Raw genomic sequence first — 135,830 nt, 5'->3', positions numbered from 1 at the left:
TCAGCCTTGCTGAATTGTGATTTACATTTTAACACGATCCCCAGCCCAGGTGATTTGTGTGCACATTAAGAGTTTGAGCAGAGACGCTCAAGGAATTAAAAACCTTGTACATTGAAAGGTTTAAAGGTCGCAGGTGGCATAGAAAATAAATAAATTCCAAAGAAAGGCAGCTCAAATTATACTCAACGTTACTTTTTCACATCTTAAATACTCTTTAGAATCTGTATGTTGCAATTTGGCCATTGAGTGAGTCAGTTAAACAAACAGGCACAGTTCAGGATTTTGTAGAAATAAGAGACTTTATTATAAAGTACTGTAGTTTGGAAAATTGTTTTGAAAGTAGAAAAAGATATGAAGGAATGATTAGCAATATGTTTTCTTCAGCATTTTAAATCACAATTGCAATAATATTCAATCTGTCACTGAATCAAAAGCAAAAATCCCTAAATAATGAAGTGATTAAGCACTCCATTCACTTTCATTGCATTAATTGAAAAGACTTCCAAAGCTAAAGAAGTTGTAATGTAATGGAAAGTACACAGGAGTTGGTCCTATTTCAACAATTGTCTAAATGTATGTTCTGGAAGTTTTCCTACCATCAGGTATTGAGTTCTCTGTAAACATTTTTTGAATAAATGAATTAGTGAGAAATCAGAGACAAAGACTATTCTTTCTAGAATGTACTGTAACGGGAAAAGATAGAAGGCAATATTCCAAAGGAAGATATATTCAAAATATTTTTGACTGCTTATTAATCCAGAGAGCCAACATGTTATTTTAAAATAAGAATTGCATTATCGGCCGGGCATGGTGGCTCATACCTGTAATCCCAGTATTTTGGGAGACCGAGGCAGATGAATCACCTGAGGTCAGGAGTTTGAGACCAGCCTGGTCAACATGGTGAAACCCTGTCTCTACTAAAAATACAGAAATGTGCTGGGCATGGTGGCAGGCGCCTGTAATCCCAGCTAATCGGGAGGCTGAGGCAGGAGAATCACTTGAACCTGGGAGGTGGATGTTTCAGTGAGTCGAGATGGTGCCATTGCACTCCAGTCTGGAGAACAAGAGTGAGACTTTGTCACAAAAAAAAAAAAAAAAAAGAGAGAGAATTGCATTATCAAGAAGACAGGATACTCAAGTTTGCTAATCAGCACATTCTCTTCCTGGGGAAAATCTGTGTCCGAAGCAATGTTATAATCAGAAAGTTACTGTGAACCCAAAACATTAGATGGATGATTATAATGGCTACTGCCATCATGCCTGAAAAACTGATAAATAGCTTTTTGCCTTAAGATTATACTTAAACCCACAGAATAGATGATTGTTTTTGTGAGTTCAGGGCACCTTTTCATGTGGTCAGTTATAGAGATATTTTGTTACTATTTGCCCTTCTGGTTCTTGTTGTTTCTTTCTTTTGGAAAAAAATGCTTGGAATGAAAGAAAGAATGGATTAAAGGAGGCCAATTAGTAGCCAGTTGCCTCTGTGTGTGTGTGTGTGTGTGTGTGTGTGTGTGTGCACGTGTGCATACAAGTGACCTCAAGTAAAAACTTGGCTTAGACAAGCTTCCTTTACTCCTGTTTAGCATTTGTCCAGGACTTTTTTTATTTTTATCAAAGTATTTGTATTAATATTTGCATTAAAATAATCAGAGATGAGTTAGATCTACTCTTTGCATTCCCAGCTTCTGTCAGTCTGTCAGGCATATGGTTATATCTTTAAAACAATATGCAATAGCTACCTTTTCTAGTGCTTTTCCATATTTAGTAAAACTAACATCTCCCTTTCAAACAGCATATAATATGCCCACTGAGAAAACCAAGTACATTTGGAAGTGAGTGGCTAGGACAGTCAACTCTGCAGTTTCAGGTGGTGAAGGGAGAAGTTTTGAAGCCACAGCCTCTGCCAGACAGTTGGTAAACTAGCCAGCTCTGTCATGGCAAATGCCACAGACTGGACAATGCATGAAATTACCAGTCGACAGTGAGCAAGGTCAACAGGAAATACGGCAAATGAAAGGTTAGCTACACATGATATTTCTACCGTATAACATAGAGAATACTTTATAATCTCTTGGTACAGTAGTTTCATCATTTATTGTAAATCTATAAATATTTTATTGTTTGGTAAAGCTTTTTAAGTTTGCAATAGATTTTGGTAGCAATGAATTCAAAACATGAAAAGCAAGTGCTCTAGTATGGATATTTAACTCTCCAAACCTTAAGTGGAAATTTGATCCACAATAATGGAAGTGAGGCCTAGTGAAAGATGTTTGGGTCTTGAGGGCAGATCCCTTATGAATGGCTTGGTGTACTCATCATGGTAGTAAATGAGCTCTCACTCTATTAGTTCCCAGGAAAGCTAGTTGTTAAAAAGAGCCTGGCACCTCCCTGCCCCTGCTTCCTCTCTTGTCATGGGATTGCTACACAGCAGCACCGCTCTGCCTTCCACTGTGAGTGTAAGCCATCCGAGGCTCTCACCAGAAGCAGATGCTGGCACCAGGCTTCTTGTACAGCCTGCAGAACTATGAGCCAAATAAACTTCCTTTCTTTATAAATCACACAGTCTTGGGTATTCCTTTATAGTAACACAAATGGTCTAAGACAACATGTATAATAAAAAAATTAGTTCTGGGTGCCTGTAGTTCCAGCTACTCAAGAGGCTGAGACAGGAGGATCACTTGAACTCCCAGGAGTTCAAGGCTGCTGTGAGCTATGCTTAAACCATTTCACTCCAGCTTGGGCAGCAGAGAAAAAAAAAAAAAAAAAATCATACTGAACATCCATTTCCAGTTTTAAAACAAGTGAATAATACAAATTTGCACACAAAAAAAAGTTTATCAATGATTACTATTCACCATAGGGACAACAGTAAAGTCAGTAGTCACTAGAAAACCAGAAAACACAAATCTCTGAGAAACCATCAATATCTATTCAAAAGTCAATCATTATCTTAAGAAGAATGTTTCCAAAGACAACAACTTAATACCTGCAGCTGCTACATTTCATTTTGAAAAGCATGAGTTTTCATTTAAAACAAATGAATGTTCTTCTAAATAATTTATCTTCAATCCCAATTTTTATGCACATATAAAAAGTGAAGCAAGTGGCTCTGATGCCAGTTTTATATAAGTGTAATTACATGCTTTAAATAAGAAATTTTGTTAGTTGAATCCAATAATGCTTCAGAATATTTTTCCACCCAATTCATGGAATCAAGATCAAATCAATAAAAAAATTTAGTGGAGGTGAACATCTGTCATTTACAACATTACATAAATATAAAATCTGTTTAAAAGTTCAACATTTAAGGTACAATTAGATACATTAAGACACAGTTTTTAAAGACTCATTTTTACAGTGATAATAGCAATACAAATTTTGGTGGAGCCAGGATTGTGGTAAACACAATGTTGCAGCTAAGAAACCTATTGTATCAATTGGCCATGCCACATTAACAATAACACTCCCTAATAAATCACCCCCAAATTCAACAGTTTAAAACATTTATCTTCATGGCTATGTGATGGCCAGCTAATATCTGAATCAATAATCAAGAGTGAGATGATGGTAGCTCAGAGGAGGACAGGAGTAAGGCCTTGGGTGGTAGTGAGAAGTAAATGAATGTAAATATATGATAGTGAGAGGTGAAACCAGCTGAGCTTCTGGGTCATGGGGACTTGGAGAACTTTTGTGTCTAGCTAAAGGATTGTAAATGCACCAATCAGCACTCTGTAAAAATGCACCAAGTAGCACTCTGTAAAATGGACCAAGCAGCACTCTGTAAAATAGCTCGAACAGCAAGATGTGGGCGGGGCCAAACAAGGGAATAAAAGTTGGCCACCCAAGCCAGCAGAGGCAACCTGCTTTGGTCACCTTCCACAAAGTGGAAGCTTTGTTCCTTTGCTCTTCACCATAAATCTTACTGCTGCTCACTCTTCGGGTCTGCACTACCTTTATGAGCTGTAACACTCATGGCAGGGGTCTGTGGCTTCATTCCTGAAGTCCGCGAGACCACAAACCCACTGGGAGGAACAAACAACTTCGGAGGAGCCACCTTTAAGAGCTGTAACATTCACTGTGAAGGTCTGCGGCTTCACTCCTGAAGTCAGAGAGACCACGAAACCACTGGAAAGAAAAAACTCCGGACACATCTGAACATCTGAAGGAACAAACTCTGGATACACCATCTTTAAGAGCTATAAAACTCACTGTGAGTGTCCGCGGCTTCATTCTTGGAGACCAAGAACCCACCGGAAGAAATAAACTCCGGACACAAGAAGCTTTGCATCAGACTGTAGCGGCTGAATCCATTGATGTGAGCTTCATTCAGCTGACATAATAGTTCATGTGTTTGTCATTGTTCTCATGGTACTAGTGGGCTAGACCAGGACCTGTTCTTCTCATGGTGATAACAAAGGCTTAAGAAGGCAAGCACAATTACCGAAGATCTTTTCAAGCCTAGGCTCAGAAATATTAATAGCACACTATCAAATCTGTCTATATGCCACTGGCCAAAATAAACTAAAGGATAGGAAAGTACAATCTGCCTAGGATGCCAAGGGTGTGGATACAAAGAAGAATGCAAAGACTTGGGCTAATCTAGTTCAATCTACAAACCCTTCTGGCAACAAGGAACTCAAAAACAGACATATGCTGTATTTGGAAGTGGTTGTGGTAGACACAATTAATTGCAAACTGAAAAAGTACAATGTTCTATAATCAACATAGAGAATGTAGGTGTCAAAATTTACACATTTTTATATGTGTACAGAGTAGGCAAATACAAAATTTTTGTGATAAAGCTGATCTTAAATAAGTTATAACACACTTCAGCGTAGCAGTACATGCTTTTTTCTCTTTGCTGCTCATCATCAATTGGATTTTAAAAAATATTTGAAACTTGGAAGAATTAGTTTGTAAAACGACCTAAAGGGCTTACAGTGAATTGAACTTCTTTAAAAAAAAAAACAAGGCCTCTAAATTTTGGTTCATTTTTTTCAAAATTAAGTTTGGAAATCTTCAATCAAAATGTTCTGCAAATAGAGCAATAAAAAATGCAGCTTTTCAGGCTTTTAGAAAAGTAAAGTGGAAAACAATGCTTAACACCGGAAGGCATTAAAATATATCTATATATCCAAGGTAGAGACTGAATAAATTCAGAAATGAGAGATCAAATGATGTACATAATTTTGGAATACTATAATTGTACTTTGAAATACTTAAATTTGTGGAATGAACCTTTTGGTGTAGGTCTTCTTTTTAACAAATTAATTTATAATTTCTACTAAAACTGAATAAAACACCTATAGATTTAAACTTGGTGAAATATACAAAAGAATAAAAAGGAGAACATTTATTTGACAAATTCTTTTCTTTTCTTTTCTTTATTTATTTACTTATTTATTTTGAGACGGAGTCTTGTTCTGTTGCCCAGGCTGGAGTGCAGTGGCACGATCTTGGCTCACTGCAACCTCCACCTCCCGGGTTCATGCCATTCTCCTGCCTCAGCCTCCCTAGTAGCTGGGACTACAGGTGCCCACCACCACGCCCAGCTGATTTTTTGTATTTTTAGTAGAAACGAGGTTTCACCGTGTTAGCCAGGATGGTCTCAATCTCCAGATCTCGTGATCTGCCTGCCTCGGACTCCCAAAGTGCTGGGATTATAGGCATGAGCCACCGCGTCTGGCCAAGTTATTTTCTTATGAAATACATATCAAAGAAAGGATTTTAAAATGCAGACAATATGATAAAGCTTGTCAAAATATCTAGGTTGAAATATTTGTACATTTGAACACGAAAAAATAAAATAAAATAAAATAAACAATAACCTCTGTTTAGCAAAATTTGCTCAGGTCTTACTGGGCATCTTACATCTGTAAAGAGAATATTTGTTGTTTTTTGTTTGTTTGCTTGCTTGGTTTTTATTTTTGAGACAGAGTCACGCTCTGTCGCCCAAACTGGAATGCAGTGGCGAGATCTCGGCTCACTGCAATCTCCGTCTCCCAAGTTCAAGCGATTCTCCTGCCTCAGCCTCCCAAGTAGCTTGGATTACAGGCCCCCACCACCTCGCCCAGCTGTATTTTTGTATTTTTAGTAGAAACGGGGTTTCCCAATGTTGGCCAGGGTGGTCTCAAACTCCTGACCTCAGGAGATCCTCCTGCCTCAGCCTCCCAAAGAGCTGGGATTACAGGCATGAGCCACCGTGCCCGGTCAAGAGAATATTTGTTTAACTCAAAATATAATGGTCCACATAGAAAATTAACCTAAACTGTCAAAAATTCCAAATTTATTAGCCATAAGACACAACTTTGAAAAAAATTGTACGTAATTTTGTGAAAACTGAAAATAATTAAACAGTATTGAAAAAATAAATTATTAAGAAAAATTTCAGTGGCATTATATATAGACACGTATAACAAACTGCTTAAAGAACATAAATAGTGTGCTGGGCACAGTGGCTCACACCTTTGTAATCCTAGCAATTTGGGAGGCCGAGGCTGGTGGAACACTTGAGGTCAGGAATTTGAGAACAGCCTGGCCAACATGGTGAAACCACATCTCTACTAAAAATACAAAAATTAGCCGGGTGTGGTGGCGAGCGCCTGTAATCCCAGATACTGGGGAGGCTGAGGCAGGAAAATCACTTGAACCTGGGAGGTGGAGGTTGCAGTGAGCCAAGATCATGCCGTTGCACTCCAGTCTGGGTGATAAGAACAAAACTCTATCTCAAAAAATAAATAAATAATATGAATAATTTTCAAGAATAATTATTCTGCTTATATTTTTAACATTAATATTAAATTTTTGCTTTATGAACATGGACACATGCCACTTTTTATTTTTAGAAATTATTTTACAGTTTCAGCATAAAAATAATTTTTTGTAAAGAGAGATTTAAAAATACGTAATTTTGGAGGGGGCCTCTTTCATTCTCATATATTTCCTAGATTGAGATTTAAATAAATGGTCAAACCTATATTTCAGCAGTCTAGGTATAACATAATAGCAGCAAAATCTACACAGATGATAGTTGTCAGAGAGAAATGTGGATAGAGTTTGTTTTTAAATAAAATCAATAGGATATGAAGTAGACAATGCTAGGTTTTATACGTTGATGTGCGGAACTAGTCGTTTAGTAGAAGGTGTTGACCCTCATGGGACGAAAATTTCAAAAGAGACAAAAATAGGCAGTTTGGTTGGAAACCAGTTTTCCGGTGGAGAGATTCAAGAGACATTGATGCATAGGTCTGAAGCCTACAGAAGTCTTGGCTATCAATATAAATTGAAGGGACAGCTTCCTCTAAATAGTGTGAGGGTTAATATTGAGTGTCAACTTAATTGGATTAAGGATGCGAAGTATTGTCCCTGGGTGTGTCTGTGAGGGTGTTGCCAAAGGAGATTAACATTTGAGTCAGTGGGCTGGCGCAGGCAGACCTACCCTCATGTTGGGTGGGTGCCACCTAATCAGCTGCCAGCATGAAAGCAGGCATGAAAAGAGCAAACTTGCTGAGTCTTCTGGCCTCTGTTTTTCTCCTGTACTGGATGCTTCTTGCCCTCAAACATCAGACTCCAAGTTCTACAGCTTGAACTCTTGGACTTATACCAATGACTTGCCAGGAGCTCTTGGGCCTTCGGTCACAGACTGAAGGCTGCACTGTCAGCTTCCCTACTTTTGAGGTTTTGGGACTCAGACTGGCTTCCTGGCTCCTCAGCTTGCAGACAGTCTATTGCAGGATTTCACTTTGTGATGCTGTGAGTCATAATAAATTCCCCTTCATATATTCATCTATCCTCCTAGAATTCTCTCCCTTTAGAGAACCCTGACTAATATACCATATTAAAGGCAATTCTCTTATCAAATGCACAGAGTTCAATTCATTTGAGATCTCTGGATGTAATTATTTTAGGTGTTTTGAAAAAATATTAGGTAAAAGATAACATATTCTGTATTTGTCTTATTATGATAGACCAGTAACAAGTTAGTGAACAACAACACAAAAATACTCACTACATATTAGCTTTCTGTGATATCAAGGCAAATCAATGAAGCCTCCAGTAAGATAATAGAGAGGAAGGTAATTTCATAATCTCACTTACCCAGCAAACATAATGTATAATTCAATACACAATGAATCCACTGGAATTTAGTACACGGATGAAACTAAAAATTAATATATTTGCATTCTATATTGATGTATTTTATTACTCATGAGAAAACACTGTGTTGTCATTTACAAAAATACAAATACTACATACATTAAAATTCCAGCTCATACAATACACCAGTTGAAAATGTACAGATACAGCAGATAAACTAAGGCAACCTGGCATTTTTAATGTTTAAAAAAGACTATTTCAAATTTTTCACATGGTTCACTTTGTAGTCATCTGATATGTTTAGTAAGGCATTACCTATTGCTTTAGTACAAACTAGGTTATTCATTTGCATAATCTTATAATGACTAAATCCATGTTTTTGTGTTTTCTCTTTCAAGATTTTTCAAGATCTTTCAAGATCTTATTCAGCTATTTGAATCTTGAAATGAAATTGGTGTGTGTGTGCATATGTGTATATTTTGAAAAATCTTTGTGGAAAATGTTATAGAATCCTGCAGTAATATAACATCTAAATTTATAGGACAGGAATTGGTAGTTCTAAGACCTCTCAATACATCTGAAGAAAACTCTAACGCCTCTTTTTATTGGAGACATTTAGATATTTAGTCTGATTAGATGTCAGTAAGTGTAGATAATCAAGTGCTTCACAGATTACTAAGAACAGAACAGAAAAACAAGAGCTAAATGGAAACAGAATCAACTAGATTCTAACAATTACTAGAAAGCTAATTCTAAAATTAATATGAAGCTTTAATTTCCTGAACCTTTGAAAATATGTCAGTCATACGACTTGACGAACTCAATCTTTCATGTCTTGAAAAATAACACATTCATTATAACATTAGAATACAACAGAAACATCCGCTTCTTGCTCCTGGTGAGGATATTCCTTTTCCCACCCCACCCCCAGTTAACTGTTACCCAGGTTTTTCTCTTACTTCATATTTACCTCTCCTTTCCCTTTAATTTTTAGCTGGTACACACTAGACCTCATTGTTCACTGAGAAAAAAGGATACAGGGAAACTTCCTCACATTTCCTGCAGCAAATCTATTCATTTTCTCCACCATTCCTACTAGTATAAAAGAAGTAACTGTGCTATCAAATCTACCCTCATCAGCATGCAGATATTCTCTACTATTTCTATGTAAAAATCCCTTCCCTAATCCCATATTTCCTCCAGTTATTGTCCTATATTTTATTCCTTTCCTCAGCAAAAATCCTTTATCTAGTTGCCTGACTTACTCCCTCCAATTCCATTTGTCCAATTCATCCATCAAACTACACATATTTGACTTTATTCTCCTTTCCACTGACTTTATTCTTTTCAAGGTCACCAACTACCTCAGAGTTGCCAATTTCAATAGGAATTTAACCTACTTGGCAATGCTGTTCTTCGAGAAAGCTTCCCTCCTGGATTCCTGGATCTAATAGTTTTACGCTTTTCCTCCTACCTCACTATCTCTTGAACTCAGTCTCTGATTTGCATCCTCCTGCTACTTCTGATTCAAGATTTAGCTTTCCCTCCTCCTCTTTACTGTCCACATCTTCTTCCTAGGTTGTCCCTTTCTTTCCTATGGCTTTAGATCACACTCTTGTGCTGCCATGTTCCAAATCTCATTATGAGGTCAGACCTAGCCCCTTGGTCTGAATTCTAGACTCAGGTGTTCAACTGCCTGTCTGACATCTTCTTTTAGATACCTAACTGGGTTGAAAGGTTCAAACCATAGCTGGTGATTCTCTCCACTGATCCATTCCTCTTCCTGTTAAAAATGGCTCTGCCAGTGTGTGTGTATATATATACACACACACACACACACGTATGTGTATACATGTATATATATATACAGTATGTATATATATACACACACACACACATCATGCTTGATTCCTCTTTGTTCCACGCCACCATCCCTGATTGATGCCCAATTGACCATTAGGTCCTGTTGGTTCTAACTGAACTGCCACTGCCCTATTGTAAGTTATCGTCCTATCTTTTCTAAAATACTGCGATAACTTCTTAATTACAATCCCTGCTTTCATTTTCAATTTTTCTGTTGTCCAAACTGTGACAACAGCGATCTTTTAAAATAAATCAGATTACATCCCTTCTCTGTTTATCCCCATCTAATGGTTGCCATTGTGTCTTTTCACAATCAAGCCCCTAATTCTTCTGCAAACCCAGATTCTCTATATCCTCTTTTGCTTACATTCCATGCTTCAGCCCGCTGGCCTCCACTCTGCTCCTCTAGCATCCACCTTACCTTTTTCTACTTGAAATGCTATTCTTTCCATCCCTACCCATCACCAGGCTCATTCTCATGAAAATATCCTTTAGATTTCATCTCAAACATCCCCTCTCCTATAAGATTTAAAGTGGGCTCTGCCTACTATCCTTTATCTTCTCACCCTGGTTATTTTGCTCTACACTTACCACCATCTGAAAACACCCTATTTGTTTTCTTGTTTACCATCGATCTATTTAAACGACCATTTGGATGGATGCTCCTTAACAACAAGAACATTGTCACTTTGGATTTTCCTTAGACCTAGACCACTGCTCACCCTGTATAGCACTTGAGAAGTAAATGTTAAATAAATATACAATTAAAGAAATAGATTATTTGTATAGCATATTTGTTATATACAAAGGGTCAGGGATTTTGAAATTGGATGACATCACAATCTAACTCAAGCTAAGTGGTCCAACACCCTCAACTGTCTAGAAAATCCAGAAAATATTAATAATCCATGGAGACACAGAACAACAGCACATCTGAAGAGAATAAAAGTAAAACAAATATATTAAGTTGGAAGGGACCATCATTTTCCTTTTCCGAGAAGTTACATAGAAATGCATATATAACTATAGGAATCTTAGAATATGTTTATAAGAAAAAATAATCAAGAATATGTAAAATCCTTCATTTGGTTACGACCTGAGTTAACATTTTATTATATAATTTTCAGATTTTTCCCATGAAGATCTATACAGTTACTGAACTCTCGAAATGTACTTAGTGCAAATGAAGAGCTGACTTTTTATTTTATTAACCTAAAAGTAAAATTGAAGCAATATAAAATGTTTTTTCCAATAAACACCACTTTATTGTTTAGTATGACTACATTTTACTTCAATTACTGAAAATAAAATGTGTGAATTTAGACATATAAATTCTGGATTTGTATGCTGGTTTTTTTTTTTTTTTTTTGAGATAGAGTATCGCTTTGTTGCCCAGGCTGGAGTGCAGTGGCGCGATCTCGGCTCCCTGCAACTTCCTCCTCCCTGGTTCAAGTGATTCTCCTGCCTCAGCCTCCCCAGTAGCTGGGATTACAGGCACTTACCAGCACGACTGGCTAATTTTTGTACTTTTAGTAGAGATGGGGTTTCACCATGTTGGCCAGGCTGGTCTTGAACTCCTGAACTCAAGTGATCCACCCTCCTTGACCTCCCAAAGTACTGGGATTACAGGCGTGAGCCACTGCACCTGACCTAATTTTTGTATTTTTAATAGAGACAGGGTTTTGTCATGTTGGTCAGGCTGGCCCTCAACTCCTAACCTCAGATGATCCACCTGCCTTGGCCTCCCAAAGTGCTGGGATTACAGGCGTGAGCCACCATGCCCGGTCCATATGCTGGATTATTAAAAGACTTAATTTAAAAAAAAAAGAAAAATATATTACTAATAAATTTTTGATGGATAACGTGTTAAAATAACATTTGGGATATAATGGATTAAAAATATATTTAAAATAAATTTAATCTATTAATTTTTTTTTCTATGTGCCTATCAGAAAATTTAAACTACAGATGTGGCTTATATTTCTACTGAATAGCACTGAATATTTAGCCTTTTTGAGTAATTGTTTAGTATTTCACTGTGTGGAATATTAGAGCCATTCTTAGTGAGAATTTAGATGGTTTCTAAATTTTCATCTGTGTATACAATGCTAGGATAAATGCATTAAGCAAAACTTTTATTGTTGATGGATGGTTATAAGGACCAAGTATCTTTTATGCTGAATTTTAAAAGAACTGGAGAAGGGCATGGCAAATTTTTAGAAAATCATTTTTATAAAGCATATAAAAGTACATAAACTTCTATACTTTATAAAAGTATATATTTTACGTACAGTTATATCTTGGTATCCACAGGGGATTTGTCCCAAGAACCCCCAGGATACCAAAATTCACAGATGCTCAAGTCCCTAATATCAAATGGCTTAGTATTTGCGTATAACCTACACACATCTTCCTGTACACTTTAAATCATCTCTATATGTACAACACCTAATACAAGGTCTACAACATCACTTCCTTCACATGGATTCAACATAGTACTCAGCATCTAGCAAATTCAAGTTTTCCCTTGGAACATTGCGGAAGTGCTTTTTCCGAATATGTTTGATACAGGTTGTTTAAATCCACAGTTGTGGAACCCACTGATACGGAGGGCCAACTGTACTTTGATAAAGTATAATCATTATACAGAGTATAAACTATAATCAATATACATTAACATAATGTATATTATAAAGATTTCCATGAGGAACAATTAAAATATTTAAATGCTACAACATTTATAATTTTCTTGAAAAACACATTCTATGACTATTTCACCTCCCTGAAAACATCATACAATTTTTGATGAAATACTGCTATTTTTAAAAATAGAATCCAAGCCCTTGGATATAAGGGAGCGAAATCTCTGGTCTGTTTCTGCCATTTTTGCCTGTCTCTGCAGAGATGCCTTGAGCACAACCTCAGAAGACAAAAAGCCAAAAGACAGGTACCCCAGCAGCCCTCCTGGGAAAGTGTGTGTCCTCTCTGTGCTAGGCTCTAGCGAGGGGTTTGCAAACAGAAATGGAATTGTTCTCAGTCCAGTTCAAAGAGGTCTTTACCTTCTGAGAGCCAACCTGTTAGATCCACTCCAAGTGGCCAGAATCTGTAACAATATTGTCTCCAGAGAATCATAATACACTCCACATTAGAGGAAATAAAGTAGGACTGTCTTGATTTTCCAAGCGTTTTGAGTACTTGACCTGAGTATTGACCATTTGCTCAATATTTCAGTATTATACGAATTACATATTCCCAGTGTCCCCAGGCCACTATTAGGTTCCTAGACAAAGATTCATGTTTAATATAGAGAAAATTAGAGATACGAAAAATTATTTCATAATATATGAAAAAACTACCATATTTAATAATTCTAGAAAGCCTTTTAGAGTTCGAACCAGTTATGCTACTTACCTTACACATAAAATCATATGACTTTCCCGGGTAAAGAGCATTACAGTTTAGTCTTTTTCATTTGCTTGTTTCGTCAGTAAGGCCTTGCCTTCTATGTCCTACATTGGAATTTACTATAATTTCATTCAATTTATATGGATAGTAAGTGGAATGTAAACATTGTTCACATTCTCACAGTTACACTTTTATATAACTAGGTTGGAAATTCAGTTAGAAGGCATTCCTCTCTACATAATCTTTGCAGTGTCACAGAAACATCCAGAAGGTCTGCCTTCTTTCAGCCCTGCCACATATTGATTATGTAACCAAGGATCTGCCAATTAATTTTCCTGGAAGTCAATTTCCTCATTTATAATTTGGGGAAAATAAATCCTGTGCTACCAACCTCACACGATTGCAATGAGAATCAAACGGGGTAAAACATATAAATACATTTTGGAAAAAAAAAAAAAAGAGAGAGAGATAGAGATACCATTTCTGGAAACCCAGAACAACTTTAACAGCAATAGCAATAACAAGTCCTCATTTTGTAACTATGTCTTGTATTAGGAATTTTATGAGTGCAATCAATAGAAATCAACTCAAACTAGCTTAAGAGGGGGCAAAAACTGGAGAGAGGACTGCATTATAAGCATTCAATAGCATTCTGGTATCTGAAACTAGGAGCACATCAAGATCTCAGGAAAGAACTGGAACCAGTTACCTTTCCTCTCTTCTCTTGTATTTTTTCTCGGTTTATCTGAAATATTATTTCTAATTTCTAAAGGTATATTTCCTCTGCCTATCCTTGAGTAAAAATTTGGCTGCTTGCATATGCAGAGCATGTATTTTCCAGATCCAACCACTTCGAGACACCAATCTCTATGTAATTTCCAACTACAAATTCACTGGGAATCTGGTTATGCTTCCATTATGTGCCCACCTTCATTTATATAAATTGTGATGAATGATCAAGAATAAAATTTTTAAAATGGCTGTTGGGTGAATACTGCTATTCTCCAATATATTACAGACCTTTTATTTCTTTTTCCTCCAGAAAAAAAGGTTGTTGAATATAAAATCCCTTAGGTATCCACTATTCTCTTTAACTTTCCAAAGCACTTTCACATGTGAATGAAATGAGACATTGTATTATCTTAACAGATAGAAACAGAATTTCTCTGAGGGATGGAACTATTTTTGTTGAAAGGGAAAAAAAGATACTTCAGTAAGCCATTTGAAAGAGAAGAGAGATCTAGAGGGCATAGGTGCCAGCTGAGTCCCAAGAACAGAAGAGCAGCTTGGGGTGCTCCGCTTTAGAAAATGAAAGTCATTGGATTTTGCTCTTAAGAGGATTGGGGAGAAAAAAGAAAAGGAGGAGGAGACTGGGAGGCAAAGAGCCCAAGAAATGTGGTGTGTCAAAGCGGCATGAGGCAAGGAACTTGTAAAAATCTCCCGAGTGGTACGGTGGCCCCCACCCCTTCACCTTTACCACCTCTACCCTACACAAACTCTTCAAGAAGAAAAATATTCAAGATGTGATTTTTAGTTGTTTTTGTGCAATTTGAATTATTTGTTCATTCTGAGACATTATCAGAATTAAGAGTGTGTGTGTGTGTGTGTGTGTGTGCGCGCGCGCGTATGTGTCTAAATTAAGTACGTCTGGCCTGCAGTGGTGTGGAACAGAGGGAAAGTGTGTTAAAGCAGAAGTGGAGGCACAGCATATGCCACCAAAGATGTCAAGGGCACGGAGGCAGCAACTGACTCTGAGTTATAAACACATTATCTCTTATGCTCCCTCCAATAACTTGCCAAGTAATTAAGACAGATATCATTACTGTTTGACAGATAAGGAAACTGAAGACAATCATTTGCTGAATGTCTTACAGCAAATTAGTCTTGGAGCCGAACTAAAATCTGTATGTTTTATCGCTGGACTCAGGTTATTACACTGAACTTCCGTTAAATGTTACGATAGGGACAGGACAATGGTAGCATACCTTAGTGGAAAGAATCAAGAAGATATTTCTTTAAATGAAATGCTCTTAATACTTCTAGTGAAACCACTAAGATTACCTTTTAGTCATTCTTCCATTCATTTAATATATATGTGTTGAATTCATGTTCTGTAATTAGCATTATGATAGGTAATACCCTTTTGCTTGTAAGTAAGAATCATTTGACCAAAGTGAATTTTTAAAAATTTTTATTTATTTATTTATTTTATTTTTTGAGATGGAGTTTCACTCTTGTTGCCCAGACTGGAGTGCAATGGTGAGATCTCGGCTCACCGCAACCTCTGCCTCCCAGGTTCAGGTGATCCTCCTGCCTCAGCCTCCTGAGTAGCTGGGATTACAGGCATGCCTGTAATCAGGCATCATCACCACGCCCAGTTAACTTTTTTTGTATTTTTGGTAGAGACGGGGTTTCTCCATGTTGGTCAGACTGGTCTCGAACCCCCAACCTCAAGTGATCCACCCGCCTTGGCCTCCCAAAGTGCTGGGATTAGAGGCATGAGCCACCGCACCCGGCCTTGACCAATGGGAATCTTAAAATTATGAGAAGAAAAAAAAAGGAATAGGAGGACCATGAAATCCACAGCATCCTGGTTTCTTTTTTTTTCTTTTTTTGGTTTTTTGTTTGTTTGTTTTTTGGTACTTTTTGAAATTGCAGTGACACAAAGTCTGACCTAGATTCAGCACCAGAAGTAACTAATTATGAATCCGCAACTAACCATATTAATATTCATACACTGATGGTGGGAACTGAATGGTATAGCACTTTAGAAAACAGCTTGGTAATTCCTCAAAAAGTTAAATACAGAATTACCATATAATCCAGGAAAATCATTTTAAATTTTCCTTTCTAAGATCAAGAAATGCCTGGAAAGTGCTCCGCCAGCCTAAACATTCTCCCTCATCCAAAAGTTCCCAATGAGAAGGCTGTATTCTGAATGTCTGTGTCCCTGCAAAATTTGTATGTTGAAACCTAATCCCCAATTCAATAGCATTATGAGGGAGGGCCTTTGGGAGGTGATTAAGTGATGAACGTAGAGCCTCATGCATGGAGTAGTTCCTCATAAAAGAGGCCTGGGGAAGCCTGGTTGCCCCTTCCACCATGAAAGGACACATAGAAGCCATCAATTATGAGGAATGAGCCCTTGCCAGATGGTGAATCTGCTGGCATCTTGATCTTATACTTTCAAGCCTTCAGAACTATGAGCAAGAAATTTCTGTTGTATGTAAGTCTCTCAGTCTAAGGTATTTGTTATAGCAGCCAGAGTGGACTAACACAGAACTGTTTAGAAAGGGGACAGGAGCACTTTGTGAATTAAAGCACCACTTTATCAATAGCTGTGCAGCCCCAGATATCCAAAGAAGTGCCTTCGTAAAAGAATGAGGTTGAATTTACAGCTGAAGCTTGAGAGCTAAGCAGCACTTTCCAGCTAACATGAATTAAAAGTTGGTGAGCCAGTGTGCTCAGGCTTGCTTGTGAAAAACAACGTTTAACTCAGGCAGGTCCTGAACCCATTAACCCATCCAAGTGCATTGAATTGAAAAAAGAAGCTCCTGCGAGGTTCTACCTATAACCCGGAGATTGGAAATAGATAGGCAAGCAAAGCACGGAGAGCAGAACATTGCTTTTAAGATAAAGTTAATGTTCTGAGGCTCATTCTATGTCTGAAACTTCTGCCTATGGAATTTTTAATGTATCTTCTTCAGTGTTAGAGTAACAGTGAGCTGGGAACAAAGGGGGTAAAGATAAGCCAGGCACAGGAGAGGTGACCAAAGATTTTCTTTCATTACATACATTTTTCCCCAGTCACTTTTCTCAGAGATTTAGGATCTGATCTTGAGCACTTTGCTGCCTGACTCTCCACTTTGTATAATGTTATAGATGGGTATATGGAAGATCTGGATAATTGCATGTCTTAAAGTTCCTCCTGTGTAATATTTTCCCCCATTCAATGGCCCTGAATTCTTTTTGTTTCATTTTGTTTTGTTTTTGTCTGAGACAGGGTCTCACTCTGTAGACTAAAGTGGAGTGCACTGGTGCAAGGCTGGAGTGCAGTGGTGCAATTACAGCTCCCTGCAGCCTCGACCTCCCACGCTCAAGCAATCTTCCCACCTCAGCCTCCCAAGTGGCTGGGACCACAGGTGCATGCCACCATCTCTGGCTTATTTTTAACTTTTTTGTAGCATCAGGGTCTCACAATGTTGCCCAGGCTGGTCTTGAACTCCTGGGCTAAATGGATCCTCCTGCCTTGGCCTCACAAAGTGCTAGGACTACAGGTATGATTCAATGCCCCTGGCCCCTGAACTCTTACAAAGAGATAATTTCTTAAAAACTTAAAACATATTTTATTCCTTTTAGCCCCTACTCCATATGTGGTCTAATAAACTACTGATATGCAACATGTTTGCTAAACCCTTTAATACAATTATTTGGAATAATATTGCCACTGATAGTAATTAGAACAGAAAAGCACTCAGTGCTTCCCTGAATCCCTTTGGCCTGCCTCCTACTCCCAGTCCTCTGTCAACCCTTCTGTTGCAGTTCCTGCTGAGCTGAACAAGAGACACACATGTCAGCCTCACAGCTTAAACAAAGAGCTACAGTGAAAGAAAAACAGCTGAGCCAGCAGGAAGCATAAACAGAGGGGGAGGTGTCAAGATAGCTATTTTTAAAGCCAATGTAGTAAATAAACTCATAGACTTTAATAAAGCCAGGTATCTCTTTTCTTGAGAAGCTAGCCTATGCTTCAGGCTTGGCCCAAGGTTTGCTTGATCCTCTATTAGAACAGCATATTTGAAATTTTGGTAAGGCAAACAAACACTGGGGCAGGGGGAGACATGTCCTCATTCTTAGGATTTTATTCTTAAAAAGAAAAACAGGAAGCTTGAGAACCATGAAAACACAAGGCAGATAGGAATCACAAAATATGAACAAAATGTTATTGTTTCCCATCAAGATACAAATGGATGCATCATGAATTTGATGGCAATTTCTCCTCTTTGGATCTTAACTACATCCCTCCTTCTGGCCCTCAAAGTCCTCAGCTGTCTCTGTCACCTTAATCTATTTCTCTTTGCTATTTTGTTCTTACTCTTGGATCTGACAAAACAGAAACAAAAATGCACTATAATTATGAGCACATGATGTGCCTGGAACTGTGTTATGAGTTATCTTACTTAACACAATACTTCTAATATCTCCAGTGTTGAAGAAGAAACTGAGGCGTACAAATTCCAATGTAGAATAAATTCCCTGCACCTGAATGGCCTACACAGTTCTATAGGATCTGGTTCCTGCCTACCTTGCATCCCTCACCTCCCTGATCTCCTACCCCTCTCTTCTCCACTTCAGTCAAACTAACCTTTGAGTTCCTTGATTAAGTCAACTTACATTCTACCCTAGGGCTGTTGCCCTCGTACTCACCATTGAAAGGCACTGGAATCCTCTTCCTCCAACCATAGTTCCTTCTAGTCATCTGGTTCTCTGCTCAAACGTGTCATCTCTTAGAGTAATCTTCATGAACATTCAGTTGAAAGTACCTAATCTTTCCCTCAGAGTAACTCCTTGTTGTGGCCACCAAGGTGCACCATTCAGATGACCCTATACAGGAGCATAGTTGGCTGATAGCCTCCAACTGCCCCATATTTAGATCCATTGCAGTGTTCACACTTAGACCCGAGGCTCTCTCTTCTGAGGCTGCCCTGAGCCTATGACTGAGTAAGGTAGGGGTACTAGACCCAGCCCACTTCACCACTTCTGCCCAGTGCAGGACTCCTCTAATGAACAATACCTACTCAGGACTGGGTTCTGGGGCAGAGATCTCATCAGGTCGGTCAAGACTTTCTTCGAGCTGCACCATAACCTGTCCCAAACTCCCTCTTTCCTTCTCTCCTTGTCCAGGTGTCAGAGCTGCATCCCATTTGAAGTGCTCCCCAGCTACTCCTGCTCCCACTCTCTCTTATCCTTCACAGTATCTTCTCCCAATCTATTGTTTATCTAATTCTGTCTTGATGTCTGCTTCTCAGAAGACCTGAACTCTCTTGTAAAACACTGGTTGATTACTTTTATAGCATTTATGACTATTTTTATTTTATCCAATTAAATTGATCCACTTATGTATTTATTTAATGTCTCCCTCCTACCACTGCCACCATCTCCTCGTCAATGTAATCTGTCTTATTCATCACCTTATTCCCAGTGCTAAGAACAGTACCTGGCTTATAATAGATCTTCAGTTAATATTGTTGAATAAATGAATTAATGGATTTAGAAGGCTAGATTTATGCTTTAGATCCAGCAGTTCCTCTTTATTCAGTTACTGTGAGTTTTACTGTTCTAGGTTTGGACATAAAACAGTAAGCAAGAAAGAGAAAGTCTCTGCCCTTGTTCATGTATATTCAAGGAGAGAAGACAGGTAACAAACAGATAATCACAAACATATGTATGCTATGTGATAAGAAATAAAAATAAATTATAGTGCATAATAAGGGAATAAAGAATGGTTGTTGAGTAGTCAGGAAAGATATCTCTCTGATGAGATGACATTTGATCAGAGATTTGAATGAAATAAAGGAGTGAGTCAAGCAGATACCTGGATCAAGAGTGTTCCAGGCAGGGGGAGCATAAATGCCAAGGCCAATGATGGAGTGTGTTTGGCAGGTTCAAAGAACAGTCTGGAGGTCAGTGAGCCTGAACCAGACAACAAGGAGAATGGCAGAAAACACTACGCGGGAGGCACATGGTAAAAAAATGGCAAGTCCTTGTGTGCCATCATAAGGATTTTAGATGAGATTTTCCTCTAAGTGAGATGGAAAGTGAATGGATAGTTCTCCCTGACACTTTAAAAGGATGCATCTGGCTGCTAGGTGGGAAACAGTAAGAGATCAAAGTAGAATTAGAGGAAGCAGAAAGCTGGTTAATATTTCATAAATATCTCTAGTGTCTATCAGTAAAGATGGCAATATTTGGCCAAATTCTGGTTATACCTGAAGACAAAGTTAGTAAGATTTCCTAACAAATTGAATAACCAAGGCTTGTGGAAAAGGAAAGAATCTAGGATAACTCCAAGTATTTGGCCTGAGCAAACAGAAAGGTGGAGTTGTTGGTTACTGTGTTTTCCTCCAGTCAAGATCAGCTGAACAGGTGTAGTCATACATAGGCAGAGTAGATTTAAACAGATTCGAGGTTTTTCCTGTTGAATACAATGGTGGGAGTGTTTTGAGGATATTGCAAATGAATAATTATCCTGATGGAAGATGGAATATAAGTTGCACAAGGAGAGACATTGGCACATGTGGGGCATGACAGAAAGAGAAAAGGCATATGGTTGGTAGATGGAAGGTCTCTGTGAGACTGAAGAATTGATGGTAATAATGTAACAGAGGGTGAGATGAAAACATCTGAAGTGGTGGTCAGAAAGTAGGGTGGCCATGTTTTTTCCTTTGTTCCATAACTGTTTTAGTCTGTTCTTATGCTGCTAATAAAGACATACCAAAGACTGGGTAATTTATAAAGGAAAGAGGTTTAATTGTCTCACAGTTCAGCATGGCTAGGGAGGCCTCACAATCATGGCAGAAGGCAAAGGAGGAGCAAAGTCATGTCTTACATGGCAGCAGGCAAGAAAGCTTGTGCAGGAAAACTCCTACCTATAAAGCCATTAGCTCTCATGAGACTTATTCACTCAGGAGAACAGTAAGGGGGGATTTGACCTCATGATTCAATTATCTCCACCTGGTCCCACCCTTGACGTATGGGGATTACAATTCAACCTGAGATTTATATGTGGGCACAGTGAAACCATATCAATAGCAATCCTTTTTTTCTCAGTTGAATAATATTTGAGAAGAGTTACAAGTGAAATGAAACAAATTCCATACCTACCTCTTCAACTACCATCCCGTATGTCAACCCCTCTCCATGGTTAAGGTTCTTGAAAAAGTCTCCTTATTCAGCTTCTGCATTCTCCATGTTTATTTCTTAATTCCATATGGTAAGGCTCCCATTCACAACATAGCAAGGCAAAATTTTGTTTGCTACAGCTTTCAACACTACCTTGAAGCCAGCTAAAAAAGTCTACTCCTTTTGATTTATGACATCTCTTCAGTCATTTGTATCTCTCATTCCTACATTACATATCCCCAATTTCTTCAATTATTCCTTATGACATAGTTTGTAGCTACTTTGAATCCTGAGGCTCTCAGCTGGACGTGTTCTAATTTGTCTCTTAACATACGTCTCTAACTCTCTTAACATATAATGTTCAGTATTATTCAGAAATAAGAAGAAATGAAGTACTGGTGGATGCTACATGGATGAACCCTGAAAACTTTATGCTAACTGAAGGCAGCCAGTGACAAAATACTATATACTATATTATTCCTTTTTTATAAAATGTCAGAATAGGCAAATTGAAAGAGACAGAAATTAGATTAGTGGTTTTCTAGGACTGGGGAAAGATAAAGGATTGGGGATAATGGCTAAGGATTGCAGAGCTTCTTTTTGTGGTGATGAATATATTCTACAATTGATTGTAATCATGCTTGCACAACTCTGTGAATATACTGAAAGCCACTGAAGTGTATACTTTAGGTGAATTCTATGGCATATGACTTATATCTCAAAAAAGCTTGAACCCGGGAGACAAGGTTGCAGTGAGCTGAGATTGTACCACTGTACTCCAGCCTGGGCAACAAGAGTGAAACTCTGAAGTAGAGTGCTTTAACCTCTATAATTTCAATTTCACTCTGTATAAAATAGATAAATAAATAATATCTGCTCTACCTCCTCCTTGACAAGGTTGTTGAATCATATTTTGCAACATCATAATTATGTAAGTTATTAGCTTGAGTGACTCTCACCACCTCACATTTGGATTACTAACACATTTTACTTGCTGGTAACCCATTTGTTTTGCATGTAGTGGTAAGAGGGTTTTTTTTTATTTTTTTGTTTTTTAACATGTATTACCCAACTCAGGAAAGAATTTATATTAGTATCCACTTAGTACTAGTACTAAGGACCCAATGTACTAGCACTTAGTACACACTGTATCAAGTCCAACTCTTCACCTTAGCATTTAAAGCTGTCTTCCAACTTTGTCCCACACATCCCATCATTCTTTACACCAACTTTGTCCCACACATCCTATCATTCTTCACAGCCAAACTACTTACAATTATAAAACCATTGTTTTCTCTTTCATGTATCTTGCATATTAACTGTTTAGCTGGTTAGTTCCCTTAAACAAAACATACTCTACTATGACCTGAATGTCTCCAAAGCCCTAACCCACAATACGATGGTATTTGGAGTTGGAATGTTTGGGAGGTAATTAGATTTGGATGAGGTCTTTAGAGTGGGGACTTTAAGATGGGGCTTTATAAGAAGAGGAGAGACCAGAATGCTTTCAAGCTCTCTCTCGCTCTTGCTCTGCCATGTGAGGACACAGCAAGAAAGAGGCCATCTGCAAGGCCGCAGCAGAATCCTCACTGAGGAACTGAATCAACTGGCACCTTAATCTTAGATTTACCAGCCTCCAGAACAGTGAGAAATATATTCCTATTGTTTCAGCCACTCAGGTTATGGTATTTTTAGGGCAGCCTGAACTAATACATACTTCTTTAAACTCCCCACCAATATTCTGTTATCACCTCCTTCAAACATTTTTTTCAAAACTTTATTTTAGAATTTCCCCCCATACTGATCAGTTCATTACTCTGCATCCTCTTAGGAATTTTGCTACATATAAATCTAATTTGCTGTTCTTATTCATTTATGTATTACATTTTAACTCACCTATTTGACTAACTTCAAAGGACAGAAGTAACGTCACCTATTTGACAAACTTCTGTTACACCTTCATTTCTCCAAAACATAAGTTTCGTAGTAATTTTTACCAATATTCAGCCACCACTGCTTCTTTTTTTTGCTGAAACTGTTGGCTCCACACTCTGGTCCAAACTTAATAGGAAAGACTCACCATAAAAGATAATCAAGAATGGCTAACACACAGTATGTTGAAATTTAATTTCCTTAAGTTTAATTCCAGAGTTCTGATACACATTAGCATTTAGAGTGCCAAGAATTACAGTGTAGAAGGTGAGTAAGTACATTTAAAGATTGCTCCTTTTTGTTGTTATATTACAAAAGATTATAGTTGAGGCAGATCTTGAAATTGCATCTCATCAGCCCAGCAGGTGGTGTGACTCCCATAGGAGAACAGGAAAGGACATGTCCCATAAGGAGGTAACTCAGAGTCTCTGCTAGCTCACAAGCGTGGTCTCAGTGACCTACTCGAAAGCTATTCTGCTTGTATCATCAGTTCAGCCTCACCTTGGAAAACTCAAGCCCAGTTTTCTCAAATGATTTTTAGATAATAAGATTTCCAGATGAAAACCAGGGAGCATTTCCCAATTTTTAATACATCAAGGAAGATGTTTTTCCTTGCTACCAGTCCCATTTTCTAATCAGTTAACGCTTCCTGTGATATCTGTAGGGGAAAGGTGTAGTGCAATTGACAGGGAGAGATGAGATCTTAAGCCTCTGCTCATTCATTGGGTGCTGAGTAGTAATGCCTCCTGCAGGCCACAGGAACTTATCTCGGGCGGATCAGTTACAGCTGGAAGGATGGGGCCATAGCCCCATAAATGCACTCCTCATTTTATGGGCAAAGAAGCTAAGGCCTGTAAAAACGACATGCCCAGTGGTACAGGAGTTACAAACACGGTAATAAATATTGGCTCAAAATTTGGCATGGAAGCTTATGTGCTGCTCTAGAGGAGATCTGCTATGATGTGGAGATTGGCTTGTTGTGGGTGTGTTTTATTGCTCTTATCATTTAAAAGTACTTTTTGATTATTTGTCTCCCATTTTTTTAGGTTACAAGGAAATCCTTCAAAATGAGTTCTTGTGAAAAACCTGAGAATGGAAGGAAGGAGGGAGGGATAGGAAGAAAGAAAGAGAAGCAAAAGGTAGGAAGAAAGTTGACCTTGTTGCCCTTTCCTAGCCTCCTCCCCCGACTTTCCTGTTCTCCACTGTGCCCATCTCTGGTTTCACCAGGCTCCATTCCTTCCCCAGCTCCCTGTTTCCCACGGCCCTGAAAGCCAGCCGACAGGGATTTGCATTTTGAAAAGCCTTGTGTGGCTGCCGGCGCTGGGCATGCTCAAACGCCCAGAACTGGCTTTTTTCGGCAACTTTGGCAGCTCTCCCACCCCTACCCGAAGGGGCAGGTACGCACAGCTCCCTCGGTGTGAGTAAACGGAAAGAAATTACCCCACTCCCGCCCAGGGCAGAAGGCCACAGGCCCGCGGGTCAGTGTTGTGCTCCGGGGACGCTGCCAGGGGGCGCCGGGCCCTCGGGGGTGTCGCGGCGCCGCGGTAGGGAGCCGGGGGGCGCGCGCGCCCCTCCGAGGGGGCGCTGTCCAAGGGCACGTGCGCGGGCGCGCGCTCTGGGAGTGGTCGCGGGGTGGCGGGAGGGGCGGGCAGGGGCGGGGCCGCGGCGGCGCGCGGAGGCCGAGCTCGGCTGGGCTTGGCGAGGCTGCGGCGCGGCCACCGGCGGGAGGGCAGCAGCCACTGGACCCAGAGCTTCAAAACCCCAAACCGGAGACTTGCGGGCGCTGAGCCGCACCGGGAAGCAGAGCCCGGCCGTGAGGAACAGCCGCGCGTTGCTGTCTGCCCCTCTGCGGACGGCATCTCTCTCTCTACTCCGCTTAGGAAGTGGTGGGGGTGGCTTGGCCCCCGTCGGGAGGCGTTCGAACGCCCGCAGAGAGAGAGAAAGGATTCCCCTGTGCTTGGAGCCCGCACTCGGGCGCGGAGGGAGCGGCGGCAGGCTCTCGCTCTCGGCAACATGGGCTGCACGCTGAGCGCCGAGGACAAGGCGGCGGTGGAGCGGAGTAAGATGATCGACCGCAACCTCCGCGAGGACGGCGAGAAGGCGGCGCGCGAGGTCAAGCTGCTGCTGCTTGGTAAGGGCGGCCGGGTCGGGGACCCCGGGTCGGCGGGGGACCGGGCGCGGCGCTCCGCGGTGACCGCTGCGCGGCCCTCGGCGTTTGGAAACCCGGAGGGAAGGGGAGGAAGCGCCCGAGGAGGCTTCCGAGCGGGAGCTAGGTCAGGCGGTGCGCAGCCGAGGCGGGTCCTCCTCTCCGGGTGCCCGGCCTCCCTCCGCCCCGGCGGGCGAGGACTCCCCGTGGTGGGGCGGGCGCGTCACTTCTCTCGGATGCCTTCGGCGACCCAGCAAAGAGCCCAGGCGCGAGTCCGAGGCGGCGGGTCCTGTGGAAACCCTTTGCTTTGAAGTTTAGCTCAGCCTTACAAAGACGAAGGGGCATTCGTGGCTAGAAAATAACCACCCCCCCACGCCGTCCCCAGCCCCCTCCCGGAAAACCCTTCTTCGTATGAGGTGTGGGTTGTGTTTCGGCTGTGGTTTTCTCATGCCCAGAGTGCCACGTTTGGTGAAATCAGTGCACCTTTTGTGGGGTCTCTGAGATGGGGCTGAAATGTCTTTCCTGTTAACTTCCTATGGCGACTTCTGAAGTGGTCAAGGAGCATCGATTACATTCCGCCTGCGCTGGGGAAAGGCTGCGCTGGATGCTTGATTTTTCTTGCTGTAGGGGCATGGAAGCCACCCAAGTGGGGTTGAGAAGCTTTGCTTTAGTAGTAGGCAAGGCAGATACTCGAGTGGTGAAAACTGCTGTGAAAGGAGCGAGAGGGTCACGCCAGACAACACGGTTCTCCCTCCGCTGCCACCGTTTCTGATGAATGAGATTTGCCAGGTACACGCAAGGCTTTTATTTGTTCTTCGCACTGTTCTGTTCGTGAAACGCTACGTGGAGGTCTTTTCCAAATGTTTGACAGGGAAGAAAATAAAAAAGAGTAAACCAGGGTTTTCATTGAGGGAAGCAGTAGGAAGATAGTCACAGGTTAAGATTTGTGAGTTAGGGTTTTCTTTTGTTTGCATGTTTTCTTCTCACACTCTAGGTATTTAGATGAAAAATTTCTCAGAATCTTTATTTGCATTTCCAAGGACTGCTTTTATTTTTATACCAGTTATAATAAAAAAGAAATGTTGCACAAACCTGTTTTCAGTAAGCTTCTGTTTCATTGGTTTAATGACTGCAGAAAAAATGGTGGGTTTTTTTTCTCCATTACTAGTAGGCTTGGGAGCAGCAAAGTTGGCATGACTAAAAGTAATAATGATCTGAGTCATTTTGCAAGTAAACTGTGAAATAACTTTGCATTTTAAAGACCTGCGTGGCTTTTTTCACCCTCTCGCCCCCAACGTAAGTCTTTCTCAGTTAATGCTGTTGCCTAAGTTTTTACATTAATAAGAAATACTGTGTTTTGAGGAGGTTAGTGTATCTGCTTCTCTTGTGAATTGAATGTGAGATAGATATGAAATAAAAGGATTAAAAAGTTTTTTTCTTGCAGTTTTTGCTCTCCTGGTGTGATATGTTGTTTCAGTGTATTTCTGTGTGACTCTTAGTTTGAGCCAGCCATCCACCATGTTTAAAGCAATTGAGAAATGAATCATCTGGTCGTGGTGTTTTGTCCTTTAATTAGGTGACTGTTAAGGATGGACTAGAATAAAGGTCCCAGGAGGAGGCTTTTGCTTGTGTTCAGAAGAGATCAGTGTGTCTTAACCTTAGCACGGTTGGCATTTGGGGCCGGGAAATTCTTTGTTGTGCAGGTTGTTTTTGTGCATTGTAGGATGTTCAGCAGCATCTTTGGCCTCCACTCATTAGATGGTAGTAGCAGTCCCCCAACCTATGAGCTCCAAAAGCGTTTCCACATATTGCTAGAAGTCCTCTGGGGGCAAAATACAGCCTTAGTTAAGGACCACTGTTCTAGATTAACACTTAAATATAATTGAATGTATAATATAGAATCAGAAGGTGAATCTTTACAGTCATCATAGTGAGTTTGGAGAGAGATGTAGCAGAGGCCTTGTTTTCAGAAGACATTGTGGAATTCTTATTTCTGTTTTGTTTTTGTTTGTTTTTTTGAGACGGAGTCTTGCTCTGTCGCCCAGGCTGGAGTGCAGTGGCCCGATCTCGGCTCACAGCAACCTTCGTCTCCTGGTTCGAGCCATTCTCCTGCCTCAGCCTCCGGAGTAGCTGGAACTACGGGTGCGTGCCACCATGCCTGGCTAATTTTGTGTTTTCAGTAGAGACCGGGTTTCCCCATGTTGGCCAGGCTTGTCTCGAACTCCTGACCTCAGGTGATCCGCCCGCCTCAGCCTCCCAAAGTCCTGGGATTACAGGCGTGAGCCACCTCGCCTGACCAGAATTCTTATTTCGTTAAACCAGTACTAGCACCATTAGAAATACTTCAGAATGATTTTTAGCAATCTCTAGGTGACTGAATTCTTTCGGCTGTCTTTTCTAGCTTTGGTCTTTCGCTTTTCCCTACCTCTTGGGAAATCCTGGCTGTCCTGCTGGCCCAGCACTCTGCTCTGTCTTATCCCCGGTCTACTCTACCCTTTTGCCCAGAGTTCCAGCACCCTAGTCCTGTAAACAGAATGCTGGCTTACTTATTCCAGAAATTCAATTCTTGGAATGTTTGAAGACATTGTTTTCCTAATTTGACTTTAGTAGTGAATTGTGACCTTTGGTTCTTTTTTGGATCCTTAAAGCATATGTATAAGCAGCTCATTGAAATAATTCCATGTAAAACACGGCAACAGAATCAACTAGAAATGTAAAAACGTTTCTAGGTAACGTATAACCAGTATCACAGCCATTTACATCAGATCTTGTTCCTTTTCACTTATTCTGTTTTTCTCATCAAATGATGTTTTTTAAATTTAAGGCATAAAAACTCTAAAGTACGTTAAAGACAGTCTGTAAATATATTGTATTTTTTTCTTAAGGAATGTATTGTCATTTTAGACAGTGGGGCTGAGTAATTTAGATATGAGACTTGCACACTGTTAGTAAAGATTTTGGCACTGAGTGTCTATATGATTTAAATCAGAGGTATTTCAATATACTGAGCAGTGAACTAGGCCTTAAAAAAAGAGGACCTAATCTAATCATTGGCACTAAGGAAATTAGGCCAGAGTTTGGGTTGTTTGTCTTTTTAGTTTAGTTTTTATGCTTATTAGGATGACAGTACTTAATACAGAAACTTATTTTAAAGAAGTAAGTAATAATGAATTTTTTTTAATATAATAATGTCTACTTGTTGAGGAAATTATTTTTTATTATATCTTTGAGAATGTTTTAATTTATCATCCTTCTAAGGGCAGTAAGATTAAGCTTATGCTTTATTTCAGTAGGTAACTGTAGTGTACTACTGGTACTTACTAAATGTTTTATGTGTTTTGAGAACATAAGAGATGATATACAAATAAATGATCATCAATTAATTTTCTCTTCCAAAGCTTTGAGCAGTATTCTCCTTCATTCCACCTCACTATCCTTCCTTCCGCTCCACTCACCCTCATATACAAAATTCGACACCCTTGTCTCCTTCTTTAGCTTGGTTTGAATATTCCAGGTTTAGGAGAAAATGAACTGAGGGATTGGATTTCTTCTGTTTGGTGGATATTTTTCTATTGCGACCACCGGCCAGCTCTTTGGGATGCTGCATCTTTAATCTTCACTCCTTTTGAACTTGCCCTGTGACTTCCCCTAGTTGAGAAATTTTGGCATTGCAGGGCTTTTGATTTTTCATTGCTTTGACTTTCTTAGAATTGGTTTAGGATCTTAGATATCAGAAAGCCCATTTCCTTGAATAAATGGACCCGGTATTTCAGTATGGGTTGTGTGCTTCTCTCTCATGGTGTACCTTATATTAGCAGTTACTTTAATAAGAAGCCACAGGTGGTTTAAGAGTGTATTTTGAAATTGGTGATTTTTTCTGTACCTTCCGTTTTTCATTTTCATATTCATAGTTCAATTCCTTCACTGCCTCTGGCAGCCTAATTCCAGTAGGCTTTCCTGCTTCTTGTCTTTCCCTCTAGCCTGTTCTTTCTACTGTCGGTATCATGCTGCTTCCTTGCTCAAAAACCTTTGTTGACTTTTCCGTTTCCTGCAGAATAAAATCTTTTAGACTTGGCTTCCCTCTACCCTTATACTTTTTCCTTAGGGCACCCTTCTCCTCCAAACAGAAACTGCTGGCATATGTTAAAGCATATTTGCACTTGATTTCTGGTGGTGGTTAGCCTTCTGCCCAGCCTATTTTCCTACTGCTGTGAGCACTTTAAAGGCAGAACTTTTGTAGGTTTTCTTTGAATTCCTAACAACCCTTCTATTTTATCATGTGTAAAATGACTTCTTAATTATGTAAAATTATCTTGCTGGAATATAAACTTTTTGCTCTGCTATTTTCATTATCAATGAGAGCAAATAACTGCCCAGCCAAATTATGTAAACAAAAAAGGAATAGTAAATTATGTGATGACCACAGTGAACACATGGCATCTAAAATCAAATTGTTTGGTTTAAGATTTTTTTTTCGTATTTATAAGAGCTTTTCACAGTCATTATATTTGATAAATTAAAGTTGTGAAAATGATGATATTCATTGGAGGAGGGTCTGCTATGTTGCAATTATGGGATTTTGCCCTGCAATTTTTTTTTTTTTGGTAAAGGTAGATCTCATTTTCTGATTTTTATTTTTGGCCCCAATTTCTGATGCATAAAAAGTATGACTCTTGTTGAATGTCTCAGTGATAGGAAATATGCCTGTCTTACAGAATTTAATAGATGTTATTTAAACCTGAAAAAGACTGCTGTAATTTTTTAAACAAAAATTGTGTATTCAACCACAACCTTAATTTTTATTTTGTAATAAATTTCTAACTGCCTTGGAAAATTCTATGTACAACAAATTCACATGGGAAGACCTGAGTGTATTTGAGTGTATTTGCAGATTTCTTGGTCACATGTTCTGGCATGCCGTTAACCAATGTATGACTCCCCAGAGTATGACACGGTGAAGTTCAGATCCCAGACTCTATTTGAGTCTCATGAACTAAGGTCAGCTCTACCTCATCTTTTAGTGCTCGGACTGCTTTCTGTCCTAACTTGTGAGTGCCAATTAAAAACCTTAATGGAAATAGGGCAGAAATAATTTTAAAATGAATGTTCATTACCATAAATGTAATGACTTAACGCAAAATTTATTGTCATACAGTTGTGGAGGTTAGAAGTCCAAGAAGGGTTTCCACTGGGCTAAAGTCGGGTTGTCCATAGGGCTTCTTTTCTTCTGGAGATTCTAGAGGAGAATCCATTCCCTTGCCTTTTTCAGCCTCTTCAGAGGCTGCTTGCTTTCATTGGCTCATGGTGCCTTCTCCATCTCAAAGCCAGCAATAGCTGGTGGAGTCTTTTTCATGTGGCATCACTCTCCTGCCTCCCCTTTTCACTTCGAAGGAGCTTTGTAATTACATTGGGCCCACCGACATAATCCAAGTTAATAGCCCCATCTCAAGATCACATCTGCAAAATTCATTTTGCCCTGTAAGGTGACATATTCACAGGTTTCGTGGATTGGGACATATTTATCTTTGGGGACCATTATTTTGCCGAGCACAGTCAGTCCTCTGGCTCCCAAAGGTTGGTGTCCATCCTGCATGCAAAATGCATTCACCCTCTCCCAACATCTCCGAAAGTCTCAACCCAATACAGCCACAACTGACTGCAGAATCTCAACTAGGCTCTTGATCTAACTCAGGAATGGGTGAGATTCTGGATTTAATCCATACTGGGACAAAATTCCTATCTGTTTGTGGACCTGTGAAACTAGCAAACAAGTTATCTGCTCCCAGAATATGGTGAGTCAGGCATAGGTTATCATTAAATGGAAAGAAAAAAGGAGTCACGAGTTTTGAGCGCTTTCAAAACTCCTTTAGGTTTCAAGGGCTGGGGATAGTTCTCTGTGACTCTTTGCTCCACCCTCTGGGTACTGAACTTCTCCACTCTTGGGAGTCATCCTTCTTTTCTAATCAAGGGTGGTAGCACTTGTATGCTGCTTATTACTTTTATCAGCCTGTTTCTTGCCTGTGGAATTATGATGGTCAGACAACATTATTTCATTTCATATTCTTTTACTTCACTTTTTTCCTCTCCCGTTTTACTGTAACCAGCAAGAAAAAACAAAAACAAGAAACCGGCCACATCTTCAATACTTTGCTTGGAAATCTCTTCATCTTAGTGTCCAGGTTCATAGCTTATAAGGTCTGCCTGCTTTCAATATAACTGCTGGACTTAATTCAGCTAAGCTTTCTGCCAGTGTATAACAAGGATCCCCCTTCCTCTAGTTTCTAGTAACATGTTTCACCTTTCTTCCCGTCCAAGTCCTCATCAGCAGCAGATTTAAGGTCCATGCATCTAGCAATAGTGTGTTCATGATAATTCACATGTTTTCTAAGATGATAATGTTTCATATACCAGGCTCCTCACTTCCTTCTGAGCCCACGCTGGGAGAGACATTAACATCGTATTTCTACTAACGGTATGTCAAGGCCACCTAGACTTTTTCTGTTATGCTCCTCAAAATTATTTCAGCCTCTGCCGGTTGCCCATTTCTGCATTTTTAGGTGTTATAGCAGCACCACACTTCCCATTATCTTCATTGATATATATAACTTTTGAGAGTACAAAATGATTGTAATTTTACATTCTCCCGTCCCTCATAATTTATGTGACTATCATGGTAACACTAAAAGCACCAGTTTCTTACATGTCATATGGAACCCATGGTGTTACTCAGGTCGTAACGTGAAAGAATAAAGCTCTTCTTTGCCTTTTCTTCATTGATGTTTTTCCTGATCATCCAGTCTAAATTAGTCTTCCTTCCTCTCCCTTCCTAATAATATTGAAATCATCTTGTACTTTTATTTTTTATTGTCTGTTGCCTTTCTCTATGGCATTGGCCCCATCAGAACATGAATCTTGTCAGACTTATCACCTGATAGGATGGTGCATAGTAGCCGTTTCATAATTGTCGGTTAAATGAATTGATAAATTGTTGAATATTAATTTTGACTAGTTTTCTTTTAAAGGAAAAAATTGGTACATATTCTTTGTGCTTTGGGTATTTTGAGTTTATATATATATATATATATCTTGCTGTATTAGAGTAATGAAAACCTACTACATTATTCCTAACAGTTCTAAAAAGCAGATTAATTTTGGGTACCATCTTGTTACGTGATCAAAAAAATATGATTCTTGGTAAATAAGTGGTAGAGTGAAATGTGATTTTCATATTTGTATATTTTGGGAACTTCGTTTTTAACAGTATTGTTGCCTTGCTGCTTCACGTGTTATTTAGATTTTTCTTAAAATGCATACACTATTGCAATGAGGCATTTAATATATACTCACAACTCTATATTTCACGCTGGATGATGTGAATCTAGTAAACCTCAGCTTTCAGGAGCCAGCAGGCTGCTCAGAAGCTCACCACCAGTCTCTTCTTTATGTCTTGCTTGTTCTCATGTGGTGAAAATGGTCACTGGTAACATTTGTAAAGTGTGTTCTATGCTTTTCATGTCCAATTACGCTTTAGCCTTCCCAGATCCTTAAGAGAATTTACAGTCTACTTGGAGAAGTACAATATATACATAAAAATAAGTCCTCATAATGTCAAATGGGGAAGAAAAAGAATGAAATAGATACTAGGTAGGGGAGGTGAGTGTCAGCATTGGGACTCATTGTTGATCTTGCGGGGCGGAGGTGGAGGTAGCCTGCCTTTCAGATACTACTTTGGTTATAAATCTGTCAATTTCCTTCGTGTATTTCTGAACCTACTATTTAACCCCGATTGGTTATAAGCTTTGTGTTGTCTGGAAACTTATAATTTAGAAGAGACTTTGCTATGTATGACTTTAGTTTTCAAACATTTTCCATGTCTAAGGAATTTTTTTCCCCTCCAAGGTTTATTTAGCTCTGTAGAAAGACTTTCCAGATAGGAAAGGGGAGTTGACTTCGAACTCTGGTGGTAAAAGGTTTCCCATGAGGTCTTGGGCAAGTTACCAATTTTTTAAGCTTTGGTTTTTTCTTCTATAAATGCTGGATAATAAATATATCTGCTTCATAGGGCTAGGGACAAAGTCAGCTAATGCATCTGAAGTACGTAGAATACTACCTGGTACATACGTTCTTAATAATTATAGGCTGTTATTATAAATACTTTAGAAACTCTGGAATCAGCCCTCCCTTGCAGTTTCATCCATGTATGGTCATAGACATTAAATTCTTTTTATTGGCTTTTCTTAGCAAGGATGTGTGTGTGTGTGTGTGTGTGTGTGTGTGTGTGTGTGTGTGTGTACATGTATATGTATATATAGTGAAGACTTCAAGAAGTATAAATTCAGTTTTAAACATTAGTTTCTAATCCCACCGTAACTTCCTTGAGGGACTTGGATTTATCTTAACAGCCTCCTTACTGGGATTAGACCAGGTAAATATTTGTGCTGTGGTAAGAATTCTATAGAGAATGCACTTTACGTAATCAGAAGACTTTACAAATGTTATAAAAGTAATTTTCTCTTCATTTTATGATCCATTTTTAGAATTAGTGAAGTGATTTCTTGCAAACTTCTTTTTTTGGGGGGAAATAAAGCTGTTCGTGTAAATTATGAAACATTGAGTTCATTCAAAAGATGGTGCTATTTCTCAGAGGAATTTATAACAACTTTCTGTACTGTTGACTCAAAGAGATTCCAGATAGAACTCCAGGATTATAATGGATTTACTTTTAGGAGAAGCATCTCTTGAAAAGTGGTGGTAACCTTGGTAGAGAAACAGTGAATCATTGAATCTGTGATAGTATTTGTGCCTTTTAACAAATTGTAAAAGGAGTTCCCTTAAGACTTACGTCTTGAATTGTATGAAACTCCTCCTGTTACCCTTGCCTCACTAAAGTACAGTCCAGAATTTTTTCTAGTAACTGATCTATATTATGTATTTTTCTTGTTTGGGCACATAAATCTTATTTGACAGCTGCTGCTGAAGGCTTACTAATTTTGTTCTTCATGGAAGAAGAACAAAAGAGGGATGGAACTTGTAAGTAAACCTACAGTTAAAATCAATATAATGTAGTAGAAGTTAAAAGAAAACTGCCTTCTTATATGGTTCCGAAGTTAATCTAATTCCAAGAATTACATTTATTTCAGTATAGCTTAAAATTGGTCCGTGTGTACTAGCTCACTTACATTTTCACACACTGAGCACATTAATCAGCAATCAGATCAAGAAATGTATGCAAGGGTTATTTTGTTACTGTGAAAAGTAATGCTGGTCAGTAAAGTTGTTGGGACTCTAAGATGGTGCTCCTCTAATTCAAGACCAACACTGTGCACTTGCCTCCATCCATTCATCCTCTCTTGCCTCCAGCACCTTTTTCCATCCACCTGATTCTCTAGCGTCTTCACACTGCTTTAAAGACTCCTGTGTCCTGGTCTCAAGTCATGCCTAGCTTTAAAAGTGATAAAATCCAAGTAATACACCCCGTAAGTACTTTTTAATCTATTGTTTTTTAATTTAAACTTTTCAGAATCTTCAGAAAAATAGGCAGCATTCATATTTTTCCTTTTTCACTTTCTAGTCACTCTTTGAATTACTTTCTGCTTTAAATTATTGACTTTCTGATTGATACAGAAGTATTGAGAAATAGGCAGTCATGTACCCTTATCAATCTATATCAATCTGTATACTTTTTAAAGAGGTAATGTGGTGTCTGTTCCTGTGTACTTCTCTCCTTCTGGAGTTCCTTTTGTATGAAGGTCGGGCTTCTCATTCGAACTTATTTGTAACTTCTTTGTGGTTTTTATCTTTTTGTGCTACTTACACATTTTCTAGGTTCATTTTTATCCAGTTGGTAATAACTAATCTGCCTATTGATATATTGAGCTTTACATTTTAGTGGTGAAATTTCTATGTCTAAAAACCATTTCTCATCTTTAGCTTGAAAAAGTATCCGTTATTCTACTTTATTTTCTGGCTTTTTCAAAGCCATTTTCATTATACTGTACCTATTTCATAGTCTGAAAAACTGTTTTTGAAGTTCTTGAGCTTCAGTTATTTCTGGTGTCTTGACTCTGCCTCGCGGTAAATTGTGTCCTCTTGTAATTTTTTATTTGTGAACATGTATTAAGCAGTACATTGTCTGTGTGAATCCTGTACACCCTGCGTTGGCTGCAGTTTTCCTTTCCGTCTCGTGGATACTGTGGCCGCCTTATTTGGTTTTTCCCAGGCAGCCCTTTCCTGTAGAGTCAGTATGAGGTAGCCAGGTTCTCAGCTGTTTTGAATGCTTTGCCTTCCCTGGTTATCTCAAGCATCAGGAAAATTATATGTTGCATACATTCCACAGAGGTCCCATGGTGTTGGGGAAAGGTCAGCTCAGGCATTCCCTCTGCTTAGCCACAATTCATCATACTGCTTGGATACGTGTTGCTGCCTAGGAGACTTTCTTAACCCAAACAGATCACCCTGCCTTTAGCAGTTTCTTCATCGTCTCTGACATACAATTCAACTTTGGCCCAGAGAGGAGATTAAGATACTGGTCTGACTCTGCCTCTCTTTTCCCCATCTGCCTTCTGCAGTTGCTCCTAACTGAATGCCCTATAGCTCCCAAGCTTGCAGGCTCTGCCACAGGATGCCTAGGAAAGTAAGCCACTTGTACTCTTCCATTTTTGTCTGGATGACACCAGTGTCTGTCTCTTCTCCCATTATTCATGTAAATGCAAAAGAGAAAAAAAGCACTTTAATAATTTTCAAGAATTTCTCATATTACATTCTCTATTGTGTCTGGCTCTGAAGTTAGGTTTTTGTGGTTTTTTTCCCACAGTTATTCCTACGGTATGTCCTTGCTGCAATCCATGTGCTGACCTTATTTTTTTAGAGCTCGTTCTTTTTAAAGTTAAACTTTACTATGCATAGAAGTAATTTTGAAACTTTCAAAATGCAGATTCTCATTGAGTAGGTCTGGGGTGGGGCCTGAGATTCTGCGTTTCTCACAGGCTCCTGGGGTGCTTGTATTGCTGAGCCACGGTCCGGTCCATCTCACCGTCCTAGAGGAGGTGATCTTCTCTGGTTCTTTTCCGTTTATCCATTTCGTAAGCATTTCTCACGTCTTATCTGGCCTTTGCCACATTCATGAAAACTATCACTTTATCAGTAAAGTATTTAAAACGGTGCCTTGCACAGCGTAAACATTCATGTTTCAGATATTCACACGTACATGCATACACATATATCACACTTCTTATTATTGCTGTTTTATAGTTAAACTTCTAATGTTAGTCTAGAAACTTGTTTTAGTAGTGCATTTTGAGAGAAACCATTCGGTATCATCTTACATGGAAACATCCACTTCCTTAGGAATGACCAAAAACTGTAATTAGTTATAATGAATCTTTTATGATTTGGCAAGAGTTTTTTAAGTGGAGTTCTTTTGATGATATGATTATTCAGGTCAGGCTGAAAGAGCCCCAATAATAATGTTTCTCTGACTGTTTTCCTCTGGTAATGTTTGTGACAAAACTCCTTTGTCATAAATAAATATAGTTGCTGGTGCAGACTGAATGTTTGTATGCCCCTGAAATTCACAGGTCGAAACCCTAACCCCCAATATGATAGTATTTGGAGATGGGGCTTTTGGGAAGTAATTAAGCTTAGATTAGGTCATGAGGGCTGGTCCTTCATGATGAGATTAGTGTCTTTATTTTTAAAAAAAAGACACAGGAGCTCTCTTGCTTGTACCAAGAAGTGACCGTATGAGACGTAACTCAGTGAGGGCCCTCCAAGAGACACACCAGTCTGGCCCCCTGATGTGATCTCCAGCTTCTTGACCTATGAGAAATACATGTTTGTTGTTTAAGCCACCCAGTATAGTTTTCTGTTATAGCAGGCCTCACTGACTGAGACAGTTGCCAACTCTGATTAAGTTTACAGTCACTGGACTTGAAATAATCATGCTGCTTTCCTATCACTTCAGCTCTTCTAATCTGTAGGTGGTGCATACAACATGATTTCCATTACTTTTAAAAGGGAGTTTTGATCTTAGAAAACTATCCTTCATGTTTAGTGATAAGTAATTGCAAAATAAGAACTATTTTGTGATTACAGCGTGTGTTCTATAGCTTCTGCTTTCATCATAGTATCATTTGCTGGTTGGGCTTAGTTGCAGTTATGACATCTGGTTCTTATGAAACGTGTAAATTCATTCAACAAATATTTATAGAATGCCAGTTCTATGGCCTGCATTTTCTAAATATGTGGGAATGGAAGTCTTTGGGAAGCTGATATATTAAAGTACATAACACATTATTGGAACATTTCACCATTAGGTGAAACAATATGTTTTGTTGTTGTTATGTTTAAATGTAAAAATTGGGCTGTAGGTTTACTCTCTCATTTGTCTTAATATGCCTTTGTAGTAAATCATCTTAACGATGTTTTAGATGAATGCAGTTTATAGGTCAAGTTAAGTTTTACTGCTTTTTGCCAAAAACTATTTTAGACTTTCAGAGCTAAGCACTAAGTAAATGGACTCCACAGTAATTCATACTGTGCACATGGTGATGCTTGGAATTTTAGAATTAATTCTCTGGAAGGTTGTCAGCTGACAAATGTCCATTGTAGACTTAGCAGTCCCATCTGAAATATCTTGAACTGTAATTTAAAAAGTAGTATAGAAAGAGCAATTCTGAAAAATACAAAACTCTCAAAAATATCTTAATAGTGGTCCCCTTTGGAGAATCGGTAGGACTTAGGCTTTGTAATTCATAGAATTGTGTAGATTTTGCATTGTATTTGGGTATATGTTGATGTTTATGTCCATCAGTGAAAAAAAAATGTTATTTAAAATTAAAACAAAACAAAAAACTTAGAAAATTAGAGCATCTGAATGATTTTGTCATATAAGCAACTTAACTTTTAAAAGTATAAGCTAAAAACCAGTTTGAAGAATTTCTAGAATGGGTTCATATCCATGGAGAAATAAGTTGAGAACCAAACTTTAATGTTTTAGAATTGAATAGTTGTATTCTAGAAATGATTTAGTACAAAGGTTTGTCTTTATTTCTGATAGGATTAGCTATTTAGATTTATGATAGTTTTAATAACTAAATATTATGTGGATGTTTACAACTAATATCTCCAGTTTATTTGATAGATCTTTTGAGGTAAAAATATAGTTATAACTTCATTGTAATATATTTCCCACATATTTTGAGGTGTTGAGTCTTGAGATTGATATGTGGTATTACTAATACCAATGCAGTCTCAATAGTCTTAATTATATGCAGTATTGGTGTAGGAAAAATACAGGAATTGCTTTCTTTTGTTCTGGTATTTAACTATTTTCAAATGCTGCTTCTCTATATATAAAATATTACAGCTATACTGTGGACATTTAGGGAAGCAAACATTTGAGTACATTTCTTTTCTCAGTATATTTTGAATGGTTGATGTATTGCAAATGTAAGTTTACACTTTTTCTGGCTTCAGTATTTACTTATTAAAATTTTTCTGTAAATCCCAACTTTAGTAGCTACATAATATTTTACAGATATTCCATAATTTATTTAATCACACTAATGTTGATAATTGATGTCTCCTACTTTTACAGTCATGTACTATGCTGGAATTGTCAAATTTTATGTATGTATCATTGCCTGTATTCCTAATTATTTCCTTAAATTCCTTAAATTTCCTTAAATTCCTTAAATTCCTTAAATTAAATTCCTTAAATTACCTAATTATTTCCTTAAATTCCTAATTATTTCCTTAAATTACTGGGTTAATAGTTTTGAATCATGTTAAGGCTTATGATGTGTATAGATACAGATTTTCTCCCCCTAAATGGTCCAGTTTCTGTCCCTACAGGAGGCATGTGAAGCTGCTGTTTTTCACCTTACCCTTGTCAGCATTGAGTGTTCTTGTAATTATCTGCACTAACTTGATGGGTAAAAATGGCTTCCCATTGTTGCTGTAATCTGCAATTTTGGATTTGCTGAGGGGCAGTAGAAGGACTATATACTCTAAAGAAGTTATATTTGCTGAGGGGCAGTAGAAGGACTATATACTCTGAAGAAGTTAAATTTGCCGAGGAGCAGTAGAAGGACTATATACTCTAAAGAAGTTAATGTGCTCCATTTTGAGATTCATCAGAACCTGTCTCGTAATACCTTGCATGTTTGTATATTCCCTCTTCCCCGTGTACTTTTTGATCTTGTTACTTTTTCACCTAGATAGATTGTTTTGCTTCATGTTAATGAGAGGATTTAGAAAGCCTTAAATTGTTGGCCCATATAACTATTCCTGGAGTGGTTTTAACAAGGCATTTTAAAATTCACTTAATTTTATATGCCTTCAGGATGTACAAACTAAAGTAGAGAAGAATTTGTTACACGAGTAGAAAAAATGGAAACTACGATAGACAAGACTGATTAATTCATGTTAGCATTGAAGACCTACATACCCTAAACCAAGTGGGACCAAACAGCATACCATCTGTATACCACCTATTTTCATGGAAGTGCAGGTTACAGTGAGATGCCCTCAGAACCGGACAATACCAGATGTTGACTTGACAGCTTAAATGTACTCTTGTTTGGAAGCATCAATTGGTAAAACAATTTTAGGTAAAGCTTTATCAATACTTAGTAAAGGTAGACATACTTTTGAGTTGATAATCCCATTCCTAGGTATGGATTCCAGAGAAAGTGTTGTACATGTACCAGGAAAAATAATTACTACAACATTGTTAGTAACAGCAAAATTTCAAAAGAACTAAATTATTAATCATCAGGAGTGAATAGGAGTGAATAAATATGTGAGCAGGAATGAATAAATAAATGAGGGTATATACTGAAAGTGAAATACTGTGTTAGAACTACACAAATGAAGTACTATACAGAGAAAGTGAATGTATGATAAATCTCAATAACAGTGCTAAGTTAAATATGCATTTTGTAAAGTGATATGCTTTATGACACATTCGTATAAAGTTAAAAAAAATCCTCAGAACTATGCCATATGTTTATAGGTACAAACACATAAAGGAAGAGTGTAAATAAATGCAAGGAGAGGATAAACATCAAATTCAGAGTGCTGGTTACCTCTGAGGAGGCGGAGAGGGAATTGGATCAGGAGGATGCATCCAGGGTACTGCAGTGTTTTAATTCTCAAGCTGGATGCTGGACACAGAGATGTTTATTATCTTGTTTTCTGGATATTTTTATATGACTGAAATATTTCGTAAATAAACAGAACTTTTGTTATCGTAGGCTAATTCATCTCAATTTTGGCATAGTTTCCTGTGATTTCACATCTAGTTATTTCCCAAGCCTTGTTTACTCCTTATTGCATTGCATTGTCCATCCATCATCCTCCGTTTTTCCATTTTTACACAAGTTAGTCTTTTGTAATGTCCTCTTACCTGGTTTTCCTCCCTGCGTACTTCCCACCCTTCAGTCTATATCAGTCCTCCAGAATGACAGCTTTGATTGTATCAGTAACTGGCCAGAAGTCGTCAGTAGCTCTGGTTATTTACAGAATATTGTTCTCTTTATTAGCATGGAATTCGGGAGCCTGGGTGGTTTGGCTTCCACCCTGCATTTCCATATTTCCCATGATTCTCCATTGCCACAGTGTGAGAACTTCCCCTGCTTTCCCATCTTGATAACCTTGCTTATGTTGTTCTTGTCTCAGGGAGTGCCCTTCTACCCTTACCTGTTTCCAGTCCTGCCCAGGCATGTTCATGAGCAGAGTTTGGGAGAACTTTTCTCAAAGTTGAATAGTATCTGGATCCCTAATAAAACAATTCTTATGGGTTCCTAATATTGATTTAAATGTATTGCAAAATCATTTCAATATATAAAACTATGAAAACATATAATTAGGTATAAAAATGTTTCTCACTTCTAGATAGCCACAAAGCCAAAAAAAAAAAAAAAATTACACAGAAAACCACAAACCAGTAGAGTTGTCATTAACATGACTTGTTCTCTGCTGGTTGTGATGTCAGTTAGCTATAAACTGCTTTCACATGTGGCATGCCTACTATCAAATGCCACAAGATGTCTTAATTCTTGCGTCCTCTTTCTCTAATTGCAAAGTCCTCATTCCTGGGGTGCTCCCACCTCCAGTGGAATAAATGCCTCAGTGAAGCATCTTCATGAATGAAAAGGCTCAGTAGTGTTCCCCACCAAGTGGCTGCATTACTACATGAAAAAAATACATCTGCCTCTAACTTTCTAATGCCTAAGTGCAGATTTATTTAATATTAGCTGTTGTCTGCTATGGGCTTTGTCAAAGGTTGTGTGGATCCAAACATATATCATACATAGATCCTGCCCTTGGGGAGTTTAGTGGCAAAAGAAACCAAGGAAACATTATTTACGGGAGGGATAAATGCTAGGGGGTGTGATTTGAGCTTGTATTGGGAGACATCTGAATTTCAAGTTCAGAGCTGTTAATGCATAGCCCTTCAGCTATTAAAGGGCACAAGCAAGAATGTGAAGTTCACATGTTTATTTTTAATTTTTTCACTTTATTCTCCTTTCATGGCATCTTTTCATTTTTTTAAATATACCCTATTTCTTTCAGTTTGCTAGAACTAAGGTGGTAGGTTGTATTAATTTCATGTTACAAAGCAGGAAATTGAGGTTTTGATAGATAAGGAATCTGCCTAAGACATACTGCTAGTAAGTGGCCAGGCTGGGTGTTGTCTCCTTGTATACTGCCTCTCAGTCCTCTCTTACGCTTCTTTCCTTATGTCCTCTCTTACGCTTCTTTCCTTATGTTATTTCATGTGCGCATTTGCAATTATGCAATTAAATGGTATTTTTACTTCTATTAGGGAGACAGGGCCTGGTCAAAGTAAATATCTGTTGAATAACTTAGTGAACAATTATATCTTATGTTGAAAGAATTAATAACTACAACACCATTATTAACTGATATACCCAACAGGTGTTTTAACTAGATAATTTAAAAGGGGAGACTAAGTCATACATACCCATCGAAATAGGTTGGTGTTTTGTTTTTACAAAAAGGGGTTAAAGAAATCAACTTAAGGATATAATCTGGGGTTGGATTCAGTCTCATTTCTTACACCTACACTATTTATGGCTGAAAGATTTCAAATGAAAAGTGAAATTTATTTTAAAAAAAAACCCGAGGCAATTAAATACCCTGAATCTTTGAAGAGAGCGGTAATTATATCTAATACACTGTATTTACCGAAGAATGTAGACTTTTTTATTTCAGAAAGATTTTTTAACATCATTACTTTCCCACTAACCAAAGTAACTAAAATATTAAATTTATCATAATGTGTCACAGTGTAAAAATATTCCTGTCATTGACAGACCAGCCCCTGCATGATAGTGGTAGAGATTCCAAGAGGGCAGTTAAATCACTAAAGCTTGTCATGTCAGAGATAGTCTTCAAGAAGGATCAAAGGGTTCATTTTAACTTTGTATTCTTTTTTTCCCCATTAATATAGCCTTAATGTAGTTTTACATCCTTGGTTTTGATTATACAGTGTGCATCTTAAAAATTAATAAGCTGTAGTTAATGCTTGTATTTCTCTAATAACTTTTAAAGTATGTTTGAACACTGATTTATCTAATTACCAAATTGGAAGTAAAACTATTTCCAATTCTATAAGTTAACTTGGAATAATGTCAGGGATATTTTTTCTCTAATACAGTAGGAGAAAAGCAGTGAGGTGGTTAATAAACAAGACACGGGTGGCTGAGGTAGAATGCATATTCCATCTGAAATGCTTAAATAGTGTAAATATACAAGAGAGTGTTTCTGGTGAGTTTGCTTTGAGGACTTGTATTAACGGCCTTAACAATCTGAAACATGGCCCTAAAATACTTTTTTCCTGAGGTCATCAAGAAGGTTAACATCCATTGTGCCATAGTCAAGAAGGAGAAAATAAATTAAGGTAACACAAAGTGATACTTTCTTTTTCTTGCACTTTGGCGATTGCCTAGTTTTCTTAATCTTTATATCTTCTGTAACGTCTACTTTTGTCTCTGAGTGTAACTCCTAGTAATATTTCAGGCAGGCAATTTACATACATTTCTATGGAAATCAAGCTTATATAGTCACTGAACTGATTATGTTTTAAATTAATTAATTATTTATTTATTTTTGAGACAGCCTCATTCTGTCACCCAGGCTGGAGTGCAGATGCATGATCTCGGCTCACTGCAGCCTCCACCTCTCAGGCTCAAGTGATCCTCCCGCCTTAGCCCCCCGAGTAACTGGGACTACAGGCACTCACCAACAAACCCAGTTAAATTCTGTATTTTTTTGTAGAGACGGGGTTTCACCGTGTTACCCAGGCTGGCCTCAAACTCCTGTACTCAAGTAGTCTGCCTGCCTTGGCCTTCCCAAGTGCTGGGATTACAGGTGTGAGCCACCGTGCATGGCCATTTAACTTTTATTTAGAAAAGAAATAGAAGGTGCACTTTTATTTTAATTGTTATTTTATGGTTATAATATCTTGTGTTTAATAGAGTTCTTGTAAACATTTTGTTAATGGTGTATTTTTAGCTTCTGCGTGAATTTGGTGAATTTTGTACTTGGTGTAGTTATGTAAAACTAGGATTAAATTTGGTGCACAGGGATTTTAGATATAAAGCCCTAATCTTCCCCAAGTTCTTGGGGGGTTTGCTCTGGAAAGAGTGGAAGGAATGAGGTGACAACATGATTTTTTGAACACTCTGTACATTAATCTCCAGGCTGAAGTTATCTGGGGCTTCCAGTTTTTATTTGGATGCTTCTTGCATAAACAAGCCTCTAGCATACTTTCTGTTATTTGCTAGGGTAACTTTAGGTTCATTGTTGACAAATAACAGTTTAACTTTTACATCCTCTTTTATAGTTGGTTTTCTTTATATTAAAGGAAATGATGTGTACATTCTATATTTAAGAGAAAACTATAATGTTTTCCTGAAAATGATATTTTCTTGAAAATGGCATTTACATTTGCAAGAAGTTGGTTTTGATTATTGTCACTGGAGCTTTGGGCTCGGCAATAGCTTTCTGGGCTGTGTTCCAGAATTATATGAGAGCTATAGTTTTGAAAGACTTGGATTTACAACTTACTAGGTTATAGATAAAATATTTTTTAAAGTAGATTATTTTTGTATAAAATATAGTTTCATCTTTCGTGAGCTGTATTACCAGAGGAAAGTTACCTATTACATATTCAGAAAAAAATAAAATGATACATTGTTTATTTTTTCCATTATAACCTGCTTTTGAATTCAAGTTTAAATATATTGTTTGTTATAAATGTATTTCTAACTGAAGTGATTTTTCAAGATGACTGACTCAATATGTGGGATTATGCAATTTTTGAAGTATTGAGCTCTTCTTGATAAAATAAAAAGTTTAATACTTTTTATAGTCTCCTTACATGAAGGAAGACAGAATATTCTGAGTTGATATTAACCAAACACAGAAGTTATTTTGGTTTTTGGATATTTTAATCAGTATTGAATTGTTTTTTCTTACATAAAAAGTAAACATTCATTGATACATTATCAACTTCAGTAATATCAAATTCTGTATTTCTATCCAATAGTACATACATGATGCATAAAAGTGATTTCTTTGGGCCTCTGTAAGGTCAATAATATTAAATAAAGGTTTCAGTGATTTCAGTTAGGTAGTTAGAGGTCATGTTTTTATTTATTCTGAAATGATTTCATCAGGATTAAACAAACTTCTGTGTGCTTACCTTCCTTAAATATATTTTATGTAGTCTAGTTTTCAAGACTTTGTACTCTTAGTCATTAAGGTGTCAAAGTCAATGAGTAGGCTGGTTCTTTTATTATTGAAGATCAGTGATTATAATTGAAGTTTTGAAATTTTAAGTAGCGATAGCATTCCAGGAGGAATGATAGCAGAGTTAGGCAGTTAGATGTTTCAGAAAAAAACAGTGTGTTACCGAGCAGACAGTTAGAAAGCTGCTGGGTGCAGTGGCTCACACCTGTAATCCCAGCACTTTGGGAGGCTCTGGCGGGCGGATCGTGAGATCAGGAGTTCAAGACCAGCCTGGCCAATATGGTGAAACCCGTCTCTACTAAAATTACAAAAATATTAGCCAGGTGTGGTGGCGTGTGCCTGTAGTCCCAGCTACACAGGAGACTGAGGCAGAAGAATGGCTTGAACCCGGGAGGCGGAGGTTGCAGTGAGCCAAGATCGCACCACTGCACTCCAGCCTGGGCGACAGAGCAAGACTCCGTCTCAAAAAAAAAAAAAGCAAGCAAGCTAATGTATGTATCAACAAGCAAGTCTGCCTCTCTTCCTTGTGAAATTCAAAACTAAGAGCTGTTGGAGCAGGCATTAGATTTCTGAGGATGCAGTATTCATTTGCATAGTCTCACTTTTCCAGTCCTAAAAAATATATCATACTCATTAGGCATTTATTGTGTGCTTATCATGTACCATGTGTCCTGTTAAAAGACATGAAAGAAAATATGGAAAGAAAAGATTCTTATTCTCTGGATGTAGCAGTGGATAAGAGATTTAAGATTTCCTTTTGCAAGGTGAATCAAGCACCCCGAGTGTGTGTAATGTTATGTCATGTTATGTCATGTCATGTCATGTGTCATGTCTACCCTTATCATAAAGGAAAGCCTTTTTTTTTTGAAATAGTATCTTGCTGTGTTGCATAGGCTGGATTGCAGTGGTGCAACCATAGCTCACTCTAACCTCAAACTCCTGACTCAAGTGATCTTTCTTGTCTCAGCCTCGCAGGTAGCTGGGATTGCAGGTATGTGCCACCACTCCCAGCCAAATTTTTAATTTTTTATTTTGTAGAGATGGTGTCTTGCTCTGTTGCCCAGGGTGGTCTTAAGCTCCTGGCCTCAAATGACCCTCTTTTCGCAGCAGTCCAAAGTGATGGAATTACAGGAGTGAGCTGCTGTGCCCAGCTAAAGGAGGGCTTTTGAGTACTGAAATGAATCATTGCTTTGTAATTCTATAATTTTTTAACAGACTTTATTTTTTAGAACAGTTTTAGGTTCACAGTACTATTGAGCAGAGAGGGTTCAGAGCTTTCCTATATATCCCAGCCCCCACACATGCATAGACTCCTCCATTATCAAAATCTCCCACCACAATAGTACATTTGTTAACAGTGGATGAACCTACAGTGACACATCATCATTCAAAGACCATAGTTTTACATTAGGGTTTACCCTTGGTAGTGTACATTCTATGGGTTTGGAAAAATGCGTAATTACATTTATCCAGCATTATAGAATCACACGGAGTAGTTTTACTGCCCTGAAAATCCTCTGTGCTCCTCGTATTTATCCTCCCTCTTACCTAATGTTAAGCAACCACTGATCTTTTTTACTGTCTCCATAGTTTTTTATTTTCCAGAATGTCATATAGTTGGAATCATGTAGTATGTAGCCTTTTCCAATAGGCCTTTTCACTTAATAATACGCACTTAAGTTTCCTCCATGTCATAGTTTGATTATTTATTTTTATAGCTGAATAATATTCCATTGTTTGAATGCACCACAGTTTATCTGTTCATCTACTGAATGACATCTTAGTTTGCCTGAATTATAGTAATTATGAATAAAGCTACTGTAAACATCCATGTGTAGATTTTTGTCTGGACATGTTTTAATTTCGTTTGTGTAAATATTAAGGGATAGAGTTTTTGGATAATATGGTAGGAGTAAGTTTAATTTTGTAAGAAACTACCAAACTGTGTTCCAAAGAGGCTGTACCATTTTGCACTTGCCAGTGAGTGAGAGTTCCTGTTGCTCCATGTTCTCACCAGCATTTGGTGGTGTTAGTGTTCTGGATTTTGGCCATTCTAATAAATGTATCGTGGTGTCTCATTGGTACTTCAGTTTGCATTTTGTTGATGACATATGATGTGAAGCTTTTTTTTTTTTTTTTTTGAGACAGAGTCTCACTCTTGTCACCCAAGCTATAATGCAGTGGCATGATCTCAGCTCACTGCAACCTCTGTCTCCCAGATTCAAGCAATTCTCCTGCCTCAGGCTCCCGGGTAGCTAGGGTTACAGACACTCACCAAAACACCCGGCTAATTTTTTTTTGATTTTTGGTAGAGATAGGGTTTCACTGTATTGGCCAGGCTAATCTCGACCTGCTGACCTCAAGTGATTTGCCCACCTTGGCCTCCCAAAGTGCTGGGATTACAGGCATGAGTCACTGCACCCGGCCCTGAAGCATCTTTTTATACACTTATTTTCCATCTGCATATCTTCTTTGGTGAGGTGTCAAAGTTTTTAGCCCATTTTTAAACTAAGTTGTTTTCTTATTGTTGAGTTTTAAGAGTTCTTTGTGTATTTTATATTTTTAAAAATATACATTATTTTTTGAATTGAGAAATACAACCTTTGTATATTTTGGATAATAGTCCTTTATTACTATGTCTTTTGCATGTTTTATTCTTGTCTGTTCATTCTATTGATAGCGTTTTTCACAGAGTATACGTTTTTTATTTTAATGAAGTCTAGCTTATTCATTCTTTCATGGATAGTGTGCCTTTTTTGTATCTAAGTCATCACCAAACCCAAGGTGATTGAGAGTTTCTCTTTTTATCATCTTGGAGTTTCATAGTTTTGCATTTTACGTTTAGATCTGTGATCCATTTGATTTAATTTTTGTGGAGGGTATAAGGTCTGTGCCTTGGTTAATTTTTTTTGCATGTGAATATCCAGTTCCATCACCATTTGTTGAAAAGACTGCCTTTTCTCTATTGTATTGCCTTTGCTCCTTTATCAAAGATCAGTTGACTTTTATCTATGTGGATCTGTTTCTGGGTTGTTTGTTCTGATCCATGGATTAGCCTGTCTGTTCTTTCACTGCTGCTACACTGTGTTGATTATGATAGGCTTAAAGTAAACCTTGAGAACAAGTAGTGTCAGTACTCCAACTTTGTTCTTCTCCTTCAGTATTGTGTTGGCTACTCTAGATCTTTTCTCGTATAAAGTTTAGAATCATTTTGTTGACATCTACAAAATAATTGGGTGGCTAATTCCATAACTCTTAATGAGGTGTTTGTTTGCTTAATCAGTATTCTAATATTTAGTAGTGTTTCCACATATTTACGAAATTCTTGTTTTCTGAAGGGTGACTGATATGGTTTGGCTGAGTCCCTACCCAAATCTCATCTCGAATTGTAGTTCCCATAATCTTCATGTGGGAGGGAACTGGTGGGAGGTAATTTAATCATAGGGGTTGTTACCCTCATGCTGTTCTCAGGATCGTGATTTCGCATGAGCTCTGGTGGTTTTATAAGGGGCCTTTCCCCTTTTACTCACTCACTTCTCTTCCTGCTGCTATGCGAAGGATGTGTTTGCCTCTCCTTCTGCCATGATGGTGAGTTTCCTGAGGCCTCCCCAGCCATGCCGAACTGTGAGTCAATTAAACCTCTTTCCTTTATAAATTACCCAGTCTCAGGTATGTCTTTAACAGCATGAGAAGAAGCTAATCCAGTGATCTTTAAATAAATAGTCACAGTATAAATGGCAAAATACTGTTTTCTCCATTTGCACCATACTAATCATGCCAGCCTCAGGCAGTCCATCCCTTTCAAATTCCTCGCAATTCATCCTGGGATATATAGGGAGGACCTTTCAGCTACAATTTGTGACCTGTGGCTCTGGATTCCATAGAAACACTTACCATTTTCCTCTTTTCTCACTAAGGCTCACAGTGGCGATGTCTTCTAAAGCTGTTGAGTTTAGAAGGTGGCGTAGCTTCTGCCACTGCCCACCACCCACCACCCACCACAGACATGCTGATACTGCTGATGCCCAGGCTTGAATTTGCTGTGTCTGTCTTGTGGCCTTGAAGAGTTCCTTGTGATGTTCTCCATATCAAGCTGAGGGTACCATCCTGAGCCACATAATAAGTAAATATATTTTGTGCTGCTGGCTCAAGTTCTGGTGGCTTGTGCTCTCACAGTCCCACAGAGACTTTTGTGAAACAGTTTTTTGGGGGACTTACTTGTTTATTTGCAGTGCCCTTGTGCCCTATTTCAGTCCAAGTACAGATGGGCTGGGTTAAGTGACACCATATTCAGAAACATAATTCTGAGGCTTGTACTTTGTTTTTAATCCAAGCTGTGTACATTGATAACCACTACCCCCACCTTGAGAGGTGTCTAGAAAAGCCTAATTTCTGGGTGAGCCCATCTGAAGTTCAGGCAATACTCTTGTTGGCCAATAGCAGACACTTTAGATATTTCAATTTACTGTCATCTTTTTTTAAAAAAAGATTATGATTGACACCTAATAATTGAATGTTAATTATGGGGTACAACATGTTTCAATACATGTATACATTGTGTACATGATCAAATCAGGGTAATTAGCATATCCATGACTTTAAATATTTATTATTTCCTTGTGCTGAGCATGTTCAGCACAATACTAACATTTAAAAATATTCTTTATTTCCTGTTTGGATGGTGGAGAATCTTTAGTTGTGGTTCTCTCCAGGTAGATATTCTTGATTTCACTTTTTTGTATTATATTAAAAGAGTCTAGTGTTCAAGCAGGCTGAATTTAGTTTGAATCTCAGCTTCCTCGCTGGTGGTGTGATTGTGGCACATTTCTAGATTTCTGGGGAACTCAATCTCCTTATCTATGAAATTGACAGAAAACTCGTTTCATAGGGATTGTGTGAGGATTAGAGATACATGTTAAGTTTACTGGGCACATGCTAGATACTCGGAGTTATGTGGCAGTAATGTTGACGTCTGAGTTGGTTGTATCACTTACTATCTATCAGTAAATAAAGGAATCTCTCCTGTTACTTGACTTCATAGATCTGTGCTCAGAGGCAACTCTGTTGCAGATCAATTTCCTTAAAGTCTCCCTGGGAAGATGTCTGCTTCTTCTGTAAATACCACGTCAACACTCTACAAGTGACTTTTGCAGACTCTAGGTAGCCTCTCTTCTAAGTTAGGTTATTTTAGACAGTTTTTTTCTTAAAAATGCAGCCGTCAGAAGAGTGTAGATTTAAAAAACAAAACAAAACAAAGCATCCCATGGAGCCCAACTTCTCTGTAAATTTTCTGGACCTCATTTTGGTTACTAAAAACAGTGAAAGTAATGAGCCGGGTGGTCTTTTAATAACTCGTTTGTGCTTTAAAAATTCATTATTCTATGAGAGAAGATCTGTTAGGCTCAATTTTGTATTTTAGGCAGGTGGCTTCCATATATCTAGGATGTATTCTGGTATTTCTGTATTCTGGTGTGGAATTAAGTAGGCATCCAGGAGAAATTCGATATAAGTCAAAGTTTGGAAATTAACCAAGCAGCTTTCAGCCCCTTTTGATTTTGTTCTGCAAAGGTTTTCGTTACATTTTACAAAGGAATACTTGTGATATCCATTTGCAAATCAAATTCTTCATTTTAAGCTATTTGCCAATGTATTATCTGTTGTGATTTTGTCAGTTGTAACCTTTTAGAAGAATATTACTTTGAATTGTTATGTAGCCCGTTATGTTCTTCAGACCATTATGAAAATCTCTTTTATTAAGGAGAATATTTTGGTAAAACAATTTGAATATTTCCTAAGGAAGGCAAAAAGTATATTTTTTATATTCTTCCATTTAATTCCATTATTTGGTACTAGTTCTAATTTTTAGAAAAATAAAATGTAACTAAAGTAATAGTTGGCATCGTGAAGTATGATATCTTGCAGTCTTCTCCAGAACACCAAATTTCCACAAACCAAGTGGCTCCCTAGGTAATCGTATCTCATAAGTGCTGAATGAAAGTCAGTTAACAGACTTTTGAAATGTAGTACTCTTTTGGATCTTTGATATACTAATGCGAATTGTGAATCCTCAAAAAGAAAGTAGAGTATTCACCTACTAAACTACGTAGCCTGATATCCAAAGAACACTTGTTGAGATTCTTCATAATATTAGTGTTCCAAGGATACAGTTTGTGAGAAGCTCATTATATAGTACTTTATAGTTTATAAAGTACTCTTGCATTATTACCTTATTTATTTCTCACAACCCATTTAGGTGTTGTTTTGCTGGTCAGGTACATGAGCATCTGAGAAATTGTTGCTACATATTGAAGGCACATACTTATTTACTTGGAGATTAATTTGTGTTAAGAAGGAAATTAGAATCTTAAATCAGCAATGGTATGTTGTTTTGATAAGCGTTTGAGGAGTTAATTGAGTACAGCTCTGGTGATTACAGAGAAATCTGTTAGAAAATGTTGACACAAAGAATGAGAGTTTAAAAATGTCAACTATTTTACCACTGGGCATGCTAGTGAAATTTTCCACTCAGTTATGTTTGTGTCAACAACAAAAAATTTCTTTAAATGTCATATATTTTTAGCTGTGCATTATGCATTATGGCTGTGCAATATAAACTCTCTTAGTTTTTATTAAATTTAAATGTGTGTTAGCCTATAATGTTATCGTTAATGCTGTGCTTGTTTCTAAAGTGGGAGCTCCACAACTCAGAATACTCTGAATCATAGACTGATAGGAAATTGAGTCCATGCAGATTTTTTTTTAGCATCCCTTGGTTTATCCTCCTCTTCAAAAAGCTGAAATTACCCCTGAAACTACTGGATCATGGAACTATACAGTATGCTTGAAAGTCAATGGAAGGGTGCTCAATTTTTTATTTAAAGGTAGATGCTTGCACAGTGCTTACCATTTCCCGCCCTATGTCCTAAAGGATCTATAAATATCAGGTTATTTAATTAATAGTTATTGAGTGTCTGTGCTATGGACTGAATGTGTCCCTCCAAAGTTCTGTGTTGAAGCCCTAACCCACAGTGTGATGGCATTTGGAGGTGGGGCATTTGGGAGATAATTAGGTTGGAATGAGGTCATGAAATGGAGTCCTCATGATGGGCATGAACGGACCTTGAGTTCTCTTTACCATGTGAGGATTCAGCAAATAAGTGACTGGCAGTAAACCAGGAAGAGAGCACTCACCAAGAACCTGACCATGTTGGCAATTTGACCTCAGACTTCTAGCTTCCGGTACTATGAGATATAAGTGCTTGTTGTTTAGGCCACCCAGTCTGTGATACTCTGTTATAGCAACCCAGACTAAGATAGTCTGCTCCTGTGCCAGGTAGTTACCCTGGTCTTTAAGGCATTTTATGAAATTCTACAGCACGTCACTGAAGAAGTTTGTATTATTTTACTAATTTTATAGATGAGGAAACAGATACTCTTCTAGAAATCTTCTGCTTCTCAAATTGAAGGTACACAGCTGTATGTCAAGGTTAATACAAGCAACAGGAAAAGAATTGTCCTGCATCTTTAGAATTTGGCTTTGTTGCTGCACAAACAAAATCAGCTGAATTCTTTTCAGCTTTATGTTTTCAAAGAGAAAGTTGTTTTTGGAACTTACCACTTCAGTCCCAATGGAAAATCTCTCCACCTACGAAGAAACCCTCCATGGATTGAAGGCATACTTTGAATAGCTCCTTGAGGTTGGGGATAGATGGTTAAGATACATACCTGGGGTAAGTAATAAAACAGTCCTTATTCAGCCACACACTAGGATTTGGTGTGGGTGAGCATGATGGGTGGGTTTTGAGACATCCTGTGGGAAGAGATTTAAGAGAGTTGAGTTGGCCTTCAGTGAAGAGAAACAGCAAGGAAGAATGGAAGTGTGTGGGTAATATTGATAGGTTTCTGCTTTGCATTGTTTGATGTTAATCTTATTCTTGTCTTCCCACAAAATCTTTAAAGTGTTTGCTTTAAAAAATAATTTGTAAAACTGGATTTGTTTTAGGGAATGTGGCCAAGTACTGATGATAGCTTCAAGGAAGACTTAGAGGACTTGCTGAGACACCCAAGGGAGGCTGACACCTCTGGGTTTCATCTATCTGGGACTAGCGTTGATTTCCTCTGGCAGTATATGTGTCAGTTCTTTTTTATATAGCATCTGAAGGTTTTATGTGTTTGAAATACAGAATGGTCCCTATCCACCAGAATCCCTCAGTATTTTATTTAAGTTACATAATTTTAATTTTGTAATCATCTTTATCCTACACCTCAGCATGCATAGTACTAGCCCTTCTGTGGGTAGGCTCATACCTGTTTACCAAATGCAGATGTGTTCTGAACAGTAGTGAGTTCTTAAACCTTGCTTGATCTCTACATGTCCTCTTAATAAGATGTTTGTAGTAGATTCTCCATCACTCCATTGTGTGTTTAGCGAACTCTTCACTGTTGACACGTTAATTATATTCAACTGAAATTCACTTACATAACTACTTAGCTCAAACCAGTAACACATATTTGAGAAACTGAACATTTTGAGTCCAAGTTCTGTATTTTACATTAATTTAAACATATGTGAAGAGAGTTTTAGCCCATTATTGTTGAATTTTGAGATATTTAGAGACACTGGTTTTCCTTTTGTCTTTTTGCCTACCTCATAGTCAAGAGTATGAATTCTGTAGCATGTAATCCACATGTTGATACTAATTCATTAATCTATGTTCTTTAGAGTTGTCCCACCAGATGCAAACCTACCTAAACTAGAGGCCGGCCTTGTATTCTTGTATTGAATATAAGAATATCATGTGGCATATTGTAAAAGCATTACTGAAATTATACTACTCTAGGCCTCAGATATGGTCCAAGCCTTTTTTCTTGTGTCTAATAGTCTTATCAAAACAGAACTGACCTTTTTTAGTGAACCTATGCTACTTTATCAAACTGGTGCTTTTTTTTTTATTTTTTATTTTATTTTATTTATTTTATTTTTTGAAGGGGGATGGAGTCTGTCGCTAGGCTGGAGTACAGTGGTGCAATCTCGGCTCACTGCAACCTCCGCCTCCTGGGTTCAAGTGATTCTTCTGCCTCAGCCTCCCGAGTAGCTGGGACTACAGGTGTGCACCACCACATCCAGCTAATTTTTGTATTTTTAGTAGAGATGGAGTTTCACCATGTTGGCCAGGATGGTCTCATCTCTTGACCTCATGATCCACCCACCTCAGCCTCCCAAAGTGCTGGGATTACTGTGCCCAGCTGCTTTCTTTTTTTCTTTCTTTATTTCTCTCTTTCTTTGAGACAGTCTCACTCTGTCGCCCAGGCTGGAGTGCAGTGACACAATCTCAGCTCACTGCAAGCTCTGCCTCCCAGATTATGCCATTCTTTTGCCCCAGCCTCCTGAGTAGCTGGGACTACAGGCGCCCACCACCATGCCTGGCTACTTTTTTTATATTTTTAGCAGAGACAGGGTTTCATCATGTTAGCCAGGATGGTCTTGATCTCCTGACCTTGTAATCTGCCCGCCTCGGCCTCCCCACTTTGTTTTTGAGTACTCACATTTTACCTTTTAATGAGTTGTCTTCAAAATTGGCAGAAGTTGACTCTAGACTTTACCTAATTTTATCACTGCCTCTTTTAATCTGGAGCATTTGTCCTTCAAAATTGGCAGAAGTTGACTCTAGACTTTACCTAATTTTATCACTGCTTCTTTTAATCTGGAGCATTTGTCCATCTCTGCTCTTCTGTAACATCCTCATGATTTCTCAAATTTCCTTTGATTAGTTTACAAAGATACCAGTAATTGGAGAAGCAAAAATGATGATATAGTAATAGCTGATTGGCATTTCAGAGCATTCCACTTCTTCACTTGACCTTTTTAATAGTAATAGAGAGTCATTGGGAAAAAGGATATATGAAAAATTAGAAAATAAGCCTATGAGAAAAAAGCTAAAGATGGCATGGTTTTTCTCCAAAAAAGAGAAAGCTCAGACTTCATACATGAGGATGTATTGTTGTAGTAGCCAGCTCTTTTCTCATTCCACCAAGACTGAACCGAAGGGAATTGATTTAGGCTGCATTATTAAGGGATGTATATTGAGTATTAATAGGAATTTTGTGATTCTGAATATTGCTCATCTCTGGAGGGACTTTTTGGTAGAAGTTGTGATTTCTCTCCCCTCTTAAATCTCTAAAAATAACATCAATTTTCATCTCTCAGTAATGTTGTACAGTGCTCCCAAAGGCTAAGAGAGATATTAAGTGACCTTTCAAGTCCTTTCTTGCTCAGTGACTCTGTCTTTTCACAGATCTCACCCCACAGCTAGAGATCTGTTGCATTAGATTCACTTTTGTTCTTTCTTTGTCATTTAAAGGGCTGTTAACATTCCATCATGGATCTGCTAATGAAAAGGTGACCCTGCCGTTTAATATACTATTCTCAGTGTAAAAATAAAACTCCACTTTATATGTTTATGTAAAATATAAATACTTTATGAGGTATTTCAGTTATTTAAAAAACATGAGCTATTTGATAAATTATTTTTAAAGACAGTCTTTATTTTCAGTTTACCTTCTTTTCTCTTTCTGTTGTGAAATTGAACATGCTATGCATTTATTTTTATTTTTTCATTCAAGCACTTTAGTTCTTTTAGTTAACATGTTCTGTAACTAGAAGTAGTTTTTAGTATAATAGTTTTTAAAAACTAGATTACCAGAACAACAAATGCTATTTGAGAATATCATCTCTCAAAATTTCTGATTTGGAAATAAATCATAGATAAAAAATCAAGGCAAATATGTAAAATACTTTCATAGCAGTTACTGTACCATTTGGACAGTATTATCCCGTTTGACCATTGTTACTTTTACTTCATTGATAACTAAATACAGGGAGGGTAAATCAATATAAAACCTTGGACTCCTAGATCTCAGCTTACAAATAGGGACTTTGGGCAATTTGCTTAATCTTTGTTTATTAAACGTCAGTTTTACCATTTATAATCTAGCATGGTAATGGCACAATGCTTATTTAGATTGCTGGAAAAATAAATACAGAATCCTTAGCATAGTGCTTGTCACATAGTAAGAGCTATAAAGATTATTGTTTTATTCATTAAGAACAACAGATTACAGATTTCTCACTACCGTTCACTAGGCATTATGCTAAGCAATGAGCATGTAAGGACAAAAATATTCCATTCTTTGTGCTGGGGAATCTTTCTTCCTTGTATTGGAAACATAGGTGGAAACATGTAATTGTGATATGAGTGCTCATAGACATGCAATTTTCCAGAAAGTAGAGTTGGATAATAATTTGATCGTTGGAGAAAACAGAATTTCAAAATTGTTTAAAAACACAGGGGAGGTTACTATTTCTTTAGATTGTTCTAATTTTAGCAAAATAGATTGATACATTATTCTTACAAATAATCATAAAGTAGAAATAAACAGTTTTCCTTTACTTGAATATAAATGTGTTTAGAAGACAGTTGGAGGAAGTGGAGAGCCTCTTAGTTCCATTTACATACTGATATTAATATTCTAAGTTGATTTTAGGATTACTCACATTTAATTTATCTTCTAATGTTGTTTATTTAACTCTACATGTGGTAATTTACTTTTAGTCCCTTAAAATGACATGGGTGCTTTGGCAATATCTATATTTATAAAGTTATTTTCAGTTTCATATCCCTCACCTCTCACTAATACTACTGTCATAGATTGGGGATGAAATGTTACAAATAAATCTTCTACATATAATACATGTGTACACCTATGGTTCTTGAAAACGATTGTCACGATTAGAGTATATTACCTGAGACGTCAAACAGCCTGTGAGAGCTGATGAGGTGACTGTCATCATTATAAATAATAGCCAGTGAGAGTGAGTGGGTTAATGGATTGCTGTTTCCTGGTAGTGTTTTAGAAGCTAAGGTCACCTGAGAACCATTGGTGGTTTCATAGACTTCTTAGAGTTGGAAAGAAACTTGGAGTCACCCCTTCAGCCTCACAGCTAAGATAAGAATGACCTTTTTCTGCATCTCTGACTAGTGGACATCCAGACTCGAACACTGCACATGGATGCATGGAAGAAAGACAAGGAAGTTTTTCCTTGCAATGCTCAGCATTCTGTGGAAGGTAGACATTTGTAGCATCTGTTGTGTATAGCAGGAGGCGTATGCAGTTAGGTTCACTTTTTTGTGCTTAAGATGGTGGTCAGTGTCACAGAAGTGAAGATGGAGTCTGGCAAAGGAAAAGATTTTCGTGTTTTACTTGCCTGGAGTAGTAGCTCCCATCCTGCCAGACCAGATGCCCACCTAATTTTAATGCCCCCTATAATATTCTGAAACAAAATTTGTAGATAATAGTAACCTATTTATATGTATTTACTAAAAACCACTAAACATGCCCAACTGCAATATATTAGAGAAATAGAAGAAATTTATCCCATGTTTTTCAGCATGTAAATGCTCAGCCACAACTGTGTCTTTATAAAAGTTGATACTTGTTTCCTTATATAGAATCATTTATAGTTTACTATACATGCAAACTGCAATAGACGTGCCATGGAGAATATAACATGCAGAAATGGTGTTCAACTTTACTGAAATTTCCACATGACAAGGATTACCGTCTTCTCTCTTTTATGCAGTAGTTGCATTGCTGGAAAAAGTCAACACATACTAAAATCATGCAAAACAGTCTTTGTGTTTATGTGGAAAATTGAGTTAGGTTGTAGATTCAAATAATATAAAGTTTTGTTTTTTTCACCAACAGAATATAAGTAATTAGAAAATTGTGCAGGACATGGAAAGTACTCTATTGAAGGGATTCTTCTGTATATCATAGTAGTATACCCAGCCACACCAGTGACCAAAAATGCTCCCACAAATTCCCATTAAACTCTTCCTGGGTTAGCGCTATCCTTTTTCAGAATCATTGCCCTTAGCTGACTCCATGAGAACTTCAGCTTGCAACTTGAAGCCCTCGGTGCTGCCTCAGACTAGAGAGTATACAAGAAACTGCCTTTGACAGGTGCTCTGGAAATCTCTAGTCATGTACTTAACCCTCTTTTTACTAATTTTCTAGGTTTTTAAAAGATTGCTGTGAAATTTATTAGAAACAAGCCCCTCATGCATACAAAGGCCATAACTAGAACATCAGATTCACTTAAAAATTCTGACAAAATATACCTAATATTCACCATTTTAATTATTTTTAAGTGTACAATTCAGTGACATTAAGTACAGTCACGTTGTTCACCATCACCAGTGTCCATCTCTGGAACTTCTACATCATCCCAAATTAAAATTCTTTACCAATTAAATAATAAATCCCCATTGCTTCTTCATTCCCAGCTCCTGACAACCACTATTCTACCTTTCTAAAAATTTACCCTACTAGTTTGACTAAAAATATTTTATTACAGGTTTTTCCATTTTGATAATGTGAGATTGACTGTCTTTTTATGTTACAGGACCCTAGATATTTCCTCTGTTGCCAGAAACTTATGCTTCATTTTGTTTCTTTAATGTTGCTTGTTCTGTCCCTTAAATGTAAATAATAATATTCTCATTGCTCTTCTTTCTGTACTTCTGTCCTTGATTCTTTTGATTTTGTCATAATCTATGATTTCACCCTTTAAAATGTTCTTAGACTTAAAATAGGAAGTAAGAACCATGCCTTGACAGATGACAATTGGAGTTAGATTCCATATTCTACACGTGGCTTTTGTGGTGGTTTTCCATCCATTTGCCCCTGCTCTCTTTAATAAAGTTCTGTTGTGACTGTTAAAAGGCCTAAAACCTTTTAACGTTTGTAACTTGGAGACTTACAGGCTAAAATTTCCTCCTGAGGGAATCCTTTTGTATATCTAGTATCATTTTAAAGTAATAGACATGTATAATTTTCTCGAATCAAACACCACCCCTACCTGTTAGGTAAAATCTTTGGACTTCTATTTCATATGAAATCTCTAATCTTTCAGCAAATTGTGTATTCAGAAATGCTATACAATAGAAGAGGAGGTAGAATGAAGGTTCCATTTAGGAACAGTTTGCCTTTAGCAAGTAACCAGGTGTTAGTCAGTGTTTCAGGATGACTTCATGGAAGGGAAGTCATTGAAATGTCTATAATCAAGTTTTTAAATATCATTCCCAAATTATCTTGTTGATTATTGATTACCAAATTTTATTAACTTTTAAAGACAGTTTTATTGAGATACAATTCACCAAAAAATCATTTATTTAAAGTATGTATTTCCATAATTTTTAAGTGTAGGCATAATGTTGTACAGCCATTACCGTAATCAATTTTGGAATACTTACATTACCACCAAAAATTTCGTGACCTTTACCAGTCACTTCTCATTTCCCCCAAAACCCACACTGTTACTCAACCACTGGTCTACATTCTGTCTCTATAGATTTGACATTTTTGGACATTTCATGTAAATGGAATCATATAATATGATCTTTGGCTTCTTTCACTGAGCATTGTAAGGTTCCTCTACATTGTCCTATGTATCAGTACTTTGTTCTTTTTCATAGCTGAATAATTCCATCGTACAGATGGGCTACATAGTTTACCTCTTCATCCATTGATGGACAGTTGTCTTGTTTCCACCATTTTGCTATTATGAGTAGTGCTGCTATAAACATTCATGTACAACTTTTTGCATGTGAGTATATTTCATTTTTATTACGTATGTATGTAGGATTGAATGTTTAACTTTTTGAATAGATGCCAGAGTGTTTTCCAAAGTGGTTGTACCATTTACATTCCTATCAAGCAGTGTATGAAGATTCCGTAATTCTTCTACATTTCACCAATATTTGTATTGTCTACTTTATTTTTATGGCTGTCCTAGTGGGTGTGAAGTAGTACCTTTATTGTGGTTTTGGTTTACATTTCCCTGATGACTGATGTTATTGAACATCTTTTCATGTTTATTAACCTCTATTAACTCTGAAAACTTAAGTGTACAAAATTCCTATTAGTCCATTCTTTCACTGCTGTCAAGAAATACGTGAGACTGGGTAGTTTATAAAGAAAAGAGTTAGTTGGCTTACAGTTCTGCAGACAGTACAAGAAGCATGACTGGGAGGCCTCAGGAAACTTTCAGTTATGGTAGAACGTGAAGGGGAAGCAGGCGCCTCTTACATGACTGGAGTAGGAGGAAGAGAGAAGCGGGGAGGTGATATATACTTGTAAGCAACCAGATCTCAGATAACTCACTCACTATAACTCACTCACTATCACCAGAACAGCACCAAAGGGGAAATCTAGCCCAATGATGCAGTCACCTTCCACCAGCTCCACTTCTAACATGAGGGATTACAGTTTGTCATGAAATTTGGGTGGGAACACAGACCCAAACCACATAGAAGCTCTAACCTGGCAGTTAGCTTCATTAGTGATGATGGATCAAAGGGACATAGCGTATTTCATTTAATTCTAAGAGAACATATTTTTCATATTTGACATCCCTGAAATCAGTGCATTTTACAGTAAATATATTATGGCTTTAGTAAAGACAGTTAGGAAAAAGAAATTTCAGTTGACAGTTGAGGTTTATTACTTCTGGTTCTCTTAGTCCTAGAGCAACTGATTCAACTAGAAACTAAAGTGTATTGTTAAATTAGGACCAAAATAGTTTTTTCTCTTGCAGCTCATCAGATTAAAATTATGGTGTGATGCCTCTTTACCTACGTAAGCCTTTTCTGATTAGTATTTACTTACCAATTTATAGGCAATAATAAATTTGATGTATTATTTATCCTCATTAAAAATAATTCCCTATTTCCTTGTAAAAAATTTATTAATTTATTGGGTATTTCCTCAATAAGTTTTTCTGTGTTCTTCTTTATAAACTTTAGGTCTCTGTGTGTCAATGTGTGTGAAATAGTGCAGGGATTTAGTGAAAGCCACACCATCATTTATCATTGTTAGACTCACTCTTGTCTGGCAAGGACAGCTGACAAAGAAAAATATTGAAGGCTTGTCTTTTATTGATCTCCACTGGACTTTGACCCTTGCAGAAACTGACTACGGCCAGAATGTATGAACTCAATGTCATCTTTTATTATTGATGTTTATTTTAATTTACATCTTGATGTAAAATGGCATCTAGCGAAACTATGTGCTTCCTATAGTATTATAGAAAACTAGGGTGCAGGGGGCAACAATCCTATTGACAGATGATGTAGTTTTATAGATTCTGGCATCAGATTGTTAGATTATATATTTTCCGGAACCAAATTTGCTTTTGTATAACTTCTGTTTTTGATTTTAAATTTCAGTCTCTTGGTTACACAGTATGACTTCTCTTTCATATGAGCGGTCTTCAGTTATTTATCAGACATCTTATTTCCACTAGTCTTTTTTCCTTCTAAACATTCCTTCCTCCCTCAGCTTTTCTTCAAATGAAATAGTTTGTTTTGTACGCCACATCTCTGTATATAATCCTATTTGTGTGCCCTTCCTGGAAAAATGTCTTCAAAAATGATATTTGGAAGGCTAGTGGTCCAATGAAAAGTATACTATACTTGTGCTTTTAGAATTATATGAACTTTACACATTTTATTTATATCAGCCTTTCTGTAATTTTTTGCTGTCATTTTCTTGTAATCTGAGCTTTTTGGAATTAGGACCTATGTGTTCTTTAACTTTGACTAGATTTCTTAACATTGCCCTGGCTATGTGGGTAGATTTCTATGGCTAGTGAATAGTTGGAGGTTCGTAAAAAGAGGTGAGACTGAAAGGCCTTTGGATCTAGTTCTAGAAATAGCTGGAATGGCATGCTAAGAAGTTTGTATTAAAAAGTTGTTACAGATTTAAACATTTTAGAAAAATAGTTCTGTAAGGAGTATTCAATTTGGGAGATGAAGGTAGTTAAGTTTTGAATATGTTAATATGCAGAGGGAAGTTTCCTCTGTCTCATGGGATCAGATTTTGTCTGTCAAACCAACCTGTCTTAAGGGAACTTCTAAAAACAAAATAAAAATTGCCAGCATACCTTGAGTATTTATTTTAGTCAAAAACATATACTTTTATTCAGCAATCTTTTGATGTAGAGTCATGACCTTTTTTTTCCTTGAAGTATTATTCAGAGTTGTCTTTTTCACATAACCAAAATGGACTCCTTATTTCCAGTTTCTGTTTCTTTCAAGTGAGAATTTAAAGATACTTGCAAAGCAACTTGAATGAAGAATCCTTCCAGATTGTAAAATCCTTTTTTCTCTCTACTTAACAATTACCTCACCTTTACGTGTTCAGCAACACTTTTTAGCAGCTTGCCTTATTTATTTTCTTTCCATGACATTCACCTTAGTTTTCACGAGGAAAACCAAAACAAAATTTTTTTTAAAAACTTTCATCTTGCATGTTTACTTGCATAATATTAAAAGTTTTCTAAAATGTAAAGATGGAACAGAGGGTAAAGGAAAGAGTAGGTTTATGGAGTGTGACAGAGACTGCCAGTTATCCCCCAATACCCAGTGTCCTTCAGCATCTATTTTCTGGGCATATGGCCACACATTTACTGACTGTATTTCCTAGCTTTTCTTGAAGCAGAATGAGGCCAGAAGACAAGCTTCTGCCTATGGGGATGTGAATGGAAGTGATGGGTACTGGTACCACTTCTGGATTGTGCCCTTAAGGTGAAAGGGCATCTCTTCCACTTCCCGTACTCGTTTTCTCCCTCCTGCTGATGGCAGGGTTCATGTACAGGTGGGATCCTGGACAGATATCTTACATCTGAGGTGGAAGCCATGTCATGAAGATGGCAGCACAAAAATATATGTCTTTTATATATTGTCTATACTTTTAAAATATGCTTAGAAATCTGTTGCATATGTTTTAATAGGATTACAGTAATTAATTTGGACTATACATTAGATGTCAAGTAAAAAAAAAATAATTTATCCTGTACTCAGCCTACCTCCTGCTGAGCCCCTACGTTCTGATAAGTAGGGAAAAACTACAGAACGTCCCAAAACTGCAAAATGCTTAAGCCTTAGTCCTGCCCGATAATTTAAAAAGTCCGTTTATGTAGTGTTCAGATAAAAATGTTTCATCACTTGCCATGCTCCCCTCCTGCTGTTCTCCCCAATTGGTGTGGGGGACAGCAGGTGGGTGGGAAGGGAGGGAAGAGTGACTTAAACTCATTGTAGCAGGAATTGTCTGATCCCATAGATGTAGTGTTCTCTGCCTCCTGAGTCTCAGAGGTGATGGCTTCCACCTAGGTATTCCTGGCATCACAACTGAAATCCCTGGTGCTGTAACTCATAGCTGACTTGGAGCTTACCTGCTTGAGTTCCCACTAAGTGCAGTCCTTAGTCTTTTACTAAGTCTTGATTGTCTCTCCTACCGTTATATTGGTCCGTGTAGCATCCCAGTGTCTGTCAACTCAGTTACCACACTCTGAAAATTAGAGGTGCCTTGGTTGGGAAATACCAACCACAGAGGCTCTCCTGCGCAAATGTGGTGTGGTCATTTTTAGGGCCCATGTTGGTAAGGGGCCCAACTTGAGAGAAAGTGTGGGGAAGGAATGGAGGTAGGGGTTATCAAGAAACTTTTGAGAGTTAAAAGTAATTTGCTTTGACTAGGAGTGAGATTTATGTATATGAGTAATGAGATGGGAAGATGGGTAGATGCAAAGGAAATTAAAGAAGATGATTTTATTCAACTTTAATCATGGAGATACCAATTTTTTCTAAATAAATTGCATAATTTTGATTTAGTGTAAAAATTTGGAAATTACAGAAACATTCAAGAAGTAAAATTACATTACTCCAGTATAAACACTTTTTTCCCTCAGAGATCATTGTTCTGATTTTTAATTTTTAAAAATTTATTTTTTTAAAATATTTCTTCGATGTAATTTTTCACGTGTACTTGTCTTGTGTGAATAAACATATATATATATAGCTCTAAAATATACTATATGTGCTTATTTTCTCTTTATGAATTGTTTTTGTATCTTTTGCTTTTTTTTTTAGAATATTGATATTTTTCTTGTCAATTAGTGTTCATTATGTATTAACGAAAACTAGTTTGCTGGTCATTAATTATGAATATTTTTGTCCTGTTCTGTAATTTCCCTTTCCATTTTATTTATGGGTTTACGTTTTTTTCTTAAAGTACGTTTTGGGACTCTTTATTTTATTTTGTGTATTATGTTTACATGTTTATATATTTGTTTATATATTTAAATCTAGTCTGCTTTTAAAAAAATTGTCAGCGTAAAAATCAGGCTCTTGGATCCAATAAAGCGAACCTGACCATGGCTTAATGAAGGCAGATGTTTATTTCTCCCATGTCACAAATATAAGTTTAAATAGTCCTGAGGTGCTCTACCCCATGTGGTCATTCAGGGATCCAAGTACTAGTAGTCAGTCATTGATTCTTCACTACTGTGCACCTATAATAAAAGAAAAAGCTAAATAAGCAAAAAGTATTATTATTTTCATTAAACCTGAGCCATAAATATGTATCTCTTTAATATTCCATGTGACCAAATGGGAAATACACTTACAGTACTCTTACTGTATACCAAAGCATGATGGTTGGTTATCGTGAGGGAAAACAGTTGTTTGAGTGTTTGAGTTGTGAACTGAACTAGCTCTTTTCTTGGAAAACCATTTTTAATTGATAGACAAACTACGGTTAGTCCAACTTGGGATTGGCAGAGTTAGCCATTCACTTCAAGGAAAATAGCTTACTCTATTTGTTAACAGCTATAAAATTTGAACTTTCAAGCCAAATAAAATTTTTAAAATAAAAATACTTAAAAACTTGTTCCTGCTACCGGGATATTGGCATCTTCAAGACTGAAATCCTTTTCTGAGGAGATTATGAGTAATTTTGAAAAGGAAATTAGAAAATATATATGTGTGTGTGTGTAAAAATAATGAAATATGTCAACATTTGGTCCTGCAAAACTCAACCAATTTGCAAATCAAACGTGGGTTAAAAGATTAATTCCAAGTATGAGATAGACCAGTGGATTTAATGTGTAGGCATACCTTGTTTTATTGTTCTTCACTTGATTGTATTTTGCAGATACTGCCTTTTTAAAAAACAAAAACGAAAAGCAAATTGAAGGTTTGTGGCAACCCTGCATCCAGCAAGTCTGTCAACACCATTTTTCTAATATGTGTGCTCACTTTGTATCTCTGTGTCACATTTTGGTAGTTCGCACAGTATTTCAAATGTGATCTGGGATCAGTGATCTTTGATGTTACTATTCTGATTGTTTTGGAGTGCCAAAACTGTGCCCGTATAAGACAATTAACTTAGTTGACAAATGTGCGTATTCTCTTTCCTCCACTGGACTGGCTGTTCCCTCATATCTCTACCTCTTCTTAAACCTCCCTATTTCCTGAGACACAGCAGTATTGAAATTGGGCTTAATAACCCTACAGAGTGGCTTCTGAGTGTTCAGAGGAAAGGAAGAGTCACAAGTCTCTCAGTTTAAGTCAAAAGTTAGAAATGATTAAGCTTAGTGAGGAAGGCATGTCCAAAGTTGAGATAGGCTGAATGCTAGTTCTCTTGCACCTGAGATAGGCTGAATGCTAGTCCTCTTGCACCAAACATTTAGCCAAGTTGTGAATGTAAAGGAAAAGTTCTTGAAGGAAATTAAAAGTGCTACTGCAGTGAACACACGAATGATAAGAAAGTGAAACCAGCCTTATTGCTGATACGGAGAAAGTTTTAGTGGTCTGGATAGAAGAGCAAACTAGCCACAACATTCCCTTAAGCCAAAGCCTAAGCCAGATCAAGGCCCTGCCTCTCCAGTTCTGTGAAGGTTGAGAGAAATGAGGAAGCTGCAGAAGAAAAGTTGGTTCACGAGCTTGAAGGAAAGAAGTCATCTCCATTAAATAAAAATGCAAGGTAAAGCAGCAAGTGCTGATGTAGAAGCTGCAGCAGGTTATCCAGAAGATCCAGCTAAGGTCGTTGATGAAGATGACTACAATAAACAACAGATTTTCAATGTAGGCAAAACAGCCTTCGATTTGAAGAAAGTCCCATCTAGGACATTCATAGCTAGAGAGGAAAAGTCAGGGCTTGGCTTCAAAGCTACAAAGGACAGTCTAACTCTCTTGTTCTGGGCTAATGCAGCTGGTGACTGTTGAAGTCAGTGCCCATTTAGCATTCTAAATATCCTAGAGCCCTTAAGAATTATACTAAATCTTGGCTGGGTGTGGTGGCTCATGCCTGTAATACCAGCACTTTTGGGAGGCCAAGGTAGGCAGATCACCTGAGGTCAGGAGTTCCAGACCAGCCTGGCCAACATGGTGAAACCCCATCTCTACTAAAAATACAAAAATTAGCCAGGGGTGGTGGTGGGCACCTGTAATCCCAGCTGCTTGGGAGGCTGAGGCAGGAGAATCTCTTGAACCCAAGAGACTGAGGCTGCCGTGAGCTGAGATCACGCCACCGCACTCCAGCCTGAGCGACAAGAGGGGACTCTGTCTCAAGAAAAAAAAAAAAAAATTAGTCTGCTGTGCCTGTGCTCTGTAAATGGAAGAACAAAACCATGGATGACAGCATATCTTTTTACAGCATGGTTTTCCTAATATCATAAGCCCAGTGTTGAGACCTTACTGCTCATATATAAAGATTCTTTTCAATATATCAATATATTTCTGCTCATTGACAATGCACCACATTATCCAAGAGCACTGATGGAGATGTACAAGGAAATTATTGTTGTTGCTGCTGTTTTTAGAGACAAGGTCTTGCTCTGTTACCAGGATGGAGTGCTGTGGCATGGTCATAGTTTACTGCAGCCTTTAACTCCTGAGCTCAGGTGATTCTCCCTCCTTAGCCTCCCAAGTAGCTAGAACTACAAATGCCTGGCCAGTGTTTTTTATTCTTAGTTTTTTGTAGAGATGGGGGTCTTGTTATGTTGCCCAGGTTGGTCTTAAACTCTTGACCTCAAGCTATTCTCCTGCCTTGGCCTCCCAAGGGAATTATAGGTGTGAGCCACTGTGCCCAGCCTAGTGTTGTTTTTATGCCTTCTAATACAGCATTTGTTCTGCAGCTTATGATCAGGAAGTAATTTTAACTTTCATGTATTATTGTGTAAGAAGCACATTTTGTGAGGCTATAGCTGCCATTAGATGGTGATTCCTTTAATAGATCTGAGTAAATTGAAAATCTTCTGAAAAGGATTAGTCATTCTAGGTGCCATGAAAAACATTTGTGATTCATGGGAAGAGACCAGAATATTAACATTAACAGGCATTTGAAAGAATGCCTGGGTTCATTGAGGGGTTTGGGACTTCAGTAGAGGAAGGAGCTGCAGATGTGGTGGAAATAACAAGAGAACTAGAATTAGAAGTGGAGCCTGAAGATGTGAATGATTTGCTGCAGTCTCATGATAAAACTTTAAGGAAGGAGGAATTGCTTCTCGTAGATGAACAAAGAAAATGGTTTCTTGAGATGGAGTCTTTTCCTGGTGAAGATGCTGTGAACATTGTTGAAATGACAACAAAGGATTTAGTATCTTACATAAACTTAGTTGATAAAGCAGTGGCAGGGTTTTAGAGGATTGGATCCACTTTTGAAAGAAGTTCTGCTGCTGTGGGTAAAATGTTGTTCAAAGAGCATCACATGCTACAGAAAAATCTTTCTTGAAAGGTAAAGTCAGTCAATGCAGCAGACTTCGTTATTGTATTATTTTAAGTAATTGCCACAGACACTTCAGCTTTCCCCAACACTCCCCCAATCAGCTGGCAGCCATTGTCATGGAGGCAGGACCCTTCTCCAGCGGAAGATGATGACTTGCTGAAGGCTCAGATGATTGTTAACGTTTTTTAGCAATAAAGTATTTTTTATTAAGGTATGTACATTGTTTAGACATCATGCTATTGCACAGTTAATATAGACTATGGTAGAGTGTGAACATAATTTTTATATGCACTGGGAAACCAGAAAATTCCTATGAATTGCTTTATTGCAATATTCTCTTCACTGCAGTGGTTTTGAATAGAACCCATAATATCTCTGAGGTATGCCTGTACAAAAATAAGAAAACTTCGTAGAAATCGTTTCAGATTCTACACTATAATAATCAAACTTTAAGAAGTTACCACTTCTCAAATTATGACATAGAATAAAACTATCCATAATTATACTTAAAATGCTATTGAATGCTCCTCCCTTTTCTAACTGAATTATGTGAAAATGAATTTTCTTCATATATTTCAACCAAAGTGTAATGTATTACAGTATATTAAATGCAGAAGTAGATACTAGAATCTAGCTGCCTTTTATTGTGCTATTTGCAGAAATGCAAAACAGTGCTACTTGTCTTACTATTTTGGGGAGGGAAGGCAAAATATAATTATTTCATTAGAATTGTGTATTCTTTTTTAATAACTAGCAACTTAATGACTGTGTTATGATAACCAATCAAGAAAAAAGGAGGTGACCTTTTTCTTTTTCTTCCTTAGTGGCTCTCAATCTTTAGCATGCATCAGAATCACTTGGAGGGATTGTTAAAACACAGATTACTGGACCCCTCACCTCCAGAGTTTGTTTCTGACTCAGTAAACACTGGATGGGGCCTGAGATGTCCATTTCTAACAAAATCCCCAGGTGATGCAGATACTGGTATGATCGTTTCAGAACCACTGTTCTACTTATTTCTTTGGTTTATTAGGCAACCTTGTTTTACCTGCCATTTGGGAAGGAAAAATATTAGAATTTTAAAAAGACATGTATGTCGTTTGGGTATAAAGATACTGGAAGTGTAGTATCCTTAGTTGCCAGAAATTTGGGAATTAAAAAAAATTAAGCAGAATAGTTTGTCAGGAATTATTCAGTGTCTGAGACTTTCCCCTACATACAAGCTAACAATTTACCATACCACCATTTCATGAATGCTGTGAAAAAACAAGGAATTCCTCATTTAGAGATGAAAAATGACTTTAATACAGCAGTTATGCCAGAGAATCAGCATTGGTGGTGATTTACCCAGTCTGTAAGGGCAGCATGAACAGTGCCAGGTGATAGGTGCACAAGCAGTGGGTTGTATTATAGTAGATGAACCCTGACTTTAGGGATCACAGTTTTTTAAAAATAAGTCAGTCTGACCTTTGTCCCAGAGGATATATTGCCTTTATTATACTGGACAGTAAACCTATTTTCTGCCACAGAGGGAGACATTATCAGTGTCTTGTCTCTACAAATACCCTTGAAAAGATAGGAATAGGTAGTCCATGACTCTGCTCACAAATGTTCACAAATGTGAGAGAGGCCCATGGAGAATTGTAGCTTAGCAGAGGAAATGTTGAAAAAGTTTTTATATGTTAATTATTTGCCAGTCCTTAATAGAAAACAGCTTAGGAAAAACATGAGAGCAATTAGACTTGAGCTTTAGACAAAACAGTGTATGATTTCCTGATGAAGAAAAACATGTTCCTCTTGTGTGGTTCTAAATTATTTTCATAAATGTGTATGTATAATTGTGATAGGAAGTAAAGTTTCTTACCCTTTTAGGTCTTACATGAACTGTAAAACAAAACATTCTTATAAAGTGTGTGTATATGTGTGTGTGTGTGTATATATGTATAAAGTGTAAATGTGAAATTAGTATGAGAAGTAATGGTATGTTAGCTACAATAAATTGCACGTGCAATTTGATTGTTTTGATTTGGCATACCTCTTCTGCAATGGGCTGTATAATATCAAATTTTCCCACATCTTTTTCTACCTAAAATTCTGTAACTTTCTTTTGTGCAGCATGCAGTATTTATTTGGCCTTCACTTGGTACAGATGCATCGTTAACCTCCTTTGTTTCTCCCTCATTAGCTCAAGATAATTAAAGTATTACTACTTGGCACAGGGGTAATCAAGACTCTTTGGGTCGATGTGACAGAAAGCAACCTCATACCTGGCTCTAGTAGCTGGGAAATCAAGGTGGATTTGTCTGCAGTTACACCTAGAGTGATATATTTCCTACTTGGCCCAGGTCAGTCTGGTTGACCTTGTGTCCGCTTTAACTCTCGAAAGTCCCTACTTGGAAGATAAATTATATGTTCTCCTGACTGTGGCTTCATGTAAAGGTTCAAACAGTACTGTCAGGCTTCTCATTTCCTGGTCTTCATTCAGTGCTGCTACTCTAGGTTTTGGCCCCATCCTTTAATGGCGTCCTCCATTATGTGATCATTGAAAATGGCCTTTGTGGGCCAGATTTCGCATCATCTTTTCAGTGCTGTGATCTTTCTTGATAACTTTCATATAAAAGGAAAGAGAAAGACTGGCTCTTTCCTTTATAGGGGGGAAAAATCACTGCATCTTAAGTGATGTTTTGTAAGTTTTATGTGTATATATATTACATGTATATATCATATTAATTTGTAAAATATTTTGTTTGCTGGTTGGTATAAGACCTAGAAGCATGAGGAATTTTATTCCCAATGACACCACTCTCATGGGCCAGTTGGAAACACATGACACTTCTTTGACCAATTGGGTGATTGACAGTCAAACCAGATAGAGTGGTGGATGGAAAGGTCCCTCCAGCACAACATTTGACATTCACTTAAGTATCTTAGGGACTTATAAACACAAACTCAAATATAGACCTTGAAACTGTATGACCCCCTTCAGACATATGGTGTGATTAGAGTGACTTAGAGTTTATCTTATCACTATACAAATAAGAACACTGTATTAAAAATTTTCACAGAAAACTTATAGACACCTAAAAATATGCCTATGGCCTCCGGTCCTCCACCCTTCCTCATCGAGTGGGTGTGTAGATTCAAATTTTAGAAACATTTTGTCTGTCAGTTGAGTTAGCCGAGTGGTCTATTTGACGGGAATCTCAGAAAAGAGCTTTCAGTGCTGCACACAATTCTTTCTTTTGTCCTTCCTTTCTAGGATAGCTTTGTGTGTGCATTCATTCATTTTTTTAAAACCACATAAATGTATTCTTTCATGGTTCTGCAGCTAAATATTCAAAATCAAAGTGTCAGCAGGATTCACTCCTTTGATATATAAAAATTATATATATTTACAGTATACAAGGTAATATTTTACTATATGGGTACATAAATAATTAAGTCAGACTAATTAACATATCCATCATCTTGCATACATACCATTTTTTGTGGTGAAAACATTTAAGATCTACTCTGTTAGTAGTTTTTAGGTATACAATATGTTATTAACTGTTGTCACCGTGATGTGCAGTGGATCTCTACAACTTATTCATCCTAACTAAAACTTTGTACCCTTTAACCCACATCTCCCTTCCTCCCCTTCAGTTACCCCAGCTAATCCTCCTGGTAATCACAGTTCTGTGCTGTTTCTATGAGTCTGATGTTTTTAGATTCTACATGTACTGTATAAGTTAGATTATGTGGTATTTGTCCAGGTTTGTCCATACTATCACAAATGACAGGATTTCCTTTTTAAGGCTGAATAATATTTCATTGTGTATATATACACAACATTTTCTTTATCCATTCATCCATTGACAGATAATTTAGATTGATTGCATAAGTTGGCTATTGTGAATAATACTGCGGCAAACATATCAGTATACTGATTTCATTTCCTTTGTGTGCATACATTGTTGCTCATTATAATAGTATGATACCTATCTCAGAAGTGAATGGCTCAGGGGATAGTTTTGTATGGAGTAAGGATTGGGGAAAGTGGGTCATTTTGAAGCTCTAGATTTTGGATTTTCATGTTTACAGTCATTATTAAATTTTTCTTATATCCCAGAATGTCAGATGTCTCCCATATATGTGTAAATATTTATTTAAATATAAGTTCAGAGCTTCTTAAAACTAAATGGAAAATATTTTAGATAATTACCTCTGTTGGGGAATGATAATTAAAAACAAAACCTTCTCCCAACCCAGAAATCCTCTTTACAAAAATAGCAGAGATAGAAAATATTTTCATTATTAAATATGTGTTAAACCATATTGTGATGTACATCTGCTAAGAGATTGGAAAGACAAAAGACCCTCACCCTTTTATACATTGCAGCCTATTCAACCCATTACATGCATGTTCACATGATAAACAGTAAGTCCTCAAGTAAGAGGACTTCAAAGCACCTTTGTCACATATAACTTACCCTACCTTTACTATGGTCATTGGGATGACCATCATGTTAGCTAATTGGCCTTATTCATAGGAGAAAAAGGAACTTCTATCTTTAGGACAGAAGGTAATTTTGCATCTTGGAGCAAGGTGCCCATGAAGTCAAGTTCCTACCCTGCCACAGAAACTGGGAGGTAGGGATGCTATCTCCCTTGATATTTGCATTTCAAAGAGATGGCTCCCAGGTCCTTGAGAAACACATTCCTGAATCATAAAGCTGGCAAAAGGCCTATTTAGTTTTCAAAAGAATATATTATATACATTTCAAAGAGAGAGAAAAGTATTTCCAATTATAATTTTTCTGAAGTAAATGCTCTAAGAAAAAGGGAGGGAAATGTTTTTCCTTTCAACAGGGAGGATTGAACGTTTTATTTTTGATTTGTATTTGCCCTTGCACCCCTACTTTATCTGCTTCTATCTTAAACATAAGGACCTTGATCTTGTTAATCTTACAGTAGCATTATAATAAAGAGAAGGGATTTTAAATGCATTTGTAATTTAGTTTTATTTCATTTTCAACTAAATTATAGTTTTATTCGATGTTAACATTTTAAATCAGTAAATTCAACATAAAAATTAGGATTTCTTAAAAGGAGTGTAGTGGTATGAGGACTTCAGTGTAAGATAACTTGGCTAAATCCCTATGTTGTAGCTGAACAGCCCGTGATGTTGAACACCCTCCATCCTTGAAGTCAGGAAATAAATGATATAAATGTGACCCTAAGCAGAAAGTAGACCAAAGGATTTTTTCTTTGAAAGAAAAAAAAAATACTTGTTTTCTGAGGTCAGAAGTGTTTTTTTGTTTTGTTTTAAACTTTACCAGCAGATAAAACTAAAATTTCCTATGCCACCCCCAACCAAATCAGAGGCAGACACTGTTTGGCTATCATATTGATAGCGATAAATTATATAACTCTCTTAAAGGAATTAGAATCTAGCAAAGAGTTACCTTATATCTTGATTTGTTTTTATTTTTTCTCCCTTCCTCCACCATCTTGACTTGATGCATTTCCCTTTCCTGGATCCTACTGGTAGGCTGCAGTATGTTTGAGACCCCAAAGTGCCCTTGAGTTCTCTCCCCGCTGTTACTATGGTGGTGCTCCTTTGCCCTCAGTGCAGTCTTACTTGCTGGACTCCATATTTGCTCTCAGAGATGCAGTTTTTCGTTAGCCGCTTCCTCCTTAAAGGAGACCAGTGGGCGGAGGGGGAGGACTTCTCTGTGTGCCTGTTACCACTAGCGAATCCAGTGCATCTGCAGCAACCTCAATTCTTGCCTCCTCAGAAGAAAGAATTCGTCCGAGGGGCACAAGGTACGAGAGACCCAGACAAGTTTTAGAGGAGTGAAAATTTATTAAAAAGCTTTAGGGCAGGAACAAAAGGAAGGAATGTGTACCTGGAAAAGGGCCAGGCTGGTGGCGCGAATGGTTAGTGTGCAGTTTGACCTTTCGACTTGGGGTTTTATCCATTGGCATACTTCCGGGGTCTTGGGTCCCGTCTCCCCTAATTCTTCCCTTGGGGTGGGCTGTTCACATGCGCAGTGGCCTACTAGCGCTTGGGAGAGGAGCCTGGCAGTGTGTTTACGGGAATTGTGCCCATGCTTACTTGAGGCTTTCTTCCCTTACCAGTCTAGCATTCCTAGAGGAAGGTCACATACCAGTTAAACTCCACCATTTTGCCTCTTAATGTGCATGCTTGAGCTCACTCACCCATTTCTCCCGATCTTATTGGGAAGCTGCTGATGGCCACTTGCAGGTTTCTTTCTGTCTATATGGAGACTGCCTTTCCCTTTTACTGGCTGTGACCAATTACTGTTTTAGAGAAACATTTGACAACATCCTGTCCATCATCTGATGGTCGCCTGACATTCCTGGACGGGTGGAGCCCTCTCCTGTCCTGCTCATGCCTGACTAGCTACCTGCTGTAATGTCACAACTTTGACTTTATAGCCACTGGCCTACAATAACCATAGCACACACATTCTCAGCCCTCTGGGAGTCACATTCTCCCCTCTAAACTCTCATTCACTCCACAGTGATTACCTTATTGATAGTTCCTGTGTGGGCCACTTAGTCACCTTGACCAGCCAGGTTTTGTGACTGCAAATGGTTACACACTTTGATCTTTCTTGACTGACACATGTTACATATTTCTCTTTTCTTCTGAAGCTGCTCTTGGTAGATGGGAGCACTTTTCATCCCACCCTGGATTTCAGTGAAAAGTAACAGCATCTTGGCTGAGTACTACTGGAAAAAATTTACCCCCCAACCCCATTTTTTTCCTTACAGTATTACTTCCTGCTGAAGCCATGTTCATAGGGCTAACACTAATTCTGGACAGAAATATAGTTATAATTAAGCATTAATCAGTCTGTGCTTGGACCCACTTCCTTGTAACTGAAAGTCACTTAACAGGATACTGACCATTTGCATCTCCATTGTTCCTATAGATTGTATTTCTGGCCTTAAATTGGATCTCTGGTATTAAAATCATGAGGCTTTTGTTTAAGAATTATTTAAGTGGATCCTGAATTCCAGTTTAACAGCTGAGGCCACCCAGTTTAAAGACCACCCAGTTTAAAGACCCTCACAGAAGAACTGAATCAGCCTAAGAATAGTTTCTTCATCTCCCTGTCCTATGACTTTACCCTGCTTTCATTGACCACTCAATCTGTACACTTCAGCCGACTCCCAAATCCTTAAAAACTCTAGCCCCAAACTCCTGAGGCAGATGGATTTGCGGTTTCCTCTGTCTGTTCGGTGGCCCTACTATGATTAAACCTCTTTCTCTACTGCCGCCCAGGGTCTCAGCACATTGACTTGGCATGCACATCAGGCAACGATGTGCAGCGTTACACCCCCAGCCTCCCAGAAGTGACTGTGCTGCCTGAGATTTGTAGAGAACAACTGTTTACTCTTTTGTCTATACTATATGGAGAAAATACCAGTGTTCAGAATGTTGAAACCCTAACCACGTGACATTTGTACTTTTCCTGTTAGGAGACTCTGTATGGAAGTGAGAGTTGAAAACTAATTATGTAAATTTCTAAGCTTTGAAACATTTTTGCAAAATTTCTGCCTGTAGATATCTATTCCACAAAGAGTATTTTGTGACTAGTAAAGAAAGTACAAATCCAGTTAATAAGACTCCCATCCCCATTCTTTTTTTTTTTTTTTTTTTTTTGAGATGGAGTCTCGCACTGTTGCCCAGTCTGGAGTACAGTGGCATGATCTCGACTCACTGCAAGCTCCCCTTCCTGGGTTCATGCAACTCTTCTGCCTCAGCCTCTGGAGTAGCTGGGACTATAGGCACCTGCTACCATGCCCAGTTAATTTTTGTATTTTTAGTAGAGACGGGGTTTTACCATATTGGCCAGGCTGGTCTCGAACTCCTGTCCTTGTCATCTGCATGCCTCAGCCTCCCAAAGTGCTGGGATTACAGGCATGAGCCACCACGCCCGCCCCCCCCCCCCACTCTTTAATGTCAAACAGATTTCAGGATTTTTTGAACCACAAGCCATTGACTGGATGTGCAATGCAAAGTAAGCTAAGGGTTCCATGTTCCCATTTATTTGAAGATATAAAAAGTGAATTAGAATGTAGAGATAATGTCTAATAGCAGGAAAATTTGTTTTTTTCTTAAGGTTTAAACATTCTCATTTGTACATACATAAACTCAAATGAATCACCAGGGTGGCAAGACCAGTTCAACTGGAAACAAACTTATTCTTTACGATTTCTGATTTTCTTCCTTTCGTGGATCTCGAAACTCAACGAGCTTATGTCACTTGAACCTTTCTCTGGGCTTTTGAGTTGTTTCACTAACAAAATAGACCATAGGTGGCTATTCATCAAAGTTGGCTATATCTGTGGAATCGCCACCCCTGTGTATGAATCCTGGAATCTAGAGTGTCCCATCATCACAGCATGGCAGCCGCTGACTCACTCACAGTACTCTAGAAACCCAGACTGGTTTCTTAAAGACAGCCCCACTGGAAACTGCCTAGGTTGTATTACTTGTGTGGACCCCCAGGATTAGAGAAATGTGTGAGCCAGAATGCCTGCCATTGTGCTTTTCATAGAGCCAAGCACACTGTTGTTGATTAATAAATAATGGGTTGTTTATCTTGGACTTGTTTTTATTGGCAGATGCCCTGAAAGATTCAAAGCCTGTCTGTAAATGAAGAATGCTTTTATTGTTTATTCAGTGCCTGTTTTTCTATTCAGTGTGAGGGTATTTTGGGAAAATTTCTTAAATATCAAACAGCAAGTAAAATTTAGGGAGTTTTATCCTCAGATATTCAAATAGGCTGTTTATAACCTCTTTTCAGATGTCTCTGATGAGTTGGGTGTGTGTGCTTGTGTGTGTGTGTGTGTGTGTGTGTGTGTGTGTGTCTGGAGAAGAAAAGAGGTAAAGGGAGAGATGAGGCCCAGAAGTTGACCATCAGTTGTATCAGTCATAAATAGCTTAAATAAATTCAAGTACATTTCTGGTTGGTTGATTTTGTGTATAGCACAAGCTAGCTTCTGAAAATTCAAATACAAACATGTGAAAAGTGAGAGGCAGCAGGAATCACATGCAGAATGGGTAAGGAGAGGTTGACAAAGGAGATAAGTTTGACGGTTAATAAAGAATCACCAGGGTGGCAAGACCAGAGCAAATTGCATTTTGGCAGGGGAAACAGTGTTTGAAGATGTGTGGCATGAGCAGCAGTGGGTGTTCCTGAAACTGTAATTGTTCAGTAATGCTGAACATAAAACTGTAGGAATGGCCCAGGGAAAATGGGAATATGGAGCCTAAAATGGAATGAAAATGTAGTGAAAATCCTGGGCCCTGTCTCTCAAACAGTCATAAATTCCTCCAGGATATTGTGGTATTGGCCAAAGAGTGTGTGAAACCAAATGATAGACTTGTCATATCTTCCATGTCTTGTATCCTTGGCTCGGATGTTCTCAATACCCAGCAATCAAGGGAGGGGAGCCTGACAAATAATTGATCTAATTTGGTATAAAGATAGCAGCTGTTGTAAAGTGGAAAGGGTATTTAAGAAGGGCCTGATTTTGTAAACTGTCATTTCCTTAGTAGTATTTTCATGTTAGGATAGCATAGCCCTAGGAACTCAAATCTTGAGGAGGCCCTGCATATATAGAGAGTGAAGGAGAGTTTTGAGAATGGCTTCTGGCCTTATGACTTGCATGACACTGAAGATGAAAAGACGCTTTTTATTTTATTTTTGTCCAGCACAACATTGAATCCTCAGGGCTAGCAGATCATCTTGGTTCTGTATTACGTTTTTAATAATGGTGATTGAACACATATTGCATGAGACATAGCTGTTTGAACATCTGATACTTTAGAATAGTTTTTCATGTGGCTTCTTGGTGCCACTGCTGCCTATTTCACAAAAGCCACGGGTTAAAATTAAGATAATTGGTCAAGCAGTTAAAACATCTTCCAGTGGGGAACAGAGTCTTAAATAAAACTAATTTATACAGGTTTTATTTAACTTAGAAAAGACTGAATTTTTTAATGCTTTACAGAATACACACAAACAACAGTAGAAGCATGTTTTTTTCATTTGAGTTTATTGACTTTATGAAATAACAGGTAGAGCAGACTTATTTCCCAGAACTTTTCTGTGTGTTTGGAAACCGATGAAGCTCATTTTATTTATTTGTTTTAAAATAAATTTTATTTTGTGTATTAAATGCATACAACCTGATGTTACAAAATATATGTATCAAAATGGTTACTATGTTGAGACAGATGAACATACACATCATTTCATGTAGTTACCTGTTTGTCACCTGTGGCTAGAACAGCTGTCATCTACTCATTTAACAAAATCCTGAGACCATACAGTATTATTACTCTGCAACTACAGTTCTCATGTTGTATGTTAGATCTTTATACTTATTAATCCTACATATTTGCTGCCTTGTATCTCCTTTTAGTATAAAACAAAATTCACCTCTAAGAGGTAGACACACAGAGAGAAGACTGGGTTTGTGTGTGTTGGGAGTTGAATAAATATATTCAACTCCCAACATAAAGTGATTATAAAGTGATTATGATGAAGTTAGAAACCTTTTATTTATGGTTTTTTTTAGGTGCTGGTGAATCTGGTAAAAGTACAATTGTGAAGCAGATGAAGTAAGTAGATTTAAACATTAAATTTGCTGTTTATGTTTAAGTAAGTGTACCCTTCTACCTAAGGAAGTAAATGTTTTGGTTTTTTTCCCCCTTTTGTCTCATAAGAATTATCCATGAAGCTGGTTATTCAGAAGAGGAGTGTAAACAGTACAAAGCAGTCGTCTACAGTAACACCATCCAGTCGATTATTGCTATCATTAGGGCCATGGGGAGGTTGAAGATAGACTTTGGTGACTCAGCCCGGGCGGTAAGTTATTAAATTTGTTGGAGCCGACCTGATGAGTAAAAAGAATAACTTGTGTGCTAATACCATACCATGTTATTACACAGGCTTGTCAACTATCAGGACCATTTTATAAAAGGAATCAAAAGATTAGAAGTGAGTGAAAAGAGTCAGGAGCGTTAGAAGTGAGTGAAATAAGAATATATAGGATTGTGTAATCTCTCCTTTATGCATTCCTTTTCCATTAGATGATTTGGACAACTGAATAATCATCACGGTGCTTTCTGTATAGCATGCTGTATTGGGTACCCCTGTAATACCATAATGATTTTTAGTACTGAGTAAACTGCTTACCCTGGCCCTCTTCAGAATCTGTTTCTGTAATTTGGAATAATGAAGTGATATAGTTATTTGTATTCTTGCCTAGACTGAAAAGCAATCTAATCTCAAATAGTGAAAACAGTATAAAAGTTTGCTTATCTTTGGAATAGGAAAATATCGGCTATTAAAAACTATGTATCAAAATTTGAGAGCTAAAAGAGATTTTTGGAGACGAGCTAGTTCCAATTCTTTATTTTGCCAAGAAAGAAACTAGCACCCAGGAAATTACATGGTACAGAGATTGCCATACAGCTTGTGGTAACCAAGGCATTATGCCTATGCCTCCTCATTTGCCCCAGTAACTTGTTTCAGTTGGATTGGAAGCAGCCCAGATCCAATCCATAACGCACCTTTTTTTTTTTCTTTTCTTCTCTCATCTTCTGTATATTATTGTATTGTTTTTACTAATATTTATTTTTATGGTTCCTTTATATTTCTGTGTGTTCAGTATACATGCTGTCTCCCTACTAATATTATGAAGATTTTGTGTGTAGAGACTGTACGTTTTTCTTTCTGTCTTAGTATCGGCTAGATTTTATTTTTTAAACATGTAGGCTCAATTCATGCTTAATAGGGAAGAAAAATGAAAGCAGCATTAGGGAATGCACACTGGAAAACTCTGTAAAATCTAGTTTTTAAAATGTTACTTTAAAAATTTTCTTACAAGTTACTGAGCCGTATTAATTTACTGTTTTTCAAACTTTTTTAAAAAGGTTAGTATCATAAATTAAAAATTTCAAGATTTCAATATCATTTTAAATAATTTATACATTTATCATTTATTCAGTAAACTTTTGACTCAAAAGCATTTGTTGAATGAATAAATGATAAATTCATAAATTAGGTGATTCCAAGCAATAAATATTCTGGAGAAGATCAAATCTTATTTCAGAAAAGACATTTTAAAAGAACATTATTATTGAAAATAATGTTGAAATCTACTTGGAAATACTAATTAAACTAAGCTGTTTTAATCTTTGTTTAAAAGACTCAACAGTAGAGAACCATGCTTCGATTAAGAAAAAAGAATTAATACCTTACACCAATTCCAATTATAAACTTTTAATTTAAACCTGTTACCAAATTCACATATATGACATTCTGCATTTGGATCTTGTATGTGCTTATGAAAGAAAAAAGCATTGTAGCCTCCATTTTAGGAGATCATGAAGGGTCAATACAAACAGCTTTTCATGAGTTCTTTTTATTTTCAAGTTTTTCTCTCAAGGAATGTTGTCGTTTTCTGTTTCTTTTTTTAAACATAACTTGGGCTTAGTTTCAAGACTGGAAATAACTACTCTCAAGCTCTATTTTTTTTTTTAACCAGTTTTCTCATGCTTTGGAATCTTATGTGGGCCTGCTTTGCTCATCTTTGTTTCACTGTTGTTGGTTTGACCCACTCTTTTTAGACTCTCTAGCCATACTTCAGTAACTGTCTTCTTCCTGCCTTCAGACTGTTACTTCTGTTTGCTTTCTCCATCATCATTAACTCATTCACACAAATGCCTCATGTCCTCCCATTGCTTCTCATTGATCTACTCCATGTTTTGTGTTGCCTGTCTTTACATAAGCTTTCAAAACTACTGGACTTTTGCAGTTGTGCTGAGGAATACAAAGATGAATTAAACGTGGCCTGGACACGAGGAAGGGGCATTGTAGCTGAGTGTTAAAACATGAATAAGAGTTTTCTAGACAAAAATAGAAAAAACATTCTAGGAATAAGAAACAGTACATTGTTATTATTATATTTATTATCATTATTATTATTATTATTATTATTATTATTATTTTTGAGACAGAGTCTCGCTCTGTAGCCCACGCTGGAGTACGGTGGTACAATCTCAGCTCACTGCAACCTCCACTTCCCGAGTTCAAGCAGTTCTCATGCCTCGGCCTCCCAAGTAGCTGGGACCATGGATGTGTGCCACCACACCTGGCTAATTTTTGTATTTTCATAAAGATAGGGTTTCACTGTGTTGGCCAGGCTGGTCTGGAGCTCCTGGCCTCAAGTTGTCCGCCCACCTCGGCCTCCCCAAGTACTGGGATTACAGGCGTGAGCCACCGCACCCAGCCACAAACAATATATTCAAAAGAAGTCTGAATGTATTTCTGTTTCTGGAAGTATTAACCCTGAATTGAAGGATAACCAGATATTGAATTTTGATAGGTACCACAGGTTTGCTTTCCGAAGAAAAGCAACATAAATAATCTGTTTTAGTAACCATTCATCAGTGTCTGTTTTACCGTAGTCTCACCAACTTAGATGTTATCAGCGTTTCAATTTTTAACATCTGATAAATGTGAAATATTGTCTTTTTCTAGTTTTTTTCTGATTTTTAATGAATTTGAGGATTATTTTAAAACATTTTTTCGTTTGTATTTCTTCTGTAAAATCCTTAGTTTTTACTCATTTCTGTTCAATTACTTATCGTTTCACATTGATTCTGTTTAAGTATTAAGGATATTAACCCTTCCTTGCATATTGCAAACACTTTTGCCTAGCATATTTCTTTTAGTTTTTGAAATAGTACATTACAAAACTGTTAAGATTTTTACAGTCGATTCTCACTTCTGTGTTTTGTTTCTTATTAGAATGGCATTCTTCACCTTATAATTTTTTAAATTCTCTTATTTTTTAGAATGTTTGTAGTTTTATTTTTTACATTTATCTCGTTATCGCTTCACACAGCTTTAAATGTTGTGTTTGTTGCTAGTTAGGATCTAAGTGTATTTTATCATATCTTTTGCCTAACAGTCATTTATTAAATATTAAATAATCAGTCTATTCTGTCTATTCCTCAGCGACTTGAAATTGCTACCCTTAGCATTAAATTGAGTGTGTTTCTGGACTCCAGTTTTTCTTTCTATTGATGTATTCCTTTTCCCCACATCTGTCACGTATTAAGCTATTCAACCTCCCTAAGCTTGTTTCCTTATAATACAAGGGAAATAATGATAGCATCTGTGTTGTAGGGTTGTGAGGAATAATGACATTATGAATATTAAGCACTCCCCACATGCCTTCGTCATAATACATGCTCAATAAATGTCTGTTACTGCTATTGTTGTCTTTTGCTTTTTTTCTGTTTGCTTTTTGAAACAGAATTTCCCTCTTCTTGCCAGGCTTGAGTGCAGTGGCACGATCTCGGCTCACTGCAACCTGCGCCTTCCTGGTTCAGCGATTCTCTTGCCTCAGCCTCCCGAGTAGCTGGGATTACAGGCATCCACCACCACACCCAGCTGATTTTTTTGTATTTTTAGTAGAGATGGGGTTTCATCATCTTAGCCAGGCTGGTCTTGATCTCCTGACCTCAGGTGATCCACCTGCCTCAGCCTCCCAAAGTGCTGGGATTACAGGCGTGAGCCACCATGCCCAGCCTTTTTTCTTTTTTTTTAAGTAATTGTTATTACATTACTGTTACTCTTGTGAGAGTCACACCATTTTAATTTCTGTGGTTTCATGGATTAGTTGGCACCTGGTAGATAGAGTAAGTGCACCCCATTTCATTCCATTGTTCTTTTGCCAGATAACAATGCCATCATAATTTCTCTCCCAGATGAACTTGAGAGCCAACTTAATTCCCCCACAACCCTGTTGAAACACAACAAACCAAAACAGCTTGTTGACTTCATTGGGATTACATCTTAGTATATAGGTTGATTTGGTAAGAATTGAGTAAGAAGATGTAAAATCTTAATAAGTGGTGAGTAATTTTCTGTGGTTTGCTTCGTATTTGGCAGTTACCAGATTTCCAAAACAGATTATACACTGATTATTTAAAATGAGAAGAAAATGAGAAGAAACAAAATTGTTTTCAAGGCTGGCATGGAGCAATCACATTTTATGCCTAATATCATTTCAGAACTTTCGCAGAATGAGGATGGTCCATCTGTGAGTGATAATATATTGATAATTTAGGTGATTATGTTTCTAATGAAGTAAAATTTTAGAAGCTTTACAGAGGGGCCTAGTCGCCTGTTCAGGCACTGGGCACTTACAGGAGTGCTGTTCACAATGTGATTCATGGGCCAGTGCCTGTCCACAAGAGTGTGCACAAAGTGGATATAGAAATTAAACGTAAGCATTGGGTTTATAGCAATTGACAGAGTAATTTATATGTTCACTCTGAGAGTTTTTAAAACATTAATTTATATTTTGTATGTCATTTAATTTTTTCTATTATTATTCTGGAATAGATTGGAGACAAATGCAAATGAAATAAAACACAACACTGGTTCTTCATCACAGACAGCTTGAGAAGCACTTATTTAGAATACTTCAGGCTGTGAGGAGTAGGAATCCTCACCTTGAATTGACTTACATAAGTTTTTCCCCCCAAGCCTCATGTATGTTTCTGCATAATGGCCATTTTTCTGTTCCAATAACTTTGTTATTTACTTTCATTAGTTAGTTTGTCTATGTCTGTCTGCCAGATTTGCTAGATTGTTTTTTAGAAAGGTTCTATCAGTTTGCCTTCCTTGCAGCAGTTTTTGGAATGCGTTTTCTTAGCACTCTGGGCAGCCAAAATTTAGGAGTTTTGTATTTAAAAAATCTTTGCTGGCCGGGCGCGGTGGCTCAAGCCTGTAATCCCAGCAGTTTGGGAGGCCGAGACGGGTGGATCACGAGGTCAGGAGATCGAGACCATCCTGGCTAATACGGTGAAACCCCGTCTCTACTAAAAATACAAAAAACTAGCCGGGCGCGGTGGCGGGCGCCTGTAGTCCCAGCTACTCGGGAGGCTGAGGCAGGAGAATGGGGTAAACCCGGGAGGCGGAGCTTGCAGTGAGCTGAGATCCGGCCACTGCACTCCAGTCTGGGCGACAGAGCTAGACTCCATCTCAAAAAAAAAAAAAAAAACAATAAAAAAAAAAAAAAAAATTCTTTGCTAATTTGTTGTTAGTAAATCATGTATCAGCTTATTTTGAATTTTCCATTTTTAATGTAGCTGACCCGTTTTCCGTGTCAATTGATTATATTTTTATTTTTCTATGTGGTTTGTGACACTTTATTCATTTACCACTTGGAATCTTCGTGTTTTGATGATCTATTTGCTTGTTTATATGTACATATGTGTTAACCCTTTGTCCACTAATACAAATGTTTAGTAAGTCACATTTTACTTAACTGCCATTAATGTTATGGTAATACTATATTTTAAAAAGTGTTTAAATCTTCACCTGTTATTTCTTCCATTGTGTTTAAATGTAGAACATCCTCTCTCAACAAAAGATTTAGCAAATATTGATGCTCTTTTAAAAAGCAAGAGGAATTTCAAGGGAGTGAATTTTACCATTTGTTTCTGTGTTTATTTTTTAATCTGTCTGAAGCATGGAGTATGCATGAAGGATGTACATTATTTTATTTCTCTTCAGGTGGCTATCTAATTATCACCAGTGTGACTGGATTAATCATATCTTTTCTGACTGATTTATCTTGCCACATTTATCGTGTAATAAGTTCAGATTTGGGATTTTTTCCCCCTATGGATCTGCCTTCATAGTAGACTGTTTCTACATATTGTAGGCTTTCAATATCTGATAAAAACATCCCTGTGCTTCTAGTCTTTTTCAAAATGCTCCTTATTACTTTTACTTGTTTTTTCCTCATGAATGTTTGTATCATTTTTAGTAGTATTCTGGTTTATGTTTGAGAACTAAGATGAAGAAACTTGCGGTTTTTGTTTTGATTCTGAAAAATGTTGATATATATGTGGCAAAATGTTACTAGCTACCATTTGAAATGAATGTGTACTTCTAATATAGTATATTTCTCTTCTCATTTCACTTATCTCACATTTCTGTATCTCTTGACAAGTTCTCTTGTCAGTACAAAGAACGCTTAAATGTCAGTATTTCTCCATTTTACCAATTTGAAAAAATACACATGTATAAGATTTGTAAATATGTATATTTATATATTTATTGATAATTTCCCTTGTTGACTTAATGAAACTCCTAATTCATGCTAAATTCACTGCAATTTAGTTAAAAATTTATCTCTGACATATAGTTAAAATTAACTTAAAAGGAGGAAAAAGCCTAAAATAAAGTTAATTTTAACTATATGTCAGAGATAAATTTATGGGGAAAAAAGAAAAATGACTTCCCATTTCATTTCCTCAAGTCAGTTTCACTTTGATTATATTTGTGCTTTTAGAAAAAAATGTATTTTACATGTATGTATTCTTTAAAGCAACTCTTTAACATCTGATCAAGTCAGTTTCATCCCTGGGATGCAAGGCTGGTTCAACATACGCACATCAGTGTAATCCATCACATAAACAGAACCAAAGACAAAAACCACATGATTATCTCAATAGATGAAGGAAAGGCCTTCAGTAGAATTCAACACCCCTTCGTGCTAGAAACTCTCAGTAACACTCCATTACCATATTATTTAGCTTCTGTTTTAGAAGGGTTTGCTGATCTTTTTAAATGTAAACTCTTAATCTTATGCATAAATTCTACCTGCTGTATTACAATGAATAGTCATACCACTTTGCTTTAAAACCTCAGTCTCTCATTCCCCTTCCCTTTTTTGTTTTTCAGGTGGCTTTATTAAAAAAAAAAAAATCCTGTAATTGAGATGAACTCTGATATCTTTTGCTCTAAGAATGCTCCTTTTTCTGCTCTGTGCCTAAACATGAACTCTGTTCTTTGTTACCTTGTAATTATGTCAGACTACAGCCATCATGCTCCCTCAAAGTCTTCTCCTCCTATCCTAGGCAGACTCTTCTGAATTTTCATAAAGTGGGTGATAGCTTTAAATAAAACATGTAATCACTAAATAAGTACAGCATGCTAGATATTCCCTGATCACTGCCTGGAATGAGGACTTATTATTTGTCTCTTGACAAAATAGTGCTTCATAGCTCCTTTCTGAGTTCTCAGAGCACACGGTTATATGAACTGGAATTTACCTTCTCTAAATCATCTTATTTTTATTTAGCTTTTAGTAATTTGAAAATATTTTAGCTTTGCTACATCAGAGGAGTTTTTCTGTCAAATAATTGCCTGTCAAATAATGTTTCTTTCTCTTCACCACCACAAAGACTTCCTGTAAACTGCTTTATTAACCTGTAACCCTCCTTACCAAACTCCAGTCTTCTCTTAAGTAATCTCTATTCTTTTTCTACTCCGCATCACACTGTTTTGGTACACTCACATTTATATTTATAAATGTTAAGTAATTTTCCTTCTCATAAATTTTGCAAAGACCTCATTCCATGGCAAGATAAAATCATTGTCATCATTCTGTGTTTTTAAAATTTATCCTGTTTTAGATATAGCCACTTATGAACTGTTGACTCCCTACTTTGTATGATTGGGTGACTAGCCATGGAACTTTAAGTAAGTTGCTTAAGCTCTTTGTGCCTTGGGTTCGTTTTATACAGAAGATTAGGTAGAATAATTTCAGCAGTGTTCTTCTGCTCAGATTTATTACCTGAAAGCTCATCTACAGACACACCTGAATGTCCTGGTAATGATGTGGAAGTGAATAATCCCAGTAAGTTTTTTTTAAAGAAAAGTTTTTTTTAAAGAAAAGTTTTTTTTTAAAGAAAAGAGGCTTGAAAAAATTATCTGAGCTTTACAACTTGATGTTATGAGATACATATAGATAGTAAAATGGTTACTCTAGTGGAGCAAGTTAACATATCCATTATCTCACATAGTTAAATTTTTTGGCTACAAGAGCAGTTAAAACCTATTTAACAAAAATCTTGAATACGGTACATTTTCATTAGCTACAGTCCTCATATTGTACTTCAGTATCCACTTCTCTAGACTTGGTCATCCTGCGTATCTGCTACTTTGTATTCTTTGAATATGTCTGCTTTCTCTTTCTCCTCCCTCCTCTCCTCCCCCACCCCACAGCCATAACTACTGGTTTGTCCTCTACCTTTGTATATTTGACCTTGACCTATTTTTGTTTCTGTGGATTTTTTTTGAGACCTGAAGGACATTATGCTTAGTGAAATAAGCCAGACTCCGAAAAATATTACATCATCTTACTTATATGTGGAATTATGAAAAAGAAACATTTTTTTTAATGCCACAGAGAGAATGCAATTTATAAATACAGCTTCCAAAGTTTCTTAAGGCTTTTCTTCAGGCCTGTCCTTGGAAAGTTTGAGAAGAATGTGATCTTGTAACCCACAGTGGAGGGCATTAGTCCTTTTTTGTCAAAAAACGCTATTGAAATTGAATGAAGACGTCATAATGAAAGCTCATTTAAAAACCTACTTATACGGAAAGTACTTTACTAAAATAGGTTATGTTTGATGTAATTTAATAAATAAAAATGGTCAGATTCAGAAATTTCTCATGTATAGGTAATCGGATAATTGAATAATTGTTTACTGGAATTAGGCTAATGGTGCTAAGAATGACTTGAAACCATGTTATGTGAGGTTTATTAAGGATATTATGCACGTGTCGCTTGCTTGCATGCATTTCTCTTGTGATTTGCTAAAAAGGGAAGCATATGCTTGAATAATATGTTCTCATGCTGAGAGACTTAATTATTTTTCATGATGGGTTCCAGCTGAAAAGAAAATGTTTCACAAATTGGCAACAGCATGAATTTATATTGTCAGCTAGTACACTCTGCTAGCCTGTGTCACCAAATGCTGCTTCTCTTCTATACCCCTTATAATAATGTGTGCCATCACTTTGTAAGCATCTGCTACGATACTTTGGAAGAATGCCCCTTGAGAGAAATTAGGAATTGTCCACCCAGTTAACTTAAAGCTACATATTTCAAGTTAAGGAGAATCTTGGTTAAGAAAGAAACTTCACATCTGGGTTTTTTGTTTGTTTATTGTTGTGTTTTTTAAAAATTGTGTTATTACTTGAAAACTGGAGTTATGTTATCCAGTATGGTATCTACTATCCGCATGTGGCTACTAAATCCTTAAAATGTATCTACTCTGAATTGAAATGGGCTGTTTGCATAAAATACACACCAGATTTTGTAATATATGTGAAAAAATATACATAATAAATATAATTGTATATTTATTACATATAAATGAATTGATATTTTTATACATAGGTTAAGTAATACTGTTAAAAATCATTTCACATAGCTTTAAAAAAAGCTTTTACAAATGTAGCTATTAGAAAATTTAGATTGTATTAGTGGTGCACGTTATATTTCTCTTGGACCCCACACTGATTTAGTGTGGTTGATTACTTGTGGATCAGAATAACCAAATATGAGTAGCCTCAAATTTTAAGCAAAGTTTAATTAACTTTATATAAAGTATCTTTTCATTTAGAAATTTTTACATACTGTCTTCTATATATATCATGAGTATTTCTACTCCAAAGCTGTGCTTATTTTGTTTTCTATGCCTGGATTAGCAAAACACCTGCTCCCAACTTCTGCCCCATTGATTTTAATGTGGCCATACTTAAAATCTCCTGAAAATCTCAGACCATTGTATGAAACTAGTCTTCTGGTCTTGCCCACTCCACATTGATTTCTCCCTGCTCTGAACTTGTTTTGCAACTATAAGGTATATCAGAAAGCTAACACTTAGTTCAATTCTATCTCTAATTTTTAAAAGTTGTGTTTCTTAGTTTAGAAAACATTTTGAGGAGAGAGGAAGAAGACATAGATTCTTCTTCTGTTTTCTCAAAAATGACCATCTTCAATACACAAAAAACTGTGAGTGGATAATTGGTTAATGTCCCCTTTATGAGCTGGAACCTTAGTTATTCTTCCAGCTTCCTAGTGCCTTGACAGATACTTACTGACACCACAAAACATAGACGTATGATGTATGATTATTGTCTTTTGGTCAACCCAGTTTTTAAGTGGTGCCTTAGAGAAAGAAAAGTAATGACACATTAATAAAAACAGAGGAAATTCACTATTGCCATTTTTTTTTAACTCTATAATTGTCTCCTTTGTACTTTTTATCTCAAACATATCCCTATTTACTTAAAAAAAAATGTCCTTTGAATGTTCAGGATGATGCACGCCAACTCTTTGTGCTAGCTGGAGCTGCTGAAGAAGGCTTTATGACTGCAGAACTTGCTGGAGTTATAAAGAGATTGTGGAAAGATAGTGGTGTACAAGCCTGTTTCAACAGATCCCGAGAGTACCAGCTTAATGATTCTGCAGCATAGTAAGTAATCATAACTTCAGAACTAAACTATCATGAATAATTACTTGCAAGTCAAATATACTTCCAAGTCAATTTTATCGCAGAATTGGCTGACACATTCTTGTACAACTTAGGATATTCAAGATGACAATATTTTAAAATTTTATCTGTCTTATGTGTGTTGTGTGTGTGTAGATAGCAGTGTTATTTCCTGTGTGTTCAATAGTGTCTCAAGAGACTCATGCTATGTAACTCTAATTGAAACATGCAAAATGGTACCTTTTCCAATATATTTTCAAGAAAGTAATTGGAAGTTTCCAGAATCCACTCTGAATTGGGGTGTATAAGTTTACTTGGAGCTATCTTGAGAGTGTAACTGATTTGAGTTCTTTTCATTATGCTAGCAGTGCCTGAGAAGAGTTACTTGTTCAATGACAGGTACTTTAGGGATTTTTTTGAAAGAGTGCAGAATGACTCCAAGATATTTTTTCAGTAAGTAAAATAGCTCTGTATTTGAAAATTGTCAGTTGTGTGTGTGCCCTGTTGTATTTGATACAGTTTCCAGATACTTAAGTTCAGTTTTTTAGAAGAAAAATCTGCCCTAAATTTTCAGGTGGTGGCGCCAGAAAGTTTGCAAAACAAGTTGTGATAAAACCTAATCAGGGAAGCTGGGTGAGGTGGCTCATTGCTTGTAATCCCAGCACTTTGAGAGGCCAGGGTGGGCAGCTCTCTTGAGCCCAGGTGTTTGAGACCAGTCTGGGTAACTTAGCGAGACCCACCCCCACATCTCTACAAAAATACAAAAATTATCTAGTCATGATGGTGCACACCTGTGGTCCCAGTTACTCAGTGGGGCTGAGACAGGATGATTGCTTGAACTCAAGAGTTTGAGTTTGCAGTGAGCCATGAACGTACCACTGCACTCCAGCCTGTGGATGGAGCGAGGCCCTGTCTCAAAAAAATAAAAAATAAAAACCTAATCAGGGAGCTTTCTGTTTGGTGATCTCCATAGAACAACACCAAAAACAACAACAACAAAAAACAAATTTATAATTTACCACACATACTCAAAAAGTCCTATATGATATGTATTAGGCATTAATTGCTCTTAAAATCTATGTTGTGCATTTGTTTTACTTTCCAGGATTGTTCCATTTTCTTGACACAGCTGTTGGCTGTTAGGGACACAAGTAAGGATTAGATAGATGACAGATTTTGAAAGGTCTAGGTGAATGCATACACTTTGCCACAATGAATAAGTAAATGAGGTGTGGCTCCTGAAGAGCGAATTACATTATTTGTTCAGCATCAGCATAGGTACTATATGTTGTGTGATTTAGTGTGTTTAAGAAATAATATTGTATCACCCACATCAATCTTTATAACCCTGTATTTCTTAATCTATATTTTTAACATTTTACACTTGTATTAACCTTATGTATTATTACATGGTTTATACATGTATATATAACATAAACACATTGAATATGTAGCCCATCTCTCCAACTGGTATCATATCCTATACAAAGAAATACTCCTTGACTCACTGAGTTGGTCCTTGCTCTCCAGTTTTAGGTACTCCTAATTTACTTTTTCTTCAGCTTTCCTTTTATTTTGAGGTTATTTTATTTCTGTTTATGTTGTGAATATTTGATTATTTTCTGTCTCTGCCATTACATTGTAAATTCAGTAATGTGTTTTTACCTAATGTATTCCCACAGCCTGACACAGTCAGCACTCAATATGATCTTGTTTAATAATGAATGAATTCATAAACCAGGCATCACAGAGGCTAGAAGACAAATTAGAAAAAATACTTATAGGAAGAACACAACTCTTAAACCATATTTGCTTTGACACCACCAGCATCTGCAGAGATTTAAGTGGGAGTCACTATTACGAGAAGATTGCTTTGAGTGGAGCCCAGCAAAAGGAGCTATTTCAGTAATTAAGGGGTGCTACTTGGGAATGACAGATTGAAGTTCTCTTTCTCACTATATGTGGGAACTTCCAGACCCCCTCAGTCTCTTGTCCAGTACTCTCTCCTGTGCACACTACTTGAAAATGAGTTAACAAAAACATAGTCTGGGCATTGGTGGCTTATGCTTTGTAATCCCAGCATTTGGGGAGGCTGAGGTGAGAGGATCACTCGAGCCCAGGAATTCCAGACCAGCCTGAGCAACATACTGAGACCTTGTCTCTTCAAAAAGTAGAAACAAAAAAATTAGCCAGGCATGGTGGCCCATCCCTTATAGTCCTCGCTTCTTGAGAGACTGAGTCAGGAGAATCACCCAAGCCCAGAAGGTTGAGGCTGTAGTGAGCTATGACTGCGCAGCTGCATTCCAGCCTGGGTGACAGAGCAAGACCATATCTAAAAGAAAAAAAAAATTAAAATTATAAAATGAAAAATATGTTGCTTTAGTTTTACATTATTTTATTCTAATAGTCGTGACCTTAAGATGGCACTAATGTGGCTGCTTTTTAGGAATGAAGAAAGTCATAGAAACATTTTTCTCCATAGTTATTAGAGGGAATCTTGATCTATGAGTTCTTGACTGGGGATGCTAAGATGCAGTCAAGTTGCCCATTAGGGCTGACTCCCCACCAATTCACACTTTAAATTTGTAATCATTTAGAACAATCAGAATTTTTCGCAGTGCCTGCTTTTCTTCTTTGTCTTATTGAAATATTATTTTTAGAGATTTTTTTGAACTGTAGCAGTTTTTTGTTTTGTTTTGTTTCTGTTTTGTTTTTGTTTTTGTTTTTTGGTTTTTTGAGATGGAGTCTGGCTCTGTCGCCAGGCTGGAGTGCAGTGGCATGATCTTGGCTCACTGCAACCTTGGCCTCCCAGGTTCAGGCGATTGTCCTGCCTCAGCATCTCGAATAGCTGGGATTACAGGCACACACCACCACGCCCAGCTAATTTTTGCATTTTTAGTAGAAACGGGGTTTCACCACGTTGACCAGGATGGTCTCGATCTCCTGACCTCGTGATCTGCCCACCTCGGCCTCCCAAAGTGCTGGGTTTACAGGCGCAAGCCACCGTGCCCGGCGAACTGTAACAGTTTTAAGCAAAGAAATCTGTGAGTAATCAAAGAACATTTTAAATAAGAGTAGCTCATTATTTTAAAGAGGCAGTAAAATCTTGCCATGGCTTGTTTGATTTGTTAAGTCGGATTTTCTTACAGTAAAGTAGAACATTTGGAATTAAAAGCACAGAGAAAGTACTGGAGTATTATCACCAATGTGATAAGATTCTCTTAACTTCAGTAAATACAATACAGGTAACTCAGGCTGTCATCTCTCTATGTGTTCTAGTATAATTACCACATACATACACTTGACTGTCTAAAACATTTTTTATTACTAAGTTATCAGTCACCTTATAGCTCTCGTAATAAAAGCACTGCGGTGATGCTCTCTACATTCAGCTGACCTTAGGACTCATTCCAAACTCCTCGTTTAAGGCTTTGTATAGCTTACTAGTGGCTTTACTCTCCAAGAAAGAACAGGCAACTGTTCTCATCTCCATACTAATTTACAGCTTCTCCTGGGGCAGTGTCATTCCTTTTCTTCCATCCCCGTTATTCTGTTTACACCCCTCACTATCCATGAATCCTTCTTTTTTTTTTTTTTTTGAGACGGAGTCTCGCTCTGTCGCCCGGGCTGGAGTGCAGTGGCCGGATCTCAGCTCACTGCAAGCTCCGCCTCCTGGGTTTACGCCATTCTCCTGCCTCAGCCTCCCAAGTAACTGGGACTACAGGCGCCCGCCATCTCGCCCGGCTAGTTTTTTGTATTTTTTAGTAGAGACGGGGTTTCACCGTGTTCGCCAGGATGGTCTCGATCTTCTGACCTCGTGATCCACCCGTCTCGGCCTCCCAAAGTGCTGGGATTACAGGCTTGAGCCACCGCGCCCGGCCCATGAATCCTTCTTTAATCACCTAGATCCACATTAATCTCTCCATACCTATACTTTCTGTGAATTACTGACTATACCGTATAATTTGACACAAAATAACTTACTCTTTTACATTGCATGGTATGATACCACTACATTTTTATATCACAACATATGTAGCACCAGTGGCAGAGAGTATTACATGAGTGACTAAAACATGTATTGATTTAGAGAGCAGTAAAGTGCAGCGTAGAGGAGTATGTGCTGTTTTCCTGTATGTAACGTAAGACTGGTTGAAAAGAAACATCTCATTCAGCCTTTGGGCAGAGCTTTCATCACTACTTGCTCCAAAATTAAGACTTTAAAAATCTTCAATAAAAAAGAGTGATGTCTGGATCATAAACACAGTGCTATATCCAAAAAGTGTGATAAAGAATTCTAAGAAACAAACTCATGCCGTGTACTAGCTTTCTGTTTTTTTTTTTTAAGTTATTCTTTTTCCTTTGAATTACTAACTGTCCCTTAGAAATAAAGAACATATTTAAAACATACTAAAAGAGCTTTGTGGTTGCAGAGGTGTAAACATTTTTATTTCCATGGGAGTTATATAAGAAGATACAAACTTAAACTCGTTTGTATCTTTACACAGAATTTTAAAAACTTTTAGTGATTTCAGATTATCGCTTATATTGCAGTGTGTTTTAATTTTTGTTTTGGATGATCTTTATTGGCTATATTTAATACGTTGTTTTATTTAATTTTTTCAGCTATTTGAATGACTTGGACAGAATAGCTCAGCCAAATTACATCCCGACTCAACAAGATGTTCTCAGAACTAGAGTGAAAACTACAGGAATTGTTGAAACCCATTTTACTTTCAAAGATCTTCATTTTAAGTGAGTAGCTTTCTAATTTTAGATATAAAACACATTGTTTTAGAAATAAAAGGTATAATAAAAGTTGACAACATTTTTACAGTCGGAAATTACAATTGGAAAAAAACTTTCTTCAGATGATTATACAAAATAATTTTTGGGTGAAGTCAAAAAAAGCATTCCTAAGTGGAATATTTTTATTTAAGAAAATCTATCCAGGCAAATTCTGTTTTGCCTGTAGTTTTTACAGTGATTCAAACAAAATAGTTTTTGGCTTTTATTTCTAAACAGAAAATTCTGCTCTAATCTACTGTGTTTTCGGAAAGTGTTGCCATCTATTTTTAGGTAAAAAGAGAGCAAGTTTTACTGATAGTATAAATGCTTATTTATGGAAATATTAAGAGCACCCTTAACAATTTTTTCATGAACAGTTTTCTTCCTAGGGAACTTTCCGTCCCTGTGAAGGTAGTCCTTATGCACTATTTCATGATAAGAAATACACATTTAAAGTGTACTGAATATCCGCTTACTGAGGTCTGAGCAGAAGAGCACTGAATTGTAGTCTTTAGAAATGCAAGGGGTCTTGGAGTGAATGTTTTCCCAGTTCTCTCATTTTATAATGAACGAGGCTCAGGAAAGTTTAGTAAAACATCATATTCAAATTTACAAAACTACTTTTCTCTTTTTCCAGTAAATAACAGTTTCCAAGGTATGAGGAAAACTGTTGGACTTAAACACAACTGAATATGATGTTTTCATTTGCAGAGTCTTGTTTTATTATACAGCCTTCCTGGTCAGTTACTTTCATCTGTTTCCCTTCCAGGTCATCTGCTAGTTGTTACCATGACTGACTGACTTCTAAAATGCTCCACTTACTCATTTCATTGTTCACTCAAACAAAATTGCCTTTAAGTCTGTACTGTTATTCATCATTTCTATTAAAGTAATAGTAAAATCATGAAAAGAGAAAGTATGTAGCCTATGTAAAGATATATACATTAATAAGATAACATCACAGGATATTCTACTGAAACAAAACTTCTGTATTGTCATAGACATCTAAGACCACTGTAGTGTTACTTGATGTTAAAAAATACTCATTAAAAAATACAGATGTTCCTTTTTTCCTTCTTAGTATTTTTTATTTCAGTACATTGAAGCTAAATAAAGAGGCAGAAGTTCTTTTTTTAAAATCTGCTAGTTTCTTATAATTCACATTCATTTAAAATGTCACATGTCCCAAGTGCCAGTTGAGTGTTCAGCTGAAGGAACACCAAACACAAAGCTGTTCAATAGCTTTGGGAGGCCCTGCTGAAGTCAATGACTAATTTATATGACTATAATAGAGTCACATTATTCACACAGTATTAAAACCTATGCGTGTCCTACACCACATATTCACTAGTAAATATTCCTGGAAATGAAAATAATAAAAATGCTAGAATTAAGTGAGTTGTAGACTTATAGGGATTTTATTGTTGTTGTTCTTTTAAATTTAACAGATAGGGATATTTTTGTTTGTTTTTAACCCAGCAAGGTTAAGATTGATTTTAAGATTGCCACTGTAGTCATGGGCATCAAGTAGCTATCATCGCACAGCTGCAGAGCTTTATAGATATGTTGACCCAAATTGAGCACACTCCAGTTGTCACTGCAGGAGATTGGATTAGAAAAGGTGTTTATGGTCTGTTTTTTTAAGGAAAATTTTAATATTTCATGTTTTTCTAAATTTCAACTTTTAAATACAGTGAAGGGTTAGATAAATCATTTGTTATCAGTTTGTGATTTTTTTTTAAGATTATGTTTAGTGGAGGTTTTTGGTGTCTTTGTAGAAATTCAAACTTTACAAGACTGTGTATATATCTCCTTAACTTTTACCCAACTCCATCCCCACAATACCAAAAAGAATTTTTTAAAAGATTACACAAGCAAAAGAACAATAAACTTATATTATTCTGTTTGCCAAAAAGTAATTTGTCTGCATTTGGTTTGCAAACGGAGTGTCCCATATCGTTATTGAAATTATTTTGTCTTTTTTATTTTCACTAAAAATTATATGATTCAACATAATCATTCTAAATAAATCTTTACTGTGAATTACGGATTAGGCTTTGCTTCATCTAACTTTATTGCTCTGAAATGGTCATGATAATAAAGCAGAATTTCTAAAATCATCTTGGAATAAAGGTTCCTAGTGAGAGAAAAAATAGTTATCGGTTCATCTCATAAAGAAATCTCACTGTTAGAAGTAGTGAGCACTGTTAAATTGTATGCAACAATACTTCTGATTGTTTCCATAAATATTTTATATTTAATACATTTGTTGCTATCACTTGTCACTGATTTACAGGTGGTTCATGTAATTGAATTTTCCAGAAAACTAAAGCTTTATTTCAATTTTCATGGCTACTTCTCCCCAAGAAACAAACACTGACCTGCTTTCTTAAACAAAGATATAGGTCATAATTAATTTATCTGGCAACATTAGCTTTGTGCTTTAATACATGCTATGGTTTTGCATAGGGTTTTTTTTTTTTTTTTTCATTTTCATTCTTTTCTAAAAAAAAGCCCTCAGTGGACATTTTATACTGCTGTCATTATCTCTTACTGAAATTGTTTAACTTCTTTTAGTCTGCTTACTACTATTTCCATAATATTAAATAAACAAACTGAGTACTCTGATTTCAAATAATCAGGTATGTCTGATCCGGAGAATATCATCATTTTATCTTAAAACTAAGAAGTGATTTTAATGACAAGGAAGTTCACTATTAGACTGGGACTTAGAATTTTTTTTTTAACCTAGTATACCTTAGATTCTGATTTTGGTTTTTGTTCACTTTGTTTTAAAGATTGTGTTCTAAAGCAAACTTAAATTATGTTCAGCTAATGGCTAACAGTAGTCCCCCCTTATTTGAGGGGATATGTTCCAAGACCCCCCATGTATGCTTGAAACTGCTAATAGTACTGAACCTTGTATACACCGTGTTTCTTCGTAGGCATACATACCTATGATAAAGTTTATAAATTCAGCACAGTAAGAGACTAACAACTAATAATAACATAGAACAATCATGGCAACATACTATAATTAAAAGGTATGTGAATGTGGTCTCACTTTCTCAAAATACTGTTGTATTTTTGGACCTTGGTTGACCACAGGTAACTGAAACTGCAGAGAGTGAAACCAGAAATAAGGGGGAACTACTGTATTTCTAACCAATATTGTCTGAGGAGAAAATGTGTGGAGTTGGAGTTAGCAAGTAAAGATTCTAGACCTCGGTTCCCCTAATAAGTAGTTGGGTAAACTTGGTTAAGTTTCTTAACATTCTATTACAGTTTTGCTCTGTTAGAGGCTTAAAAATAAAATGAGTTATTACCTATGAAAAATGTTGTAAAGGTGAGAACTCTGTAAATAGTAATAAGTGGCAGAGGCAAATACTAAATCAGTTATTTGGTAATTAAGGCAGTCTGACTGTATAAAATTCACTTTTCATCTTGTTTAGGTGCACTCTTAAACGTTTATTTCAGGACCATAGTTTTCACTTCCCTCCTAGGTTTTTCAAACCTGTCATTTCAGCATCCAGCAAATACTGGGATTGAGTAAAGTTGACTCTCACCATTATCCTTCCACGAGGTTCATTTATCGTACTCCATTTAGGCTTCTTGGTTGAGATTGATGTATTTAGTTGCTGTTTTTATTCGGTGACTTAAAGATAAATACAGGTTTGTCAGGAACCTCAGATAAACTTTGTCTTATTTTGGATTTTGAATTCTGTTGAATTACTATCATTGCTAGCATATGGTTTCAACTTTGCTTTTTATAGGTTAAATGAGCCTCAGATGAATGAGAGCAGAAATGCATTTAGAATAATTCTACTGGGAACTCTTGAGTGTGGTCATCACTGAGATATGCTATCTTTTCAGTAAAGTTATTTTCAAATTGTGTTCCTGGGCATTTTTGCAAATGGTAACCCAATTTAAATCATTTTAATTTACTATCATTTATTTTGTTCTTGTTTGATCTTTATTACCCAGCTATGCGTTTTACATCTTAACTCTTTGATTTATTTTGTGGTAGAAACATTTTATTATATAACTTACCTGAATTTAATGAACAATGGTACCAGCTAAGCCAAAAGAATGAAGCTGCTTAAATGATCATAAAAGTAACAATACTAGTTGATGTACTCAGATTTGGTTTATAGGCCAGTACTGCTCTGTAGGGAAAATTCTTTTTGCCTGGGAATTAAATAGGGACTATTTTAATTAGTGCACCATCTAGATAAATGGAGCCTTTAAAAATGTACCAGTTTGCATAGTGTTTTCATTATATAAGTGGTTATTTCTAGGTTGTATAATGTAGTCTATGCAAATTTTAACTTTTGCTTAACTTTAGAAGATCTTAGAAAAGGAATAGACTATTGTCTTTATATTGTTTGATTTTGCTACTACTTTGTTCAGTAACCTACAGTGGTTCACTATTGTATATTGTATAAAAATTGAGTTTTTTTCCATTCTAAATTTTGAGGCCATTCAGTAGGATCACTCATTATGTCATAGTTCAGTTCTCTCATTTTGTAATGTATCCTAATTTTACTTTTTATGCAAACGTATTTTACCCTATCTGAATTTTATTTGCTTGCCCTACATTTTCTTACCTGAAATGGCTTCTTCTTTACATCAAAGCCTTGCTTGTTACTTCTGAGCTAAAACAACATGTTTTACTAGGAGGAGGGGTCTCTGTTCTCTGCCTTCGATGTCTGTGACTGTGGCAAATGGAATATTTACTCTTTGATCTCTGCATTCCCCAGTTGCTTCATGTGACTTCTCAGTGTTTACACACAGTGCAGTCCATTCATTTGTTTGCTTTAATGTTCTAAGTGTTCTTCCGTGTGTTAACGTCTTGTCTTTTGAGGGTACTTTTGTTTTTGCTTTTGTTTTAGAGATACCCTCCCTTCAATCAAAACTTTTAAAAACTAGCAGATTTTTTCCCCTTTTGAGAAGTCCAGTTTGTGACATTGTTTTCCTCCCATAAAGTCCTTCTCTCCTTCCTTTTCATCACACATTTCCACAACTATTCAGAGCTTTTTTTGTTAAAGAACTTCTCAGAACTTCTTGAACGTTTAATATGATGTTAACTCATTTCTCCTCTTAACAGAATGTTTGATGTGGGAGGTCAGAGATCTGAGCGGAAGAAGTGGATTCATTGCTTCGAAGGAGTGACGGCGATCATCTTCTGTGTAGCACTGAGTGACTACGATCTGGTTCTAGCTGAAGATGAAGAAATGGCAAGTAGAACTACTTTAAGAGTTGAGCTTGAAACATGAAGAGCTGAAGGTGTTGCCAAGAATTTTTCTGAGAAAAATTCTTAAATTCTTTCTAATGTCTATAACAATTTGAAAGTACAGGGTCTTTCCTCTAACTTTTCTATTTGCCTAATACAAGAGAAATATACTAGAGACGCACAGGTGGATCTTGAGGAAAAGGAAAGCATGGAGAGTCAATCTCACCTCAAGCCTGTAAGCTTAACTATGCATTTCTGTATCTGATATCAACATAGCACATGGAAATATATTTACATAGTAGTTCAAGATCCCTTTTCTTAATTTGTTACTTCTATTAGTTTAGTAAATCCTTTTTTTTTTTTTTTTTTTTTTTTTTTGAGATGGAGTCTTACTGTGTTGCCAGGATGGAGTGCAGTGGCATGATCTCGGCTCACTGCAACCTCCACCTCCCGGTTTGAAGCCAGTTCTCCTGCCCCAGCCTCCTAAGTAGTTGGAATTACAGGCACGTGCCACCACACCCAGCTGGTTTTTGTATTTTTAGTAGAGATGGGGTTTCGCCACATTGGCCAGGCTGGTCGCAAACTCCTGACCTCAGGTGATCCACCCACCTCAGCCTCCCAAAGTGCTGGGATTACAGGCCTGAGCCACCACACCCGGCCAGTAAATCTTTAATATATGTTATACTTTGTTGCTGCCCTGTAATTTTCAGATAGGTTTCAATGTACCATTAATATGGGGGAAGTATTTTTAAATAGAAATGTAAAACTTTAACTTTATTACGAAGTGGGGAAAAAGGAGTGGAAATGTCAGTTTTGTACAGTTGACCCTTGAACAACAGGGGTTTAAGCTGCATGGGTCCACATATATGAGAATTTTTTTCAACCAAGCACATTCATGGGATGCAAAACCTGAGTATGCAGAAAGTCAACTTTTCCTGTACGTGGGTTCCACAGAACCGCCTGCTGGACTTGAGTATATGCAGATTTTGGTACCTTTGGGGGTCTTTGTACTAATCCCTCTGAATATACCGAGAGACGATTATATCTTTAAAATCAAGTCTATGAAATTATAGTGCAATGCAACACCACATGTTCGTTTCTCTCATTTCAGCACTACAAAATGTATCAGTGCCCTCTTTGATGAGCACAGATCCTAGAAGTTCCAGAAACAGGAATTGGAAGTGTTCTTCCAGTATTTATATTTATTGTAATATTTAGAGTAATGGGCTAATTGGGTCTTAGCTTGTTCAATTTAATTTTATTAATCTTTAAAAACTTCTGTTTATCTTTTAATGGAAACTTAGATGAAATAAACTCTATGACGATGTCATTTCTTTTCACATGTTCACATTTCACATCCTAGATTATACTGTCCTGTAGCAGGATGTTCTCTGGCATAGAGCATGACATATAGTGGGCACTTAGCAAGTAAAAGTTGGATGCAGAAAGTGATGAAAGATGGTTAGACACTTCTCTCACCTAAAGTGAAAGTGTGTTCTGAAATGACAGAAATGTATTTTTGTGATATGTTATGTATTTTTCAATGACTAAACTCTGTTTTATTACAACACCTATTATTTTTTAAAATACTCCTTAAAAGTCCTTGCTGTTAGTGACCATTGGTTTTCTTTTTTTCTGTTATAGAATCGAATGCATGAAAGCATGAAGTTGTTTGACAGCATATGTAACAACAAGTGGTTTACAGATACATCCATTATACTTTTTCTAAACAAGAAGGATCTCTTTGAAGAAAAAATCAAGAAGAGCCCTCTCACTATATGCTATCCAGAATATGCAGGTATTTTACTTTTCTGGGAATAACTTGTCAAGTTACATATTTCTAATTGAAACTTCCCCTAAGGCAAGAATTCAGTTGTTAATTTAAATCTCTTGGCTTAGTGATTCTTAGACCTTTAAGGGATATTATTTATCAAACTGCAGTTGAGCACAAAAATTTCCTTAAGATCTGGAGGAAATTACTGAAAATAATGTATTCATTTTATGGAAAAACTGTTAGATAATGTTTAGTGATGACTCCAAGTTAAAATACTGTTTTTAAACCAAGTTAACAGATTTCATATCAGTACTGTGTGATGTACAATAAATAAGACATGTCTCTGCCCACCATCTAATCTCAAAGACAGACATACTTAAACAACAAGCAATAGCAGTGCATCCTACTGCTAAAAAGGAACATGAACGTTATTGTAAGGGGGAAAATGAAGATGGGATCATTGAGGCGGCTAACTCTTCCAGAAGGGCAGGGAAGGTTTCGCAAGAAGCCTAAACTTTGGTAATGAGACTGTTAATAGTACTTTAATTTTACTACAGTGGAAAATTCCATGGAGTGAGAAAAGTAGACCTGAAGTACAGTCCTGACTTTTCCATAATTAGCTCTTTGATCTTGAACAAGGCAGTTAGTTCACCTAGGTCTCAGTATTCCATCTGTGAAGTCAGGAGTTGGGCTAAAACATTAGTTTTAGTTTAGTTTAGCTCCTTGGAGCACCTCCTGGGTTGCTGTTGAAGGTGGAGATGGGAGAGGGAACAGAACTAATTACTGCCCCCCGCACCCGCCACCTTATAACTTTTTCATTAAAGCAGAGTAACTCAGCTTTCATCTGGTTTCCATATCAAGTAAGGTTTTCTTTTAGTGAAGAGCATTCAATATGCCTTAAAAAACAGGAGTTTGACTACCACTGGTGTATGTAATCTCCAAATCTAGTTTGAAGAGTTTAGTTATTTACCGTCACTCCACTCTTCCTATTTTTTTTAAAAAAGTCTCAAGGATTTGTTTTTTTATAAACAAAGTTTTCCTGAGTCTTGTGTTGAGTAAATCGTACTATGAGTATTCACTGCCATTTTACAGGAAATGTTAAGAGAACCCTGTGATGTCAGTGCTCGGGTATCCCTACCCATACAAATGAGAATAGTGAGGCTTAATGAAGCCAGAGTGCAGTTCCAGACCCAAATCCATTGTCCTCCTGCTCCTCGACCATTAACGGCTAGGCTACATTTAATTAAACATTCAGTGAAACCAAAAGGGGAGGGTTCTTTGGTAAATATAATCATGTTAATTGTTATAGCTCTTTTTGCGTACTGTGAAATTATACTTCAGTTCAAACTAATTTCACACAGTTACTTACTTTAAAACTTTGCTTTCTTTTTGGAAGTCATAGTCCTGAATCACTGTGTTCAGGAACAGTTTTTTGTGCTTATTAGAAATAAGTTATCCAGAGTCAAGATGGCTTATTTTTCCCTTACTTGAATATATTTTTTAGTTTATTTTTATCATATTCTATGATGTAGCCATTTTGTATTAATTCATAGTACCAGAGTCCCCAAATGAATCCATAAATATTGTATAGCTACAGGGATTTCAGAACAACTAAGAATACACTTGTTAGCTCTTTCCTTGCCAAGTAGACAGTGTGTTTAGGAATTTTTGCTTGTGTTTTGCTTAATAATCCCTGACTTCAGAATCTTTGCACAAAAAGAATATTACATAATTCTTTCACATCTCCAGAGTTAAGATTATTATTTAAGATCTCCATGGCATGCCCTAAGTATTGATTCAGTTGCTTCTTGCTTCAGCCGCAACTCTCAATTTCCTATGGCTGTGGAAGAACCCTGTGTAGCCCCTAAGCAACTTGCTTGATTTATCTCCTGTCTGCTCATGTGTCATCCTTCTCCTCCTCTTCTTTTTACTATATGTTGCCACTTTACCAGTTTCATCTGCAGTCATGTCATCTTAGCTCTCTATCCTTTCGTAGTCATAGCTATTCTCAATAGGTTAAATTTTATGGTCAGCCCTAATTTATCTCTGGAGCCTTAGATTTGCATTACCAACTGCTTGAACATACATGTTTTTTTTGTTGTTTGGTTGGTTGGTTGGTTGGTTTTTTAGCACCCGAAGCTCAAACAGAACTCCTCTTCTTGTTTAAACGCAGATCTCTTCTCTTTCCTTTTTGATTGTGTCATCAGCCTCCCAGTTCTTCATTATTGAACCTGGTTATCACCTGTGCTTACCTTTGTTCAGGACAATTCTATCTCACATAAAAAAAAATACCATATTTGCTCTCGTGTCCCTGCTTTGCCATTCTTTTCTTAAGACTTAAAATCAGAATGAAGAATGTTCATTCATATGTGTTGTACTTTGAGGGTAATCTAGCTAGCTGCCTAGGATATATAGAGCAAATTGAGGTAGGCACTCAATGTAAGCTGTTTGGCTGAAATATATTTTAATTTAGCAGTTGCATTAGCTTCTGTGGGCCAACAAGATGCTGTTAATTGCTTTAAAATTTTGGAGAACGACACTTAGGATTTAATAAAATTTGATTTTTTAAAGTATGTGATTTCTAGTGATATAAAATAGTTAAAATGTAAACTTAAAGACGATAACTTTATTACCTTTTTATCCCTAATAAAAATCTCATAATCTGTGTCATAGCACATTACACAACATTCCTATGGGCATTTGTCACATTGTATTATACTGGATTCTGTAAGATATAAAAGGAGTATGGGGCTGGTGGGGTGTGATGTTTACTCTTGAGGAGTTCACATTCTAGTTTAGGAGATTCAACACTGAAAAAGAATTTAAGACTATAAAGCAGTATAACAAAAACTGAAATAGTTATTTCTAGGAGGAGACAAAAGTTTTTAAGTGATAGAGAACCTAGCTAGATTTGATTAATTAGGAAAAGTTAGATGGAGTGCCAATTTTGAGCAAATGTGAAGGCAGGCAGAGATCTCAGCCGGTAAAGTAGAATGAAGAGGAAGTACTGCAGTACCACAGGCAGTTTGCATGTTGGGTCCTCATGACATGGATCTGGGTTGAGCGCCAGTGTGGAGGAGAGGATCTCAGAATGATGGCACTGCAGAGCAGGCTGGATAGTAGACGACCTTGAAAGCCTGGCAGATAATTTTGGATGATTAATTTTTTTATTGAAGCATTACATATAGCATTACATTGTATACATTATGTATATTATATACATACATACGTACACACACACCCTCAGCATAAGTGCATTTTTAAAGGTGAACATACCAGTATCCACCACACAGGTCAAGAAACCAAACAGCTTCAAGACCCCAGAAAGTCCCATCATGCTTCCTCCCAGTCTTAACCAATCAAAACCTCCCCGCAACACACACGTACACACTCACATCCCATACACAGAGTAATCACTGATGACTCACTGATAATCACTGAAGACCTTAATAAAAGAACGGACACAAAGGAAATACATACCCACTTCACATGTGCCACAGACACTATTAATTGGTGAGACTTTTGTCCTCACCAATTCATTTTTCAAACAGTGTTGTATCATACAATATATGATCTTTTTGCATCTAGCTGCTTTTGCTCAATAGTTCACTTATGAGATTAATTCATGTTATTGAGTATAGCCGTAGTACTTTCATTCTCACTTCTTCTGTGTCTTCAGTGATACACAGTTCTGTCAAGTGTATATCTAGAAACTGAATTGCGGGGTCAGAGTGTGTGTGTGATTATCTTTAGATATTGCCGAACAATTTCTGGAGTGTTTGTACTCAGAGGGAGTCTTTTTTAGTCAGTAACCTGAAAGCTGGAGTGTGTCATTCACTTTTTTTGTAACCTCATACTCCTAAACATCATTGTAGACCTTGGTACAATTTTTGAATAAAGAAAAATGAGTGAAGAATGCTAATTAATGTATATATAGAAAAGGGAGGAAAAAATACTAATCGGCATTCAGCCAACATTTTTTGATCCACCGTTGAGCCAGAACTGAAATAGCATGCCGTCATCAAGCATCTGAGTTGGGGTGTAGAGGACAGAAGATAAGAGGATAAAAGATCTGGCATTTGGAGATTGAGGCAGGAACAAAGATCATGATGAACACGGAATGCCATGTAGAGGAAATTTTTTGTTTAATTTTAGGGATAACTTACAGTCATTAAAGGTAATTAACATGGAGTGTTTTTCATTTAGAAGAAATAGTGTCTCCCATTCTAGAAGGGAAAGCACAGTTAAGGAGTCCATGAATGAAGCTGTATGAAACTGACTTCAGTTTTGTATGTATGAAACTGACTTCAGTATTTTAAGCAGTTATTTTAACTTTCTGCTTTATGTTTCTTTCCTTTTTCCATCTCAGGATCAAACACATATGAAGAGGCAGCTGCATATATTCAATGTCAGTTTGAAGACCTCAATAAAAGAAAGGACACAAAGGAAATATACACCCACTTCACATGTGCCACAGATACTAAGAATGTGCAGTTTGTTTTTGATGCTGTAACAGATGTCATCATAAAAAATAATCTAAAAGATTGTGGTCTCTTCTAAGTTTTGCAGTTAATGGTAAAATGCATTTTCAAACCAAATGAGTACTTATATATGGATCTCTGTAGACTAGAGTCTTGCAGCAACACAGAATGTAATATAAGGCAAATGCATCTGGGACCTGACCAAAGTTGTTCTGTTTTGTTTTTTTAACTGAAAGTAACAGAAGGACCTTTCTTAAATGTGACAGATGGCCCTGCAGTGTGAAACTGAAGGACAGTGTTAAAGCTGGGCTCTAGTATATTGATGATTTCTGCATAAGTGTAAATATGCAAATGTATGTATACATGTATTTATGACTTTAGTTTTCGACATTATTTTTAGGTTTTTAGAGTGGCAACTTAGGATTCTAGGGTGATGGCTTTGGAAATAACATAAATAATACCTTGTACTGAATGACAGACTATTACTATGTTTGCCAGTTTTAAACAGCTGTATTTATGTTCATGTCCTGTAAATTTTTAAGTACAGTAATTAATATTAGGAAACATAACCCTTATCTTGATTATATGTATACTTGTATTAATAAAAATGTTATTTGTACAAACATTGCACAGACTATTTTAATAACATGATTTGTTCTTTAAATTTTATGTGTTTTATTGAAATGTTCTTAAGATGAATACACCTGCCTTTGGATCAATTATTTAAACATTGTGTGCATTTTGATTTTTCCTACTTTAAGAAAATAAAATAATTTAATTTTACATTAGATTCCACATTAGATTTGGTTTGAAAAACTAAAATTTCAGATTTTTGAGGATATACTGTCTTAGACTTACTGTAAACACTTAGTTTTTATTCACTTGTTTTCACTCTGAATTTTAATATTTGGCTGATATTAATGCATTGCCTCAAAGGTGATGTCATCTTCATTTTTATACACTTTAAATAACTACATTTTTGTTTATAACTAAGTTTTGAGGGATCCTAAGAGCGTTTTTGTGCGTAAAAAAAAACCTGTGGGCATAATGAATTTTGAGACATTGGTGAGGCTTTTGTGTATTTCCCTTGAGGCGTCTCTTGTACCTAGCATACGTGATAGCTCCTCGTTGGGAAGGTAACAAGAAGGATCTTGAATACTCTATTGCTGATATAATACAAGATTTAAATTTATACATATAACTAGTTTCAAATGTGATTATCACATTATGTTAAAATTACTTTTTTCCCTTAGATGTTCAGATTTCTCCACTTGCTTGAGTTTATATTATTTCTTTTTCAATTATACTATTATTTCTGAGAATGAAATGGACAATTACACTTAGAAAATGAGTACTAGTATTTAATAAGTCAGTGATTATGCTCAAATAAGTGTTACATATCACTAGATACTGAGCTTTGATAGAATAATTTTCTTTTGATTATTCATGATGTGTCATCTCTGACCTTGTTTCAGCAAAGTAAACAGCACTCCCTACCCCTCCCCCCTTTTTTTACTCATCTTGGAAAAAGTTAGTCTTTCAGTACATGTTGCTGGTAAGTAGTTTCCAAGTTATATGTTGTCCCTGGGTTGAAGTATATTTGTTGAATTGTGTGTGTGTGCGTGTGTGTGTAACCATAAACTATATTCGTATCTGTTTCATTTGGAGGATTTTCTTCTTTGTAATGTAAAGAAATTCAAAGTTATCGAAGTTCCTTAAATGTGTTAGCTTAGATTCTTTATGTGCCTTTCATGAAAGATATGTTTTCTTTAATTTTACTGATGGACCTGTAATATCCACATTGTGAAGCTATGTATGAAATTCAACTATAATATGAATAAATTTGAATCATGAGAATTATGGGTTAAAAAGCCACAAAGAAGCACATATTGGTGACCATCATTAATGAAATCCTGAACTTTGTGTAATTGTGTTAATAAATCCTAATAAATTTAAATTTTTAAAATTTTACAAACCTATTGGCTAAGTACATTTTGGATTAGAATTTAAGTATCAGTCTTGTATCTTCATTTCTTCTTTTTCTGTGCTCTTTACAATTTCAGCTACTTCAGAAGCTCAAATTTTCCCTGCTCCAAGCTATGAGATGTGATGCCACTTGTGGAATTGCCTTGTTGATATCCCCTTCTGAGAATCCATTGCCTGCTTTAACTCATTATATTCAAAACTAAATTCATCATGGTTCTCCCCTTAAACCAGTTCTCATCCCTGACTTGGCCATTTTTTTCTACTAAGTACCATCATCATTTATTCCTTCAATAGGGAACTTTTTAGCCATTTGGAACTTTTTTTTTTTTTTTTTTTTTTTAATTTAAGGTCTGGGATACATGTGCAGAACGTGCAGGTTTGTTACATAGGTATACATGTGCTGTGGTGGTTTGCTGCACCTATCAACCCATCATCTAGGTTTTAAGCCCTGCATGCATTAGGTGGAACTGTTCTTATTCCTTGTCTCCATTTCAGTTTACTGACAGTTCTACAAAGCCTTAACATCTGTTTTTTGTTTGTTTTCCTTTCTATTCCTACTACTACCTATTCAAGTCTTTGCTAAACTTCCTCTTGAAATGACTTATTAATTAAATTCCCCACCTCCCATTTCTCTCTTCTTGAAAAACCTAGGTAGGTTGTCCTAATACAGAACTGTGGCCCTATCTCCCTCGGTGCCTTGATCTGCATTGACTCTGATTTAATAAAGTTAAATATGTTAGCCTCCCATTTAATGCTCTTCATCACCTGAGGCCTCTTCACTACTTCTTATTCCTTTCTACACTGTATCCAAATAGTGTCCTGTGCATAGCCTGGGCTTTCCTCCAAGTACTGTATTACTTACTACATGTGATATGCTTAGAGCAGTGCCTAAGTGTTCATTTGTGTCTGTCAATGTTATTTTTATTAGGACTTGTAAAATGGCATGTAAAATTCATTGGCACTTTGAAATTTGGTTGTGATGTATCTTTTAGACTCCTCTGGCATCTGTTCTTCAGGGTGCCCTTTGGGGAACTACATGATTGTGATAGAGCTGCCAATCGCATTTCTCACTTCTCAGTTTGTAGGCTTAGACCTGACCAATCCGAGTCCTCCAGCATTGGACAAGTGAGCCAATCGTTGTCCCAGATGCCGTTCTTAAAGTCCATAAAGTGCTTGTGGTTTCTAAAATTTCATTCATTTCAGTACCCTTCTTAAGTCTACTTTTATGCCTAATCTAGTTTAATCAAATTCAGTTTGTTACTAAAAAAGTACTGATTAAAATCCATATGCTCTCATTTAATACTGACAGTAACTAGATAGATCAAAAAAGGCTCAAAGAGGTGAATTAACTTGAGCAAGACCAGATCAAGGTTTTAAACCTAGGGCTTCTGACTGCGTGTCTGTCAGAGGACCCCAAAGAGGCTACCTTATTTCCAGAAAATGTGTAAGTAGTGTTTCACCTATCCCCACTCTGCCCTTCTGAGTTCCTCTGAGCCCATAATACTTTTTCAGATTTAAAAAAAGATACTTATTAATGTCTTTCATCAGAGCTATTTTTTACTCCTTAGATTTGAAGCTACTTAGAGCACAAACAGTTACCATTTTTTACATCATTTGTTGTTTGCAGAACTACCCTACCTAAATGAATTTGATACTGTAATCATTATTACAGATGGTAGCATCATCATTGCTTAGTGTGTTATGTTGGAAGTAGAAAGTGATGATGGAAATCATAGGCTCTGGCACCCAGTCTGGCTTCAAATCCTGGCTCAATTTCTTATTAACTGGGAAAATCTGGGCAAATAATTTAATTTTGCTCTGCCTCCATTTATATTATCTGAAAAAAATAAGGATTAAATAATCCAACCATTAATTTTAATGGTGGTTGTCAGTATTAAGTTCACAGTACATGTTAAGTACCTAGAAGGGAGTGTGGAATGTATAAGCCCTCAATAAATTTTGCTGTTATTTGATTACAAATAATAGTTTTAATGGGCCTTTAAAGTCATAATCAGTGTTTAACAAATGGTGGTTGATACGAGCTTTGAATGAAATGCCTCAAAAACAAAACTCATAATTCATTTTCATAATTAAAACTAAGTGTCTCACATTGATATTGATACTGGAAAATGAGAAAACAATGCAATCTCTAATCAACTTGACACTTCTGTCATTCTAATGTAACCAATAATATGAGAGATTCGATATTTTAATGTTAGGTTGGAAAATTTTCTTTTTCTTTTTTATTTTTTTATTTTTATTTTTTTTTTGAGACGGAGTCTCGCTCTTTCGCCAGGCTGGAGTGCAGTGGCGTGATCTCCGCTCTCTGCAACCTCTGACTCCCTGGTTCAAGCCATTCTCCTGCCTCAGCCTCCCAAGTAGCTGGGACTACAGGCACGCGCCACTACGCCCAGCTAATTTTTGTATTTTTAGTAGAGACTGGGTTTCACCACGTTGGCCAGAATGGTCTCGACATCCTGAGCTTGTGACCCACCCACCTCGGCCTCTCAAAGTGCTGGGATTACAGATGTGAGCCACCGCGCCCAGCCAGTTTTCTTTTTTAGTTCTTTTCAAAACCCTTTCTTAACAGTTGAAATGTAGTTATATAAAGAAGTTTACGTTTCACAATCCCACTGGCCTGTTTCCCAGGCTTTTTTTTTTTTTAAACCGATTTTTTTTGTGTTTGCTTTGGTGTCTGTTGTGATTTCTCTTATTTAGTTGGATTTTGTAGTTACTTTAAAAGTTATGAAAGTTCACATTTCATCAAATCCAGAGGCCAGAGACACCCAAATATTCACAGACAGGAATTGGCTGCAATTGTCCAAGCCAGAGCTGATTAGGCCTCAACTGGAATAGTCCCACCATGTAATAAATCTTCCTGAGAACTGTGTATAAGGTCAAATATTTCCAGCTTCTTTGATTTTACTGCCCATCTTCCTAGGTCTCCATCCATAAAGTGGATGGAAACACTGTCATTGAAGGAGCTAGTTCTTCAAATTTAAATTTATTTATTTATTTTTGAGATGGAGTTTCGTTCCTGTTGCCCAGGCTGGAGTGCAATGGCGTGATCTTGGCTCACCGCAACCTCCGCCTCCTGGGTTCAAGTGATTCTCCTGCCTCAGGCTCCTGAGTAGCTGGGATTACAGGCATGCGACACCACACCCGGCTAATTTTGTATTTTTGGTAGAGACGGGGTTTCTCGATGTTGGTCAGGCTGGTCTCGAACTCCTGACCTCACGTAATCCACCCTCCCCGGTCGCCCAAAGGGCTGGGATTACAGGCATGAGCCACCATGCCCAGCCAAAATATTTTTAATTGATTAAAAATGAGATAATTTGAGGAAACATGCATAGAATACTAGGCAGAGACTATTTTTAGCAGATAAGAGTGCCCCTTTTAGTAAAGGAAGGTGTTACCTAGAAGAAAGTACAGGTGCTCCTTGACTTACCATAGGTTATGTCCTGAAAAACCCTCTGTAAATTGATAATATCTTACTTCGAAACTGCATTTAATACACCTAACCTACCAAATGTAGCTTAGCCTAGCCTACCTTAAAGGTGCTCAGAACACTTAGATTAGCATACAGTTGGGACAGAATAGCATAAAGCCTGTTTTACAATAAAGGATATCTCATGTAATTTTCTTGGATACTGTACTGAAAGTGAAAAACAGACTGATTGCATGGGTACTGAAATATGGTTTCTAACTGAATGCATACCAGTTTCGCACCAACATAAAGTTGAAAAATTGTTAAGTTGGACCATCATACGTTGGGGACCACCTGTACATAGAGTAGGACTCTTGAGAGCCTAAGGGCCACAGAAATTCCTTTTCCAGCTGCAGTGTCTATGGAGGGATTCTTATAATTAATTTTATTCCTGTGCAAACACACTATCTGTGTATTCTCTATTTTACCAGGATTTTTTGTTTTTGCTAAATTGGACATACAATTTTGCAGTAATTTTTTACTAAATTGACAAATGTTTGTACAATTTCAATGTAAAGCTAGTCTTCAAAATAAACCACTGTGAAGACTGGATATTACCTTGGATTTTCTGTTATTCACTCTTGAATTTTAATTATGTTCTGTGGAAACTTCACAGAGTTTTAACTTTGATCCTTCCTTCACTTTTGAAAATCAAGAATGAAGTAAGTCAAAGCTATGTCTAAACAGCTCTATCTTTAATTTCTATTAAATAGTACTGAGGTATCAATTTTGCAGCTTGTTCAATGCGGACTATCCCAGCAGCAAATTCATTAATATGATTTGTACAGGACTCACTTTGCAGTATTCCATTTTAGTATAACATGTTTTCCTGTTTACAAATATAAGCAATTATCTTTCTATTTTAAGTGACCAATTGTCCTAGCAATCTACTCCACAAGGCAATTTATCTATAATAAATAGAACTTTTTTGCAGACTTCAGCATACATTTAAATGATTTACACCATTCTTGAATTCCTTAACATAGTAAGTTACAAATTTTAACGATGAATTTTTTCTTTAAAAGGAATCTTGTCTAAATCTAATAAAGCATTTTTCTGGCTGAAGTTGCAATGGAAAGCTTCAGTATGAAGCTGGCATAAGGAAGGCCATAAAAAGTGCCCTTTCTTCTTTCTGAGAGCCCCACCTCTGATCCTCCTACACTTAAGGCTTCTAGATGCAGATTTATACAATAGTTCTAAATCAAGACCTTGAAAAATGTACTAATGTAGTAAGATTTACTCAAAACCACGAACTCCTACGTTATTTAAAATATGTTAGAAATACATAAATATATAGAGAAAAATGCATACATAATTTATTTAGTGCCTACTGTGTGCTAGGTACTTTTCTGGGTACATTACTAATGCTCTCATTTAGTCATCAGAGCAGTCCTGCAATATTGGTAAAATTTCCATTTTCTATATAAGGAAATACATTCAAGAGAGGTTAGTATTTTGTGCAATGTTGGCTACCTAGGAAGTGGCAGAGCTGGGAGTAAAATCTAGAGTTAAGACCTTTGTTAGCCATATCTTCAAAATCCAGTGTCATTTGTTAGCCATATCTTCAAAATCCAGTGTCATTTGTTAGCCATATCTTCAAAATCCAGTGTCATTTGTTAGCCATATCTTCAAAATCCAATGGCATAAAGAAGTTTTTCCCAAGGGTGCCACATGGTGTAGTATAGCATGTCCAATAGCATGGCCTGAACAGATGTTAATAAGTATGCATGATGCACATTAGCATGTCAATGGCTATGAAAAGCCAGTGCAGTAAAGAAGTAAAGAGCTCTCTATGTGTTAACCCTCCATTTCACAAACATAGCAATTGCACGAACACAGCAGCCACTACCCAGGTGTGAATGTAGAGCACTTGAAACATAGCTAGTCCAAAGTGAGTGGCCCTATTAGTGTAAAATACAAGAGTTCAGATATGCAGAATAAAAAAATTACATGTTGAACTGATTTTTCATATATTGGGTTATATAATTTTAAAATTCTACCTTTTTTTTTACATTTTTAATGTGGTTACTGGAAAATAGGTACTCTTGTGTCTTTGCATTATGTTTGTATTTGGGAAATGAAATGCTTTGTTTTTCTTCCACAACAACTCTATTTGCATTGCGTGGAAATGTTCCCAAGTTTTAGAGAAGCACATACAAAAAATAAAAAGGATAAAATGCTAAAATTTGAATGTGGAAGATCTGGGTCTTGGTGTCTTGAATAAATCACACCTTCAGTGACTTTCTTGGGAAATGGTGGGCCTCAGTAAAGACTTGGACTATTCCAGTTTTAAATGCTATGGTTGAGTTTGGTGTAATACAGCCTTTCCTGTGGGGGGAAAACCCATCTCATTTTCACTTTAAATATGTCAGCTATAATAAAAGAGAGACATACACATTTTAAGATCTATACTCTAAAACAGGGTTTTGAAATTAGCAGCTCTTTATTTTTAGTTCCAATACATGGAGTGGGAGTCGACCCTTCAAGATACTGGAAAATTATTAAAGCCTGGTTTACAGACTCATCTCTTTAGTGTTCTGCAGCCAAATCAAAAGATTAGTGTTTTTTTTTTTTTAATGTTGTTATTGTGTTGTGTTGTGTTTTTAAAATATGTTTCAATTCCCCCAGCCAAATTCCTTTCTTTCTCCACACCTCCCACAGGACTGGGCTGAGCACAGTCATGCATTAAAAAAGCTTCTGAACTTATTTTGGAAAGAGTAGCTCCCTGGAGTGTGGAGGAGGACAGGAATTTGCTATCTGCAGGACTTAAATCAGGATAGAGTATCAAATATTCCAAGGCCTTCTATGCCCATTTCATTTATTGATAAAGATAGAAGATTGCAAATGACTTGCTCTTTAAGGGTCAATAAAATCATATCTACTAATCTATATAGTTAAAGTTTACTAGATTCTCAAACTTTCCACAAGATTTGAGTTCATTAGTTTAATGGGATCAATCTGTGAAAAATTGTATTTATATGCAGATTTTAGCTATCCTTATCCTTCAAATATGTATACACACACACATATCTGTGAAAATGATTATTTTCTACTTGGTACAATGTGCATCAAATAAAAGTTTACTATATTTGAATATGAGAATAAATTCATTTATAATTAGTTGAAATTGTCCAGACACATATTTTAGGAAAACATATTCATTTTTGTTTTAAGTTTGGAAGTTGCTAAATGATTAAACCTGATTTAAGTCCTTCTGACAATTATGAAGAAAAAAACTAGATTCTTATATCAATTTAATTGTCATTTGGTTAAAAATTATGTATCCAATAAAGGCATTTAAAAAGTATATTTATATCCATATTATTTTTAATAATCCAATGTTTAAAAAATCATTTTTAATCAAATCATCATGTTCATATCTATACACATCATTGAGGTAATTTTATCTATTTTTATAACTCTTATATTAAGTTGGTCAAATGCATTTATCTTTATTTAAATACATTATGGTTCACATGGAAAGCAGCGCTTTACATGGAAGAAAAGCAGCATCAGTCCTGCTACCTAATTTCTTAGAATCCAAGTTTATTTTTTAGGACTGTGATTTTTCTTGGCATAAGTATGTGGATAATCAAAATCAATGGTTATTCTGTTTACTAAGTAACAGAGTACCACATATTTGGCAATCTCAGGCCAGGGCTGTTTTTTTTTTTTTTTTTTTTTTTTTTTTTTTTTTTGAGACGGAGTCTTGCTCTGTCGCCCAGGCTGGAGTGCAGTGGCGCGGTCTCGGCTCACTGCAAGCTCCGCCTCCCAGGTTCACGCCATTCTCCTGCCTCAGCCTCCGAGTAGCTGGGACTACAGGCGCCCGCCACCACGCCCGGCTAGTTTTTTGTATTTTTAGTAGAGACGGGGTTTCACCATGTTAGCCAGGATGGTCTCGATCTCCTGACCTCGTGATCCACCCGCCTCGGCCTCCCAAAGTGCTGGGATTACAGGCTTGAGCCACCGCGCCCGGCCGCCAGGGCTGTTTTAAACATGACTTATCTCAAATTTAGCAATAAAGTTCACTTAAGTCACATCAATGCTTCATCTTTTCTAATTAAGTGTTATCTCTCTTTTCCATGAACCTTTGGCAAAAATGCCCTTTGTGTTTAGCTACTGTCAAGGACAGTTTGGAAGCATTTGACCTGTTAAGGAAAATACAGCTGCTAGCTCCACTTATAGACATTGTGGCAAAGCTCTAATGAAAAAGCAACTTTAAAAATGTATATGTTTCTTCTAATAACTCATTTCACCGAATCAGTTTAATACTTTAATTTAGGTCTGAAAAGACTAAGGACAACATTTGGTGTGCATAGGTTTTTAAAAAGTTTGCCACAGAGATTTGGACAGAACAAAAACTATTATATTGACGTTATTATTTGTATTCCAAACCCTGTCTTTCCGCTAGTATTTAGGGATAGGAGCGTAAGTGTGTGCACCCGGGGTCATTTACTTTTCAAATGACAACTTAGCACCTTTGCTGTGAAAAGTCCTATTTAGGGACACAAAACAGGAATAGTAATGAAGAGGCCAGACTATCTGAAACTGAATCCTGGCCCTGCTGCCTCCGATTGTGTGACCTTGAATAAGTTACTTGGCCTTTCTATGCCTCAATGATTTCTCTATAAAATGAGGATAACATTAGTGCTGTCCTCCCGTAGCTGTTGCAAGGACTCATGAATTATTAATGTAAGGTGCATGATGTGTGCCAGACACATGGTAAGTGTGATGGAACTTTTAAATGTAATTCTCATCATAGTGATGTTGGTGATGATGATGAATATATTATGAAGAATAGAGAGGAAAAGAAAAGGGAGGTAGACATTTAAGTAACTAATTGTAATTCAAGGCAAAACAAAATGGGTTTGGTGATGGTCTGTTCCAGCACAGTTCCAGTTTACCCCTATTGTCACAGCATGATTATTAACTTCATCCCATTGCAGTCTCAAAATGGATCTACAGTCCTGTAAATAAGAGCAACCTGATATGAGAGGTCACAGGACGGACTTAAGGCTTCATGAAGGAAAAGACTTCTGAACTGACCCATAAAAGGAACAGGGGTAGAGAGGGAAAGTCATTTCTCTGTCCATTGCCTGGCTTTTCATGAAGGGGGAGCTAGAAGGGTGAAAGCTACATTTTCCTTTAGTTTTCAGCAGATCAGAAAAGAATTCCAAACAAGACTATATTAGTGTTCTATTGCCATGGTAACAATTTATCATAAAATTACTGGTATAAAGCAATATAAATTTATTCACTTAAATTCTGGAGGTCAAAAGTCAAAAATGGGTCCATGGGACTGCACATCATCTGAAGCTCTAGGGGAGAATCGGTTTCTTTGCCTTTTCCTCTTTCTAGAGGCTGTTCACATTCCCTGGCTCATAAGCCTTTTTTCCACTGTCTTCAAGACCCAAAGCCTAACCTCTTCTCTCCGATCTCTGCATCTGTCCTTACGTTTTCTCTACATATGTTCTGACTCCTGCCTCTTTCCTATAAGGACCCTTTTGATTACACTGAGCTCATCTGAATAATCCGGAATAATCTCTGCAATTTAAGAGCCTTAATTTAATCACATCTGTAAAATCCCTTTCACCCTAAAAGTAACATGTCCACAGGTTTCAGGAATTAGAACATGGACATCTTTTGGTGGGGGCGGTGTGTTATTCAGCCTACCATCGAGACTCATTTTTCTGGTATCAACAGTACAATATTTAATGTCAAATGTCATCCTATTAAAGATGAAAGGTTCAATATTTTAACAATCTCAGGCACAGGGCTGTCAGCTAACTGCAGTTTCCAACCAGAATCAGGAACTAACTGAGAAAATAGGGCTCCAAACTTTAATGTGAGTTTTTAGCTGTATGTTTAGGAGAATATCGGTGCAAGAAGTCCTCATTATCTGAGAGCAGCTGGTAATGGAAAGGATTTTAAAGTTAGACCCCTTAAAATAGGAAGAGAAATTCACAATAAATAATCATAAACAAGGTTGGCTGGTTCATTTTTTGACAAATGAAGTGTAACATTCTAAAAATATGCTTTCTGTACTTAACAACATTTAAATTACAACTTCAGTTGTGCTCTGATTTGTTGAACAAAGAGTAAAGTAAGTTGATTCTTTTAGTATGGTATTTTTTCAAAAATGACAGATCATGACTGCCTTCGTATTTGGCTTTCATAGAATGATCATTAAGAGTTATTTCTGAAAATACATTTGAGGGCTTTCCAGGTTTTCAAAGACCTCTCTTAACAATTCACCTCTGAATAATTTTGTTGTCATTCTTATTATATTCTTTATTTTTTAACAATTCTCATTCTGTGCCTTCATTTTTTATGGGTTTTGATTAAAGAATTTCTCCAATATTACTTTCATCAATTACATTAACAATATATTCACAATATTTCTTATTTCACTAATAGTTTATTTGAAATCATATTTGCATTGAACATCAAATCACACAATGAAAATAGGATACTAAAACTTGGATGGGCAAAGATGTTACTGTCGTTGCTAGGGCTGTGTACTCCTATTAACAGAAGAGGACTGCTTGAGAAGAGATTAAATTCAAAGTTTCAAATGAATTTTTCATTATATGATGCTTTTTTCTTCCCCATCCAATCTTTTTTATAATGGGTAAATCAAATAATAAATACCCAGGTAATCAATCTAGCCTTTCACTTGAGTAGAGATGTAATAATTTGGGGGAAAAAAAGTTGGGACTAAAAACTCCATTTAATTTGTCAAAATTATGTTTTTTATGTTACTATTATGATAATTACATTCAATAGAGTGGTGATCAATTTCTGACAATTTTTTCCTTACCTATAAACTCCATGATGGCAGTAATTATGTATATAATATTCACGATTTTGTCCCAAACACTAAGATACTGTTATAGAGTAGACAGTCGTTCAATTTTCAAGCAGGAAGTAAGATGTAAAATGTTCTAAAAGATGGTTATGTTGAGCGAGTACTCACTTATAGCTATAATATTTACTATAGAGAACTTGTTATATCCATGTGAGCCTAGAATTCATTGTAGAAAGTGAGAGAATTCAATAAAAATATTTGGTCACTAAGACTTAATGTAGAAAGAAGTATAATTTCTTCTCCTTATACTTTGAAGAATGTTCTTGGTGGTAATTCAAACTCAGCATTTCCCATATTTTTCCACTGAACATAGTATTATCCAAGATAGGTATTTGGAGAACAGGGAAATTGTTTCATCAAAAAATTTGTAAATAAACAACATACTATACCGTCCTCTTAAAGTTCTCTAAGTCTTGCTGCAAAAAAAAGAAAAATGTTTCATTGGCTATATTTATTTGATAAGGAGACCTCAACTCCCCCTGCCCCCCAGATACCAACAAGGACACAATGAGTATACTTAGAACCGTTTTTAAGTACTTCCTGAATTTTTCGCCTCTTCCCACGCCATGTCTATTATTTTGAGTTTTAAGAACTTGGCAAGTAGAGAATGGAGGGAAAAAATAGAAAAGTAGGTGAAGAAAAGAAGAGAAAAAAAAAGATGGAAGAGTGGAAATGTTCAATAAATACAGACGGGTGAACAAGAGGCTGCGCTCTGGAGCCAGGGTTGCAGGGAGAGGAGAGACAGTAAAACTGCTGAAGAAGAGGTGGGTGGTTGTCATCCACAGGAAGGCTTTTTCAGGAGGAAGCTATCCAGTGTTTAAGGATATGGTAATAAATATCTGTGGTTGTTTGCAGAGAACAGCTAAGAAAGAGTTGGTATTTTGGTCCTTCCTCTCAGAAAGCCTCTTGGATTCTTATCCAAATGAGTCTTCACCCCCCTAGAGTTTTGTCAGCCAGAGAGTTAAGGGACAGCCATGGAGATTTATGGACTTGCACTTAACATAGCTTACCCCACCTAAGTGAGTCCTTATAAAAATTGTTTATGAAATTGTATGTGTATTTGTGAATCTGTACGCACAACACATAAGATAAGATATGCATGCATGTGTGCATATGGAATAAATGTAATATACGTATGTAGGTCTTAAAGAAGAATAAAGCAAACACTTGTGTTCTCTATGACATATAAAGTTACAATATCTGGAGCCCACCATGTGTCTGTCCCTGATCAGTCCCTGATCACAGCTCACTCTATTCCCTACAGAGCTAAGCAGGATCCTGAAGTTTGTGTTCATCATTCCTCTGTGAGTTTTTAAAATTTATCACATAGTTACATACTCTTTATATATTTTTCTTTCTCTCTTTTTTTTTTTTTTTTTTTTTTAAGACGGAGTCTTGCTCTGTCACCCAGGCTGTCGTGCAGTAGTGTGATCTCAGCTCATGGCAACCTCTGCCTTCTGAGTTCAAGTTATTCTCTTGCCTCAGCCTCCCGAGTAGCCGAGTGCCTCTGGGACTACAGGCATGCACCACCATGCCTGACTAATTTTTGTATTTTGTAGAGACACCATGTTGGCCAGGCTGGTCTTGAACTCCTGACCTCAGGTGATCCACCGGCCTTGGCCTCCCAAAGTGCTGGGATTACAGGTGTGGGCCACTGCACCCAGCCCTATTATTCATTTTTGAACTTTAGATATATGACCTCCAACTGGAGGTGTCCTTCTACAACTTGCTTTTTTTGTTGTTCAACATTGTTTGTGAGATTTATCCATGTTGGCATGTCTTACTTTTCATATACTTTCACTGGTAAATTTTAATTGATTGCATGAACATATCATAATTTATTTGGTAATTCTCTATTATTGGACATTTTGATCATTTCCCCTGCTTTGGTCAATACTGCCATGAATCCACTCATCTGGAGCTTATACTTGGGGAATGGAATTATTTGATAAAACATACTTATATCTTGAACTTGGCTAGATGTGAAATTACTTTTCAAGGTGGACATAGCAATTTATACTCCTACCCACATTTTATAAAACTTGCTGTTTATTGTTACACTCAAGAACACTTGGTATTGTTAAAGTCATATCCAATTTGCAGCAGGGCAGCAAAATTTGCGCCATGATCAGCTGCTAGGAGACAGCTTGTGAAATTTTGAGCATACTCTCTAAAAACACATCTGCACTCGGTCTCTGTGAGTCAGCATGAGTTCAGCCCCAGCCAGTCTGTATGGTGTCCTGTCTTAGGAAACAATGTTTGAGAACAGAAAGATTTGCTTAAGATGTATCTTTGAAGTTGAAAGATAGCCACCACTCCAACCTGTGCAGGTATCTGCAAGACGGGGAGAAACCTCTGACTGTATGAGATGTACATGATCAAATCAATGGTGGATGGGGACTCATCTAACTTTATCGTTCCCTTTTCCTATTTGGTATTTGGAAACAGAACTAATCTCCATATATATATATATATTTAGAGAGAGAGAGAGAGTTAGCCCCTTGGTTTTTGGACATTTCAGTGTGGGTGGGAGTATAGGGGGCTATCTCAAAAAGGTAAATAGAGAATCTCACGAGGTATAAGGAAGAAAACTTGAAAGCTTAAGCGACTATCTGAAAAATAAGAAGTGTGATTGTGTTTATGCTGCAAACAAGTTTAACAAGTGTTTCCAAGTCTATTGTGCTTCCTATTTCATTCATACTAAATCCAATTTAAATTTCTCTGATAAACTGTACCCTAACCCAAAACTCTCATAACCAGCCAGCTTTATTTCTCACAACGCCCTCCAAAATTTCATCCTGTCTCATCAGTTTGGTCTCAAAGCCTTGTGAATATGCCAAGGCTTATTGTCAAGACTTTCCTTTTTCTGGCATGACCTTGTCACTTCCTTCTCTGATGTAAGTAGTCTGAGGTTATACTTAACAACTGTTCCTTAAATCATAATACCTGCAAGCCTTCACCACCCTTGCTTATAGAAATTCTAATAGATCTAAGCACCTTCCTTTTCTAGATATTCCCAGTATCTTCTTGTGGTGAATTATGAAATGTTTCTCATTCGTCTTACACTTCATGATTCCAAGGAAGCAGTACCTCAAAGCTCCCAGAGGTCAAACTTCATTTCCAAACCCCTTTCATCCAACAGTTGACCATGATCCATGTGGCATTGCCAATGATTTATTGCCGTTCTTCCCAGTGGTGAAACTGGACATAAACTATCACTGATAACTTTGCTGGAAGTCCTAATAATTCTGCAAGTCTATGACTCACCTGAACACCAATCATCTCTTTTTGAATTTCTAGTACTACTGCTGTCCTGCATGCTCTCCAGGATCCTGAAGCAAACTTCTGTCAGTGGCTCCATCCATTTCCTGGCTCCTTTTTGTGAAAATGGGGTGACTATCCATTAGTCAACACCCTCTTTGTAAAAGAAACCAAACATAAATTCAAGACAGTTTAATAAGTAAGTATTGACTCCTGTAACTGGCAAGTCTGAGCATGAGGTAGACTTTGAGCACATTGTGATCTAGAGTTTCTAACAGAGCTGTCATTCATACTCAGTTTTTCTATGACTCCGGGCTCTGCTTTCCTCTGTGTGATGGTTTCATTCTTATGCAAGCTTTTTTCCCACATGGTATGAAAAATGGTTCCTGTCAGCCTCAAGTCATTATTCTCTGTAACTTACTAACCAAAAGAAAGAGAGTCTCTCTCTTTTCCATTGTCTAGCTAATCTCATGAGGGACTCAGGTATTTCTGGGATCATATGTCTAGCCCTTGATTATCCCCCTTGCTGATCAGAAAGGTAAGTTATTGTGATAAACTAGGCCAGGTCTGGGACAGAGTCCTGTGGCTAGAGCTGGTGAACTATGTAATTGACAGACTTCCTCAGAATCACACCAGATGGAAGAGGAACATTTCCTAAGGAAATGGTGATGAATGAAGCATGCGTGCATGCATGTGTGTGCATGCAGACACATATACACACAATGTCCCGTGGAGTCTTCTTGACTAAGCCCAGTTAGGAGTCCTACACTACAGACTTCCATGGCCCTATGTATAAGAGCTTTTTAATGGTTTAAGCTCTATCTTTCTTACAGTAGGACTTGTCAAACTGTCACTCTCTAAGTTTTCCCTCAATGCTAGAAGGACTGTTTAGAAAGTTCTGGAATTAAGTGTGTAATGTGCCTGAAAAGTCGCTTTCTTCAAATAACTAGACCTTGGCACTAAGTATGCTTCACTGGCCCAGCTTCCCTTTCTGAGGTAAATTTCTTTTTGAGGAAGAGAAGCTTGAGGAAACATGAACCTCATTTAATAGGTTCCACTTGGGTCAGTTAGGCTTTTATGCATTTAAATCTCAGAGATCAAAGCGTCAGTGCCTTTCCCTCCTGGAGGCTCCTAAATATAAATGAACACATTGGGTAGAGTTGCTCCTAAATCCACCCACTAGCACCCAAGTCCTAGCTTTGGAAATAGATGGTGCCTCACTGTTTAACACTGTTTAACATAATCTGAGCCCCACGTTTCAAAATTCCAATAAGGTCCCATATTATTTTCCCGGGGCCCATTTAGATCCCTCCTGTATCTTTAACTTTTCCATTGTTTATTTCAGCTGACATTGCTATACAGTCTTCCTGAACTGTTAGGCTGTTATAGTCCTTACAATTCAGAACACCCATCCAGCACAGTCATTGTATGTTCAACAAGAATGTGTAGTTATCAAAAGAGCCATACCTTATACATACAATACTGCATACTGTATGTGTTTAATACATACTTTTCAATAGTCTTGAAGATATACTCGTTGGTCACTCATTTTATATATACATTTTTTAAGCTCACCAAGTTCACATAGTTCAGAAAATAATTCTGACCAATCAATTTCCTGAGAGATAGAGGAAAGCTCCCTGCAACACTCCCCATGATTTTCCTCAACTTTCTTGGAGTGAGATATTTATTGATTCATTTAAACTAATGCTTTTCAAACGGTTTCACTGACAATTAATTCCGCAAGACGTGTCTCAAAGTATTTCCAAAGAAATGTTTACTATTTCTCCCTTTGGGAGATTTACAAAGCACATTACCCTAATAAAGATTCTGAATATGACTGCGTTAGAGAAAGCTACTTAATTTAACACAGCACCTCACAGACTTATTCCACCAGAGAAATGAATTTATGTGAAACATGTATTAACCTCTTGTACATTTAGTGCTTGAGGAGCACAGTATGAGAAGTGCTAATATATTAAGAGATGTAGACTTTTTTAAATACATCAATTGCATCTCAATTGTTTTACCAGAAAAGAGTTACTTCATGTATGATGGAAAGAAAGGGATTAAAGTGTTAGGATGATATAAGAAAAAGGACATTTACCTGGGAGATCAATTTATCTGGGCCCTATGTCTATCACAGCACATTTATTGTGCAATTTCACTCCTGACCCATATTACCTTATTGATTTTATTCTTTGGTTCACTTCTTCATGATTTTTAATTTGTTATTTGGTTGTATTACCTGTGTTTAGGTTGTTTTAAATTCATCCTCTCATTTACTCAATAAAATTTTTTGAAAACATGTAACCTCTCTGCTTGCTGTGGTAATGAAAAATTAACAACAGATATGTGAAAATACCTCCCTAATTTTCCAGCCCACTGGGGATTTCAGTAAGTAATTACTGCAAGCTATAAAAATGCTAGGGTTTTCCAGAGAGTGCTGTCTCAAGCTCAAATAATCAGGTAAGTTTTCTTGGAAGAAATCGTATCAAAGACTTGAAAGATGAATGAGTGATGGTGAGGTGACCATCTGTCAGAGGCAGCGTTCCAAGGAAAGAGAACAACATGTGTTCTGCTGATAAGAAGCGAGAAAACACATGCTGGGTTCAAGAAACCTAACATTTAGTACGGCTACATCATTGAAGGGATTCAGGGAGGGGAATAGTAGATAGAAGATAGATGAAGCAGGGCTATCACACAGAGCTTATGTAGTGCTTTGCAAGTCATTTAAAAAAGTTTGGACATAAGGCCGGGCGCGGTGGCTCAAGCCTGTAATCCCAGCACTTTGGGAGGCCGAGACGGGCGGATCACGAGGTCAGGAGATCGAGACCATCCTGGCTAACCCGGTGAAACCCCGTCTCTACTAAAAAAATACAAAAAAAAAAAAAAAAAAAAAAAACTAGCCGGGCGAGGTGACGGGCGCCTGTAGTCCCAGCTACTCGGGAGGCTGAGGCAGGAGAATGGCGGGAACCCGGGAGGCGGAGCTTGCAGTGAGCTGAGATGCGGCCACTGCACTCCAGCCTGGGTGACAGAGCCAGACTCTGTCTCAAAAAAAAAAAAAAAAAAAAAAGTTTGGACATGATCAAATTTGCATTTTAGAAAGATAACATTTTCTACAATGTGAAGAATGGGTTGAAAAGGGATAAAACAGAGCAAGCAGATCAGTAGTAGGGGTGTGTTTAATAATCCAAGGAATAGGGGGCTGATTTTTAAATCGAATATGCATGTTTCTAAAATGGAACAATTCATATGAATGCCACTCTAGTAATTAGGTGTGGGAATGAAAAAGTAACAGTAGATATATGAAAATATCTTCTTAATGTTCATCCTCTTTCTGGCTCTCCTAGCTTCAGCTAATAAAATAGTGAGGAACAGCAGGAAAGCAGGGTCAACAAAAAGGGGCAACAGTTATCACCACACATTGGTATATGCTAAAGACATGGTAAGTTGTAGAGGACTACGTGCTCGCAAACGAGACGTTCCCGATAAGTCCTGCTCTTGCAAATGAAGCAGGGCATTGGGGGCTTATGTGTAAACATCTTGAAAATCCAGAAAGTCAGGGAAAGGTCAGAAAAACAACAATGTGTCTTGTGACTTGGCAACATTCCACAAACGACTGTATAAAATAAAGCAGAGCGCGCCATTGGAGGCGGCCCATATGTTTGTCTTCTCTTGTGTTCTCTTGTGTGTTCATTCCTTTGTTTAGGAAACACGCGGACCCCAACAGTAAGTAGTTGATCTGTGGAACAAATATGTGTAGCTTATACCAGTGTCTGTCTATCCTGCCTGCTCAATAGCCAGAGAGCTTTTGAAAATTCTGATACTAGGACAGAGATTCTGATTCAATTCAATTCTGATGATCTGGTTTGGGGTCTTATAAACATCCCCAGGTAGGATTAGAGGGCATGAGTGAGATCCAATAAGAACCAATGAGTCTACAGATAAATTCAGACCTATCTATTTTAGCTTTGTTAATTTATATTCCATAGTCAAAGATAGTTTTTCTCAAACTTTAGCAGGCATTAGAATTACATGGGAGGCTTGTGAAACTCAGATCTATGGGCCCCACTCTGAGAGTTTATGATTCAGTAGGCCTGGGTGGGACCTGAGAATATACATTATAACGAGTACTCAGGTGCTGCTGTTATTGTTCCAGACACCAAGATTTCAGAACCATAAGTCTAAGAACCACTAGTCAGAAATAAGAACTTCATAATTTCCTTTTTTCTAGTGGAACAATATTTTCTTATTTTATTCTTGTATTTATGTAGATATTTGGAATTGTTTCAGTTTCACACCTGTGCACTGCACACCAAAATGGAAACAAAATTGAGAAACTATGATATGCTTTTATTTTATTATAGACATGAGAAGTAAATACAGGGCTTAGAAGAATTTCCTCAAAATATTTTCTATGCTGAAATTTCTTTTGAAAAATTTATTCTGATTCAAATAAGGAAGGAAACCCACATTTTAAACATGATGCATATGCAGTGGGAGAAAATATAAAATAATCTGATGATTCACCACTGTTCATGATTTAGCAAAAGCTTGCCCACCATAGTTACTAGAGTGGCATATCTGCCTTATGTTTCTCTCTGAAATGAGTCTACAGCTTATGGCAACACCCAGTACCTGGGGCGAACTGGCTGGCTCACAACTCACAGAATCAACTACATCGTAGTCTGTGCTAATTAGTTATTTTTATGTGACATTATTGTTGTTCTGATTTTTTAGGAACCTTGGTTAGTTTATAAAAGACTGTTTCTTAACAGCAAAATATTACCAAGAAAAATTTGATTTCATAGTCAAGTTGACATGTTTCTCAAATGCACACAATCATTTCAAAGTTTTAATTAAAAGTAAAATCTACCTTAAAAAAACTGTTCATGGATTAATCACATCAATTATAATTTAGAAATTATATACAAACATGTGTTGCTAAATTGGGAAAAGTTCTGAGAGACATACTGTTAAGGGATTTTTTTGTACAAACATTATAGACTATACTTCCATAAACCTAGATAGCCTACTACACACTATGTTAGATGGTATAGCCTATTGTTTCTAGACTACAAACCTGTACAGCATGTTACTGTAGTGAATACTATAGTGAATATTGTAGTGAATACTGCAATGTTAATACAATGGCAACTATTTTTATGTCTAAACATAGAAAAGGTATAGTATAAATACGTTATAAAAGATAAAAAATGGTACGCTTGTGTATTGATCTGTTCTCACACTGCTATAAAGAACTACCTGAGACTGGGTAATTTATGAAAAAAAGACGTTTAATTGACTCACAGTTCTGCAGGCTGTACAGGAAGGATGGCTGAGAGGCCTCAGGAAACTTAGAATCATGGAAGAAGGCAAAGGGGAAGAAAGCATGCCTTACCATGCTGGAGCAGGAGAAAAAGCATGAAGGGGGAAGTGCTACACGCTTTTAAACAACCAGATCTCGTAAGAATTCACTCACTGTCACGAGAAGAGCAATGGGGAAATCTATCACCCTATGGTCCAATCATCTGTCACTAGATTCCTCCCCTAACATTGGGAATTACAATTCAACATTGAAATTTGGGTGGGTCACAAAGCCAAACCATTACAACCTATACACGACACTTACCATAAATAGAGCCTACAGGACTGGAAATTGCTCTGGCTAAGTTAACGAGTGAGGCCTGGCACACGCCTGTAATCCCAGGACTTTGGGAGGCCAAGGCAGGAGGATGACCTGAGGTCAGGAGTTTAAGACCAGCCAGGCCAACATGGTGAAACCGTGTCTCTTATTCGAAAAATACAAAAATTAGCCAGGCACCGGTGGCTGGCACCTGTAATCCCAGCTACTCGGGAGGCTGAGGCAGGAGAATTGCTTGAACCTGGGCAGTGGAGGTTGCAGTGAGCAGAGATTGCACCATTGCACTCCAGCCTGAGCGACAAGAGTGAAATTCCATCTAAAAAAAAAAGTTAAATCCCAGCACTTTGGGAGGCCGAGACGGACGGATCACAAGGTCAGGAGATCAAGACCATCCTGGCTAACACGGTGAAACCCCGTCTCTACTAAAAAATACAAAAAATTAGCCGGGCAAGGTGGCGGGCGCCTGTAGTCCTAGCTACTCGGGAGGCTGAGGCAGGAGAATGGCGTAAACCCGGGAGGCGGAGCTTGCAGTGAGCTGAGATCCGGCCACAGCACTCCAGCCTGGGCGACAGAGCGACACTCCGTCTCAAAAAAAAAAAAAAAAAAAAAAAGTTAATGAGTGAGTGGTGAGTAAATGCGAAGGCCTAGGACATTATTGTACATTACTGTATATTTTATAAACTGTATACTTAGACTACACTAAATTTATAAAAATATTTTTATTTCCACAATAATTTTACCTTAGCTTATAAAGTAACTTTTAACTTTATAAACATTTTAATTTTATACTTTTTTACTCTTTTGTAATAACATTTATCTTAAAACACAAACATTATACAGCTGTAGAAACAATGTCTTCTTTCTTTATGTTTTTGAAAGCCTTTTCTTATTTTTAAATTTAAATTTCTTTTTTTTTTTTTTCTTTTTAAACTTTTTTTGTTAAAAACCAAGACACAAACACACACATTATCCTAGGCCTACACACAGGGTCAGGATCATCAAGATGTCACTAGACAGAATTTTTCAACTCCATTATAATTTTATGGGACCACTGTTGTGGATGTGGTCCCTCATTGACCAAAATGTCATTATGTGGTACACGACTATATTAAATTATAATACGAATTATTAGAAATTTAAATTTTTTCATAAAATTAATTCTTAAGGAATATAAGAGCCACAGTGTCAAAGGTCTTAACATTACCCTTTCTGCTTAGCATGTAACATTTCTTGTGCCTATTGGTGAATGAAGCCTTATGGATAGGAAGAAATTTTCATACTGAATAATTTACCAAAAATACACTTTTTCAGAATAAGTTTGGCATGTTTTTTACATACCATACATTTTTTGTACCAATATCATTTTTAGCAGTAACAAAATGAAATCTACTCAATGCCCCAAAACATAATGATCACTATAGATTTTACTTCTAAAAATACACCAATATGAAATATCACAGGAAGTATGGATATAAAAGCAAAACTCTCAAAATAAAATGAAATGTTGCAATTTTGAAGTTAAAGAGCCAACTGACTTCTTCTCAATTAAAAAAAAAATCTGGCTAAGCAGATGGATACTGTACTGAGAGCCCCAAGGCCAACAGACTTGGCTTTATTGGACCATGACCATTAGCCATAGCTTTGCCCTTCTCTTGTCGTTAACTCATATTACTTTACCAAACTGGAATATTCTAAAAATAAGGTAACTATTATATGAGTTTTTGGGAGCATCATAAAAACTGACAGGAAAAGCCAACAAACCAATACTTTTTATTACTTATCATTCCAGATTGTCACCAAACAACATGAGAAGTTTTCATCATGATGCTTGCCGAATTTCATCTTTACCCCAATTTTTCTTGATACTCCCGTCTTTAATAAGTTGGTCCCTGTAACCTCCAAGATTCCTTATGAAAGAAACAATATTGTTTCCACATTCTCACTATTGTGAAAACATGCACTTAAGAACTCATAATTTATCCAGAGCAGTTTCAAAATATCAGGGTAATGGAAAATTATTTTAAAATACTTTAAAATTGTAGACAAAAACCCTGTAGCCTCTGTAAGCTCCTGGAAAACATTACTGTTGATTATTTAAATTATTATTTGTGTCAGAATTTGTGGAGTATTTAATTGCCAGCCAAGTAAAGAAACATTTACTACCAGTACCAGTACAAGACATTGTGCTAGATACTTTTTGACACAGATTTAATTTCATTCTAAGTACATTCATTATCTATCATTACTTATTCATAGCTTAAGAGGATATATTTTAACTCAAAACAATAATAGAAAGCCTCAATGGTTAAACATATTTCCAAATTAGCCATTAATAGAATGTAAAGATTGCATTTTTACAATAAGGAAAAATCTATGACTAGAATTAGACATTGAGACAAAATAGGATGTTATTAGATATTACTTTTTGATATTTTAAGTATTTATGCCAACAATAGTGATAAACTTGAAATATTTGTCTCTAGCCAATACGACAAATGCATGGTGAAGCTGGAGTCCCAAGAAAAGCTGTATAATATTATTTATGGTTTTTGGAAGTGGCTATAGATTGATAAATAAGTAATTTAATCATAGCACTGTAGAACAGGAAGAGAATAGAAATAATCTACTTCCACACTCTTATTTTACCCACGAAGCGCAGAGCTAGTACCAGTAATGCTGGTAGGTATACTTTTGTTGTATCTATGCTTGAAGTACAGATAGCACATCTGATGACACATTCTCATATAGTATAGCATAAACTTGGAAAAAGTTTATTCCTGGCTTTGACGTTTTTGTGTGCTGGTGTTGTTTGTTAATGCCCAGAGATCCCATATAATACATCTGAATGGAACCCAGGTATCTGCAATTTCAATAGGCACTCATAGTGATTGTGATGCAAGTCATCTTTGGCTAGTACTAGGGAAATACAGAACTATAGAATCTTAAAGTTCTAAAAAGGGATTTTACATTGAGTAAGCACACTTTTCCAAACAACTCACAGTTGTTGTTGTTGTTGTTGTTTTCTTATTCAAATATGTTGCTTTTTCTCTTCCTTTGTCAACTCTAAGGAAAACGGAATGTTGTTTAAACAAGAAGCATGGAAGACCCTAGAGCAGTACCTTTGACTCACTTCCCGCACTTGACCAAGAATCAGAATCACTTGTAAAAATACACATTCATAGGCCCTTTTCTTGGAGAGTCTTATTGATGGGAAGATATATGGTGGGATACACAAATCTCCAGTTTTCAGAATCACTCCTGGTGATTTTGTTAACTCACCCAATTTGAAAGCCCCGTCATGATCTGTTATATCGGAATATGTTTCAGTGGTTCTCAACTTTGGCCTATAGGATTAACTAAGGGGATCTGTGAAACCTAGAATGTTAGAATCCAACTCCAGAGCTTCTGAATGTGTAGGTCTGGGGTCAAGAATTTGCATCTCTCCCAAGTTCCCAGGCAATGCTGCTGATGTTTCAAGGATGACACTTTGAGAACAATTGGGCTAGATGTTGCTGTCCTGAAGCAGATAATTAATAGGAAAGTGCCTACAAGTTGCTGCAATACCTCTGCCAAAACCCACAATCTGCCTCCTGTTGTCTAAGAACAATAATATGCCCTCTACTTCTTTTCTTTCTTCCAAATCTCAAGCAGGTGTTTCTGATTAGTGGAACCCAAACTGGAACCTCCTGGTAGAGATTCTGGTGTATGCAGTTCCCAGGCTTCTAGCTGTTACAATGTTTGGGTGCAGCTGGAGCTAGACTGGAGGCTAGGAGAGGGAAAATGGTGTTCAGTCACCAATATACAACGTAGCACAAATGTGCGGGTAGGTTTTCGCAGTAGTTGGCCCCAAGCTAAGGAAGTCAGTTAATGCCTGACCGTACTCCAAATGTTAAAGGGCTAGTAGGATCTGAGGGTCTGGAAAATGGAAAAAAAATGTAAGACACTTAAACGAGAGAAAAGAATTTTAGAATTAGGTGATCAGGATGAGACCGGACTGACCAACATGACTAGTAATATAGACTCAATCAAGGCCAAAAAGAAATCTGACCAATGAAGAAAGGCATTACACTTTTGACAATGCACCCAAATGTAGAATCCTGCAAAAGACCTGGACATCTGAAAACTATTATTATATGTATAAATGATCAGTAGACAGAACAGGAATTGGAAGCAAAAACAGATTGCAAGAAGGGCCGCAAATCTGTGTTAGAGAAAAAGTATGCACAGAATAAGGCATACTTCAAGTGAGAATACAAGAGAGAAAAGAAAACTGAAAGCTGACCTGAATATACAGAGGTCTCACATTCACCAGGTAAATGAATGCATTCATATGCAATGACAAAAATGAAAATAGGAAAAATATTTCAGGACATAGAAAGAAATGAATGTTAAAGGTGTAACTATAGAGGAAAACAGCAGCTAAGGCAAGAAGCATAGTGTTCACAATTAGCGTCCAGTGAGTGGAAAGAAGTAAATTATTAAGATTCTGTTTAGCTTGACTGACTTCTGCCAGGCCTTCATTCATACAGACATCATTTTTAAAATCAGGTATTAAAACAGAGAATAATCCTGAGATAAAAGATTCAGTTTTACAAATGAAACTAAACAGGGACATTGAAGCTGTCATTGATTTGGATAGCCCAAGGTAACCAGATGATCACATTAGCACAGAACAAGATTTTCAATCACTTGGTTCTTTTCAATTTTCTCTTGAATCCTTATCTTAGTTATAGTTTAGGGAGATTTAAAAAATGCAATATTCTTTGTTCTCAGTAAATTAAATAAACACCCTACATTGCTGCAATATCTAAACATATTTTAGCTTTCATTTAAGCATTTAGAAATGCTTAGGTAGAAGAAATCACAAAATAATAAACATAGATGTGACCACATTAAAATTTAAAACCTTTTAATGCTAAAACAAAAACAAAAAAAAATGATATGTATTAGAAGAGAAGGGTGCCTAGGATAGCTACATTGTGTGAACAAAGCAAATTGCAGCATAATATGTGTGGTTTTCTCACATCTTGTAAGATTAAAAAATGAATATGGAGAGACAGACCTTAAACTGTGAATTGGGTATGTCTGGGGGTGAGGCAGGAAAGGGAGGAAGGGGGCTTAAACTTTTTACTTTATACAGTTCAGTTCCACTCAAATATTTTATAATGAGCCTTTTGTTTTATAAATATAAACGATTGATCACTTAAGTATTCAATATTAAAATATTGGATTGTGGAATGTTGGTTATTTGTACATTTTCATGACTCCCCTGGAATTAGGATCTTCTCAGTAGCATTTTATAACAAAAAGCAATGGAGTGATATCTGCTGAATGATGAGGAAAAAAATTATTTCACAGAAATGTCACAATAACTTAAGGCATCAGAAAGACTTTTTCCAATGAGCAAGGACTCAAGAAATACATTTAGCATGTACTACTAAATAAGACATCCATCCATGATGCACACACACATATATATAATTCATTAATTAGAAATCACTGTGCTGAAGACCAGTGGTGAATGTAATCATTAGAACGTGGAAATAATGCTAAAATAATATGTACTGTCATTACAGAAAATAACATAGAAATTACAATTCTTGAAATAAATCTACATAACAAAAATAATAATTTCTCTATAAAAGACCAAAACAAAAATTATACAGTGTCTCCCTAAAGTGGTAAAATTGAGACGGGAAGAAGCATAATCGCAAAAGTGTCCTCATTTATAATGCATGACGTGCAGTGAGTGCTGTGATGTGCTACCCGGATCCGTCTTCAGGAGTGACACACATTTCCCCAGCTGCCTGGAAAGTTGCTGGGTGTGCTGCCTGGTCAACAACTCTCCATCTTCAGCTGTCTTCAGGCAATGCCTCATTTGAAGTGACACATGGCCCAAGGTCACAGTCCCTTCTAGGGACAAGGCAGTATGCAGTGACTGGTCATCTGGGTCCACTCGCCAAAACTCTGAAGGATTGACTGTCTAAGCTTCAGAGCTCCTTGTGAGTTGCTAAGGACTTTACTGAGGTTGCATAACAACCCATCTTTTCTGCTGCCCAGTCCTGTTTTCCTCTCTTCCTTCTCACAGGTGTTGATTTCAAGAGCAATTCCCTCAAATCTTCCTGTACTCAAATCTCCATCTCGAAAAATATTATGGTAGGTTCTGACTCTTATAATAAGGTTAATGAGAAACGAATTCAATATAAATTATTGAAAAGTAAAAGATTACTTTTTAAAAAAAAATGCGCAAAATGAACAAATGTAAAAACTCACTGAATTTCATAAGGGGATCAATAAAAGATCAATTAATAATAAAACCTTTAATCCCCCCATCTCAACAATCAAAACCTTGAAAACGTAATGGAATAATTTTGAATAGCAAGTAAAAGTAAAACATCATGATAATAAACTTAAAAAGAAAAGTATGTGATATATAGAAAATAAATGTAAAATTTTAAAAGAAGAGGATAATGAGGAGGAAGGTCTTACCCTACTATTGATCAAAATGTCATAGAAACCTAAGGTAATTTTATCAATTTATTATTGGATGTGGAATAGATAAAGATATTATGAAATAGACAAGCCTAAAAATAAACTCAGGCATATATAATTTAGTTTGTGATCAAAGTAGCAATTTATATAAGTGGGGAAAGAAGAAACTAGCCAAGAATAGTGTTGACATGAGTGACTAACCATTTGCAAAACATTAAGTCAGATGTTTAAGCCATCCCGTCTAAATAAGGTTAAGCCTTAACTTTCCACTTGAGCCTTTGATTCCCACTCTTCCTGTCCCCTCTGTAACCTCATACTATTTATTTTTCTCATATATTTTTCTGTATCTTCTGTCCCTCCCTCTCCATTCCGTCAACATGTAAATATGCTTAAGCCTTTTCTATCTTCAACAAACAACCAACAATAAGGAAATAAAACCTCTCTCAACCCCTCTAGCTCTTGGAGCTTCCACCATGTTTCTTTCCTCTTGTTGACTGAAACAGCTTCCTATTGTTACTGTCTTAGCTGCTTCTCCTGCAGTCACTTCTGCTTATAGCAGCTTGTTGTTTGCCCCCATGTCTTAGACTCAGTCCCTAGAGACAGATTCTGAGACAGAGAATTTGGGCCAAAGGGTTTGTTGGGTATGCTCTCAGGAGATGCTCTTGTAAGGACATGAGGCAGGCAGGATTAAACAGGGGGAAGGAGATCTCCAGTGTGTTTCCTCCTGAGGCCTCAGTTGATCCTGTGAGGGAGGATTGGAATTCTTCCAATTAAGACAAATCTCACCATACAGTCATTGACCTGGGCTGCCTCTTGCATGGCAGTTCTGCAAATGGGGGCACCTACCTCTGGTGGATGGCAATTCCCAGAGAAGGAATGAGGTAATTGGCTCTACAGAGAGGGTCTGGATGAGCAACATAGTATGCACTACAACTAAACTTTGAGAGGTTCACAGCCACCTCCTTCCTAAATACTATCTTCCTACCAGGGCAAAACTTCCTGGGATCCTAATTAGTCTTGTTTCCTGGGAAATTATGAAAAGAAGTGTCAGTTGGATGAACTATAACCTCTGTTGCTGCAGCTGATTTCAAAACTGTAACGGATACCATCTTCCTGTACCATCCATTCGAGGTTCCCTCTCCCTCAGCTCACACTTCCGCTGATCTAGGAAGTTTGCCTCATTAGGTGTTGCACACACACCATCATTCTTGAGCAGTTTGAGCTCCGGGGTTGCTATTCTCTGGCCATGGCAGATGTATTTTCCTACATACCATTAAAACTGGGCATGGCAGCACCAAAGAAACCCAAACATATCCCATCCTGCCCTCATTTGGTAGCAGCTACCCTTCCTCCTCCTGAAGACCATATCAATTACCTTATCCAGGGTGGTGCCTCCTTTCCTTTCCTGCTGGTTTCTTGGCACAAGGATTCTGGAAGACTGAGTAGCAGTAGTAGTCTAAAATTCAATGGTACTGTTATAGGAACCAGAATTTCCAGACATGTAGAATCTAAAACGTATAGGACAAAACACCAGTTCCCTCCAAGTGGATCACTGGGAGTAATGGTTATCAGCACCACTCCAACTTTAATCTTTCAGTTCCCAAGCCCTTGAATTCTACCTCTGGGAAACAAAGCTCCATATGATGATTGTTGATTTAGGCTGTATGTGACACCCTGGAGGGTGACGCCCATTCTCATATCCTTTCTAAGTTGGCCCTCAGCTATGCTTTTAAGAAGCCAATCTGCCAGGTGTGGTAGTCCACACCTGGAGTCCCAGCTGCTTGGGAGGCTGAGGCCAGGAGCATAGCTTGGGTTCCTGAGTTCTGGGCTGTAGTGTGATATGCCAATTGGGTGTCCAGGTTACGTTCAATATCACTATGGGGACCTCCCAGGAACAGGCAACCACGAGGTTAACTAAGGAGGGGTGAACCAGTTCATGTTGGAAATGGAGCAGGTCAGAACTCCTCTGCTGACCAGTGGTAGATCACATGTGTGAACAGTCAGTGCACTCCAGCCTGGGCAACACAGAAAGACCCCTTTCTCTCTCTCTCTCTCTTTCTCTCTCTTATTTTTTAAAGAGGCCAGTTTAAATCTACCAAGCTGATTTCTTCTGAGTTGGGCAGGATATCATAGGAGCAGTGGATGCCTTGATCTCAGAGAGGACCAGGAGTAGACTGAGGCAAGAGAGGCACCTGGAATGCAACATTTAAGGAGCCACTCAATCTCAGGATTGTGCCACTTATCTCAAGCTGTTTCTCATTCCATACAAAATGGCTGACCAGGTCCATCACTGGGAACTCTGCCCATCCAGAAGTTTTCCTCTCACTGTCAATGAAAAAAGTTAGACTCTCTAAATAGTTGAAGAGATTTATTCTGAGTCAAATATGAATGATCACTGGCCTGTGACACATTCCTCAGGAGGTCCTAAGAACATGTGCCAAAGATGGACGGGCCACCACTTGGTTTTATACATCTTAGGGAGGCGTAATGCATCAATCAATACATGTGAGATGTACATTGGTTTAGTCCCAAAAGGCAGGGCAACTGGAAGTGGAGGCTTCCAGGTCATAGGTAGAGTCAAAGATTTCCTGATTGGGAATTGGTTGAGAGAGTTATTATCGATAGAAAGGAATATCTGGATTATGATAAGGGGTTGT

General features: G+C 37.1%; 1 protein-coding gene across 2 annotated transcripts; it reads left to right on the top strand.

Moving 5' to 3' along the window:
• Positions 1-24,785: 24,785 nt before the first annotated feature.
• GNAI1 (G protein subunit alpha i1) lies at positions 24,786-107,403 on the top strand. 2 transcript variants are annotated; one of them, XM_025379919.1, is made up of 8 exons: positions 24,786-25,327; positions 78,356-78,398; positions 78,504-78,645; positions 88,981-89,138; positions 93,783-93,911; positions 99,052-99,181; positions 100,822-100,975; positions 105,321-107,403. In XM_025379919.1, exons 1-8 carry the CDS (start codon positions 25,210-25,212, stop codon positions 105,509-105,511), a joined length of 1,065 nt encoding a protein of 354 aa, XP_025235704.1. In that variant the 5' UTR covers positions 24,786-25,209; the 3' UTR covers positions 105,512-107,403. The 2 variants fall into 2 exon arrangements, with proteins under 2 accessions (XP_025235704.1, XP_025235705.1); XM_025379920.1 differs by lacking the exon at positions 24,786-25,327 and adding an exon at positions 25,755-26,131 and having other exon boundaries at positions 105,321-107,303.
• The last annotated feature ends 28,427 nt before the right edge of the window (positions 107,404-135,830 follow it).

Source organism: Theropithecus gelada, chromosome 3, assembly GCF_003255815.1.
Source record: "Theropithecus gelada isolate Dixy chromosome 3, Tgel_1.0, whole genome shotgun sequence".
In the NCBI taxonomy this organism is placed as follows: domain Eukaryota; kingdom Metazoa; phylum Chordata; class Mammalia; order Primates; family Cercopithecidae; genus Theropithecus; species Theropithecus gelada.
The sequence above is the reverse complement of the archived record's forward strand: the minus strand, read 5'-3'. Positions and strand labels throughout refer to the sequence as shown.

What these genes read in the sequence shown, in the direction of transcription:
- GNAI1 (XM_025379919.1), top strand. Translation starts at nt 25,210, where the DNA reads ATGGGCTGCACGCTGAGCGCCGAGGACAAGGCGGCGGTGGAGCGGAGT. An exon ending in ACAATTGTGAAGCAGATGAA is followed by an intron (nt 78,399 to 78,503) that starts GTAAGTAGATTT and finishes TTGTCTCATAAG; the next exon opens with AATTATCCATGAAGCTGGTT. An exon ending in ATGCTATCCAGAATATGCAG is followed by an intron (nt 100,976 to 105,320) that starts GTATTTTACTTT and finishes TTTCCATCTCAG; the next exon opens with GATCAAACACATATGAAGAG.